This window comes from Patagioenas fasciata, chromosome 17 (genome assembly GCF_037038585.1).
Source record: "Patagioenas fasciata isolate bPatFas1 chromosome 17, bPatFas1.hap1, whole genome shotgun sequence".
NCBI lineage: Eukaryota > Metazoa > Chordata > Aves > Columbiformes > Columbidae > Patagioenas > Patagioenas fasciata.
The window spans coordinates 10,388,419-10,531,739 of NC_092536.1; the positions used below are offsets into that span (position 1 = coordinate 10,388,419).

Consider the following 143,321-nt stretch of genomic DNA (forward strand, 5'->3'; position numbering starts at 1 on the left):
CTCTGAACAAAGTGCTACTGTTGTTCTCCTCTACCCTGTTCACTCTTGCCACCAGGCCTATAAGGCTGCGGTGTACAGATTATTTTTTACTGGAATTTTTTGAATAAATCTTCCAAAGCAAAAAGATAGCATTTCTTTCAAGTTCAGTGATATGAAGAAGCCCAATCTACCTCTGTCGATTAATTCACCAGCGTTAGTACAAAGTTGTAGTGCGTTTTTGTTTCTTTTGTTTTTAAAAGAGCTTATATAATTTTAACATATTTAATATATTTTCTTTAATCTATTTTAATACTGAATTTTGATCCTTCAGTCTGACAATATTTGTTTTACTAAAGTATAGGTAAGAGCCAGTGGTTTTATTTTGCTTTTAGATAACAGATCTTGGAACTCTGTAGTATGTTGTAGCCACATCTCTCGGTCAACACTGGGTGCAGGAAAGCACCTTCTATTTCCTAATGATTTGTACAGCAGAGACGGCCAGAGCAATTGCTTTAGTGTGTGGATGTGATATGAGAAGGCTCTTCCCAACTGAATTGTAGTTTGCAACTGGCACTGAACTGACCTATTAAAAACCAAACAAACCTTAACAAACACCCCTGTTTCAAAAAGGGGGATGTTTTCCACTCCAGTGGAAAACTGATTTAGTGATTCTTCCCTCCCGGATGGCTGCCTGCCATTTTGTTACATCAACATCAATCAAACATTTATTCTAGAAAACTCCAAACAGTTACCAGACCTGTTTTCCCCTGAATCACAATGGTATAGCGATATACGAGTATCCTTCAATGCCATCTAGCTAACTCCTAAATTAATTCATACCCTTACAACTTTCTGGAAGTCAGCCAAAGAGATTTATGGGTGTGCATGGCTCTGCTGCTCATCAATATTGGACAGGAACAGGTCTGTCTGGCACATCACTGCTTCTGGCTGATCTCAGGGGCAGATCAACCAAGAGCCTACTACTTATATTAAGACAGAATGAATATTTTTAGGCACTTTCTCTTGATGACAGTCAGATTTCCAGTTTCCAAATATAGTGCACGGATTGAGTCAGAAATTCTTCCACCGCAAATCAGGATACACAATGTTGCGCAGCCCACAGGAGGGTGGGGAATGCCAGGTTTCTACATGGAATTCCAACACATGGCAGTGAAGGCAGATGACCAGACCACAAGCAAGCAAATTATTGGTGTAGTAAACTAAAGGGTGTGTTTCCTGTGGATTTGTTGACTTAAGGCAAGTAAAAAGTCCTCCCGTGAACTCCTAAAATTCCTTTGTCCTAGGACCAATGTGAGATTAAATTATAACAAGTTTCAGTTGTGCTCTCGAATGAATTCAGTGTCTTCACTATAATGGTATCTCAGTTCTTATCTTCTTTTGGGATCTAGCGAAAATATAATTTGATATGGCCATCTTTTATGTCATCAGAGTATCTACATTTCAGATATTTTCTTCTATGCAATTTCTAGATGATAAAATGCACCTGTCCCATTCTAGGTTTTATCTTCTTAAAGATAGTTCAGCATTGCCCTTATTTCCATGTCAGTGAAAACATGCAAATAGTTCCTTAGCTACATTTAAAACTAAACATTTATTGTAGTTGCTCAAATACTTCATCAATTTTGCTTTAATTAAGCCCCTGTCACTTGTTGCTCTGCAACATGTAATTCCCAGTAAGTCATGACAAATTCAGTTTTCAGCAGCTCCAGGAAATGTTAATGTGAACACATCAATATTAATGTGTCTTGACAGATCGTGACGTTTAATAAATCGTTTTCTATAAAACAATTTTTGTGGAATCAGGGGTGTTCCTGTGATAGCACAAAGGAAGCCTGAAGCTATGCAAAAGATCATTTGCTTTTCACTGCATCTCAAAATTAATAAATTATTTCTCCAGTAAGTACTGAGGTATTTGTTTTAGGACAAATATAGAAAAAGACAATCAGGATTATAAAAGCACTTCACTTTCATGCAGTTAAATGCTCGGTTTGCAGTTACCATTTAATTTTGGTCACACCAGAATTTAACATGATTTGGTTTTGGCTTAAAGAGAAACTGAACATCTGGTTGTATGTTAGGAGAGTTTAGTAAGAAAACATGGGTAGTGACTGAACAGTGGATGCTGGAATGAGGAATCCTCAGAACTGGGTTTAGGTCTGAAGAGCATCACTTGTGTCTGTTGGCATTTTTATAAATAAATAGAAGGCTGGGTGATGGCTATGTGTCTAATAGATTTCCAAAGTAGGATGAAAAAAATGGGAATTTTTTGGTCGTGCTAAGCTCTTAGAATTGTGATAGCACAAGTCTTTTTTATTACCTTCTAGGCATGTGTGTATCTTAGGAAGTCAGCACCCTGGGAACAGACACAAGTGTCTTGTTGCTCCGCAGATGATGGTATTTAAGGCAATGCTGCTGTAAATACAGAAGTTCACAGCCAGATGGTGTTAGGGGGATTTGGCACCTCTCTGCCCATAAAAATATGATGATGTTAGTTTGGATGAAACTGAGTGCTGGCTTCTTGGCAAAAGCGGCATACCTGTGTACCTGATCTTTTACACTTATCTGGTGCCTTCAACCCCAAGCAAGCCCGAGGGGTGTGACAAGCAATCTTTGGAACACGGTCACTTTTGTGCCCTATTCAACAGCACGAGGGAGAATTTTCACCAAGGAAATAAAGGGAAACCCCTGCTCTTATAATAAAAATATGCCAAGCAGATGGTAACCAATACAGTGCATGGTGAGATGTCAAAACAAGTGGAGCACCATATTGGGACCTGTTTAGGGAAAATCAGAGAGCTATTTATTCTGTTACACTTTTGAATGACCTGTTAATAGTAGGGAATAAGCCCTTGTTTTGTACAATCACAGGTCTGCTGCTAATCCTTCAAGGTTAGTGAGGTAATCCACAGGAGCAGCTGCCAAGATCAAGAAGTGATATATAATTTGACAGTTACAAAGACAAAAAAGTAGTGTACTACGATTGCCCTTGATAAAAATATCAACAGTATGAAGGAATCATCATTTTCACTCGACTTCAGATCACCAATTTAAAGAAAAACAAAACACGTGTTCTTCTGGAAAGGTATTTATTTTTATTTTTAATCTGAGACATCAAAAATGGGTACTGAGGTTTTATTGCTAAAACGGCACAGCTTTTCTCTCTCCCCTCTGCCCCCGCCATCTGCCACTTCAGCTCCTTTTCTTAATGTTTGATAACAGCTCTGGTGCAGCTGTATTTTTATGCTACTATTTCATTTTACTCATAGATATTGTTGTTTATGTGAGCCTTTTACACAGCACCAAAGGAGCAAAAACAGTAAGTGATCTCCCACCAAGTGGCTGCTTCTAGCAAAATTAGTGCTTAAAGGCCTTCTTGAAGGGAACTAATCTAACCTGAGCCCTCCCCTAAATTTTGAGGAAAACAGAATCTGTCCCAAAGAACACTTTCAACAGCCTTGCAAGCACTCACCAGTACACAAACAAGGAAACCTTTGTTTGGGAAAATGAAGTTATAAACATGAAAACTGTAGCAATTAAACTCATAGTGTAGTTGAACCTGCTGGGCAGTTGAGAGGCCAGTTAGATTACTGGGGCAGATTTGTTTGTCAAGGAGGGCTGTGCAACACACCTGGTGGATCAAACAAATTTGGGGTGTTGTGTGTGAGACCCAGAAGTGTTTGTGTAGTAGAAGGGAAAGGGTGGCCAAATGTGGATGGGATGAAACCTTTAATGACCCACCTCCTCATCCACTTTGCTGTTCTGTGCCATCCTGCAGAGGAGATGGAATCAGCCACATCTTGGTATTTGAATACAATACAGAAATGAGCTGTCAGACAGACAACCCAGCTCTTTTGCTTACCCCTCTTTCTAAATCTAAACTAATGTACAGATATAGTAATTTCTGAAGTGGCATGAGAAACAATGTGGATATTTTACTGACTTTTGGCAGTTAAAAGAGAGGAGGCTAATGGCACTTGTGCAGAAGAAGAGGAAGGGCAGAGGAGCCTAACGTTCTCCTCTTGAATGGCAGATGAGACTTGTCCAAAATCCAGGACAAAGTGCCCTTAGACATCAAGTGGTTCAAAATAACAAGGCAGGATGTGGTATTTTACTAAAATGCATTAGCATGAAAATTGACTGGTTTTTGAAATGGAAGCTCGTTATTGCACGTTTTCTTAAGAGCTATTCTCTCCTGTGCAAGGCAGTTGTGGACGAAACACAGACAATGACGGTGTCCTGAATGGAATCCAAAAAGCAAATTGGCAGTGCAGGTGGTAGACAATGAATCAGATTTTAAAAACTCTTTCAGGTTTAATAACTTGAACCCAGATATGTAAGTTGGAGACAAGAAATACACCAAAAATTTGTGTTCTGGGGTGGACTGGAAGTAGAAGGAAGCACCCAATCTGTAGAGTGATTTGTGTAAAGTCATAATAGAGTCAGTCCATCAGTGCATTAGTTTATCAGCTAGATGCCAAGCTAGTATTAGGATAGTTAAAATTGCTGAATAGCAAAACATGTTGTTTTATGTCACTACACAACACCATGATTATTTTCAAGGAATCCCACCACCTACACTTTTGTTACCAGCTTAAAACCTGCCGAACCATTGTGTGACAAAGAACTGCACTTTGAAATAGTGTCCTGTGTTTTGCATGACTGTGATGTTTGCAGATAGCACCAGCGCTTCATGCTGCTGTTCTCTGCTGCCATCAGTGCACGGATCCACTGTTGAACAAGGTCACGCCGCGTTCCCCCGAGCAGGGTGATGGATGGCGGGAGGTGCTTTGGCAGGGATGCCGAGCTGGAACGTTTCCACCAATGCTTCACTTGAAAACTAATTACCCTATATATGTATAAATGGCCATGCACATCACAAAAGAAATAAATAATTGGGACATAAAGGTCAAATAAGCATTTTACAGAAGAAAATTTAAAGCTTCTAAAAACATTCTCATTTCCCCTCTGGCTGTCCTACCTGGCAGTTAACTGCTGCCAACTATGACGTCTGGTCTACAGTTGAACCGGTTCCAGTCAGAACTATTAAGAATGAGTCATTTTTGCCTCTCACGATTTGGAAAAGGGTGGGAAAAAAAAGTAAAATACAGGCCAAGTGCTGTGTACACTTCACAGCAACAGAATCGTGAGAGCAGAGCAGCAGCTGAGCGACAGCCACGACCTGGCACAGCTCCTGCCCGGCCCTTCCCTTCACCGCCCCCGCTTTCTCCCGAGGGAAGGAGCGGAGCGGGGGCGTCCTGCGGCACCGGCCCCTCAGCGGCGGGCGGGCCGGACAGGCCACCAACCTGACGGTTAAAACCGTTAACCGCCGCCGCGCCCGCCCCGCGCGGGCAGTGACGCGCAGTGACGTCCCCAGGGGCCTCAGCCACTCCCCCAGGGAGTCCGCGGCTCGTGCCGAACGCGTTGCCAGCAGCCGGCCTCGGGATTGGCTAAGGCGGGGGCGCTCGGGGCGCGTCATCGGAAGTGATGGCGGCCGGGACCCGCCCTCGGCTGCGTTCAAACCTGGATGGCGGCAAAGCGGGGCGGCAGGTGCGGAGCGCGGCGGAGCAGGGAACGGGGAGGCGGGCGGGGCTCCCGGCGCTGAGGAGAGGCCGGGGCCGCGGGGGCGGGAGCGCGGGCGGCGGCTCCGTCAACCCCGCCGTGTGCGGGACCCCTGCCCTCAGGGTTCGCTGTCCGCCTGCACCCAAAACACGTTAACTGCTGTGGCGTCCGGACGCGGTCAAACTTGGTAGTTTTAATAAATTTTGCCCCCTAGGAAATACAAACGTTGCTCAAATTATAGCTCCCCCCCCATCCTTTTATTTAAAGTCACCCTGTACTTGAAATTCCTGATGTCCCAATTCTCTTTTTCAGGTGATCTTTTATACCAAATAATCAGTAAAGATGTTGAAGTTTAAATGTGGCACCCGAAATGCAGTAGAGGCCGGACCAATGGAGCCCATCACGAGCCGCGTTTCTCGGCTAAACCTGCTCTTCCAGGTAAAGAGCATCTGGCCTGTCTCTGTTCTATCTGTGTCCCTACCCAGCAGATCAAAATACACTTTTGCTTGTTTGTGTGAACACTTAGAGTGTGCCTGTGGGGTCTGTTGGAGGAAGGGGTAAAGTAAGGCAATAACTTCAAAGTTCAAAGCATGTGCCTGGTTTGCAGACAGTTCAGTGGATAGTGACTGTTCTTATGTGTTAATGTTTCAGCTGAAATGGATTTTCCCACATAGAGGTCGAATATTGCATTCTGTGTCCTGCAATTTGCAGTTTTTTCATGGTGATGTAGCTGAGGGTTTATCATGAGGTGGGTTTACTTAAACAGCTGCTATTTGATCATCTGAGGTTCAGCAGCTTTTCTTTCTAGAGCTAATATTGGTACTGATTGTGCCATGAAAAAAGCTACATGGTACCATGTCAAGAAAAAAAGCAGTCAGATCAGAGTCATCGGTAGGATCTAGATGGTTACAAGAAAACTGTGATCTGAATTTCAACAATCTTGAAAAGATTGCTTTTTCTAGAAGTAAAATACCTGTACCAGCTATTACAGATAGATGCAATCAGCTGATATATTTACCTCACACTTCTGTATTATTTGTCTAATTTCTGGAGTCGTGGTTTTTAAATGAATAATATATAATCCGCTCAATACATATGTTATTGATTTGAGGCTTTTCATTGTTGTCTGAGACTCCATCTGCTGTTTCTTCTTTTTTTTCCAGGGGAAGCCACTCTTTGTGACTCAACAGCAGATGTCTCCTCTCTCCCGGGAAGGCATCCTGGATTCTTTATTCGTTCTTTTTGAAGAATGCAGAAACCCTGCTTTAATGAAAATTAAACATGTTGGCAACTTTGTCAAGAAGTGTAAGTTTGTTTAAACTAATTTTCAGGTGCCATTTTAAAAGGCAGTCCTTAAGAATGTTAATATCTAAATAATGGTTTGATTCATTAATGATTGTAACCCAGGGGGTCTGAGCACTTGACATTTTGTGGGCAGACTCAATATTGCAAAGGGGATCTTGGCAATCTTAGTAGAGCTTTGTTCAGGTCCAAAAAGGTCAAATGCAAGTGGCTTATGAAGTGCTGTGATTCGAATGTGCATCCTTCTTAATCTGTACTGTATTTATAGTTGAGGAGGCACTTTCTTTAAAGTGGATGATTACTGCACACCGCAAAGCTCCAGGTATGTGCAATAGAAGGATGTCAGAAGTTGAGAGCAGGATAATGTCTAGAAATATGAGAAACAAAATTCTAGAAAGTATTTTGGTCATCTTTGGCTCTCTCGGCTTGAAATAATCTTTTGGATTCCGTGTGTTACCTGAATTTTGCATATGTAACTTGTAAATAGTAATTCTGTGCTTCAGAAATGTAATTTCTTATGGAGTAAATATTTTACTGATAACGTGCTCAGATCCGTTTTAGGGAAAAGAAAAAAAAAAGTTCACCTGTTTTTCTAATCAGATATGCTAGAAAGCCATTGGGTTAAACATAATGTATCACGCACTCTGTAATAGTTCTATCCAACAGTTTCTAGGTATTATTAGTAGAGAGTAATTTTCTGCTAGTCTGAAGAATTTTTAGAACAATCTACAGCGAACAATTGCTTATCACAGTGCATTTTGGTTGAAACTAGTCAGTGGAAAACTTGAACTGAATATCTGTAATAAACGTCTACGGTTATTTGTTAGACAATAGACTAGTGCCTCCCACAGGCAGAGGAGCAAACCCTGCCACTTGACTCGGAGAACTCGGCTGGGTAAAGCCCTCACACTGAGAGAATACACTTCATATTTGTAAAGGATGGTTGGAAAGAAATGAGAAACAAAAGAGATTATCAGCATATGATGTTATGAATGGGGCAGAATTATGGTTGCTATGGTAACTGTCTTACCATTTCCTGATTCTTTTGTATATACCATATTTCAGTCTGAACTATGCCTTAATACAGCCTTTTTCTACTTTTTATGCCTTTTTTTTTTTTTTTTGTAAGAAGCATATTCTGGAACAATTTAACATTTCTTGAGAGTCTAGAACTAAATGTGTGTGTTTCCCCCCCCTTCTGTTTTTGATGTTATGTTTGTTACAAAATGCCAGTTGGCTCATGTAAAAACAAGTATTTTATTTTTATAGATGCAGAGACCATAGCTGAATTGAGGGAACTGCAGCCCAGTGTGAAGGATTTTGAAGTAAAGAGTGTGGTTGGCTGCGGTCACTTTGCAGATGTAAAAGTAGTCAGAGAGAAAGCAACTGGTGACGTGTACGCTATGAAGGTGATGAGCAAGGAGTCCCTGTTGGCGCAGGAGCACGTATGTATAGTTTTTTGTTACGACATTAGAACAATAAATTACAATTTTTTGAACGTTTCCTTTTTGTCACTACTATTAGAAGGAAGTTTAAGGTGCATCTTGAAAAGAATCATCCTACATTTCAGTGGAGTAGTATATTTTCTGCTGTCTTTAGTCTATGAATCTATTGGGTGAGGTGCCATCCAAAACAAAAAATGGCCCTTGTCTTGAAGAGCTTACTATCTAATTGTAAGACAAGGAAAAGCAGGTGGAGAAAATACTGGATCAGTATTGATCCGTTCGTTGATAGCTTGAAATTTCGAGCAATCTATTCATTAAGGGTTCTTTTATTTTAAAGAACGGCATAGAATGTCAAGAGTGGGTGTGAAGGCAAACTGTGGTGCCTGGATTTTTATGGAGAGCCTCTCACTAGCTTTTGAGAAATGTGTTACTTGAAAACTTAAAAAAGAGATAATGGAGGTTGTTATAGTTTGGTGAGAAACAGAACTTAATCTTTCACTGATGTGAGATGACAAGACAGAGAGACTCCATGGAAGACCTCGTGAATTTATACAGCAATATCTGCATCAGTTGTTCCCAATATATGGTGCAGTTAAGTTGCTCCTGAGATCCCTTAGCGTGGTTTGTGGCTACCAGAAATGAAAATAAACTAAAATTACTCTTGCTATGGTATAGGTTGACAAGAAAGCGAAGTATGATACTACCTTCAATATGACACTTACTCAGCCTTGTTGAGTGTGGGAATGGTGATCTAAATGAACTTGCAGTATCTTTGTAATAAAATTAATTTATTGTTGTCTGGCTGCACATCTGAATAATTAAATAGTTGCTAGAGGATGATTTCAAGACAGCCTTGTATTTTAATACCTTATAATGAATTTATTACTGAATTAGCCATAAGATGCTACCCCATAATTGCTCTCGCTTCTTTTCTGCTCATCTGATTCTTTTGAGATTAGTTTTATTTTATTAGGGCCGGTCCGGATGAGGTCAACCAGGATTGCACTGCAGACTGGTAGGTGCTTCACCAGTTTGAAAGGCAAACTGGCCTTTGTTGCAGGGACCGTTCAGTTGAAAGCAGGTTGGACAACAGAATGTGGGAGGGGAACGAAAAACACAAAGGAGTAAAATTATCTTTTTAAAGGTGCACATTATAAGGAAACAGCATTTAATATTTTCTGTCTAATTTCTTTGTGGTGTGTGCTGCACAGACAGAAATCTTTGTAAAACTATGGGATTCTAATGTATTTTCATTTCATTTCATTTTCATTTTCATCATGATATACTTGAACACTTGCTTTCTTTGTAGGTGTCGTTTTTTGAGGAAGAGCGCAGTATATTATCTCAGAGCACCAGTCCATGGATTCCACAGTTGCAATATGCATTTCAAGACAAGAAAAATCTCTACTTGGTAATGCCCCTTCTTTGTTTCTTTTCTCCTCTATTGCCATTTTTATTTTGAAGAACAGTGTGATGGTTGAAATGTGCTCATCTCTGTAAATTTTCCTGCGTTACATGCCACTGTTTGATATGTGTCCAGTGTAATATGGAGGAGTTGAATGGAATACCTTTTGTATAGAATGGAATATCTTTTGCATATATGAACTATATATGTTCCTTTAACATTTTATGTAGGTAATGGAGTATCAGCCTGGAGGGGACTTACTGTCACTCTTAAACCGATATGAGGACCAACTAGATGAGAGTATGGTGCGGTTTTATCTTGCAGAGTTGGTTTTAGCCATTCACAGTGTCCATCAGATGGGTTATGTACACCGGTAGGTAAAGATTGCTTTACATTGCAGATAATATTTGATCAGTATTGCCCCAGAAAAAGTGTTCTGGAATGATGCGTTCTTGTTGTTTTATATTCTGTTCTCTTTCAGGACCATATTTCATATGTTGTATCAAAAGAGAAAATTAGAATATTAATCAGACTCCAACTATAATTGTAGCTAAAGGCATTAGCTTTGATGTAAAGTTCAAACTAATATCAAGAAAGGATTGTTACATATATTTTATGGAGGCTTAGTAAAAATAAGCCTTAATGTCATGCTATACAAAATTAAAATATTTTTCAGAGATTGTTGCTTTTAGTGCCAAATAGTACAGGAAACTAGTGCTATTGTTACAACTTCTTGTGTGCTGATTGGTGACCAGGGCAATATAGGATGTTAGAGTAGTTAAATATCGCAGAGTTTTCTAAAGATCAGATCAAGGCTTTAAGGCTGTTACTGTGTGTATTTTAAAATCATTGGTGCTTAATAAATTTATTCTATTCGGAGGCTTTGGAAATGTTATAAAGTATTTTATGTTCCAAGCAGCTGCAGTGGCTGCACTTAGAGCATAGGCTGTGGCTCTATATGCAGGGTAGCTATCTGGATTTGAAAGATGTGCAGATGTGAGGAAATTTGGGAAGAAAGCTACATAATACTTCGCTGTAACGTGATTACAATGTATTCAAGGTGCAAAACTACCTTCTTTTCCCATCTTTTGGTGATAATTATTAGCTTTCCATGAAATAAGGGGAACTTTGCTACTTTTATATTTGCTTGGAAACAGAACGCCAGTTGGAGTAGTTAAAAACCTGTGTTAGGGCAGGAGATTATGACCTAGTGGCAATTACGGAGACAGGGTGGGACAGCACACATGACTGGAATGTGGGCATGGATGGCTATGTCCTTTTCAGGAAAGACAGGCCAGCCAGGCATGGTGGTCGAATTGCTCTTTATGTGAGAGAGCAATGAAAGTTAAGGGGTAGGCTGGCAAGGGTGATACTATTGTCGGTGTCTATTACAGGCCACCAGATCAGGGTGAGGAAGTTGGTGAGGCCTCTACAGGCAGCCGAGAGCAGCCTCGCAATCACAGGCCCTGGTTGTGGTGGGGGATTTTAACTTCCCTAATGTTTGTTGGAAGTGTAGTGGTCAATGGGGCGGAGTCCAGTTGGAGGCCTGTATCTAGTGCAGTGCCTCAAGGGTCAGTACTGGGGCCTATATTATTCAATATATTCATCAATGATTTGGACGAGGGAATAGAGTGACTGTCAGCAAGTTTGCTGATGACACCAAACTGGGAGGAGTGGCTGACACTGGAAGCTGTGCTGCCATCCAGAGACCTGGTCAGGCTGGAGAGCTGGGCAGGGAAAAATGCAATGAAATATAACAAGGGCAAGTGTAGAGTCTTGAATCTGGGTAGGAACAACCCCAGGTTCCAGTATAAGTTGGGGAATGACCTATTAAAGAGCAGCGTAGGGGAAAGGGACCTGGGGTCCTGGGGACAGCAGGATGACCATGAGCCAGCTCTGTGCCCTTGTGGCCAGGAAGGCCAATGGCATCCTAGGGTGTATTAGAAGGGGAGTGGTCAGTAGGTCAGAGAGGTTCTCCTGCCCCTCTACTCTGCCCTGGTGAGACCACATCTGGAATATTGTGTCCAGTTCTGGGCCCCTCAGTTCCAGAAGGACAGGGAACTGCAAGTCCAGCGCAGGGCAACAAAGATGCTGAAGGGAGTGGAGCATCTCCCTTATGAGGAAAGGCTGACGGAGCTGGGGCTCTTTAGCTTGGAGAAGAGGAGACTGAGGGGTGACCTCATTAATGTTTACAAATATATAAAGGGTGAGTGTCAGGAGGATGGAGCCAGGCTCTTCTTGGTGACAACCAATGATAGGACAAGGGGCAATGGGTTCAAACTGGGACACAAGCGGTTCCATTTAAATTTGAGAAGAAAGTTCTCAGTGAGGGTGGCAGAGCCTGGCCCAGGCTGCCCAGGGAGGTTGTGGAGTCTCCTACTCTGCAGACATTCAAACCCGCCTGGACACCTTCCTGTGTAACCTCAGCTGTGTGTTCCTGCTCTGGTAGGGGGGTTGGACTAGGTGATTTTTTGAGGTCCCTTCCAATCCCTGACATTCTGTGATTCTGTGAAATAAGACTCCCCCTTGCTGAGGTTTTATGCAACTGAGCGCATGGTTGGGTGCACCTAGAAAGGGATATCCTGTTAGCTTGATGTGACAGTGGGGAACGGTTTGGAGAGGTTATTGATTGCTCTCTTCTTGCTTACAGAGATATCAAACCAGAGAATGTTCTCATTGACCGGACAGGACACATTAAACTGGTGGACTTCGGGTCGGCTGCCAAAATGACAGTAAACAAAATGGTAATAATGTGGATTTAAACTTTGTGTATGGCTTGCTTGGATAGTCCAGTCAAAAAGGGAAATTAACCTGATATCTATTCCTTGATTACACCTTGTTCTTCTGCCTTTCTTGTCCAATATGGAATCTATTCACAATGATCTTTTTCCATTTATGTATGGCTTTTCAAACATAAGCTCAAGTATCTTTTGCAGCTCTCAGTAGATATATATTTGCTTATTAAAATTTTAAAACACAAGGTAAAGGCAAGCCTAATGTTTCATGGTGCTGCACTGCAATACAAAATCATACTTCTAGAGGTTCTTACAACTGCTCAATGCTGTGCTTAAGGAAGGATATGGATTTATAATTGTTCATAATTGGACTGAAAACTGTGCTTGTTGTAACTCAGGTGGCAAAGCTTTGAAGACTGGGGAGCTCTTGACTGAAATGAGTCACATTCCAACGTTCTGGGCTTTACTCACCAGAACTCACTATATTCAAAGCTGTGAAGTGGTTGAGTTCTTTCATAAGTTACTTGTAAATTTAGGTAGCTGCATACAATTTCAGTTGATAACTTGAAATTAAAATGTATCTAAGTGAGAATATGAATTTCTACACCAGATTCCTGTCTTGTTTTACAATTTTTTTTGGTAGCATTTTCTTAGTATTGTGACTCTTAATTTTTTGTTTTCCCTATTCTTCACTCTTCAGTTCTCCTCTGCTTCGCCTTTTTCCTATACATTTTTTTTCACATTATCTTTTCAGTCATCTTCAGGTTTCTGTGTTAGTCTGCCTGCTGCTTTATTTTATTCTTTATACCACTTGGTGCAAAAATGATTGCAGTATGGACTCCTGAATTACCTTTTTTAAGCACTCTAGAAATTGAAATACTAGTACTTCTCTGATCATGAATATAAGGTAGACAGGCAGGGGTGACACAGCATGGAATGAGGGCAGGGAATATTTACGTCTGAATTGGAGTGGTTTGGAAATTTCAGCGATGATGTCGCTGTTAATACAAGTTGAAACAGCAGTGCTAGAGTATGTGTACTGCTGAAATCACCCATGTTTAGTAACCCTGTGCTTTTTAGGATGCTGCTTTTCTACATTAGCTGTTTGTACTTCCTAGCAACAGTTCACTCTGATTATTTGACACTTTATATACCAAATAGCTTGCTTTCTGTTTGTTTATCAGCAGTTCCCTTAACCTTGTACTTTTTTTGCTTAACAGCTTCCTTAAAATTACTTAGAATTAGCTTGGAGGGCTAAAAGTTGTGTCTCATTTAAAAAAAGAAAAGAGATTTGTTGTTGTACCAAGACCACAATGAACAGAAAGTGCTGTCACGTCACTTGGTGTATCTTTGCTTGTAGGTAAACGCCAAGCTACCTGTTGGCACACCTGACTACATGGCACCAGAAATGCTAACGGGCTTGAATGGGGACGGCAAAGCTTCGTATGGTCCAGAATGCGACTGGTGGTCCCTAGGAGTCATTGCGTATGAAATGATTTACGGAAGATCTCCGTTCACTGAAGGAACTTCAGCTAAAACTTTCAATAACATCATGAACTTTCAGGTAGAGAGAACTCCTTCCATGGCCTTGAGTAAAACAGCTGTAACCAAAGACTCTGTTTTTACAGTTCAGAAAACAAGCTTAGGGATGTTTCTTCATTTGTCATGTTCATAAAATAGTAAGCATATATGCTTACATTTTTTATATATGTCTCTGTATTGTAGATCTTATTTTTTGTAACAGGTGTCTAAAAATAACCATTTGGAGTGCATGAATTAAAAAAGATGTAGCTGTCCATCTTAGGCAACTGTAATTGCAGCATTTCTAAAATAATCCAGAAAAAGGATTGAAAGGATGAATTGTGGATCGATAAAGCTTCTGAATCTAAGTGTTTCTGGATAGTAAAGGCAAGGGCTAGCAACAAAGATCTGTAGAAAGACTTGGGGATGTTGTGTGTCTGCATGATTAACACATCATCTGAAAATTAGTGTCAATAAATTTAAACTAATGCATCTGAAGGGAAAAATATCTCAGCTTTACCCAGTGATGGGCTCAAGAACAGTATCTTGATACTATATTCTATGCAAATCTTAGTTTAATTCATAGTAACAGTCCAAAAAGTAGCATGTAGAATGCTAGGATTTAGTAGGAAAGAGAAAAAAAATTGTGTAGCTGGGAGGAAGCGAACAAATAATGGTTGCCTGTTATCTCTTCTAATACGGGAATTAGGGGCATTAAATGAAAGTAGCCAGCAGTAACTGCCTTACAAACAAAAAAGAATACTTGATATAGCACATTCTGAGCACATGCTGGGAAGCTCTTTGCCACAAGCTTGCAGCTACTGATTGTTTATATGTGTTCAAGGAGTGACTAGAAAAATGGATAGAAGAATCCATTGATAGCTGTCAAATACGAAGACATCATCCCTGGTTCAGAAAATCCCAAACCACGAATCCTTGGAAGTTTGGGCGAGTGTCTTGTTTTTGTTTGTGCTATTTGCCGTGGTTCAGCAGAAGATGGTGATCTGGGACTGCCGTTTGTCTGGTCAGGAGCGGTTGTTCCTGTGTTATCTTTACTGCACTAAATATCTATAAATCCTACTTAGGAAAAATGCACAATACTTTTATTTGTATGCTGTAAATATTTAGCCTTTGTGCCTGACATATTGCAGAATAATGGAACTTAATCTTACTGTTCTGGGACTGTTTTCCTACTGAACTGAAACGCTTTTCTTCCTAATGCAGAGATTTCTGAAGTTCCCAGAGGATGTGAAAGTTAGTGGTGAATTTCTTGATCTGATCCAGAGCCTGCTGTGCGGGCAGAAGGAAAGGCTGGGCTATGAGGGACTCTGCTGCCATCCTTTCTTTTCTAACATTGACTGGAATAATATCCGTAACTGTAAGTAGAGTAATACTGTATTTATAAACAATTCCTCTTTTGTTGGGTAGCATGAAAATTTGTGCAATGTGAGTATTTAAGTGTGTTTGATCCAAATAATTATTCATAATGAAGCAGGACTGTGTCTGCAGCAGGTGTTTTTAACAAAACAATTCATTTTGGTTTTTGGATAGGATACGCTAACATCTCTCAGGTGAAAATTGTAAGGGAAGATGAAGTTTAATACGCTCCTATATGAATTTCTGATACAATTGCCCTATTACTGCAGGCACTAGAGTGAAAAACCAAAATGGTCCTTTTCATTTCCTTCCTTAGATTAAAACACATCAGGATATTCTTTCAGGCCTTTTCTGCCTCAATTTGGTTAAGTTTGGCTTCCTCTCAATATTTTTGATTCGATCTTCGTCTCTCTCTCTTTCATTGCTTGTGATCCAACCTCATTTAAGGTTTCAACATGTTTTATTTAGTTCCCGTAGGTGATAAAATGTCAACGGTCATAGGGGCATTGGAGTTTTTCCTCAAAGTTTATGTGGCTAATATATGACTAATTTTTCTGTCAAAACATCTGTTCATTCCACTAGGAATAGAATAAAACCAGTGAAGCAGATACTTTTCTATGTAGAAAATTGTTTATAGTACCATGGAAGCAATGGAATTCAGAATTTGGAAGTACTGAGGCACCAGCTCCATGGCAAGAGCAAATATTTCCTTGATCATCAGCGATCTATGTATGAGTCCCTGACTTGTGTTGGATAGTATTTTAAATGATTTGGACTGTAAGATTATCTGGGCAAGGAACATGTCTGCCTTCTATTCTTTATCAAATCTGCTGTAAGAGCAATGATTGTGCTCCATTTTCCATGATAAATTGCCAAGCCAGTGCTTCTACTTTTGATGACTATCGCAGCACTTCAGCTGTCAGCTCCACAGAATGTTTACTTGATTTTCCGTTGATTCATTAATTTTGAACTTGTGGAGCTGCTGTTCTGCAAAATTCCCTTGTTTCTGCCCTTTGAGAGCCATTGGGCATTGAGTCTGCTTTATCATTTCAGCATACGTTTCCCAGACTTCAGCTCGCTCTGCCTTCCTTCCCCAGAGCCCGACCTAAGCCACCAGTTTCCATTTCTGAATTGTTTGCGTTGCATTTGCCTCGTGTTATCTCAGATCTGGGAAAAAATGGCATGTGAGCATATGCTCTGGTGTTTCCTTGGCAATTGTCTATCCAGTATTCATACAACTGCACAACTTAATTGAGTGTTTTGGCATTTCACGTGCCAATGATGACGCTGATGGGCAAGCTGGGGGGCAGCCCTGATGTCGTTAAAATGTTGAAATAATCATTTGGGATTTTAAAACTCCCGTTTCTGCCTGCAGCTGGCTAGCGGATTGCATCATTCCCTGTAATATCCGGACCTGCCTACTGTGAAAATTCATGCAGTTTTGACCCCTGACTTTGTTGTTATGTCTCATACATCATAACCCCCCCCTGTAACTAGCACAAAACACAGCAGTCTTCCTGCTTTTAGTAGCAGATTCAATGTATCACCTATTGCTTTGCTCTCTGCAGTGGTTCTCCATTTGCTGCTTTATTCAGGACAGCGTTGCTGTCATTCGATTCAAAACCCTTGTTGGGTTTGACCTGGGCTATCTAAAAGCTAAAGGTTTCTTTCTTTTCTTGACCTCTGCTGATAGTGATGTTTAACTGGAGCAATGGCAGCCTGAGAAAATTAGGAAACCAGTGAGTGCTGGAATAGGTCACAGGATTTAAAGAATCTTGCTCCCTCAAGGTAACCTGGTCAAAAATTTTGGGGGTTTGGAATGTTGGACTCGATCTTAAAGGTCTTTTTCAACCTAAATGATTCTATGATTGTTAAATAAATTCTGTGTCAGCACAGTCAGACTTTAGTCTATAAAAGCATTGATGTTTCTGTTTCAGACTGAGAAAGGTAGAGAAAAAATTGGTACCCTTGCATTGCAGGTAGCTAAGTTACCATGCTGGGAGCTCTAGGATAACCATTCTTAATTTGCCAGTTTTGGTTAAGAATGCGTCATTAAGGGTTTCTTCAGCGTTAACATTTTGTTGTTGTGGTAACCTATGAAACGCTTGACTTTTCTGTAGACCCCTTCCCAAAAGATAGTTGCCTCTCCAAAAGCTCCCGACTTCCTTGGGTTCAAGTAGCATCTGACTGTAGAATCAGCTCTTGAGATACAGGAACAGAATCCAACCATTAAACCTAAGGTCAGGTTTAACAGGTAATTTTCCCCTTCCTTGGAGTATTGTGCTGAAACATATTTTTATATATATATACATATATATATATATAAAAGAGCATATATTTATATATATGCTCTCTGTATTTGTTGTTTTCTGCTATTTAATGAATCACAGAATGTTAGGGATTGGAAGGGACCTGGAAAGCTCATCCAGTCCAGTCCCCCGACCGGAGCAGGAACACCCAGCTGAGGTTCCACAGGAAGGTGTCCAGGCGGGTTTGAATGTCTGCAGAGAAGGAGACTCCACAACCTCCCTGGGCAGCCTTGTCCAGGCTCTGCCACCCTCACTGAGGAGAAGTTCCTTCTCAAATTTCAGGGGAACATCTTGTCTTCCAGTTTGAACCCATTGCCACTTGTCCTGTCATTGGTTGTCACTGAGAAGAGCCTGGCTCCATCCTCCTGACACTCACCCTTTATATATCTGTAAACATTAATGAGGTCACCCCTCAGTCTCCTCTTCTCCAAGCTCCAGAGCCCCAGCTCCCTCAGCCTTTCCTCACACAGGAGATGCTCCACTCCCTTCAGCATCTTTGTTGCTCTGCGCCGAACTCTCTCCAGCAGTTTCCTGTCCTTCTGGAACTGAGGGCCCAGAACTGGACACAATATTCCAGGTGTGGTCTCCCCAGGGCAGAGTAGAGGGGCAGGAGAACCTCTCTGACCTACTGACCACCCCCCTTCTAATACACCCTAGAATTCCATTGGCCTTCCTGGCCACAAGGGCCCAGTGCTGGCTCATGGTCACCCTGCTGTCCCCAGGATCCCCAGGTCCCTTTCGCCTATGCTGCTCTCTAACAGGTCATTCCCCAACTTATACTGGAACCTGGGGTTGTTCCTACCCAGATTCAAGACTCGACACTTGCCCTTGTTATATTGCATTACATTTTTCCCTGCCCACCTCTCCAGCCTGACCAGGTATGTGTTGGATTGTTGTCTTGACAGAACAGAAAAGATAATGTTGTAGAGATTGGTTAGAACTAGTATAATGCCTTTTTTTTGTAAGCAGTCCTAGAGAAAACATCCTTAAATTACATCCTGTGGACTTTCTATTTTCTGTTTTTCTTCCATAACACTTTACTCAAATAGGCCTGTTAAAGCCTGAAGAAGAGTAGTGCCCAACCTGCTTTAAAAGGCTGCGTGGCTGCTTTTCCTCAGCAAGCACCTTGGAAATCAAGAAAAAACACATTTTTATTCTTAAGAAACATTCTGTATTTCCTTTAAATTTCCTATTTCAGTTAAGTCTTTCACTGCCCCAGGGGAAATGCAGTATCTCTTCTATGAATTTGCATGAAAATATTTTGAAAGGCTTGAAAGACCCGACCAAGGCAACGTTTCTTGAACTTGTCAGAAATACACACACTAGTGCACAGACGGTTTGTCTGGTTTTTGGCGTTTTGTTTTGGTTTTTTTTAAAGCTTTCCGTAAAAGACGTTTTATCTAATCTGAGTGATAAACTGGTTAAAGTGCTGCAGTGGATGTGTGGTGGTTTTGGTTTTTTCTTCCTTTTTTTTTTTAAACTTAGCAACCTACAACACCCCCTTTTCCTCTGAAAGCCATCCCTTGGAACAGATGGAAGAGGGTTACATCCTTCCACAAGTGGGGAGGTATCTAGGCAAGCAATTGGTTTTTTTAAAACATACAGTTCTCTACAAGATAGAATACTTTAAATGGTAACCAGAACACGTACGTTCACTTGTAACATATCAGGGACAAAAAGAGGACTTGTAGCCAACCAGTTTGTATGAGTAGAAGCAATGAGTTTAATGTCTTTTTGAATAATAGTTTTGCCTTCCTTTTGGGTGAGCCTGAAAAAGTGCAAATTTTTCACCTTGTCACACGCTGGTTTTAACATTTAGTTCTCAGAGGCTTATCTTGACCTCTGCTAAAGGATTCTTCCCTTTAAAGAAGCAACTGATAAGCACATCAATGTATGTACATTCACTGATCTTCATCTTGTTCTGAAAAGACTATAGTTGTGTGACAGCCCTTTGATTTTAAGCAAGAAATAATAATTTAACCAGAGATTATGTCACTATGTGACCCACATATTGCTTGTCTATCTTAGCTCGTTCTTACAAGACTACTCCGTTTATTCTGTAGATATGTTGGGCATCAGACAAAGGAATCTTTAGTCTTAGGAATAAAGGACTGTGAAGAAGCTACCAAATAGTTTACAGAATCAGATTGGATCTAACTATTGTTTCTGTTTTCCCTAAAGATAGTCCCTCTTACCTCTGAGTCTTTTCCAGTGTTGTGAAACTTCTGAGGAAGTTCTGCTTCGCACTTCCAGTCACTGTGGACAGTTCAGAAATCTTTAACATCGAGAGGTGGTTTTGTCGCATGACTTTTTAAAAATTGTCTTTTTAGTTGCTACTTTTTCTTGGTACAAATATCATAGCGAGGTTATAATGCAAAGTTGCGGAGTTTTTGGACTGTTAGTCATGGATTTTTACTGAATGCAAAATAGAGGGCAAAAGATGTTTTCATTATTCTTTTAATCTAGTGTTGACAATTTCTCTTTGTTCATCTATTTTATTAAACATCAGAGGAGATCGTAGTGTAAAACATTGTGCTCTTTAAACCAGTCTCCCACCAGCCCCAAAGCTTTGCTCCGTCTCAAATTCAGTTTTATCTTTTTCCATCCATTGTTCCCCTATTGAGTGCTTTTCATCTTTTTATGTGCATGCTGATCTTGGGCATATTTAAATTATATTTTGTTTTCTGTGTGCGATTTGACTAGCAATTCTTATCGTCGGTAAGAGAAAAGACTTTCTTTCTAGTTGCGAGGGCTTGAAGATGACTCCGAAGATCTTCTGGGCTGATTTCTGGTGAGAAGAAAGGCACTAGACCTCTCTTTCAAAGATGAGGAGTATAAAACAGCATTGCTATACCATTATAAAAAGGAAGCTAAGTTGTTTTTTGCTACCTCTTTAAGAAAGCTTCTAGACTTCCCTAGAGGTATTGAATAGTTGGCTGTTTTCTCTATTACTTTACCTCATAGACAATATCTGTCTTCAAAGACAATGTTAAAAACCCCACAGCAACCCCTTCCTGTGAGAAGATGTGCAAAGTTCTTTCAGCAGAGGTTCTAAACGAAAAAATTCCTAAACTTATGCTACTTTGCTCTGAATTAACTGTAACTTTGGGCTTGTTATTTGTCTTAAAGATGATATACTTTCAAACTGTTTTCTGTTGCTTCTGTTTTTAATCATGAAGAACATATGAAAGAGTAGCTACATGTTATCCTGACATTAAGTGAATTTTTAAAAAAATACAGATCTTTATCAACAATCTGTACTCCAAAATTATGGTTACAGTACATAAATGCCAGCATTATATCGGATCTAAATTGATATTGTCGCCAATAAAATAGCAGAAATTAATAAATTCATGATATTGACAGAAAATTGAAATGCTCTGGAGCCAGTAACTAAAACTGCTTACTACAGAACCTATTTAATTTGTGTATTTTCCTCATTCATCGCATTCTAATGTACTTGGAGCTACTGTACGTGAGCAGCATCCTATTTGCTTCATAAAATTTCTCCTCACTCCCTTGCTTGGGAGCAGTGTCAGAATGGCTCCTCGGGGAGCTGCTAACAAAGTCTGCGTGTCTTGTTGTGATTTGGCAGTTTATACAGACAATTTTTTTACTGTTTTTTTTACCTGTTAACGCTGGTCTGGTGGGTAGTTGAAGCGTATGTTTGTCTAGAGAAGGAAGAGTTAAAACGCGGGCTGTGAAAAGCTCTGGCAACCTAGAGGGAGCCAACAAGCCCCAGCCCTGACTCATTCCGCCCGTGTCGGTCAGAAAAGCATCAGCATCTGTCACGACTGCGGCCAGGTGGGGTTAAACCCGAGCGTGCAGGGAGTGAGGAGCAGGGAGCCTGCACTGCAGGGGTTGCGATGCTGGTTCCCGGTTCTTGGGTTCTCATCAGCCCTTCAGCTCCAGGAGATCTCCGCTGGATCCATGGTAACGGTTTTAGCACACTGCCCTTCGTCAGCTCGTCACAACGGGCTGGGATCGAGTCGCTGACTGAAGAGCTGGCTCCGTTATAGAGCAAAAAAGAGATCAGTAGATTTGCAGTGAGTGAGGACCCGAGTGATGAAATAAATAAAAAAAACACCCTGTAGAAAACGCGATTGAATGAGGCAGGAATTTCACAGCAGGTTTTTGCATTCATTTCTTTCACACACGTAGCCAAGCCAGCAGGTAGCTTGGGTGCTGCACATCATTGAGAAGAACTTGCTCTTTTGTTCTGTTGGTTAATTAAACTGAAGCAAACACGAGAAAATCAGCCGAAATTAAACAACCGCTTAACAAGTTAAGTGGTACCAACTTAGAAATTATAGTAAGAAATACACTGTAATTCCTGCTATTTATACCTCTCTTCAGAGCTAATTGTATCAGAGCCAGACTGCAGTGGTGTCCCAACAAGAGTTCCAGATCTTGAGCAAGCTCTTTTAGAGAAATACAATCTTACTGGTATTTCTTCCCTCCCTAAAGACCAGTTAGTGTCTAGTAGCTGTAGTTTATTAGAATCTTATAGGAGAAATACCAGTTTGTTGTTGATTAGAAGCCCATGCTGGCAAGATTCTTGGTAGAATTAAAGGGCAGATATATCCCCTAGCAAGGGATCAGGCTACATTCCCATTTTCTAGATGAATCAGAATTGAATGACTTTATATTACAGCAATGATTTTCTCAGCCTGATGCTTTGATTTGATTCAATGTATGTGTTATAAAAAAAACCAAAAAACCCACCCTGAAAAAAAGCCCCAAAAACCAACAATCCCAAATCCCCAACCCTAAAAGTCAGTTGACTCAGTGTGGGAGACGTTCTGCCCGCAGAGTGGTAGCCATGTTGGTAGCTTAAGGGTTAATCTCTTGTTGCTGTAATACGATTTGAGAGCAGCAGCTCAGTCTGCTTGTGTTAGCAAGATTAAAAGCAGGAGCTGCAGTGCCATTGCAAGCACTGAATGAGTGGGACTGTTGCAGAGTGAACTGTAGCTGAATTTTGTCTTTTCTTCTTGCTTTTATCACCAGCTCCTCCCCCCTTCGTTCCTACTCTCAAGTCTGATGATGACACCTCAAATTTTGATGAACCAGAGAAGAATTCGCGGGTTTTATCCTCTACGTGCCAGTTGAACCCAGCAGGCTTCTCGGGTGAAGATTTGCCGTTTGTGGGGTTTTCATTCATCAAGGCATTGGGGATCCTCAGATCAGAGTAAGTAGGAATTATTGCTTAGGTGGATAGGACTATTGGAAAAATGCAAAGGTTTGTTACAGTGAGAACGGTGTGTATGTGTGGAAAAGCTGTTTTAACTGGCCTCTGCTTTAGGGAAGCTGCCAGATTCTGGCTTTATCTGTTGCTGCTGTAGCTTGTGCATGTCCTACCGTTCTGTGGTTATTTCTGGGATGAGGGGGAGGGAAGGGAATGGAAAGATTGATTCTAAACCAGTTATTTTAAAAATTGTTGTTCAAATACTTTGAATTAATTGCTGCTGTTAACCAGGGAGCAGTAGGTGATTGCATTTCTGGTATTGCAGATCCCTGAAAGAAGGAGAATACTGAGGAGTCCAGAGATGGAAAAGAGGGGGTGTTATTTTATTGGGTCAGAGAGTGGGCATCAAGTGCTGGAGATGTGTAGGGCTGAATCGGTGATCCACAGAAACAGAGCACCACGAATCTGGGAATGTGCAGCGATGGGTCAGTGAACAAGAGAAGGAGCTTCACGGCAGCTGACTGTGGTGTTGGGTCAAGTTCAATATGAAGGCTGCTGTACTATGCGTTAGGAGATTGGAGATTCAGATGAAGTATGCAGGGTATGTGCTGGTGGAGGGAGGTAAAGATCTAGAAAAAATGGTTTTCAGTTGAAAGAAAATATGCTTTCCAAGAGAATGGAGTTAGAGAAAAAAGAATATAAAACAGTGTGGTATAAACCATTCGGTGTGGTGGATGGTTAGCTCCTGATGACAGAGCTATTGGAAAAGTCTCAGTGCAGTACGTTAAGTTGAGAAGTCCTTACCTCAGTAACGTGAGGCCTCCCCGGAATGCAATGGTTTTAGCTGGCTTAGTGACTCGATGCACTGAGACGCTGTGTTTTCGTGTCAACCATCGTTCATTGCTGCTCGTTAGTTCCCTTAGGGGACTTCGTTGTCAATCTGTCTTAATGAAGTTTTCATTTTCTTGTCATGTTGGTTGTGATAGTTGCTCTGCGGTAAGTGTGTGACCAAATCTGGTAACACTGTTGACATCTTTGATCTTGCCCACACCGTCAATCAAGGTTATAGGATGGTTATGCCAGTGATAAAAAGGAATATTTGACTGTCCCTCCTCAGCAGAGTTGCTTTTACGACAGGAAGGAAGAGAGGGGACATAACAACCCAAAAAGTATTCCTTTGGTGAAATGATCTTATATTGTCAGCAGAATTAGAAAAATGGAATGTAATATCTGCAGATACCTGCGGTTAAAATCTATCTTATTTTAGAAGTGAAATAAGTTAGGGTATTATCTTTTCTGACTGGGGAACTGCAAACCGTCTGTCAAGGCTACGTGACCATTCATGTAGCAATCAGGAAAGGCTCAACAGTGACCATATGTGTATGGTAAAAATGTATATGTAATCGGGGCCCAGGACTAGAACTGAAGAGGAGTGTGAGGTAAAGTCTCAGAACAGTGTTGTAACTCTGCTGGAGGCTGAAGGATGACAAGTAATATAGATATAGCAGATTGATTGATATGCTTGCTTTGTGGAGCTACTACCGAAAATGCATATTGAGGTTATATCTGAATTTTGGTAATAGATGAAAAGGGGTATAGCAAAAGAATATAGAAATTGATGTGCTCTGGAGAAATTTTGACTGAAGTAAAATGTAAGCTTGATATGGCCTGTTTTTTCCTCGAGTTGGAACAAAAAGACATCATGTACTTAATTTCCCCCCATGTAATTTTCATAGAACTTAGTGGTTTCTTTTTTTGAACGAGATATCGATAAATGCACTTTGTTTTTAGCAGTAAATACTTGCATTTTGTTCTAAGAAGGTGATTTAAATATGGCAAAGAGTCTAGGGAGACTTGAAAATATCTGTATTTAAATAATGCAGTGGCTAGCTTATTCTCAATATAACTGCAACACTGAGTCATAAAGATAACTTATTACTTATAAAATATTGTGTGGTGTATGTTTTACCTGAGAAAATAAAGTACTGTTTCTGACCACATGAGCTTGAATATAAAAATCTAGATGGGGAAGAGAAGAGTAAATGGGGAGATCGGCTTATCTGTTGTGAATCTTGGGATGTCTTCTCTGGAAGGTCCTAAGTCATCAAGTTTATCAGTTCAGAATTTTTCTTCTTAAAATCATTCCCCTGCCCGTGTAACCCTTGCGGTTGCTAAGTGATGCAGAGCTGTTTGCCTGGGTCTGCAGCACGCAGCTCTAACGCCTCTAGTGCTGCTCCTAGTTAGGCCAGGCGACTGCAGAGTGCCAGTAATAGGGCCCTGCAAACTTTAATTGCTTTTAATTTGAGGGCTGCCGAGCTATGAAGTTCAGGGTTATACTCTTGCCCTTATTCACTGGTCAGGAAGAAGCCATAGCTGAGCTAGGAATTTTAAATACTTCAGAGAAAAGGCAGTTCAAAAAATACTGGACAGAAGGAGGATAAAAGAAGTTCTGTTTTCCATTCTCCTCTCTCCCCCAACCACTTAGGGTTAGAAGGGTTCACCTACGTCACTTAGACCTGTTGCCAGAAATTATATAGTCAGTGTGTAGCATAGAAGGGTCCATTGAAATAAAATGTTCTGTACCTTTTTCCATACTATGAGTTTTGGGAAAAACTTGTGACCCTATGACAAATATAAGATTTAATGAAAGAGTAGAAGGCATGGCAATGATAACATGGGAAGCAATCAGGAGAAATCAAGGGCATTGCTTATGTCATAGGTTCCTGTACTAGCAAAGTGCTTGTTAAATGAATCTCCTATGCAATTCCAAGAACTGGGATCAAGCTGCAGAGAAGGACCAGCTCACTCCTTCTCCTGTCATGGCCTCTGAATTCTCCATTTGGAGGAGAAATGCCTGTCTGGCTGCAAATCTGACTCCTTGTTTGGCTGTGACAAGATAACAGGCAAGTGAGGGTTTAATTCCATTAAAAGCCAGCCCTACCTTGCTTCCTGCCTATGGCTGATCTCCAGTGCCTAGAACAAGTGAGAAAAATCCCGAGATCCCAGAAATAAGCATCAAGTGGTGAGAGAAAATTGTCCTTGTCCTTTGCATATGACTAGCAGAAGGCCTAAGGCATAAGATAAATACATTATAAATCCAGGGCTAACCAAATATACCAAAAAACGTACTAAAAAAGTAAATACTTAATTAAAAAAATAGTTTGTGATGTAAATGTTTGCCTGCCTCTGTCTTTTCTGGGACTGGAGTAAGGAGCTAAATGGGCTTGACTACTTATGATACAAAAATTAGGATAATACAAAATACTTGCTAAACCAGAACCTAGAGACATATTGACAGGGGAGGCTGACAGTGGGACTAGTACTCATCTCAGTTCCTGATATAGGGCTTTATTTTTTTAATTATCTATCAGAATATGATAAATGTAATCCTAGTAGTTCTTGAACTGTGGTCTGCGAGGCATTGGTAAATGGTCCAAATCTTTTCTGCAAGTTCCCATGAAGTGGTATTTTTTAAGAGTCTTTTTTTTTCCCAAGTTTTAAAATTTGATATGGATTCATGATTGTCATTATAAAATACTGAGAGTTAAAATGGGCCATTCTTCCAAATAGAAGGACTACTGATTTCTTCCAACAGTTTGTCGGGTTCTGGCAAACTCTTTCCCCAAAGATAGATGAAAGAGGAAGCACAGGATGAGCGTACCAAAAATATGCTTTGCTTCAGCTAGCTCTATTCACAGATTGATGGTATCACTGTTTGTTTTTGGTTGGGTTTTTTTAAGCCTGAGCAAACATTTACGAGGGGGCGGAAGGTACAGATGAGTATAATGCTAAAAAGAATAGAGCATGAGGGACGGGGGATGAGATTATAGGCATTTTGTGTGGGGGCCAGGATTAGGACAGATGGTGTCAATCGTCGTGAGAAGGAAGCAGCACAGGTGAGCTGGGAGCTTGTGCCATAAAAGGACAAAGGAAGGTATGAGGTGTGACACACAAGTTCGATAACCCAAAATTATCTTACAGCTTTTCCTGTACTGATACTTTTTTCTTCTTCATCTCCGCCACGTTAAGACTGAAGGAGCTTTTCACAACCAGCACCGTTTCTGACAACTCTGCTGGTTGGGGCTGTTGCTGGTGTAGCTGGGAAACCACTAGACAGTCAGCTCCAAGTTCACTTGTTTTTCAGTCCTGCAGCCAGTGCTTCTTGTGAAAGTCAATTGGCACAGCTAGTGCTATCAATGCTCGGTACTGTAGACACGACTATAGGGTTTTTTAATCTTTTGTTGCAATTTTGTTGTTGATGTGCACTGGTTACATTTTGTTAATCTTTTTTTTTTCACACCTCGGAGGCAGCAGCAGAAGAAACTGCCCTGTTGTGCTGGAAGAATTGATCCAGATGTAGCAGTTAATTAAATGAAATATTCTGAGATGGTACCAACCTGAATGATAGCTTTGCAGCATGGCTTTTGATGTTGGATTGGATGTGTTTTATTTCTGAGATGATGCTGACTGAGGAAGAATGCAAGTGTCCCAGCAACGTGGATATTTTCCACCTTGTCATGCTGTGTTGAGAGCTCATCTCACCATGACAAGGCTTATTAGATTAGTCAGTATTCCATTTCTCTTGATTTCCTCTGTCTGCTCCCATTCTGATACTTTGAAGGTTGGATGGATGCTCATGAAGTTGTTCTAATGTAATTTGTACACAGGAAGGAATTACTGGGAAAGGATGTCTCTTAAAAACTGTGTCCACTTTCACTTGGTGATAAGATGCACTGTTTCTATGACAGGAAAATCCTCATGTCACCAGAACATACATTTTAAAGGAATTTCTTCCTCTCTTTGGATCGGGATGAGGAAGAATCACTGTAGTTGTAGTTTTGTAGCCTTCTCTTTCCTTACCAAGCTGCCACCAGCCCTAAGGAGCAGCTCCCTCTACAGCCACCTGATGAAATTCCAGCTTGGCTCAAGCAAGTCCCCTGGGCCCTGTCCTGTCCCAGCCTCAAGGAGTCTTCACAGAGCTCTGCATCTTCTCGCCTCAATCTGTCCTCTTACTTCTGTGGTGCAGTCCGTATGGGATGCTTTAAGCTGGCTTGCCAGGAGGAGTTTCTGAAATGCAAAATGGTGCCTGGAATCTTAGGTTCTGATTCTATTAATGGCAAATAAAATAAGCAAGGGTAACAAATAAAATTAGCCCGCTTAAGGAGGTGAAACAGAAGCAGCAAATAAAACCAAGTCTGTGAGAACTGGGTATAGTTTTCTCAGGTGATGTCTCAGATTTGAAAAAAATAAAGTGATAGCTAATGCCAAAACTAATTTTTACAAAAATTGCTTTAGCCAATACGGTTCAGACATGAAAAGCTAAATTTTTATAATAAAAAGGTTTTCAGACTTGTCTCAGTACACATTTGCAGCTATTTACATATCTTTGATTAACGTTTTAAAGCAGATTCCTTAGTGTCTTTTTTAGTTAATTTGAGCTTTAATTTGTATTTTTAGACTACTTTTCTCAACTATTCATTTTTAGCCTTGTTTGTACACCCAGCTGTTCTGGGATTTAATATTCATCTTTCTCAGATGGTTGCCTTTTCTCTGTAGGAGTATAGACACGCTTTATAAATTGATTTTAAACATGATAATCTGATGGATCGGATTGGAGCGGGACTAAAGGAATGCTTTACAAAAGCATTCACTTTTAGCCTTTGGGTTTGGCGAAGTCCTGATGATATCTGCATTGTTGACATGCAAGATTCTTTCTTTTAAGTTTTTCCACATCAGATTTCTGAAGAATTATTAATATTTGACCTTTCAAGGCAGATTTGGTGGATGTTGTGATGTTTGTTTGCTAATATCAAACCTGTGTTTCCCAGCCACTGCCTAAAGTGGTGGTACTGAAGATGCGTGTTGATACAAAGATGTTGCTGCAGCATTTTCATAAAAATCCATGCATTTTTTTTTTTTTTCGTGACTATCCTGCATATCTGTTTGGATTAAGAAGTAGGTTTTTCTCAGAAAATGGTGGTGGTGGAAGGAAACTTTGCTGTGCTGCTGTGTGTGGGTGTGTGGCTGTGTGCAGAGCGCTGCTCAAAGCGCGCTGCTCGCTGGGGATAACTGGCTGCACACCAAGCTGTGGCCAGGAGAAGCACAAAGCACCGTGTGGGCAGAGCGTGTGATCTTTTATTAGCGCTTCCATTGTACTTCTGCGTTTGCATCTATCAGTTAACACTGGTTCCATCATTAACTGCTTAAATGTCTAGTTTGAATCATTTTCGGTGAGGGAGAATGTGATTTTTCAAATCATGTTTTGATATGTGTACTTAAGTTGCTGCTTGCAAATTACATCTGTAAGACTGCAGAGCACTAAAAATATGCTCCAAAACATTGAGTGACTTCCTATCCTTTTCTAGAATGAATTGAAAGTAAGAGAAATAGTAAAATTCTTAAATGTTGAGTCGCAATTAGAAAGCTTAAGAACATGTAAATATTTTCCTCGGGTTTCTGGAGTCAGGTTGTTTTGAACAGTACAGTTAGGTTGTGTCTCACGAAAGAAATTACTTATAAGTGGAACTCAGAAGTTCTGCAGTGTGACTAATCACATTGCTATTGATTGGGTTTGTAGGGATCGTATGAACTGGGTTAGGAAAGTTTCAGTTCAATTTTGATTTGCAGAAGGTAACTAAGAATATGAAATTCTTCTTCCTGTGGTGCAGATAATGACATGTTAAAGTTTCTAGGGCTTTTGTACTTTGATGATAATTTAAAAACCTGTTTAAAAATAAAACACAAAATAAACAGCAATTCTCCGCACATTTTTTCTGTCCAAATGGTTATGTTGACTTGAGGCTTTGTTTTTGTTACACTTACAAATTCATATAAGTTATGCGAAAGTGTTGCTGTGATTTACTGTTTTGCACTCTGACGTGAAAGTCAGTGATTGAAAATATTAACATTGTAACTAGAAGTGCGCATGGATTATTTAATAATGATATACTGTCATTGGGTTTTATGGCTTGTTTGATCTGAAATGATGGCTGTTAGACTGTGACTGCTGCATCTTTCTTTGATCCTGGTGTAAGTACCCAACGACTTTACCAAGGTTGCATAAATGCAGATTTCAGTACTTTTTGCCTACATTCACATGCTGTTTGGCTTTGCTCTTTTAGATCTGCTTTTTCAAGTGTGGATTCTCCAGTCAAGGTCAGCTCCATGGAAAAGAAACTTCTTCTCAAGAGCAAAGAACTCCAAGACGCCCAGGACAAGTGTCACAAGGTATTTATTTATGCAATTGGCCATCTCCATTGCTCCAGGAATCTGCAACCACTCTGTGTCCAGGGATCTGTCAGATGCTGCTGATCTTCCAGACTCGTGGTGGGCAAAGTGCTTTTCCTTCACTGAGGTGGCTTCCTCTCCAGTACAAAGGGAGATGAATTTAGGCCACGCTGTTGCTCTAGATACTTTTATCTTAACAAGAAGCGGCTCTGGATTTTAAACAGTCCTTTTCTCAGCGTGACACAGACGACTGCTTCTTCCTGCAGGCCGTGCCTCTTCATCATACGCACAGTTGCAGCAGCACTGTTCTGAGGTTCTCTTCCTAACTCGTCAGCTTCTACTTACATAACTGTTGTCACATCACTGGTTATGGTGAACATCTTGTAACAGTTGCCGTGCTCCAATAAAAGGAACCCGGTGGAGTCTTTTAAAACTTACTGTCTGAGACTTTTATGAGAGTTCGATTACTTGTCTCCCTGCTCTGTTCTGGATTTGACCATTTGCTCCTGACAAGGAGATGGGGGAAAACCATCTTCTGGTCCAGCATGGATTTGGGATAAGGTTAAAGTGACCCATCTCTGCAAGTCAGGTGAAAAATGATTGTGTCTTCTTTGCTAACTGGGGTTCGAAGAATGACTGAATATGAGCAAGCAGCTTGAATGAATGGGGTGACTTAGACTTACTACTTGTCCTTAAGAAGAACTGTGCATTCCTGGAGCAGAGACAATGGTATCGGAATTTAAACACCATTTGGAAAAATATAGCTAGAAGTCTCTTGGAGACATATTCCTTACAAACAGAGCTCTGAAAGTAGCAGTTAACAAAGCTTTTGAAGCCCCCTTTATAACCTCTTGATATTTATTGCAGATGGAGCAGGAAATGACGCGGTTGCACCGGAGAGTGTCAGAGGTGGAGGCTGTACTTAGCCAAAAGGAGGTGGAACTGAAAGCCTCTGAGACCCAGCGATCCCTCCTGGAGCAGGACCTGGCCACCTATATCACAGAATGCAGTGTGAGCCCTTACACCAGCCCTTTCAGCTCTGAAGGCCTCCAATCTGGTGGTCTTTGCCTTTCTCTTCCATCATGGTTTCGGTGGGGTACTTGATGGAGAGAAAATAAGATGTGAGAGGGTCTCTGTTGAATATGAAGCCCTGAATTGTTTGCAGAGTCTTGCTTGATAGTTTCGTTCAAACTTTGTTTCTTGATTATGTGCTTAGAACACACAGGAATAGTTACTGTCCTGGTCTTGCTGAAACTATTTGTGATGTTTGTCTTGGCTGTGCTAGAACATGCTTGGGTTTGACTTCTTGCAGGTTTCTTAGCCAGAAGAGGATGGAGCCTAGTCAGTACCTAGACAGAAATCTTCAAGGACAAATAAGGGGATTAGAAAACAATGGTGTTGCCTTCATCTGTGATATTCTGGGTTCAGGCTGATCCGGTTCCCCAGCACCATGTCAGCGATGATGTTAGGACAGCTGCTATTTTTCAGATAGAATGTGAAGATGAGGCCTTAAAACTGTGTCTTCAAAGATCATTTGGCATTTTTCATGGGAGCTGGAATGTCTGCCCAGTTGTCCTGGCAAGATTCCAGTGAGGATATTTTCATTACAGTTAATGGTCTCTGTGTTTTCAGTTGCATATAATATTCTATTTCCTCTCTTGTCCCAAGAACAAAAATCCAGATGATTTCAGAGAATTGAAAAACATTTCTGATGGGTTTGTTTGTTGGGAAGCATATCTGGGGCTGAGTGATTTTCCTATGCCAAATGCTACTGGGTAAATAAATAAAACTCAGTTTGTATCTCTCTGTTGAAGAATAATACACAGTTGATAGCAGGACCACTGGTCTGTCAAAATCTGCAGGTAAGGTATGTGGTGAGATACTGAAGCAATGCTTCTGTTCTTTGCAGAAGTTTATTGATGATTAAAGGATTTAACTCAACAGCAACAAGAAAAATGAATAGGCTTGTTAGTAACATGAAGTTGAAGGATTGTATCTAGGTTGTGAATTAATAGTGTTAGATAAAATATAGATAAATGCTGTCAATAATGGATGCCTTTTGTGATCTCTGTTTGGTTTTTGTCTCTAAAGCTGATGTGAGGACGTAGAGATTTGAACTAAGATTTATATGTAGTAAACAGTTTGTGAAATGGGCTGCTTCCATCCAGATAGAAGGCACTGGCCATGAATTTCTTTAGAGTTCCATCACTGGTGCCTTGGTGGGGTTTTTTTGGTTGTGTTTTTTTAAATGTTTTTTTGGCTGCCTCACTGCAATCAAGGAGGCATTTGTGTAGCTAAAGATCTTTACTATCCAGCCATCTCAAAACCCAAAGACTATGTATTGAACATTTTGCTTTCTGCAGAGCTTAAAGCGAAGCCTGGAGCAGGCACGGATGGAGGTGTCTCAGGAAGATGATAAGGCACTACAGCTACTTCACGATATCAGAGAGCAAAGCCGAAAACTGCAAGAGATCAAAGAACAGGTATACCTGCTGCTTTGGCGAGCAAGAGTGGCCAGCTACAAATAGGCATTCTTGACACATTCTAGCTCTGTTGCCAGGCTTTTGTTTTATGTTGGGAGGCTGTGATGGCTCCAATCTGTGTGTTTTCACATGGTTTCTTAGACAAAATGGGAAGCAACAAAACATACTTCTATGTATACTGCAAGTAAGCACAAGCTCCAGCCTTCAAGTTTTTCTTTTCCTGGTCCTGAAAGTACTTTGTCTATAAAACCAGCCTAGGAGAACGTTGTGATGCTTTAGTAATATGCTACATTAGAAATGAACTATCCATTTTAAGTGGTCAAGCCATACAAATTTCACAGCGAGTTCCTGAATCTTCACCTGGGAGAGAACTGAGCTAGCCTTAATTTGGTGGTGTTTGCTTGGTTGTTTGTTTCTTCTTATCTGACCATTTCAAGTGCTTAATAGTCTTTCACAATAGAAACTGTGTCGCCTAACTGTTCTTTTCCTAATTTAATGTATTTGCAAAGTAGTTGTTCATAATTTCTTTTCACCAGAAGAATGTTGAAAAATCATTAATTCGTACAGTTGTTCATAAGGAAAAAAATCAAAATTAATGAAAAGATGGTGACAAATGTGGACATTTTTAGGATTTAAAATCGTCTACAAAACAGAACCCATTCAGTTTTATGAATTAATAACAACATATTGTATTGAGAAAAAGAAATTGAAATTTGCTGTGACGTTCAAACAATTCCTTGCAGTTTTCCGTTGTTTTTCATCTTCAAAGCGCTTGACAAACATTAAATGACTAATTTCATAGTGGTTGAGACAAGGAAGCCCAGAAACCTTGGTAAAAATTCTCTAGACATGAACTGCACTTATGTAAAAAGTAATGAAATGCAGAAACAACCCTCTGGATGTAGCAGGGCCTCCATAGGCTTCTACAGCATTCTTCAGGGTGGCTGTTTTATGTAATGCAAGGGATCTAGAGCTTATTACTCTGTGTTCTGGTACTTTGTTAGCAATGTTGCTTTAAATATTGAAATGTGGAACATTTGGTGATGATAAATATCAGTAGATTCTTAGGCAGTACAGGCATGTAACAGAGACAAAATAACGCAAGTAATTTTTAATCAAATATTTTTATCCCAGAATCTTTATATTTGGCTCGTGAAGATTCACGGTGACATAAAAATGCTGCTTAAGTCAACAAATGAATCTCTAATACCCTGCAGACTTTAATATCTCAGGTGGAGTCGAAGGGGGATGGGTTGGCAGCTGGGCTTGCATCAGTAGGGCAGCACTCTGGAGTTCATGAAGGCTGGGAGGCCGCCCATACCCCTGGGGTGAAATCGAGGTGCTCAGCTCGCTCTCTGAAATGCCTGCACACCAATGCATGCAGCATGGGGAATAAGCAGGAGGAGTTAGAAACCTGTGTTCAGTCAGGAGATTATGACCTGGTGGCAATAACAAGATGGATGGATGATGGCAGAGTGGTGGACGTGATCCACCTTGACTTGAGTAAGGCATTTGACACAGTCTCCCACAGCATCCTCACAGCTGAACTGAGGGAGTGTGGTCTGAATGGCTGGGTAGTGAGGTGGACTTTGAACTGGCTGAAGGGAAGAAGCCAGAGAGTCGTGGTCAATGGGGCAGAGTCCAGTTGGAGGCCTGTATCTAGTGCAGTGCCTCAGGGGTCAGTACTGGGGCCTATATTATTCAATATATTCATCAATGATTTGGACGGGGGAATAGAGTGACTGTCAGCAAGTTTGCTGATGACACCAAGCTGGGAGGAGTGGCTGACACTGGAAGCTGTGCTGCCATCAGAGACCTGGACAGGCTGGAGGGCTGGGCAGGGAAAAATGTAATGCAATATAACAAGGGCAAGTGTAGAGTCTTGAATCTGGGCAGGAACAACCCCAGGTTCCAGTATAAGTTGGGGAATGACCTATTAGAGAGCAGCGTGGAGGAAAGGGACCTGGGGGTCCTGGTGGACAGCAGCGTGACCATGAGCCAGCACTGGGCCCTTGTGGCCAGGAAGGCCAATGGTACCTGGGGTGTATTAGAAGGGGGGTGGTTAGTAGGTTGAGAGAGGTTCTCCTTCCCCTCTACTCTGCCCTGGTGAGACCACACCTGGAATATTGTGTCCAGTTCTGGGCCCCTCAGTTCCAGAAGGACAGGGAACTGCTGGAGAGAGTTCGGCGCAGGGCAATAAAGATGCTGAAGGGAGTGGAGCATCTCCTGTGTGAGGAAAGGCTGAGGGAGCTGGGGCTCTTTAGCTTGGAGAAGAGGAGACTGAGGGGTGACCTCATTAATGTTTAGATATAAAAAGGGTGAGTGTCAGGAGGATGGAGCCAGGCTCTTCTCCGTGACAACCAATGAAATTTGAGAAGAAACTTCTTCTCAGTGAGGGTGACAGACACTGGACCAGGCTGCCCAGGGAGGTTGTGGAGTCTCCTTCTCTGCAGACATTCAAACCCGCCTGGACACCTTCCTGTGGAACCTCAGCTGGGTGTTCCTGCTCCAGTAGGGGGATTGGACTGGACTGGATGAGCTTTCCAGGTCCCTTCCAATCCCTAACTTTCTGTGATTCTGTGGTCTTCTGAGCTACCTGGAACACATGTGCAAGAACATGGCAACAAAATCTGCAGAGGTGGTTTTGCTGACTCACAGCAGCAGGTAGATCTCGGTCATTAAAGACATGGATCCTTATTTTTTAAGTCAGAGGGAACTGGGAGGTGAGATGGAAGAGTCCCTTAGAGTTTTGCTGTTGAAAACCTGAAGCTTGAGAGGGAACGAGTAAAATTATCAGCAGGTCAGAATCTTCAAAAAAACCCAACAATTAGGCATTTGGTATTTTCAGGGCAAGACTGTAGGTTCAGCTTAACCCCAGGTATTTTTGGGGATGGGGGGCTGTGTGTTTGTGTTCTGTTCTCTGTTCTGGTTTTTACTTGATGAAGACCCGTACGAATGGGTGAACTAGCAACAAATCGGAATCTGTATTTTTTGAAAGGCCCGCTCATTTGGATGCAGCTACCCTGAAGTGTTTTGCTTCAGGTACATGCCCTGAGCTCTGCCTGTCCCTTAATATGCACTTAAGTACATCTTGATAGTTTTTAAATGGTGATCAATCCATGTGCAAGAGTTATGTCGCCTTGAGTGATGTGGCCAGTTGCTCTGACCTGCCCATGAGATTTATTCAGAGATAGTCTTGCAATTGTGAAGAAACAAGAAAAACTGAAATATTACTAATTATCTCTTCTTCTTCCTTCTTTTCTCCCTCCCCATTCTCCTCCCTTCCCAAACACTCATTTTCACAGTGGCAACTGTAGTCATACCTGTAATTCTCTGGTCAAGTGCTTGCTGATATAAAGGAAATCTTAACAAATTATGATTTCTGAGCAGAGCGTGTATTCCTTCAAACTGTTCTGCCTTTTTTATTCACAACTGTGTTTGTTATAAAAAGGCTCTAATTCTTTCTAGCAAGAAAATAAGGTCATTCACAGGGAGATTAACTGGAAGGAGTAGGTCCCCTGTCCGCCTTACAAACTGGAGAACCAATTTGGGGATTACAAACTGAAGAGCCATTCTGCCATGCTTCTCGTAATGGATAGTAAAGCAATCTGTTAATGATCCAGCTTCTTCAAATGTCTTGGAATCATAGAATGGTTTGGCTTGAAAGGACCTTAAAGATCATCTCATTCCAACCCCCTTGCCATGGGACACTTTCCACCAGCCCAGGTTGCTCAAAGCTCTGTCCAACCTGGCCTTGGACACTGCTGGGGATGGGGCATCTACAGCTTCTCTGGGCAGCCTGTGCCAGGGCCTAACCACCCTCGTGGGGAAGAATTTCTTCCTTATATCTAATCTGAATCTCCTGTCTTTCAGTTTAAAGCAATCATCCCTTGTCCTGTCACTATCTCCCCTTGTAAAAAGTTCCCCTCCAGCTTTCCTGTAGGTCCCCTTTAGGCACTGATCCCAGTCTCCCTGGAGCCTTCTCTTCGCCAGGCTGAACAAGCCCAGCTCTCCCAGCCTGTCCTCACAGCAGAGGTGCCTCATCTCTCTGAGACCTTCGTGGCCTCCTCTGGGCTCGCTCCAACAGGGGGACATCTGCATAAGCTCTCCATGTTGCTAGAGAATCACGGGCTGACATGAGGGTCAGTGTTCCTGCAATCACTTGTCTAACTGAAGACAGCTGTCTGGAAGGAGTGATGACAAACCTGATTTTGTCATGAGACAGTTACTCTTTTGAATATGGGGGTAGTCAGGCGTATTGCAAGATATTAAAATGGAAAGAAAGATAAGATAAACTCCCCCACTGTCAGTCTTTCAGGATCTTTTTTGCCTAGCTCTTGATGTGCATGTTTTCTACTTGTTCTCAGCTTCATTATTTCTTTTCTTTTTTTAGAGTAACTTTATAAAATGTATACTTACAGGTCTTAGTAAATACTAAATAAACAGAATGAAGTTCATTTTTTCCAGTAAAGATATGAGAACCAACCTCATGAGTTAGTCTCAGTTTGACTACTCCGTTTCATTGAGATAGTCACATCAAATGTTTTTTACTTCTCCACCTTCCCCATCCAAATGCCCTATCTTGTAGTGTCCTGAATGGGGAATCATTATTTCTGCCTATATAAGGAAATAGCTTTTATGGGCAATGTGAGTTTTACAGATAGTTTCTAAGTTAATATTTGATTTTGAGTTGTTTCCTGTACAGAGCAGTATGTTCCTTTTTAACTCTGTCAAGAGCAAAGAGCCGCTGGCCGGCAGCCACTGCACGCTTCCCCTCTGCTTCTCCTTCTTTCCTTTTACCTAAGCTGTGCGGATCTGGGCTAACTGTCATGTTATCAGCCTGAGAAAATGTATCTTGAGGGAGCATCTGGGCCTTTAGTAGAGACGTCAACTCAAAGGCGCATTTCTGTTTCAGAAATTAGAAATGTAAGTAATTTTTATCACTTGTATGTAGATGTGTGTATGGCTGTGAAGCCAGCCTCCATAAGTCTATGTATTGACTTTTATGAGGGATGGACTTGAAAATGGCAATACTCAAACCAGACCACTATGGATATGTTACTTTATTTATTTATTATTGTTTTATCTTGTATTTTTATTCCGCATATTCTTAAATGTGCCTCTTGCCTGCAGTCAGCATTGTGGGATCTGCTACTCCAAGTATTTCCCCTGTTGCCTCTAAAATGTGATACCTTTTCCTTCCCTTCCACCACAACTACAGGAGTATCAAGCTCAAGTAGAAGAAATGAGGTTGATGATGAACCAATTAGAAGAGGATCTTATTTCAGCTCGCAGGCGTAGTGATCTTTATGAATCGGAGTTGAGAGAGTCCCGACTGGCAGCTGAAGAATTCAAACGTAAAGCTACTGAATGTCACAACAAATTGCAAAAGGTAGTTTAGGCTTCACGGGAGAGGGGACTGATTATTGAATTTCTAGTGCTGTTTCACACACACACAGACACACACGTGTTGTCTGTGTCCTCTGAAGATTAGTGTGTTTTGTACCAAACTAATACAAAGTGGTTTTCAATCATACACTTGAAATAATGTAATTTATACTTTGTGTAACTCTTGTGTTTAAATTGCATGAGGTGACTGGATAGAAGACCAGTGTACTACAACTTTTCCTGAGACTTTTATATATTTTCTATTTAAGTTACAGGTTAAAGATCAAGGAAAAAATGAAGCAGGAGACTTGTATTGCAAATTGGAGAAGGTGTGTGTTCACACTTCAGTGTGCTGGAGTTGGCCTCCTTTGTCATTCATATTATGCACAGAAACCAAGAGTGTCTTTGGCTCGTCAGTGGCATGTACAGCTTCACATCCCTCCCTATTTTATTTTTTAAAAATATTTTCCTTGGTGGGATTCACTGTTCTTTCTGATTTAATATAAAGCTATGTCTGGATATCCTGTTCTTAATGGATTGTGTTCTGAAGCTAGGCAAAGACAGACTGGCATGTGTCATCTGAGCTTGGAGTTAGGTTAGGGATACATAAGGGTTTTCTTTATGAATAAAGAAGAGTAAATAAAAAATAAAAGGAATTCTCAGCCTTCTCCCACTGAAAGATCTACATGGTGAACAAAATATGAAATCAACCAGAAGTTAGTAAAATGAAAGTAGATTTGCCAAGAAGCATTTTGGTGTGTTGCAATATATAGGGAGAAATAAAGTTTTTTTGAAAATGAATTAAAATATGGTATCATAAGTATATGGGAAGTATACTTATGGTATCATAAGTAGAGAGTATTTTCTCCTTTTTGGTTTTACAACACTCTTTCCCCCCCATCTTTGTATTTAACTGTAGATCAATACAGAGCAGCAGGCCAAAATCCAGGAGCTGCAGGAAAAGCTGACAAAGGTAATGTCTGGGTGGTGAAAGTGAATTTTCCACACGATTTTCCAGTGAAACCTTAATACAGAGGAGGGATGCACTTCGTTTTATCCTCAAAAATAGAATTAGTCATAGCATGGGGGATGATAAGGAAAAGGGGGTGGGAACTGGTATCTGAAGTCACTGGTGTTCTCAATATGCTTTCGGTTCTTAAGACATGTCAACAGTGTTTATTTTTACAAATGAAGCTGAGTCAGAACTGGAGTAGCGTAGAGAAATTCAAATTTAAAAGGCCAGTTTGGGTATTCCCAATGCAACGCACTGGTCCCTTGCTTCTGAAGACAGGGTTCAGATGTTTTCAGCTCACTAGAAAAATACATGTTGGACTTGGTTTAATCTCCCAGTATACTCTCTTTTAATTGCAAAATCACTTTCCAGTTAATTGCTTGCAGTAAAAATGTTGTATGATAAGGATTCACAACAGCATTGAAATACCTTAACAACATAAGCTGAAAGAAGTACATAATATCTAATGTTTGCAGTTGTGGTCAGTCTGTCACTTAAGCCGTTGTAAGAACAGTAGGGGAGCTTCTCTTATTGGGACCTTTCAGCAGAAAAGAAAGGGGTTGTAATAATCCACTGGGAGAGTGTTTCAAACCTAGAATGTATATAGGAGGTCAAAACTATGTCAATAGGCCAACAGGTTATTCTCCCAACATTTTAGTAGGAGTATTTTGTGAGTTCTTTCCAAGAACTGGAGCTGAATTTGGGGATAGACTTTACTTCCAGTACACAGAGACAGTTAGAAAATTGCAGTATGGCAAGACAAGCATATAGACCCCCTGGATTTTCTTTTTTTTTTGTGAAGCAGAATAGAATTGTGTAACAGAAGTTAGAATTCGGGTTCTTCCACATGTTTATTGTGGGACTACGGTGGGTCCTTGGATTCCCTGGCGGAGGGCATGGAAACAGAAATTAGCCTTGAAGATATTAAGGCCTACCCATGAGAAAGATGGGAGTAAAGGAGTATCTGGAGATGTTAAGGATGTACCCATGAGAGAGAAGGGAGTAAAAGAGAAACATTGATGATAGCAAAAATAGCCAATGGGATGTTACTCCTGTAACTTGTAACCAATAGCGGAGAGACATATGAATTGGTAAAACTGTATAAAAATGCACTTGTGGCAATAAATGGCATCTACTACTTTCATCCTGTAAGAACTTGGTCTATGTTGTTTGTCCGTCTCAACTATGACAGTTAATAGGTTGTCTTAATTGTAGACTGCTAGGCCAAAGTCCTGTAGCAATTTTATTCACAATGTTGGCCATCTCAAGGTTATGAACTTTCACATACCAAGCTTTTTTGTGTGTGTTCTTCTTACAATACCTTTTTTTTCCTCTTTGGACCTCCAGGCTGTGAAAGCTAGCTCAGAGGCAACTGAACTTCTTCAGAATATCCGCCAAGCAAAGGAGAGAGCTGAGAAGGAGTTAGAGAAACTGCAGAATCGGGAAGATTCTAACGAAAGCATGAAGAAGAAATTGCTCGAAGCGGAGGTGAGTGGAGAATGTCTATCTAGAGTAAATTAGTTATTGGGATGTGTCTCAGTTTAGCAGCCCTTGTCTGGATGGCTGTGAACAGCTTGTATTCCTGTAGTAATTATTCATGTGAAAGTGATGCTAGACATTAGCACATTTTTAGTTAAAAACCATGTGTTTCTTTGAAGAAAACCGCGAGACTTTTTATTTTCAGTGAAGAGTCCATAAGGACGTGTGGTTAGCATAAGGGATTTGAGGCATGATGAGGGTTTCACATGTAAAAGATGACCATACATTGACTGCTTCCACGGACTTTTTTCTGGAAAGTGCTTGTTGCTTTGTGGTAATGCGGAGTTGGTTCATGATTGCTCTGCAGGAGCGGCGCCATTCTTTGGAGAATCAAGTGAAGAGGTTAGAGACCGTGGAACGAAGAGAAAACCGTCTAAAGGAAGATATTCAAACTAAATCTCAACAGATTCAACAGATGGCAGAAAAAATTCTGGTGAGCAGAGGTGAAAATGAAAGATAAAGGGTAAGAGCTTGTAAGAAAGGGCTAGGAAAGGAACAGAAGACATAGAATTGCATTGAATAAGGTGGAAACTGTTGAATAAAGGGATTTGTTTCTTGTACCAGTCGTCCTAGAGAAAGCTTAAGTGCTCAAATTCACCTTTAGTTGCAACTTCAATCCTGTACCTTTAGTTTTAGTACTACTTTAAAATTCTAGTTGTCTCAGTGGGAGCACTTTTAAGTCAACTTAGTAATATTTAAGTTAATTACCTAGTGATAGTCTCAGAAGTAAAGCATTCTTGGGGCAGGATGCTTCAACAATAAACACAGTGATATCTAGCTTTTAAACTAAATTGCAAAGGAATTTAGAGGTTAGATCTACTTGAAATGCTTACATTTTGAAGCAGAGGGAAATTAGTCATCTAAACTGTTCATCTCCAAAGATAATATTTGTCAGGAATCCATTTTCACCCACATAACTTCTCTGTTGGCAGTTTCTTGTTTCTGTCCTTCTTAAACCTATTAAATCTTTATAGTGAATTAGTATGTCACTCGACAGTGAACCAAGCAGAGACTGTTTCTAATACTTCCGTGGGACAATCAAATAATCAAATTAATTTAGTGTTGCTCAGGAGTTCTCTCTCTATGTTGCCCATATGTCAAGGGTAATAGCTGCAAAGGTAGACTTTAGCATCAGAATGCCTGAGTGCTCTCCAGAAAAGGTAGAATCAGTTCTTTAGTAGTGTTGTTTCTTTCAAATTGTTTTGATGACATGACTGCATGGTAAGTGGGAGACTGGTTTTGCTGGGCACAGAGCCAACTTTATGTTTAGAAATAGCGTAAAACTTCACATTGTTTCATAAGCCTCTTGTGTATATTTGGGGATTGTTCCTTGGCTTTGATTACTCTCTCTGTGGAGGAAAAACTGGAAGGGAGTGCAGAAATATCGGCTAATTGTTTTACACCATGCGACATGTTTAGCTCTTCTTATAGATAGTTTCCATGGAGTTCTGACAGAATGTTGGAGAGACACGAAAGAATTCTATAAAGAAGTCAAACAGGTGTTTAAGAAATAATCCTAGAGAGTCTTTGCTGGTTCCTTGCAGCTCTGATCTGGGAGCACAGGGTTATAATTTTCTTTTTTTCTCCATTTCTACCCTGTTCGTTCCCCCAAGTTGATCTCTTCGTACGCTTTTGACTTTTCCTGGAATAGAAAGGTGAAAGGGAGCTGAAGATACAGAATTGCATTGAATAAGGTGGAAGCTGTTGAATAAAGGCATTGGTTTCATGTACACCCATCAGTACCTGAGAAGTAGCTGCTGGTCTGCCTGTAGAGAATTGAATAAGAAGTGAGAAACAAGGTAGAGAAGATACTTGTTACTGCTTGAATGTGTAGATCATTGCTATGAGGCTAATAAAGTTATCGCTACACAGAGAATAGTAAGTGAGAACTGGGATGGTAAGAGATTACCTTTTTGAGCCCACACTGGCTGTTAAGTGCCACTGCAGAAACCGGTGAAGCTTCTGCTACAAGATGAGCAGTCTGATGCTGGTAGCTTTGAAGCTGCTCCTGATCTGATTGTCTGATTCTCTGCCAGGACCTGAAACGTGTGGGCTTCTGGGGGAGGTAAGTTGTCCCTCTTGTTGCTGGGAGACATGTTTCAATTGCAGAAAGCAGCAATCTCCATTCTGTGCAGAAGTGTCGGGTACTCGGCACTGTAGATGACCTACTTTTGGTGAACCTCCTCTTTGATTCGCACTTCTGGAAAAAGCGGCCTATTGCAGTTACTGGAACAAAAAAATCTTTGTGTATTTTCAAGATGAGGACAATCAGAAAAAAGAATGAAAAAAACTGAAGTAGAAATATCAGGATATTTTCCTGTGCTATGCAGTAATGAAGGCAGACAGAGACCTGGGTGCACCCCAAAACCTGAACTTGTCTGTGCAAAAGTCAACCCAAAGGTAGAGAACGGCAGAGCTGGATCTGCCTCTTGTTCTAAGGAAATTGTTGTTGTGGCAAATATGTCAATAAATGAGCATAAAGTTCTAAACTCAGCTCTTGCAAGATGTCCTGTGAAAGGTGATTGTAGGTAAATAAATAGTCAGACAGCAGAAATAGCCAGCTTATGAAATACAAAATTATTTAAGTCCTTGAAGTGCATGGCTCAAACTATCCGACGTGAAGTACAGAGGTTAAAAATATTCTGGTATGTTCTACCGTACATATTGCATCCTGCACTGTTCATTTCCCCAGCAATTTATAAATAGTTATTCTGACAATATTCATCTGAGGAGTATGGCAGAGTGAAATCTATTCCCAGTCTATGAATGCAGAATGAAAAGAATAGACAGCAGTGCCCCATTATTGAGGTCTTCTGTGAGAAAACAAATGAGAGACCTTGTCGAAAATAGATCTGCACTTCCTGTGATGCCACTGCAGCTCTAAAGTGTTTATAACTGCTTGTTTTCACAAAACGACCTTGGCCCATCTTTGGGAATATTTTAGTGGGAAATGGAGATTCTTACAGTGGAAGTATTAATAGAAATCTTTGTCTTTAACGGTGTATCTGCTGTACAGTAGATGGGCCAGCAGCAATATGCAAAGCTTAAAATGGATAATGTACAGCTCTCATAATGTTTTTTTACTATGACAGCCCTGGTCTTGGGATTTTTATAGTGTGAAGGGGTAAAAACAATGAGTGGATGTTTGGTACCTATGTAACACATAAACACAGCACCTGCTACTTCTTTGTGTCTGAATATGAATCTCTGCTGTTTTTTAGGAGCTGGAAGAAAAGCATCGTGAGGCTCAGATCGCAGCACAACATCTGGAGCTGCAGCTGAAACAGAAGGAACAATTCTATGAGGAAAAACTCAAAGTAAAAATATCTTCTTATCATCTTCCTACCAGCTTTTGTGGGTAGAATGAGTTCAGGGAAAACCAGTTGCCTTTAGACTCCGAATCCTTTGTTTTTTGAGTTACCTTCTTGCTTACCACTACTGAAATGGTTAGAGAGCTCAGTGGAATTGGAATAATTTTCTGTTCTAGTCCATGCCATTGTACCTGGTCAGTGTTTAGCACTGCGTTTAAACAGGTGGCAGCTGAAGTCAGAACTATAGGAAGACAGTTGTTGATTGTAATTTGACTATTGCTGACTAGATAATCCTTACTGCTATTGTGTCTCACATCCTGAAAAAGCTTTCAGTTCCTGCTGCTGATTTTCTGAGAGTATTCACAGAGCCTACCTGCAAGTTTTAAATTCAGTAAATACTGGAGCGTTTCTGAAATTCCATCTTCTTGGAGCTGTAACATCTGCCAAGAAGCCACAGAAGCTGCCCACTTTTTTTTTGTCTTTTCCAGGGTAGCATAAGACTTTAACAAACAGAAATAGAATCATAGACACCATCTAAAATTAGGAAAAACAAATTGGAAAATAGGAGGATGTGCACTGGCTGAGGATTTTTCTGAAGAACCTGCAGTATGTCAGCCAGGAAATGCATTTTGTAACAATCTTTGTTTCTGCTAAGCATGATCTGTTTTCAGCAACCTCTATCTGGTACTTTTACCTAGGACTTGAATTCTACATTTCAGCATAATTATGACAGGATATAGTACTTAAGGGGAGAGAAGGAATTTCTAGGAGAGAAATATGAAACAAAATAAGAGAAATAAGAACATTTCCTGGCAGACCAGAGTATGTGGTAATCAGTAATGAGAGCGATAGGAAGATCAGAGGTAGATGTTGGGAAAGGAGAAGTGGTGACATTGAAAACTGGAAAAGAGGAAAGGGATTGAAAAAAGAATTAAAAGCAAAAGAGAACCAGCGTGTTACGGGGGAACGTATGATACAGGGTTTAGGAGGAAGAATCGGGAAGCTGGCGAAAGAGATTCAAAGGTGTGAAAGAGGACATGGGATGTTGTAACTGGAACAGTAAAAAATATCCTGTGGTGTCCAGACTTTGTGCCTTTGAAAACTTGTCTTTGGAGGAAATGACTTTCAGTTTGACAACAGACTTAGGGCTCTGGACATACACACATAACATACATTAAAAAAAAAAATACTAACATTAAATGTAATAACAGTTTAGTTCTGTTCCGAATGACAGGTATTCATGCCACAAAAAGAAATCTTTTACTTAATTGTTTCTCTTGATGTCTCTGACTTGAAGAATTCATGGGGTCTCACGCATACTTAGGGGATTTACAAATGACTTCTGAGCCATGTTGGTAGGGCAGCCAAAGCACATGCACTTCCTTACTCCCTCTGCTATACAGATTGGAGTATAGAGTTTTTCTGTTTCCTGTTGCATTTGTCTGGAATATTTCTTAAACAGAGTTTATATGACTTAAAATAATAATTAAAAAAATCTACAGTATCTCAATGTCTTTCTAAAATTCCATCGTTAAGTTCAATCTGCAGAGGTAGCTGAGAGTGTTCTGTTTTGGAGTTTTCTCTTCAATGGATTTAATGCAATTGCATCTTGGGTTTAATTTTGCTTGAGATATGATCAATTGCTTAAAAAAGTTTTGTCTTTCTTGATGATTTTCTTTCTGCTTGCCCTTTGCCCAGTGAAACAGATATAATTTAGACAAAAGAAATGTCTTCATTTAGGTGTTGGAAAATCAGATGAAGAAAGATCTTGCAGATAAGGAAGCACTTGAGAATATGCTCAGAAGACATGAAGAAGAAGCACGTGAGAAGTGTAAAGTCCTGGCTGAACAGAAGGCGGTACGTGGAGTTGAATTGGAAATCAAAGCATTTTAAGAGTAGCTTTCTGAGACACTGATTTCAAGCAAGATAATCTTGTTGGAGGTTTTGTAGTTCTTCTGAGCTCTTTTGAAGGAAATCCACTGATTAATACTGATTTTAAAAGACATTTTTTAATTCAAGGTGTGTTCTTCTTCTTAAAAATAGCCAGGTAGCTTACTGTGTACCCCTCATTTTGTGCATTGATAATATAATGGCTGCTTTCTCCTAATATAAAAGCAGTAGAAAGCAGTTGTAAATAGCTCCAGTAATTGCATCTGTGATGCTCTTTTGGCTGTTTGATTGGTTTTCTTTTACTTCTTTTTGTTTCCAGAAAAAGTTCAGACTTTTTAAAAACAGTGTTTGTATAATTCCTTCTATTGTGCAGTCTCAAAGGCACATTGCTCTGTTTCAGATGATCAATGCCATGGATTCGAAGATTAGATCACTGGAGCAGAGAATAGTGGAATTGTCTGAGGCCAATAAACTGGCAGCAAATAGCAGCCTCTTTACCCAGAGGAACATGTAAGTACAGCGACTGCTGTCACACTGGTCACTGCTAAACAGTTCTCAGCAAGATCTGTTCTCTTAATGTAAAAGTGGCTCTTTTTTGCAGGCCTGCTGTGCTCCCTGCTTGTTTTTCAGTGGTGCAAAAATATGTTTGTTCTTCACATAGTTGTGGTTCACTGCAGATTCTGTGTTTCCTCAAACATGACTAGGAAAATTGGTTTGTATTACAATGTTTGCTTTGGAGCCTTTCCTAAGGCTCGTGCTTTGTGCAGGTTTACCAAACATATTAAATGAGTACTAATGATGTTAAAGTCTAAAATACCTCTGGAGAAGCATATTTTCCTTTTCTGAACATATGTATTGCTAATAGATTTATATTTTCTTTGGTCTCCGTGGCAGTTACATGACGCTGAAATTGAAAACATTAAACACCTTTCTCTCACAAACATCCCATTCTGCCCTGATGGGTGAGAACATAAGTAGGAAAAGCAGATTTTTAAGCCAGGAGTTTTTCTGCATATTTTTGAATTGCCAATTGCAAGAGTGAGATGTTCTGCTACTGAAACGGGCAGGAGTAATGTGAAGCAGGAGATATTCCAGCTCAGTTTCAGAATTCTGCTTCAATTCATTTGGGTTTTTGTCCTGGCTCAGTTAGCACTTGCATCTCTCTCTCTTGCCTTCTCGTATATTGCCTCTCAAGTTCTCATCAATGGTCGGTGTAATAGTTCAGTGTTTTTGGAGTATACCACAGGTCAAGACCTAATGGCATCTTGAATCACTGTGTAATCAGCAATTGTTCTTGTGGTGAACTTCTGTTTATTAAACACAGAGGAAGTCTTCTGTGTCAGCTCTCTTTGTATGCCATAACTTTATTTTACTTTGGATTTTTGCTGTGATTCCTTAAATTGATGTTCTTCCTTCATAAATGAAGGCATTCTACTTCAAGTATAGGAAAAAGCGCAGATTGTTTGATATGACCTGCAAGGTGGGGCTAAAGCAATATATGCTCACTGAGTTCAGAGAGTCATCAGCTCTGGCTCTCTGCAGAAAGGTTTTCAGCGTCCATCAGCTGCTGGATGTGATGTCGGGCAGAGTGTGTGGGAAGCGCTTGGATAGATTCATCTATAATATTGAATAGAATGAAGCAAAGATGAATTTTGGCAAAGAGTTGCTTGGGTGGTTTTTTTTTTCCCCTTTTCAGTGCTGATTATGCCTCCAAATATGTAATGGCTCCAATTTTTTTTTGTATTTCAAATATCTGGCAAATCACTGTAGCCTGAGCAGCTGAAAATATTCACAGAAATAATTGAGAAATTTAATTGCGTTTCTTTATGCTCCAGATGACCTCCAGTTAATATCCCAGGGAGTTTGTTGAGGCGGCAAAAGCTGTAATTTACATTCAGTCTGAAATAAAACAGGAGTATTGTCTCAACATGTCCCTGGGAAGCATATGCAAGGTCTAGGTCACAGTCATTGGTGCTGAACAGAGTGGGTGCATCCTCTGGGATCCGGGCACTTGACTGGAGATCCAGAGAAAACAAGAAAAAATATAGTAATGTTTTAACATACGACTTAGATGAGATTATTGAGAGACATGTTGTCAAGTAATACAATTTTGCAGGGTTGGTAGAAGATAGTACAGAATTAACAACATTGTAAGAGAAGATTGCTTTATTGTGCAGACAGATAGCTAATGAATTTGTGCTTATTTTGTGAATTGTGGTGGTGAAAATGTATAAATCTATTGTTGGACTATATTTTGGATCCGCAACAGCTCCAGCTAATCTGAGCATGTTTGAAGAGGAGAACTAGTGATTAAACCCTTTGGAGGAGAGGGGAACTCTGCAGCTTTTATTCCATCAGTAGCTGAGGAAACTAATGATTATGAGGTTCCTGAGAAGATAGCCCAGTAAACAGTAGGAAGTGAAATAACACCTTTTGACAGTTGTGGCTGGCAATAATCTGTAGAGGTAAATTAAGAAAAGAGAAAAGGTGAAAAGGTGGTTTTGTGTGCAATGCATATAAATGTGAGTCAGAAGACTTAAGTTCTATTTATTTTTGTTAAGTCTTCCTATTTGATCTTGGGCAACCCACATAATTTCTCTGGGATAGGATTAATAACAGCTTATCTCACACTGAACTTCTTAAAATATTAATTCATTAATACATGAAGAGCTTTGTGAGACTTCTAAGTAGAAAGCACACTATGAGGCAGAATTTTCCAATGCATGATGACATGATTCCAGGAATTGTAAATAATGTAGAAAGACTTTTTTTTTCTTTTTCACAGAATCCCAGAATGTCAGGGGTTGGAAGGGACCTGGAAAGCTCACCCAGTCCAGTCCCCCTACCGGAGCAGGAACACCCAGCTGAGGTTCCACAGGAAGGGGTCCAGGCGGGTTTGAATGTCTGCAGAGAAGGAGACTCCACAACCTCCCTGGGCAGCCTGGTCCAGTGTTCTGTCACCCTCACTGAGAAGAAGTTTCTTCTCAAATTTAAATGGAACCTTTTGTGTTCCAGTTTGAACCCATTACCCCTTGTCCTATCACTGGTTGTCACCGAGAAGAGCCTGGCTCCATCCTCCTGACACTCACCCTTTATATATCTGTAAACATGAATGAGGTCACCCCTCAGTCTCCTCTTCTCCAAGCTAAAGAGCCCCAGCTCCCTCAGCCTTTCCTCACACGGGAGATGCTCCACTCCCTTCAGCATCTTTGTTGCCCTGCACTGGACTCTCTCCAGCAGTTCCCTGTCCTTCTGGAACTGAGGGGCCCAGAACTGGACACAATATTCCAGGTGTGGTCTCCCCAGGGCAGAGCAGAGGGGCAGGAGAACCTCTCTCAACCTACTAACCACCCCCCTTCTAATACACCCTAGGATGCCATTGGCCTTCCTGGCCACAAGGGCCCAGTGCTGGCTCATGGTCATCCTGCTGTCCCCAGGACCCTCAGGTCCCTTTCCCAACGCTGCTCTCTAATAGGTCATTCCCCAACTTATACTGGAACCTGGGGTTGTTCCTGCCCAGATTCAAGACTCTACACTTGCCCTTGTTATATTTCATTACATTTTTCCCTGCCCAACTCTCCAGCCTGTCCAGGTCTCTGGATGGCAGCACAGCTTCCAGTGTCAGCCACTCCTCCCAGCTTGGTGTCATCAGCAAACTTGCTGATAGTGCACTCTATTTCCTCGTCCAAATAATTGATGATTATATTGAATAATATAGGTCCCAGTACTGACCTCTGAGGTACTCAGTAACTCTGCCTTCTCTGTATCTCCTGTCACCAGGGCACCCACCTCATTCATCAGTGGGCCTACATTGCCTCTGGTGTTAGTTTTATCTGCCATGTATTGAAAAAAGCTCTTTCTGTTGTCCTTGACCCCTCTCGCCAGGTTTAATTCTAAGGAGGCCTTAGCTTTCCTAGTTGCCTCCCTACACCCTCTGACAACAGCCTTATATTCTCCCCAAGTGGCCAGCCCCTCCTTCCATGATCTGTAAACTCTCCTCTTCCACTTGAGCTTACCCAGCAGTTCCCTGTTTAACCACACAGGTCGCCTGGCTCCCTTCCTTGACTTCCTATGTGTTGGGATGCTCTGATCTTGTGTCCGGTAGAAACAGTCCCTGAACACTGACGAACTATCTTGGGCCCCTTTCCCTTCAAGCAACCTTGTCCATGGGATCTCCCTCAGCAATTGCCTGGAAAGGCCAAAGTTTGCCCTGCTGAAATCCAGGGTTGCAATTCTGCTTGCTATCCTGCTCCTGCCACATGAGCTCCTGAACTCCACCATCTCATGGTCACTGCAACCAAGGCAGCCCTCAACCTTTACCGCTTGAACCAGACCCTCCTTGTTGGTGAGGATGAGGTCCAGCAGTGCACCTCTTCTAGTTGGCCCCTCCACCCTTTGCATCAGAAAGTTATCGTCAAGGCACTGGAGGAACCTCCTAGACTGTTGCTGGCTGGCCGAGTAGTCCTTCCTTTATGGTAATTCTTATGGTAATAATTAATTGTTACCAGCTCTCAAAATTTGTAGGAGCACAAGTAATTATATTTGTTCACTTTGTAGATTAAGACTTTGATCAGAGAACAAAGCACTTCAATGTAGGTCAAGTTGTAGGTCCATTACAACTTTAAAAAGCCCAGCAAAAGAACCCGCAACACACTACACCCCCTAATCCGAAACCATAGGGCTTCTCTTATCTCATGGAAATATATTGTGTGAAGGCACCTATTCTTAGCTTTTATTTTTCCTGTGTAGAAAAACATGTAACAAGGAATTGGTGAAATGAAAAGAATGAACTGTAGCTTAAATGTTGTTGTAGATGACAGTGTACAAGACTGATTTCTCTGTGCAATATGCAAACATGGATTTTTACTGCTCTGGGCATATGTTGGTGAATACGTGGATCTTTTGCAGACAGGAATAGAGAGGGGGTTTTAGTTGGGATGTAAAATTTAAGCTATGAACTTAATTATTCTCCTTAACAGGAACCTTGTATATTCTTCCTTATGTCACCTCAGTGAAAGGACATATGTTAAGGACATTTTGGGCTTGTCACTTGTGCTTATCTCCTATCAGGAAAGCCCAAGAGGAGATGATTTCAGAGCTCAGGCAACAGAAGTTCTACTTGGAAACACAAGCTGGAAAGTTAGAGGCCCAGAATCGAAAATTAGAAGAACAATTGGAAAAGATGAGTCACCAAGATCACACTGACAAGAACCGCCTGCTGGAGTTAGAGACGAGGCTGCGAGAGGTGAAAACTTGGGTTTCATCCAAACAAACTTATCTGAATGTACCCCATTTTGAGTATTATAGCGAGAAGTAGAATTACATTATTTTTGTTCTGTGTGTCATTAAAAAAATAGTATTTTAAGGTGTATTAATTCAGTTTGGTCTAACAGTACATTTTTTCTCCAGGGAGTGAAAAATAAAAGTTTTTTTTTTTTAAAAAATTGCTCATTAGAAGGAGATCAAAGTAAGTACTAAGGATTTGTCATTCTTAGACCTTTAGATCATCTTGCTTTCCCAGAAGCGTATTTATAGTTTTTGTACAATATCCGTATAATTTGTTCAGCTAGAGTAGGTATGGGGTAGAGAATAAAAGCTCAGCTGTGTACAATGACCTCTTCTTGTTGGCTCCTCCACCCTTTGCATAAGAAAGTTATCGTCAAGGCACTGGCGGAACCTCCTAGACTGTGGCTGGCTGGCCGAGTAGTCCTTCCAGCAAACATCAGGGAAGTTAAAATCCCCCACCACAACCAGGGCCTGTGATTGTGAGGCTGCTCTCATCAACTTCCTCACCCTGATCTGGTGGCCTGTAATAGACACCCACAATAGTATCACCCTTGCCAGCCTGCCCCTTAACTTTCACCCATAGACTCTCAACTCACTCCTCATCTGTGCCTGGACAATACTCAATACATTGTAGTTGCTCTCTCACATCACAAACTACTTCAACTTTTATCCTGTTTATATCAATGGTTGATATGTGATATTGGAGTCACAGCTGGAACTATTCTTGTGCCCTTATTGTTGTTTCAAAATGCCAGGTTGCTTTTAACCTTTTTTCAAGCAAACCCGTAGTTTTTAGGTAGTAAACAAAGCTGCATCCTTGACTTCTCAGTGACTTAAGCGATCCGTCAAGATGTGATTGTGGGATAGACACAGCAATGGAATCTTAAAGTGAGGTCTCAGATTACATTACCTATGTTTTCTTGGTTAGTAACTTACGTTTGGATGCTACTTTTTCTTTCTTCAGGTTAGTCTAGAGCACGAAGAACAAAAGCTGGAACTCAAAAGGCAGCTGACAGAGCTGCAGCTGACGCTCCAGGAGCGGGAGTCTCAAATCACGGGGCTGCAGGCTGCGCGGACAGCCCTGGAGAACCAGCTCCGCGAAGCCAAAACTGAACTGGAGGAGACCACAGCTGAGGCAGAGGAAGAGATTCAAGCTCTCACGGTGAGCCTTAAAATTCATATTAAGAGCTATACATACAGATTAGAATTTTGTAGTTGCATGTTTCATGAAGAGGTTAAAATTAATTTATACTATTTACTTTTTAATTTTCAGAACTAGACATGAATTGTGCATGATAGAGGCAGGAATGGCTAAAATGTCACATTTTGTCTGTCTTATTATCTTTAACCATATGAATGCTTCCTAGCAGTGGCTCATTGCTGCCAAAACTGATTGATTGTTTGCAAGAACATCATTACTTTTGTGACAAGGTGAAAGTTGCATAGGAAGTTGTTGTTGTTAGTTCTACTCTGTGATTTACTTATTTAAATAATATATCAGGAGTTTGAAAGTACTTGATGATCATAAATGTTTTGATGATTTTTTTTTTTTCCTATGAGTTATCCTGCTTTGAGGATATTTATTTAAAGTCCTAGGAAAATAGTGTTGTTAGCACATAATTTTATTGTGATGCTTATTTCATTAAAATGTCATGTGTGTCTTGCAGTCTCTGGTGAAGTGTGTGAATGATATAAAGAAAAAAAAGTTTAAAAGTTCGATTTCCCCCTTTGTTTTCCCCCACTCCAAGTAACTGGAATGCTAAATTCTAATGCTGCTGGTTGCTGTCTGCTGAGCATAAAAAGATGCTTTCAAACAATGCTTTCAAACTGCTTGATGCTAAGAAATGTTTCCTTCATAGAAGATTCCCAAGGCTGTGGGGGGAGAGGGTGCAGAAGTACGTGTCCTGCTACCAGCTGGCCCAGTGAGGTCTTCAATGACCTTCCAGTCCAGTTCATTTCCAGTGTTGAAAATGTGCATTCTCTTGCTCCAGGGGCATTTGATCAAAGAACTGTCCCGAATATTTCTGCCATTGCTATTTTTCAGAAGGGGTGGGGGCTCAGCTGGGATAGGTGCTTGTGTCATGTTGCTGCTTTGGCAGAATGGGAGAACAGGGCAGAGCTGTTTTAAAGCAGGTACGTGCTGGGAAAGCAGAGCAGCAACACCGGGGTTTAAGAATAACTGAATTGAAAAATGGCATTGGTTTCTTTTTTTGCTGAAATCCGAGGCGGTCCCCTCCCAGCTGAAAGCTTTGCATAACAACTAATATCACTGCCCAGGGGATGGCGATGTGCTTGAGACCTTTACCCTACTCCACCAGTGAAACAGATGAATATTTATGCCCTGTGTGCACTCAGTTATTGCTCCAGTTAATTTGGGGCAATGGTAGGGCTGTCGGGCCAGCTGTTGTAAGACAGTGCAGTCCGGTGGGCTTGGGGGTACTTCTGTTATGGGTTTTTGTAATATCCTTTTTTTATTTTTCACATTGCCTGTTGTGCTAAGATAGCTTTTTAGCTCTCATATTTGACTTAGCTGAACAGTTTTTTCCTGTTTAGTCTCTTGGCTCTAAGGAAAATGTTCCGAATGAAAAAAGGCAGCTGGATGTGCCAGGGCCCTAACCTTTCATTTGTTAAGTTTTCAGATAACATATGACACTAGACACTAGTTAAATGTTTGATGAATTTTGAGAGAGGCCATGAGGCTGAAACAAGAGCTTTTGCTTTGTCATGCTTTGCTTGTAAATTAGGAGGTAAAATGGTGCATGCAATACTGCCTTCTTAATTAAGTGTTTGCACTTTTCCGAACTTTGGATGCTGTCTTCCGAAGAATCGATTGTCATGTTTCATCACTGCTTTTTTGAGATGCTTGGGATTAAATGGTGCTTTATGGTAGGATTCAGGTAGATTGGCAGACCTGTTTGCGATAGCTTGCACACTTCATTATAGTTTCTTTTCGCAAGCGTTAAATTGTATGCAGTGTTTATTTGATGTGAAATACCAATCTGGATGTGGACCAACCCAAATTTAAATGTCAAGAATGTACAAACTTACCATGGCATTGACATGTCTTCTGGTGACCATTTCAGGTGGAACCTTTTACATAATTCAGTTCTCAAGTTTGTACATTTTTCTGAAGTGGTTCAGAGTTGGGAGCGTAAGTGTGTTTTGATTAAGTAGGTTGTGACTTTGCTAATCGATACTTTGCCACTGCAGAGCGCTTTCACAGCCCGCAGCATCTGCCTCGCGAACTTTGCCTGCCGGTAGATTGTTCTGCAGTTTGTTTAGCAACAGCTGTTGGATTCAAATTCTAATGTATGAAAAATTGATGATTAACTTCTTACCTTCTTTAGGCACATAGAGATGAAATCCAGCGTAAATTTGAAGCCCTTCGTAATAGCTGCACAGTGAGTATTAAACACAGAACATTGAATTATTTTGAAATTAAGGATAAGGAAACAAACAATTTACTTATTTAATCCTTGATGACACTAGTCCACTAATGTGGACTTCTGGCTTCAAGGTGTTAGCAGCAGCTAGACGGATTGGATTTGATTTCTCTTAGGTTTCAGGTAAACCTCAGTTTTGAGGTTTTAGTCTGATCATGAAATTGATACTATTCTTCTTTTTGGAGAAGGAAGTAAAATAAAAGATCTCATTGCAGTGCAGCTAATAAGAATGGTGTAGCCGCTGCAAAAAATGATTGTAGGTGAAGATCTTTCCTGCTCACAAGAAGAAAAGATCTACCTGTCCAAAACCTGAGCTGCATTGTAGATCTAGGCCAGAGCAGAGAAGCCTTCATGCTACTCTGGGTTTCAAAGAGGACTTTAACACGGTTTGAATAGGGGACAAATGTTGTGTTTCCGCATAATACATTGATGTCATCTGCTCAAAGAGCAGAGAGGGCTCTAGGGTCTTAATTTGCTTGAGATCTTTTGATGTGTTTTCAGATTAATTTAATCAAGCCAGGACAGATGTCTGAGGGTTTGTCAGTCAGTAGGGTTCCTGCAGATTAACACTATCTTGAGACTTACGATGGTTGATGGAGAGCACCTGGCTTCCAATGATGTGAGTTACAAGAGGACCACAGGCTTCTGGATCAGCGTAGATTTTTGATCTTTCTGGGCTTTTTCTCCTTACCCCACCATGTAAACAGGGCTCAGTTGCTGGTTTGTTTGTTTGTTTGTTTTTAAATCTTGATTGTTTCCCTACTTCCAGTGATTTCCTCAAACTTATTTTTTCTTGCTGTAGGGCAAAGTGTCTAATCTACAAGTTGTCATCTTTCAAAAATAACTTTTCAGGATGAGAATTATTCTGTTGTCCTCAGTTGCTCTTTAGCGCTAAGAAGGGGATTCTTCTGTTCGTAGAATATACTGATACGTAGAAGAGAGGAAGCAGACCCTACCCAAGTGTGTTAACCTCTATCTAAAAGAAATCCTGCACAAGAAGCTTGACTTGTTGTTCCCTTCTCCATTTATTTAGATTGATCCTCTAGCTCCAGATGTGCTACCATGTACCTGACATCCACAGCTGTCTTCTTTTGTTCTGTCTTGCCCTTTGTACAGTGCAACAGCTTTCTCTGGAAATGGTTACATCATCCCCATGCAGGCAAAAACCAGTTGTAGAAAATCTGTAGCTTCTTTTCACTGCATGGTAGGTGGCCTTCCAGTGGTTGTAAGTCATCTAGTAACACTTCAGCTGTGTAAATGAGGTGAACAATCTCCAGCAGTGAAGAGTGACCCATAACATTTCAAGAATGTTGAGAGCTTCAAAGGTTTTGCATAAAAAGATTTCTTAAAGTGTTGTGCATTGTAAGGCCCTTCAGTGAGATAAGTGAGATCAGACATCCTCATCAATAAGTAATTAATTAAATAGTTCCTCAATGAATAATACATGCTCATCATACATTCTCTTTCCAACCCTGGAGAATACATGTATAATTTAATTGACCATGGCTAGAAACTTGTTGTTCTGTGTTGGGAGCAGCTCTGGCTGCCCGGCCTGTCTGCTGAGGAGCACCCGGAGCAAACAGGACGATCTGCTCAACAGGGACGTTTAGTGTGGTGCCTTCACCACGTGTTTCATCCTCATTTTTATCTTATTGTGACCAGTATGGTGCTTTGCTTTTTGGTGAGCGTCTGGTTCTACTTGAAGGTGATTAGAATATATACTTCTTTTAAAAGAAGATAACACTTCAAAGGAATAACTGTAATATGCTGCTACTTAGCAAGTTTTCACCAGATATCCTCTTTAAGCTGAAACAAACTTCTTGAACTAGTCTGGCAACCTTTGATATGAAATTATTTTTTAGTTAATCTTAGTAAGAAGCCAAAACCAGCATAAGAATTATGAAAATAAGATCAGACAGGGAAAAAAAAAGACAGATTGAAGTCCTTCAGTACTTTTGTAGTACTCAAAAGAGAAATAAAATACCTGATCTACTTTGTTTGGTATTTCTTCTGTTTTTCTAGCTTCACAAAGGTCACAGCTTCCAGTTGTAGAGAAGGATTTCACCTCACGTGTGTCTGCTTTCATTGTACCCTCATTGCACCCTGTTCTTCCTTTTGCTGAGGTCTCTGGCCAAGCAGACATTTTTAGGTTCTCTTATTTGTTCATTTAAAATTTGCTATGGTTTGAGGTGCATCCATAGACACCATCGCTTTGTTGTCGGTCATAATTCCTGCCTTGTTTGTGAATCTATATTCAGTTGCTCTGATACCTCTGCATTGTTATTCTTGTGACAGCTCTCTTTTAGTATTGCAAGTCAAAAGAAAATGCTGGCTTTTGCTTTCTCTGTCTCTCAATTGTGCAAGAAATAATAGGGTACATAAGTACGATAAAAATTGTAAATTGTAGTACCTGCTGTACACACACACACAGATGCATGTGGGAGCACACGAAGAACGATATTGTATCATAATCTTCTCCCAATGGTAGCTCATCCAGCAAATGTGTTGAGGGAAAAGACAAATTCCCTACATTTAAAGAATTATTACATCAAAAATGTGATCCATTTGAGTGTTAAAAGATTTTCTAGGGAATCAGAAGAAGATACAGGAATAGAAGGCATTTTCGTAAATAGGAAAATTTACTATTTGTCAGTTGTTTCTAATTTGTGGTTTGTTGTTGGATTATCAGCATCTTTGAAGTTAAAAATGCACCTAAGTTATCTAAAGAATAGTAGAATTGTTCCAAAAAGAAAACATTTAGTAAGCAGGTGGTAAAGTCTATGAGTATTTAGAAGAAAAGAATCCTATGAAGTATTTACACTCAGCATAGTAAAATGCTGTTGCTATTCCAGGGAACCACCAGCTGAATCTTCTCCATTTCTTTCAGGTAGAGGCTGTTGCTTTTACTCCAGCAATGAGACTGGCATTTCCTAATACTCATTAGATATTGCATTTCCATTTATTCAGGATTTCTCCAATAAAACAGGGTTTATCTCCCCTCCTTCAGGTTCTTCTGTCACCATCTTGTGTTCCTATCTGAAGCATGAACAGGCTTGTCTTTGGCGCTTGTCTGTGCGATTGGATATTGAGGCGTTAAATCTGCAAGCCCGTGAGCCACATGTGTAGTTTTAGTCGTGCATCAAGTCCTGCTGACTTTGGTTTAAGATCCTCATTCCACATTAGCCCAATGAGCTGGCATACAAGAATGATCTCTGGTCTTGAGAACTCCGGAATTATGTCTAAAGATGTTTTATACTTTGGTGCTACAGAATAAAGGCATCTTGCCCACTGTAACAAGGCCAATGCCCAGGCAAAAACTTTTATATGGCTTTGTTAAATTTGTATAAAAAGAAAAACAAATTGGCTGTTGGGAAGGAGGGGTTACCCCCGATTCTCATTTCACAGAAAATGTGATGGCAGATGCTTTGTAGTTTGTGTAGCCTGACAAAAAGCCAGAGACTTGTCGGGTGTGGACGAGGCGCTGCTGTGACGGAGGCTAACGGGACATCACCGTGGACGATGCCACCGTCGTTATTTGAGGAAGTGGCTCATGGAGCAGAGGCAGCTCCTCTTCTGGGCACTGGGATGGGGGAGTAGAGGAGACTCAGTTTTTTAATGATGGGTTGGTGTGGGAAGGAGAGGAATGCAGACTGTGCAACGTCCAACTACTCTGCAGCTACTAACGAGAGCAACGTACCTCAGGCTAAGGCATGATGAGTTTTGGGAGACTGAGATCTCCATGTAAGGTATGTTTCAAGCCACAGATGTTGTCTGTTATGGAAAGGGGAAGAAAGTGAGGAGTTCATTGCTGTATGTTGATCAAACAGGCAGAGATAGGAGTCTGGTGTCTATCTGCAGCTGTGTTCATTAAGAGCCTTGGTATTCTGCTCCACTACAATTGTTGGTCTGTCTCCACTGGAAAAGCGAGAGTGCTCAAGAAACAACCACACAATCAGATTTTCATTAGAGATGTTGTGTTTTATGAATCATCTTGATTGGAACCTAAACAGATGGGCAGCAGGAACTCCCCTCACCCCGCGGGGAGTCGCGTCACTTGGACTTTCCTGCTGACAGTTTAAAAATCCAAACCTGTTAATTTAGGTCTAGGAGAGGCCTGGCAAAGGCTGCCAGTGTATGCAGTACAGATTCTTTAAAAAGAAATGGTTGTCATCTTTCCAGAGGGCCCGGAAGAGCTGTGTGCTCTGTGCTCCTCTGCTTTAGATATTTAAGTCCTTGTCTTCTGTAGGAAATTGGAACATTTCAATTGGAATGTGTGGCCAGCTGTGTTCTGGGATTTTAATTTTTCGCATTTAATGAAGTATCTTCTTCACTTTTCTTTGACATCTAGGCAAAAATGCCTCTAGAGCATATTTGTTATAGTTGATTATGAGTTCTACAGAGCTTTCCAGATTCTAGAATTCTTTTTATTAAGGTGGTTTCAAGATGATACTGCAGTTCCTTTCTTGTCTGTTGTGATGCCGTTGGTTTTGAGTCAGGAGGTCCACCCACCCACCCACCCATCCATCCATCCATCCAGTGCTCATGGCCTTTCAGTCATGAAAATGGGACTCCGAAAATGGCCCCATCATCGTTCATATTTTTCTTTCAATTGAAGAGGAATGTGGTTTAGAGCGTATAGTATAATGCTATTCTGATTAAACAAATGGACGCTTCCACTTCATTAGAGGCCAGGCTATTGCCTGGGTGGAATTTTTGCTTTTCACTGATTGTTGTGCTGCCACACTTTTTTTATTTCTTCATTTATCCTGGGCTACCATCCATAATGCTGGTCTTTTGATAGAAAATATTGCTTAAAATTTCTCTGCTTTTCCTGGTTCCATAGAGTGTAACATCTAGTCATATAAAGGATTGCTAGACAGATTCATCAGGTTGTACAGCTTCCATTGCACCTCTTGTTCAGTTCTCTTAAATATCACACTTTGAAAGCCTCTCTGAGAGGTATTTGCCTCGTTTCACTTGAGGAGAAATTGAGGCAAATCAGGTAAAGTGCTTTGGCAGAGGCTCCTTGTCAGTCAGCAGCAGATCTGAGGATACAACCAAACCCCTGACTCTCAATCCAGTGCTTTGGATGTGACAGTTCTCTCTCAAATAATAAATTGCCTTGCAGCGTGTTTATACTCTAAACCAAATAAAAAATAAATCAAGCTATTTTCTGTAAGAAACAAAAACCCCTATTCCTCTTCGGAGTGCACTCCTGTGCATAAAATCTGCTATTACAATATTGCTTTTGTTTAAATCTGAAAAAATTTAAAAGCCAGGTCATCTCCTTGCTTGGCAATAAATGGTTCTGTGAGAGGAGAACACTTCTTCAAAACACTGTACTCACTGACAGGTGATTTAATTTCTTTTTCCTTCCAGGTGATTACGGATCTGGAAGAGCAGCTGAACCAGCTCAGTGAAGACAACGCAGAACTGAACAACCAGAATTTCTTCCTGTCCAAACAACTCGATGAGGCCTCAGGGGCCAACGATGAGGTTGTCCAGCTGCGCAGTGAAGTTGACCATCTCCGGCGGGAGATCACCGAGAGGGAGATGCAGCTCACCAGTCAGAAACAAGTAAGGCTTTATCAGGCTGGGTCACAGTCTCTTGGTCATCGCTGGTCAGTTCTCTGAAAGGCAAAATATTCTTTTCAATTTGGAAACCTGTAAGGAATGAATATGCTTCCAGGGGCAATGGCTTAAGCCTTCCTTCCCAGAGCACTTGAGTGAATGGAACTTTTTGGTATTTCCCATTGTATTTTTGTGCAATTTTCTTTAGAAATGTTGCACTCTGGAGATACTGTAACTTAGAATTATTCATTTGAATGTTGTGACCCTGGAAATTTTGAAATTTTTATAATGAGAAAGAACTGACATTAACGACAATCACAAGTGAATGTATGGAAGCCCTGAAATAAACGGGTTGTGATTTACCAGCTTATGTTTGCTGCCAATTTGCATGTACTGTAATTTAAATGGTAAGGCTGAAGCTTAAAGTGCACGCTTGCTGTGGGATGTGAGAATTGATAGGAGGATTTATTTTTAGACTATGGAGGCCTTGAAGACAACATGTACGATGCTGGAAGAGCAAGTAATGGACTTGGAGGCCCTGAATGATGAACTCTTGGAGAAAGAGCGGCAGTGGGAAGCATGGAGAAACGTTCTAGGGGATGAGAAGTCCCAGTTTGAATGTCGAGTTAGAGAGTTACAGAGGATGCTGGATACTGAGAAGCAGAGCAGGTCTGTCCTCCCTCCTCCTCCTTTTATTAACTTTTATGAAAATGCTCTATAGAAGCTAGTACAAAAATTATATTTAGAATGGGAGTTGGAACTAAATATAAATTCTCGTGAGGTAGTTCTAAAAATGGATTATTAGTTAATAGTCATTCACCAGTGATATTGTTCCTTCTGTTTCTTTGCAAGTGAGCGATTCGTGGGGAGTGTTGCTTATCATTGTAATTTATAAATGTCTTGATTTCTTATCTTCTACTTTATTATATGGAAAAATAGTCTTTGCTCCTAACTGTTCCTGTGGGGTCTTGATATTTTCAGGCTCTAGTTCCAGCAGGGGCAGGAACAGGGTTATATAATAGAAAAGTGTTTCAGCAAACAGTCTGGCTTTATGAAGTAACATCTTGAATTTGAGGCAATCCCCTGAAAGAGTTATTGATGCCACTGCATGCTAGGAAGAGGTCGAGCCCAGCAGGGAGTTAGGTAACATTATTTTCCATTTTAATACAGAGTGAGAGCAGATCAGCGTATTACTGAATCTCGCCAGGTGGTAGAACTGGCTGTCAAAGAACACAAGGCAGAGATTCTGGCCCTCCAGCAAGCACTAAAGGAACAAAAACTCAAAGCTGAGAGCCTTTCTGATAAGGTAAGTCTCTTTCAACCCTAGACTTTCATAATAAGATGAGATAGTTTTCTAGAGATATTACTTGTAGAAATGTTGGTTTGAGCAGCTTTTTCAAGATGTTAGAGCAAATTAAAAAGACTGGAGGTCATAGAATAGAAGTCTATCTTCAAGCCAAAGACCTCTGATTTCCCTTTGAAAAGGACTAAAGCAGAAAGCAGCCCGTGGTGCCTGGAGCATACACTGAAGTCCTTCAATAACTCGGTATCTGCATTTGAGCAATGGCTTAGCAAAATGTTCGGTTGGTTTTCCCCCTTATAGTAAGATAAGGATAGTTATATCAGTTTTCTTTAGTGTGTGCTTGGTGAAGCTGGACTTTAAGATTGTGGAATGCTGTATTTGTTAGTGTTTGATGTTATTCTGACCATCTGTCCCACCTGCGTAGCTCAATGACCTGGAGAAGAAACATGCCATGTTGGAGATGAACGCACGCAGTTTACAACAGAAGCTTGAGACAGAAAGGGAGCTCAAGCAGAGGCTTCTGGAGGAGGTAACCTTGGACATTCACATTAGAACTTCACAAGAAGGTTCCACCTCTTGATGGGGGCAAGTTGTGTGATCAGCAGTGTTACCCATCCAGCTTTCAGCTGTGTAACTGGGGAGATTATTGAAGTTGGAGGTTTTTTTTTTTTTGCTTAAAACTTCACAAAGCACGCAGCCATGTCGGGGAGCAGTACAAGTGACAACTGCTCCTCAAGGGCTCTGAGCAGACCAAGGGCAAGGGCTGTAGCTCAAGGCCAGCTCTGAGCCAATGTGCTGGCCACAGATGAGGCTTCTCACAGCTCTTTGGTCATAGTTGAGCTTGGTTCCCAGAAGCCTGGTCCAATGTTATACACCTGCACCATCTCAGTGAGACACTGAATGCAGCAGCAGGGGAAGAGGTTGCAGAGGAGGATTTTGGGGAAGGGGTGGTGACAGGTGATTAGACAGGGCAATTAGAGCCTTTGGGTGTACTTGGGGTACTGACAAGTCATCCCAGAGCTTAGAACTCCATTATGCTTCAGAGTAAAAGATTTCTGGTGCTTGCTTCGTAACATATGAGCGTTAATGGTTTTCATACTCAGGGACTTTCTCATCAAGAAAGTATAAAACCAGAAAGAATTGGGAGTAGTTTATTGTGTGCTCTGTTCTTAATTGGAGACAAAGATGCAAACAATTAGACATAATTTTCCTTATCTCATATAACTATAGAGGAAAGAGTTTATCCTGGTTTATAGGAAATAATATTTTTTCTTTTATTACAAAGAACTGAGATGGTTTCTGGTGATTGTACAGAGAGCTTGAGAAAATGGCCTTGAGAAATTCTTCACGCGTGTGCCGTCTTATCGGCAGTTAAAAGGTTTTAAATGCTTCAAAAAGCAAATAACTGGAACATGCAGTTGAAAGAAATGGTGTTGCTGCAAATTAATATAAATACACTACACAGAAATGCTTGTTTAGCCATAACATGTTCTGAAAGGAAGGAAAACTTCTGGAATGTGGTAATTTTCCAGGCTTTGAAGAATTGTGTGTTAATGTTTAAGTTCCGAAATGGTGCAGATTTTACAAGGAGTGATAACATTTAATCATTTTTCTTTAAAAACGAGCAAACAACCAAACCGAAACACTGGCCTTCGTTTTCCTGTTAACAGCAGGCAAAGCTGCAGCAGCAAATGGATCTGCAAAAGAATCACATCTTCCGCCTCACGCAAGGGCTGCAAGAGGCTCTGGATCGAGCAGATCTTCTGAAAACAGAAAGGAGTGACCTGGAATATCAGCTGGAAAACATTCAGGTGAGGGTGAGGAAAGAGTGGGCAGGACTGTGCTCCCCGTCCTGAAACCCCCTCCGTGTGGGGCGCTGGGGTGTGATCCGCCGTGTCTGTGTGACACCTCCCACTGACTGTTTTTAGCCCTGTTCTGATACCGAGTTTTCTGTTTCTTCTGTAAAGATTCAATTTCTATGTGTGTGCGTGGTTCGCAGGTTCTCTATTCCCATGAAAAAGTGAAAATGGAGGGCACTATTTCTCAGCAAACCAAACTCATTGATTTCCTGCAGGCAAAGATGGACCAACCAGCAAAAAAGAAAAAGGTGGGTGAAAAAGGTTTGAGAGGCATGGAATCAGATGGTGGTTTTGTAATTAGTTATGTGCTGTGTATTCATAATATTCTGTCTTATCTTTCTTTGTGTAACACAAATGTGCCCTCATTTAAGAGCATTCTGAGTCACTGAATGCGAATGTTACTACACAGAATTTACTCTTTGTTGCTTTTGCAGTATTTTGTTATGCCTACAATACTTAATTACTACCCAGTAGCCACACTTCAGTGAGGCTGTAGGAATACAGAATTTTAACTGTGGTTTTTGTTTTGTTTTGTTTTTTTAATGGTAAGTATGTACGTGTGTATGAGCAGATGTTGTATCTAGAGTGGTTGTCTTGTAGTTGCAGCATAGGATTGACTAGTCAGGCAATGTGACTTGTGTCACATCTTTGTCATAAGCCATTCTGTTATTTTGAACTAAGTAATTTAATTTTAACCACCTATTTTGAGCTCCTCTGTTTAGATGCTTTCGGAAACTCAAGGTGTGAGTACTAACAGGTAACGTATGATGTCCCTCTTTAAATTAATCCATATCTCAACATTTTCTCTCCAGTGCCAATATGAACTAAAAGTCCATCCTTACGCATATCAGAATTGCCATTGGGCCCTCTGGCCGGGCTGCCACTAGCTAGTTGCACTGTGCCTAGTTTAAGCCATCTCTTACTAGGAGTTAGGAGTTGTCTGTGTGTTTCTGTTGCTAGGGCCTGTTTAGTCGGCGGAAAGAGGACCCTTCTTTACCCACACAGGTTCCCCTGCAATACAATGAGCTGAAAGTGGCACTGGAGAAGGAGAAGGCTCGTTCTGCTGAGCTGGAGGAGGCTCTACAGAAAACACGCATTGAACTCAGATCTGCTCGCGAAGAAGGTAGGGGTTAACAGAAAAGGTGAATCTGGAAGGAGACACACGTTTTTGGTCTGAAAACATGCCTTTAATTGTGTGCCACCATAGCAATGGCATATGTTGTTTAATTCTTACCTACTGCTGTGAAGATGCAGTAAGGCTACACTTTTTTCTGTGGGTGGTAACCACTGAATGGTTACACAGAACCAGTGCTGTGAACTCTGTTTCATATCGGTTATGTTAATGTGTGGCATTTATCTTGTCTGTAGCCGCTCATCGGAAAATATCAGACCACCCTCATCCATCCACGCCAGCCACGGCCAGGCAGCAGATCATCATGTCTGCCATAGTGCGCTCGCCAGAGCACCAGCCCACTCCCATCAGTTTGCTCGCTCCGCCCTCCAGCCGCAGGAAGGAATCTTCCACACCAGAGGGTACGTTCTGGGTGAACTGTTCTGTTTGTGGTTTTCTGTCTACTGTTTCCATGCTCTCTTTTTCTTTTTTTTTTCAATTTCAAACCCAGATTTTTTTTATGATAGGGATATTTTGCTTTAGTTTTTGGGTTGAAGTTCTCTGTTTGGACTACATAATTTAATTCTGAAAACTTCAACGATAAAGTAATGATTGGTATGAATTGTTTTAAGAGCATGTTTATTTAAAAGGAGTGTGTTTCTGTACTACTCTGCATTGATCAAAAGGATTTATGGCTGTTTCCTTAGCAGTTATATTTTTACTTGTCTAAACTGCAGAGTAGAAAGATTCTATCAAGACTTTTTGTAAAGGGAAAAGTCTTCAGTTAGGCATACAAGGGGGATACTGGGTCAAAGACCACATTGATATAATATTAACTGGAAAAAGGGGATACCCTTCCATATCCTTGAGAATGGAGGGGAGAGGATCATCAGAAAAAAATTAAAGGATTGAGGGCTCTGCTCATTTATTCTTAGTTAACCAATATTGCAGAGTGAGACTCTGAACTAAAACCTCCAGCCTGTAGCTGGAAAAAGCCAGAACCCACAAACTGGTCCAACCATCACAGACAGTTGGGGAGACACAGGGTGCTGGATGGGTGCGTGACATTGGCATGGGGAGAAGTCCCCAGGGCAGATCATGGGCAGTGAGGAGAATCATGTTCACCAGTACATAATGCCTTGAAAGATGAACTGTGTCAGTATAGATCTATATGTGCTTTAAGAGATGCCAGTGCTGGTGGCTGCCATGAAGGCGGCCAGTGCTGCGTTGATCACAGCAGTACAGGTGTCGAAGGGTTTGTTGGCTGTAAGCAAAATTGAGAGATTAGTTTAGCACGTTGTAGGAATTGGACCTGGGTTCAGACTTGAAACGTAGATGTATTGATTGACATAATCTTGCTACAGCAAACGTGAGCCATTTCAGTGCCACAGTCTTCTCAAGCAGCACATTCTGCTCATCTGATAAGGTAATTACTGAGGTGTTAATGTAGCTTAAGATTTGCAGACTGCAAAGGCAAATAGACAGTGTCTACGTTCTGCAGGGCTTTGATGGAGATATGTAATCACTGTTTATTACCTTGGCTTTAATATGCCAAAACTTACCATAATTTTCATCCCTATCACAGTTTTCATCCTGATAATAAATTTTGTCCCTTTCAGAGTACAGCCGACGCCTGAAAGAGCGAATGCATCATAATATCCCACATCGTTTTAATGTGGGGCTAAATATGAGAGCAACAAAATGTGCTGTGTGTCTGGATACGGTGCACTTTGGACGGCAAGCATCTAAATGTCTTGGTAAGAGCAGAGTGTGCGCATAAACCAAGTGTAACTGGACGGTAGAATGAAAAGCGTCAGCTGCCTAGAACAGATCTGCAGTGAAAGCTGAAGAAAGGCCCAAGTATGAAGACTTTGAATCTAGTTGGTGCAAACATTCTACATTAGGAAACATCTGACGGTTTAGAGTAGAAGATGATTCTTGGAAAAACTGGGCTTTGTGGGTTAGAAGTTGAGGCAGCTGTGTCATGATTTTTTGTCATTTAACAGAAGTTTTTCCTCTGTCCTTTGTCAGAATGCCAGGTGATGTGTCACCCAAAATGCTCAACTTGCTTGCCAGCCACTTGTGGACTGCCAGCAGAATATGCCACGCACTTCTCTGAAGCATTCTGCCGGGACAAAATGAATTCTCCCGGTCTGCAGCTGAAGGAGCCAAGCAGCAGTCTGCGCCTTGAAGGATGGATGAAAGTGCCAAGGTATAAACATGAGTCTTGGTGCCATGTCAGGTGCTGAAACATTTGGAACAGATCCTTATATTATCGTGGCTCTTACAATGTGATAATCTGTACATGCCCATTACAATTAATTCTTGCCGCTGAAGTTTGCCTTTCTAGGAGTTCTGTTTTGTTTCGAATTCAGGCAGAAAATCCAACATGGCTTTGTGCTTGTTTTCTTCAGGAATAATAAACGTGGGCAACAGGGCTGGGACAGGAAGTATATTGTCCTGGAGGGAACGAAAGTGCTCATTTATGATGCAGAAGCAAGAGAAGGTAACTTTGCATTTCTAGGAAGAACATTTTTTATAATCTGCAGAAATTGTTTGATGAGTTGAGAGGTTTGAGGATGTTACCCTTTGCTGTGGCCATACCTAATTGAGCTAAATCTTCTGTAATAAGGCAACAATATTGCTTTTCCAAATCCTTAACAGTTGTGCTAGCTGGTATGTCGTAAAAATCCAGCTGTGAAACAAACAGAGTGTATCTGCGTATTTTGCTATCGCAATTATTTTCTTGCTGTTTACTTGTTTGTTCTTCTTTCCTAACGTGTCTCCCTGTTCTCCCTGCAGCTGGACAGAGGCCTCTGGAGGAGTTTGAGCTCTGCCTCCCTGACGGTGACGTGACAGTTCACGGAGCTGTAGGAGCTACTGAACTTACCAATACAGCAAAGACAGGTGAGAATCTTATGTAGCTGAGGTCAAAGGGATTTCCTCTGGCTTGCCATCAGCTGGCATTCTGTTGGGCTGAACAGCATTTTCTCCCTTGAACTTTCACTCTGTAACTGTGTAATTTTGAGCTTACCTCTATTTGAATTAGGTGAATAGGTCAGTCATGTAGATTTAGTTACACGTAGGCGGTTGCTTCTGTCATGGTCATTGAACTGTGAATAATAATCATGAAGCCAAATGGAAGTAAATTTCAAGAGTTTTGTAACATACTTAGAAGCACTCTGTCTATTTACATTTCTTCTCTTAATGCTTTCTATCAAGTGTGAAGTGTCATAACTCTTGCCACCGTTGTGCTCTCACCAGAAAGTCATTAACTTAGAAATACTGCGGGGTGTATACAATCTCTTATTATGAAAAAATGTTGATGTTTTGATTTGTATGTATTGAATAGAACTGATGAAAAGATCATGTATGTCTTGTCTTTGACATTAAAGGATACAGATTGTTAACAACAAAGGTTTCCATAACCAATTTTTACAGATTTTTCTGGAACAGTACAGGGAAAACTTTAGTCAAGTGACTGGTTTTGTATTTTTTTTTACAATGGTATTTCTTTCTCTTTTGAATAAAAGGCAATATATTATTTTTATTTAGTACAGACAGCGTTGTATGTATGGTTTGCATACATCCAGCTAATATTTAGCTTTAAGTAGCTGGGCTGTGCAGGACCTGTAAAGGAGAAACCTATGTATAAATTGCCATGGTAACACTTCATGTTAAATACGACTTCTCTCCAATGAGGCTGAAAGGTGTTGATTTTAAGTCCACTGACAATATTCCAAAAACTAATCTAAGTCTTATTCTATCTATATAACATCTCAGATGTGCCATATATCCTAAAATTGGAGTCTCATCCACACACCACTTGCTGGCCTGGTAGAACACTCTACCTGTTAGCACCCAGCTTCCCTGACAAACAGCGCTGGGTCACAGCACTGGAATCAATAGTGGCAGGTGGGAGAGTTTCCAGAGAAAAAGCTGAGGCTGATGCTGTGAGTATCAAAGTTTCATTTAATAATAAAATATTCTGGGAGGGAGCAGAGTTTTGCAAAATGATTTTTCGGTGTTTGACATACTGAGGTTTAACCGAAGGTAAGTTATTACTTCTGCCTTATGATGTACGAACGGAGTACCAGGAAACTAGTTTGTGGTGAGAAGGATGCTTTATGTTACAATCCTCTTCTTTAGCCTCGGGGAGTGCAGTAAGAGGATCCCCAAGTTATCTGTCGTCTGTAATTCCAGCAAACAAAAACGGAAGAGCAGTTAGGACGTGGTTTAAATACAATCTCATAATGTACCACATCGAGTGAGCAAACCAAGAAAGAAAGAAAAAGGACCAAAAAGCTCTCTCCCCTCCCATTCTTACAGAGTTGGGGGTTTTTTGTTTCTTGGGGGGGAGGGCTGTGTGTGGCTTTTAGTTAAGTTTTACTTCTCATAAGAGGTTAAACGGATTTGTTTTGGTTTTGCATAGCCTTTTTCATCATTGATGCACTGATAACTGTTTTCTGATAAAGGGAGATTTGGTTCTATAGCACTGCGTATTAGAATGTTAGTGCTGGAGGAGGGAAGATCTGACTCGCAGGAAATCATCTCTTTCCTCATGCTGGCATTCCCGTTGTCTCTGAGGAAAATACATCCTCCCACCAACTTTTGGACTCTTTTTAATCCATCCCCTAGGAAAATGTCAGTGCTTCATTGCAGGACACTGGGGGGAATGAAAAGGATAGGGACGGCAATAGGTTCTCGGGTAGATAACAGTTTACTAATTCTTTTGTAGGTGGTACCCCTGCAATATTTAGCTTTCTGAGATAAAGAAATCTGTGCCAAGCTTTTTGCCTGTCTGAAATGATGACCGTACATTGTTAAAATACTAATAGAGATAAAGATTAACTCAACAACAACAACAAAATCTTTCTGTCATTTGCAGAAATTGCTCGGCAACTCCCTGCTGAAGCTGGAGGGTGAAGACCGCTTGGATATAAATTGCACAATGCCCTTCAGTGACCAGGTAATGACAATGTTCAGCTGGGCCTCGCAGAGCACTGTCTGTTTCATTCATAGAAACGGTATCTGAAGAGCAACGTGTGTAACTACATACCTATTTGCTTTTTCTCTATGCTGGTAAACAGTATCCAGGTTTGCTCTTGCAGCATTCCTTGTTCTGCTTGTGTGGTGCTCATTTTATTTCTTCCTGTGGTCACTGCAGGTGGTACTGGTGGGTGCAGAAGAAGGTCTCTATGCTCTGAATGTACTGAAGAATTCCTTAACGCACATCCCAGGAATGGGTGCTGTCTTCCAAATTCACCTCATCAAGGATCTGGAGAAGCTACTCATGATAGCAGGTATGTGCTGCTCTGTGTGCTGCTGAAGCGTGTAGAGTTGGTCTGTACCGCCAGGAGGATTGCGCTGCCAGAGGGCCGGGCTTTCCTTTAGAGTCAGTGCAGGATTGTTTTCTTTTTTTAATTAGTTTATTGTCAGGAATAAATTTCTGTGGTTAACACAGTATTGCCTGAGCTTTTCCTGTAAATAAATATGTGAATGAAGGCTCAGTTAAACCTTCAGTAGAAAGTGATTTCTCAGTTTCCAGGGCTGAGGGAGAGATGAACCAGAAAGCAAGCATTCCCAGTTTGGGGGTTCATTTTAAGTTCAGTGTAACAAGTGTTGAGCTGGTTAGTGAGCTTGGCTCTTCCTAAACCTTTCTTTTTGACATAGTTAACCATTTGAGGATGACAATGTCATCACTGTGGCCGAGGGCCAACAACTCAACCTCTCTTGCTCTAAACACTAATCCATGTAACAAAACTGAGAATTCTTTCATGGTTTGTTTAAGATTCCCTTATGAAAGAAACACCAGCTTTAATCTCTCCATCTGTGGTTTTCCAGAGATAATCCTTCCTACACTGATGTGGGCATGCTAAACATCAGGGCGTATCTTCATCTGAAAGCCCAAATTATCAAGTGTCCCTATGACATTTGTTTGGAAGGAAAAGCAAATTCTTTCTCTTGTTCTGTTTGTTCTGCATTTTCCCCCTTGTAAAGAGAAAAAAGCAACTGAAAAAAGAAAATCTTACGCAAAATGAGGAGGCAGCTATGTCAATGTATCACCAGACTTCTGAGAACTGCGCTTGGTCTGTAACGCAGTTTTTTTAGGGCACTTCTTGGAAATCCACAGCCAGTTCTGGTGGCACAGAGAGGCTAAAGAACCTTTTACTAAAGATGTTCTGCAGGGTAAAATAACACTTCCTGGCTAATTTTGAATAGTGTCCTAATGAGGCCACTGTGACCTGCTAGACCTTAGCAACACTAATAACCCTCAGAGAGAATGACTGTTCTCCCAGTGGATTTACTGCCTGTTGTGTGGTTGGGTTTTTGTACATTTTCTGTTTCACTTTTAATAGGAATAATATCGAATGAATTCTATATGGTACCTTGTGACTGTTACCACAGTAACAGCCTGTGGTGATAAGCTGCTGCTTAGGTAACACAACAGACCTTTGTAGACAATAGGGAATTTTCCCTTGATGAAATGTAACCATTTTTGTTTCCAGGAGAAGAAAGGGCTCTGTGTCTTGTTGATGTAAAGAAAGTGAAGCAATCTCTAGCCCAGTCTCACCTCCCAGCCCAGCCCGATATCTCACCGAATGTCTTTGAGGCTGTCAAAGGATGTCACCTGTTTGCTGCTGGCAAGGTAGGGCATGGCTCCCTCCCTTCAGACTGCACATAGTTTAATATTAATGACATCAGCATCTTTATTTCACTGGCAACAAATCCAAGGTCTATGTTCTCACTTTAAATCTTTTTCATTAAATAAGGAGAGTATAGGGGCTGAAGAGCGGCTGAGCTGGAGGCCGTATGGAGCATCAACTGCTGTACTGTATAAATCCAGTCAGGATGATGTGATGGTGTAGCCTACACTGCTACATAATAAGAAATACAACATATAGTATAACTGCCTCCTCACAGCTGACTTCAAGTTTGAGATTTATAATTAGTGAATTCCATCCACTGTTTCTTCTTGAATGTCATCTAACAGTTTCCAGGCCAGCAAATGTATTTAGGTGTTTGCATCACTGGATAACACTTGATATTTCCATTAGTTCCTAGTTTTAGTGTAGAACATTCAGCCACAGCAGAAATTCTCATTAACAGTCCATTCTACAGACTACTCTGACAACAAATGGAACATCATTCATTTCAAAGTGATGTTTAAGGTAACAGTTTCAGGGATTAAAAGTGAGGCCTAACCTGTTTGAATTTTTTATCCCTTTTAATGAAATATTTTTCTGTAGAAAACCTTATTTTTTATTAACTTCTTTCAAGTGTAAAAGAAATGATAGAAGCAGTTCAAATTCACGTTCTCTTTTGAGAATGTGAAGAGGCTTTTATAATTTCGCTAACTCACAAAAACTACCCTATTAAAAATGCATTTGCTTATCTCCACAAAGTTCTTTTTGTGGCAAGAGTACTCAGATCTGTTTCCCACGCTCAGCGTTGGAATGAATTCGTTATTACCATCCTGAACTCTGCTTGTAATCATCTTTGCAGGTTGAGAACAGTCTTTGTATCTGTGCAGCCATGCCCAATAAAGTGGTTGTTCTGCGGTACAACGAGAGCTTGAGCAAGTTCTGTATCAGAAAGGTAAGCTTGGTAACTCACATATTGCACCAAGACTTTGCTTTGGAGCAAGCATCTCTTTTTGCATGCCTAAGAACATTTGTTTGCCAGCTAAAATGATAACAAATTGCAACACTCACTAAAATTGGAGTAGGCAGCAATTGCCTTTAATAAGAGCTGGCTTATTTGAAGAGACACAGAACAGAACAGTGATTGTTGGATGTGTTAGGTCGTACAAAGAAGGACGGAAGATTGTGTTTGTTTGTCTTCCTTTAGCTTAAGGAGCCATCAAGCTGATTTCTTAAGTGTTAACGGCAGAGATGCTTTAGTGAGCCGATTCTTTCTGTTGGGAGAATCACAGCGAGGGACGTGCCCAGTGCCAAGAGTTCTGCTCCATGGGTTATACAAAGTTTGGGACATGGCTGGGGTCACTCCTGCTGCTGTTGTCTTGGGATCTTCCATTGGCCTTTGTAGCAGCTGCCCTGAATCCTGGTGACTTCAGGCTAGGAAGTGATTGTCCCAGAACAGCTTTTATAAAGAGAAATGTGGCAGTATATAATCTTCCAGAATAAGCAAAATCTGTAAACTGGTACAGGGAACTAATATTGGTCCATACTTGCCTCTTTTGCAGGAGATCGAAACCTCTGAGCCTTGCAGCTGCATCCATTTGACCACTTACAGCATCATCATTGGAACCAACAAGTTCTATGAAATCGAGATGAAGCAGTATACACTGGAAGGTAGGAGACATTTCCTGAGGAACGCACCAAGTGGCTCCACACATTCTTTTGGTGGGGCTTTTCTAAAGCAGTTTGGGGAAAAAAGAAAGTCAGTTGTTGCTGATCAAGCTCTTTTTTCCTCCATTCTCTTTGCAGAGTTTCTGGATAAAAATGACCACACTTTGGCCTCTGCTGTGTTTGCTGCTTCCACCAACAGTTTTCCAGTCAGTATCATCCAGGTGAACCCAACAGGGCAGCGGGAGGAGTATCTGCTGTGTTTCCATGGTAAGTGGTGGATGGTTGTGCAGATGTTGCACCACATCTGTTCTCTCATACATGAACTGCCATTCTGCTGGAAAGAAAAGCCGAACATAGACAACTTTCTAGGACCTGTAATGAATATTTGTTGCAGGCTGTGAATCTAAGAGCCCTGAAGGGTTGTGTGTGGTGGGTTACACAGTAAGATGCGCAGGGCATTGGCACTACAGTAACGCTGCTCATTTTGGTCATTGTGCTTCTGGCTTCAAGGTCTCGGCGCCTGTGGATCAGTTGCCACACACAGGCTTCGGTGCCTAAAGGGGAGGGGTTGTAATCAATGGTAAGTGCAAACAGGTGTTTGATTATCCTGATAAAATGTTAAGGGCTTTTCTAGTTTTGGTTCTCTTGTCTGGTTTCCATACAGACAGATGAGAATTTTTAATCTTCTTGTGATGAAATAAAAGAGGGTGTTATTTGTTTGTATAGCTGCTTTTGTTGGCCCTCTAGGATAATGTCATGGAAATGTCAACTAGAGCACTTGAGGATTTCAAGACAGAAGACACCGTGTCCCTGTCAAATAGCCCATGGTCAGTCACCTTTGTCCCTCCAAAAATAAATGACATGGCATTGCTTTCCTTGGCAGAGTTTGGTGTCTTTGTGGATTCCTACGGAAGACGCAGTCGGACAGATGACCTGAAATGGAATCGCTTGCCCTTAGCCTTTGGTAGGTGTTGAGGGACATTCGCCTGGATTATGGGAATTACTGAACCTGGGGAGCATCCTTGTGGGACGGGTGTTGTTCACTCAGTGCTTCTGCTTCCTTTTCCCTCTCCCAAAAACTATGGAGATTTCCCATGGCTGAAGCTCATTATAAATCCAACTGGCAGACCTTCTGAAGTATAAGCCGTTTGAGGAAAACTAAACCAAAAAGTTATATTTTCTTAATGTTCCTAGTCTGACAATGACTGAGCTGGATAGTGGAATTTTTAACGATGCTTGGAGGTTTCTGAAACAGTCAAGAACATATAATGTCAGTGTGATTCCCTCAGGCTTTTTGCACTACCTGATGGGATTTTTGTTAATAGTCTGGTTTTAATGCCTTTTTCATGATACTTTGGTTAGTAAAATTCTTGAGATACAGTTTCAAAGCAATGATTCTTTAAGCTTAAATCTCCCTGTTTAGTAATAGCGTCTGTGTCTTATTACAGAAAATATATTCCATTAGTTTTCCCAAGGGGCCGTGAGGCTTTGTTGCACTCACTGATGCTTTTTAGAAGTTTCTAACAGATATTTTTTTGTTTTTCCTCCCTCTGTGGTGCTCCTTCAGCCTACAGGGAGCCCTACCTGTTTGTGACCCACTTCAATTCCCTTGAAGTGATTGAGATTCAGGCACGAGCTTCTCTAGGGTAAGTTGTTCTCTTCTCATTACTCTGAACAAACAGCACGTGCTGCAAGAACACGTGTACTTACTTCCAGGAAAAGGGACAGTGTTGTCATTGTAAAGTCTTTTTCCTGCAATTTTACCCAGAACTCCTGCACGAGCCCACTTGGAGATACCAAACCCACGGTACCTGGGGCCTGCAATTTCATCTGGAGCAATCTACTTGGCCTCCTCCTATCAAGACAAATTAAGGGTGATTTGCTGTAAGGGCAATCTAGTGAAGGAGACCAACAACGAGCAGCACCACAGAGGCTCTTCTGCTACACGCAGGTATGATGAAGTCCGTGTGTTGCGGTCCTTGTGAGCAAACTTTGCTCTAGATGGCTTCCCCCCACTCCAAGATGTTGAATGCCTTTGTTCCATTCTTAGAGACAGAGGCTGACGTTACCCAATTATTGTAATGCTGGAATGGAACAAGGAGTAGTCACTGACATTTTAAAATCAAGGCAAAGAAACACTAACCCTGTAGGAAGATGTGGGTAATCTCCACAAATGCTTTGTGATCTTCAGCTGTTTTACTTCTACCTTGTGATTTAGCTGTGACTTCAAAGCTTGGTGAGCTTAGATGCTGTTGCCAGGCCACTAAACATCACCTGACTGTAACAATCTCTAAAGCCCCTTTCTCTTCAATAATGAGGCTGCCTTAGGGAGGCAGTGTTGAGAAGCTGCAATATGATCTGCTCAGCAGCACGGCAATACTTAAGACAGGTGAATAAATATGGGGGTTGATAGTGCCCCTGTGCATTGGAAACAGAGACACAGAGGCTTGTAGCTCTCCTGACCGGGAGCTACTGAAAATGTTGTATGTGAAAAGGCATATATTGCATTTTAGTGTACTTTAACATGGAAAAATATACAGGTTACATACATGAAAATGTGTACCCTTGCATAAGTCGTAGACATGACTTACATTAGCACTTCATTAAGGCACTTTACTAGTGTTGCTAATCAGCTGTCCAAATATCTTGGGACTTTTCATCTTGGCCCAGGGAGGTCCAATGCTTTTTCAGCTCACCACTGCTGGGTGTTTGGGGAAAGTTACATTTTTGCTAAAAGAAAATGTAACGTGAGGTTTTTGTCGCTCAGCTGTTCGCGTCCATTATTTTTGAATGACAGTAGCCCTAACAAGAGAGGTCCGCCCACATACAACGAGCACATAACCAAGCGGGTAGCATCAAGCCCAGGACCACCGGAAGGTCCCAGCCACCCTCGAGAGCCAAGCACGCCGCACCGGTACCGCGAGGGAAGGACAGAGCTGCGCAGGGACAAGTCACCTGGGCGACCGCTGGAGAGGGAGAAATCTCCAGGCCGGCTTCTGAGCACCCGCAGAGAAAGGTCCCCTGGCAGACTGTTCGACGAGAGCAGCCGAGGACGACTGCCCGTGAGTGGTGCCAGAACTCCTCTTGCTCAAGTCAATAAGGTGAGTCAGGAGCCTGGAGCACTTTTCTGTTCTTGGAAAAAGGTGAGGAGTGCAGAAGGGCTGACGGTGCTGTAAAGTACAAGAGTAAATCAAATCTCATCCCCCCCAACTTCTGTTAAGGAGAGGAGAGCAGGCACAGTGTAACTCGGTGGTCCTGTGAACACCCTGCCCTGTGCTCTAGTTCTGTAACTACAGAAGCACATGGACTCTGAACAGGCTAAAGTCCTGAAAGCTGAAAGCAAATGTGCATTTACCAACAGAAATCAAGTTATTGAGGACTCAGAGGGGACAAGGTCTGGAGAAAGGAGCAAGGGAGCCTGCTGTGTTCAGAGTGCTGCTGACAGTACTTGCCCTTGTTGGTGGCTCATTCTGGCACTGAGAAGCCAGCAGCGCACAGCTCCCACACCGCGGCAGCAGGAGTTAGGTGATGTGCTGCTGCTGGCACCTCTGCATGTGTGAGAAAAATACCTGTGACTTGTAACTGTTGCTTTATTCCCCTGCCAGGTCTGGGACCAGTCTTCAGTGTAAGTCTCAGCTACACAAAGTTACTCATCTTGACCTGCAGGAAAAAAAAAAGGAAATATACTGAGTATATGCACTCCATATATCTGCTGCCCAGTTACCACCACAGCACTCCTGGGCCAAAGCCGGCTCCGCATCGGGAGGCGTGACGCTTTTGAAGATTGTTTGCATCTCAGTTAATTTCTCTGCACTTTCCTGCACTCCTGTTTTTGCACTTTGTACTACTGTTACTCTTTCAAGCAGTTCATGGACTTTTTGTATTCACTTTAGTCCCTAGTAGTTCATCAAGGAAATTAAACGGGACTGGAGTCCCATCCCAGGTCTTTAATGTGGTTAGCACCCCTTACCAGGTAATTGATCATAGTTCTGAGACATGCTGGGAATTCCTGATGGCCTGGAAACAGAAGGGCCAAGGTGAGCAAGGTTTTCAGTATATGCTCTACAGAACACAAGAAAAATTTCTTCTGATTAGTCTGTTCACCTGCCACTTCTGAAAGTTATTTTGTTCTTACTAAAATTGCTCTAGAGCAGCTCTGATGGGAAGGGAAGAACCCTGTGTTAACCAATCCCACGCGCCCGGCCCCGAGACAAAGTGCTTTACCTATACGCTACTGGGGTGTCAGACTTTATCCAGGTCTTCTGCATGACAGTTCACTGCATGCTGCTGCACCATCACTGGCTGCTCTCTCCTTTTAGGTTGCTTTGCTGAGTAGTGTATTGTACCTCACTTGTAAATTAACTGAAACCTTTAGATTACGCTGCAAAAATAACTATTAATTACTCTGGAAATTTGGCAACGAAGAGTTAACAAGCCTTATTTTACGACAAGAATTACAGTCACACTTGTGTTCTCCTCTCGGCGCTGAACACGGTCCCTTCAGCAATGCCGCTGTTCTGCCAGCCTGGGGTTCCCCAGCGGGAGGAGCAGCCCAGGGCTGGCTCTTCCCGTGGTCTGTAACTTGTCGTACAATAGGAACCAAACGTCATGGCACAGGAGGATACTCACAATGAACAGCTTTAGCGGTTACAGGACGCACCTTCACCTTTGCTTCTGCGTATCTAACCATGAGCCATTTATTGCTGCTATTCTCTTTTGCTGTGAACACAAAGCAGAGAGCAAATGATTTTCAAAGCAGGTTTTGATCATTCAGTCTGCAACAGCAACATTCTAAGTGAACAACCATGTTCTTTACAACTGGAAAGAGCAAAACTGCATCCAGTCTTCCCTTGGCCACACTCTTATTAAACCTCTGCTAGTCCCTTGCAAGCCCATGCTAACCAGTTCTAGAAACCCAGACAAATTCAAGCGCCCTGTCAGTGTCCTTTGGCGAGTTCCATGGATATTGTATTCCGTTCTCTTGTCTGTTGGGTTCTTTTAGGTCAGATGATTTGGCAGGAAAGTTGCTGGAAGTTTTTGTCTCCTGGTCTGAATATTTTGAAAGGTCGCTGAGATCAGTCTTTAAATCTTTGCATCTCACGGAAGATCTTCAAGCCCTCAGAAACGGGCTTGTTGATTCCAGAAAGTGTATATCTTGTGTCTTGTTCGTGAAATGCTTCCTGCTATAGAAATAGCTCAAAGGACTGTACATATTTACAAGAAACTTTATATTCGTAACAAAAGGGAATTGAATTGGTTTCTACTTTTTTATTGTAAAGTGTGCGTTTTTCAACACTAGCGTTTTGGTTTGGGGTGGCTGTGGCAGCCACCTGCAGATAGCGGAGGGGCCTCGGCTCAGTCCTCCTCGCTCCCATGAACAATTGTAACATTAAATTGCAATTGAAGCTTATTAGCGTAAATGAGGTTTTAGGTCTCTAGAAATCCGAGAGTTTTCTTCATTACCTTTTTATTGTTGACAAGGGAGGGAACCAGAGGGACAGTTCAAAGCTCCACCTGGAAGGTATTGAACTTTGTTGTTGAACAATAACCAAATAAAAACAAATAACTATCTTGACTGGCATGGTGAAATGAACACTTCTTCTCCATAGAGAACACTGAGCCATCCCACCATTGCACCCAGCATTAGAGGCTGTGTAATCTATAGGTGTCAGAGCTTACCAAAGAGCTAACCTAGACAATATTTAGCATCTTAATAGTTGTTATTCCCTGAACAAGTAGCATAAGTGGCTTCACAAAAACAAATCATGTTCATATGAACCAAAACAGGTACATTTGTCCAAATAGTTTACTATAGCAGCAGTCAGCTGCAAACACCTACAGCGAATTTCTGCCCTCGCCTACTTCACTAGTGATACGGGTAGAGGTAAAACACGTGTGAGTAAACGGGAAAATAATCTCGCCCTGGTAAATGACCCACACATCTTGAGCTGGAAAAAACCATCTTAATTAACATTAGTGTGATCTAATGACAGGTTTGGGATTTGTCCCAGCAGTGTACCGGTAGCAAAGCGGACGGAGATAGTTCCTCATCCCACTGCTGTAATATGCTGGTGCTTTACGGCCTAATCGCTGCAACTTAAACAAAAAAAAAAAAATTAAAAAAAAAAAAGACAAAAAAAAGGAAAAAAGAAAAAAGCAAGAAAAAACATTCACCAATCAAGTCAGATTGAGTACAACCTGCAGAGTTACTGTACATCCTAACTTATACCTGCTGGGAAAACTTGCTAGATCAGACTTAAATGTAAATACATCTATTTTTAACTGAACCAGTTTTTACAGGGTCTGAAGTATTCTTTCACAGGAAGAGGTTTTTAATATTCACACTGCTGCCTACAGTAACTTAATTTGTCCTCCTACTGTTCAGTGTTTTTGGTTTTGTGCACATACCCACTCCCTGCCCCCAGTCGAGGCCTCGGTGGAGGGTGTGTGGGTGGGTTACTAATAGCTCCTCTTACATTTTGGTCTACATGACATTCTTCATGAAACTGCTCTACATAAAACCCAAGCTGCTTGATTTATCTATTGTGCCTACTATCTGATGTATATGATGAAATGCTAACTTGTTAAATGTTCCTTTATTTCTATTTTACTGTGCACAAAGAATACTTATTTAAAGCTCATTGTTGCAGTCCTATGATGCATGATCAGAATTGTAACAAAACTAAAATAATCCAGAAACTGGTGGAGTAAAAAAAATAATTATTTATCGAGCCTTTTGATTACCAAGAACCCCGCACAATCCACTGTCAGCTTGACCACCCCACGCTGTGCTCAAATACAGGGGGTCGGGGAGGGCAGGGAGCTCTTCTCCTTTCTGCCATAGACACAGAATGGAACGGCTTACTCAAGAGTCCCAAAAATGACTGTAACGAAAGTCTCTGCATCTACCTTAAAAATGTGCTCTCCTAGCAACAGCCAAGAATAAACATAACAGCACAGACTGTGAGATGTGGGTGGGGAATGTAAGTGAGCTAATAAATCCAGCTCTTGATCTAGCATTTGCCTTTGGAGGGATTTGATTCATCCCATTACAATAAGGGAACACAGTGTGATTAATCTAATTCATTCACCTGTCACACAGAAAACAACCCAAAAAGCCCCCCCTACCCCACAGCAAAAGCAAAACAACCTGCTTACCTCTTCATCCACCTGCTGCCTGCCCCGCCGGGAGCCAGCGCTCCTGCGGTTGCTCCTGCTGAGGAGAAAGGGGTGCGGGGCTGGGGGCTGCTCACCTGGGGGAGGCTGAGGCTCCCGAGATGGTACTGAGGCCCAGGTGCCAGGAATGCCATGGTCACCTGGCCCGCAGGCAGCTGCGCTCACCCAGCAAGCACAAAAAGGGGAAGCTGACCAGGAATAACCACCCCCAGGAGCCCTCAGGGCTGCGCGGGGCCCTGGCAGGTCACAGCCTGTGCCCCTCACCCTGACTTTTGGGGCACACAAAGAGCTTTTTTAGGGCTGCACACGATGTACCAAGTGCAAGTGAAAAAAAACAAACCACAACTAACCAATACCAAACCCAACCAAAACCAACAACCAACCTTTCTATCAAATATTTGGCTTTGTCCTGTGGTTCCACCATACCAACATTGATGAAAAGCCTGGAGTGAGTCACACAAGTACATAATTGAGAGAAAATCTACCAAGCTTCACAAGAACTAATGAGACCAAGTCTGTAAGTCTTGCACACACTCACCTTCTTTTCTGTTCTCCATTTCTCAAAGTTTCTGCTGCTTTGGTCTTGTGAAAAATTTGTTTTGCAACTGAAGAAAATAACAAACCAAACTTACTAAGCTACCTCTAAGCTCCTATTTTCTGGCAAAAAAATTAATTCTAGGTCATTCAAATAAGAAACTTGTGGTATCATGTCCCTGCTGACACTAAAAGCATTTAAGAGGGCTCACTGCACAACATCTGTCTGCCAGTCCCTTCTCACATCTACATTTCTTTGAACACAGTTGAAAAATTACACCACTTGCCCCAACCAAACCGACTCGGCTTTACATAAATGCCCTCACACAGTTCACTTCCATTGCATTTAACCCGCATCTGGCGCCCTGCAGCGCACAGCCCAGCCCCAGGAGCAGACGTGGGAACTGGCACCCCTTTGCTGACCCTGCTACGGGAGGAAAAGCCGTTATTTAACATCATTGTTTCATACTATTGAAGCATCAGATTTCTCTGTGGCAGGGAACTGACAAAGGATGGTTGTGGTCACACATTTATCTACCAGCACATACTTCTGCATTTAAACTTCTGAGTGTTTTGACTGAGTTTACATTTCAACAAAAGGCAAACACATTATATTCATAACTGGAACTGTTCCATACCGCTCTCCCTTCTCTGCTATTGATGCATCTTTGTCACCACCCTGACACAACCAGCTCAAACTAAAAAGAACCTGCACCTCCCCTGGCAAAGCACACAGGTGCGAGCACCAACCACCCCAACCACAGCCTCCTCCCCGACCTCCCACACGTCGCTTTGCTGGAGCTCATAAATCTGACGGGGTGCACAGCCTAATCCAGTGCCACACACATGCCTGTGACACCACAAGCCACATCAAACCCACGATCACGCGCTGACAAGGAGAAAGGCTTGGGAAAACAAAAGGGTTGCTGGAACAAGAGGCTGATGGAGGCTTAAGGCCAATACCAGGCTTTTCAGCCACTGGAGCTTGTTCTTCCTGTAAACTTTACATCACAAACACACACTACCACCTCCCTCATCTTCTTTACTGGACAAAGTGTTTCAAGCTGCATCTCTGGATAAAAAACTTGCACAATCCACCGAAGTGTAAAACAGCAATCAGGCGATCACAGGTTATAAAAAACTAACGACTCAAGGAAGCTGACGTAACCGAAGGGGGGAGGATAATAACAAAACGAGTCACCCACTTTTCTTGAAAATGTTTTATTTGTTTCTGAAGAGGCTGAAAACAAAAGCAATTCCATGTTTCAGAATACCAAATACTATCCGTAGCACAGGACGAGGAAAGAGTTTTCAGAGAAAACCATTGCACTAGACCCAGATCTACTGAGCTGCTCGGAATATTGCAACAAGGCTGGTGACCAGATCCGAGGGTGGCAAAGCACCCTTCTGCTTGGCTGGTTCACTGAACGCTGGCTGTGCAGCTCCTGTCCCCGCTCAGACCCTGCACTGTTCGTGCAACGTCCTCTCACCCACAGAGGGACGGGTCTGGTGATCATTGGCACAGTCACTGGCACTCTCAGGCACCAAAAACCAAACAGCGGGAAGGACCTGGCAGGTCCCCTCCCGGGCAGGCCTGAGGCACACTGGCAAGCGGTTTTGCATTAACGTTGCATTTGGTTTGGGATAAAACAGGCTGTCAGTACCAAGTACAGCCAACCTGGCATTACTATAATAGCTTAGAAAATATAGACATGATAAAAAGCTGCAGAGATCCTCACAGCTCTGGCTGCAGAAGCACCAGGGGCTTCACAGCCCTGGGCACAGAGGGCGCAGCGCTGCTGCATCCAGCATCCTGCAACTGCTCACACCGAGGGGCAAGTTTGGCCACTGGATACAGGGGACTGGGAGTCACCCCTGGGCTGTCACTGAAGAACTAACCTCCAAACTGCACACACCGACTGCCTTACAGCTAACCTGTCCCAGCTTAACGGTGTCCTTACGAGTGACGGCAAGAAAAATTGGTTTCAAAAAGCAGATTACTGCAAGACACATTTATGATTTACAGAAAAATCCAGCCATTAAAAACAACTGTCTTCACCAGAGATTCCACAGGTGAAAAGTTGTATTTCAGTTCTCATGAAGAGAAAAACTACAGAGCTATTCACAGTAGCAACAGTGAACCCCAGTCTACCGTAAAATAACAATGAGCTTGTAGGTGATTGTGTCGTTGATTTTTGCCTAGAAAGGCTGTTACAAGAAGATCATCAATATTTACACTTATTTCAGCCATACAAGTTTAGAACTTGCTGCTGAAATAATTGTGTGTTTAATGAGTTATGAAAGCAGTAACGGGCTTGCTTTCACTGAGTCTTGAGCTCAAATAAGATTCCACAAGAATCCTGAATTTTCTAGACTTCAGGCTGGCTTATTTCTTTCTGACAGTCTGCCTCACTGCTAAAGGCCTTTAACCTGTTGCTGCCTTCACGTTTTTCAGCCTAATTAAACTGGTGGGTTTTTAACTGAGCTGGTGATGGGCACTGACACCTGTGCCGTCTGTCTAGTTGCCACAAAGCTGCCATCTCCAAGAACTTCCAAGGTGGGACTGGGAAAAAAAGGCAAATATAGGAGAACTTGGAAGTCTCAGAAACAATATAAATTCAGAGTTCATTTGCTACAGCACAGAGCAGGAATATGTTTGGTTAAGAGAAGAAGTTCTAAGACTGCACCGGCCCAGAACAACTGGTCACAAACTACTATGATGTTCATATTGGCTTGTACAGCAAAGTAGTCACGTATTTCTTCTTGTAACGATGTGTAGCGCTAAGCACCATCACTCCATCCTACAGGAGATGGAAAACAAGTGAGAAACATAATCATCTAAAAGCTGCAAGTGTGAAGAATGTGCCCTGGCCTCTCACCTTGATAGAAAGTGCGTAGAGGTGGTTCAACATGACATGGTTGGGTTCAGGGAGCAGAGCAGGATCGCACTGGAGATAAGATAAAGTGAGACAGTGTGAAAATCAGAGAACTCACAGTTTACTCATCACAGCTGATGGGTGATAAACACCGTCTGTAGCCCTACCCTCAAACAAATCACACTGCTGCTTATGCTGAGTCCACCAAGAAACACAAAGTTTCAGAACAATCCAAGACCTCTCCAGGGTGAAACCCTCTGCATCCTCACTGCAATTGTGAGACAGACTTACATTATTGGTCACGTGCTTTTGACATCTAAGCAGCGTTGCAGTGGGAAGGTCAGGGTTTCTGGGAGTAAAATACCAATCTAGCTTTCTTTTCAATTTTGAAGACAGTCAAGTAGAAAAATAGATTTACTTCAGATGGATCCATTGGGACATACATAACAAGGAATTTACCAACGTAGCAACTATCCTAAAGTTTTTCCTTGCCTGTCCCCTGTCTGTATCCAGATTTTTTCCCCATCTATTCACGCTCTCAAGGCCATTATTCAGCAAAACAAACTAATGTACTCACAGAAATGCCTGTGTCCTTATTCAGGATGACCTGCAGCAGGTGGGGAGGCAGAATAGGTGGTGATTTAAAGCGTTCCTCTGCCTTACAGACATAGGGCTCCTGGTGGTATGGTCCTGGGGGTGAACTTGACAACTCTGCCAGAGAGATGTTGAATATTGATTCTTAAATAGTCTGTAAGGGTATCTGCTCTTTATAGGTACAGTTTTACTGATACTCCAAGTCAATTTTCACATCCAGGAACATGCAGCCAAAAGAAATCAATGGCATGTAAATACAAGAGCTGCAGCAGACGATGCAGTGTAGTGATCAATGCCCAAGAAGAGATTTAATATGTCTGAAGCCTGACTTGGGACTAGCTGCAAAATGTGGGTGGTGGCATCCTGAGGGCCCTACTGCACTCCAGAACGTCACTGTCATCTCTGGCCAGCCCTTCTCCAGCGAACACCTAACAGCAAACATTGCTCGACAACGTCTCCTCCAATGTGCAACTCCTGACCTCCTCGGCCCAGCTCCTTAGCAGAGGAAGATGGAATTAGGAGCGATACAGGCTGTCCACACTGGTTCGATGTTGTACGGCAGGGACTGATGCATCACTGAGTGTGCTAAAAACAGCTGTTTCACATCACACAGGCAACCAAACAGCAATTCAGCAGCCATGACTTCCTCCTAATCAGAGCTGCAGTGACACCTGTTGCTCTGTCAGAGGCATCCTCCTTTACACGTTTCACGTTTTTCCATTGTGCATTTGTGATTCCTGCACACGTCCACAGGGCCTGACAAAGTTGGAGATTGATCTATACTGGAGCTTTAACTTCAAACAAAAAGGAAGACTAAATTTTTAACAGCTCTAAAAAGTGCGATACAGAATTACCAGTAAGTTCATACCAGACATGTCAGAACATTTTTGGGAGTCCACCATCAAAGCATCGAATACTTCAAAGTCAGTTTTCTTCACCTGGATGATGTTGTTGACGGTACCCAGCTGGCTGGTTACTACGGGCTGGGACGAAACAAGGTACAAAAGTCAGAATAAAAAAACTTGCAGGACTGTTAGATTCTCAAAACTACACAATCAGCATTACCAAGAATGAGATATATTGCTTTTAAAATATGCTAGCACCAGATACAAAGAGGTCACCGTTGTGCAGTTAGTGTTAGGTTAAGAGCAAGTGCAGGGTTTAGGACTGCAGGGTGCATGTCAGTTGAACCTGCCAGGTCCACAACACTCGATAAATTCTTGGGCTGTAGCTAATGCTAAGGAGCTAAGCTTTACCGCTAGCTTCTACAGGGCTTTCAGAGCCAGGCTAAGATCTGCACGGCCTGATGTAGGACAGAGTAGGGTTGGTATTGCTAGTTTACTACTAAAGCTAAGACTAGAGTCCAAGGCAGAGGGTTCAATGAGCTCAACTTACTGCAAGGTAAATTCTGCAAGGTTTGCCAAGACAGCAAGAAAACTGGAGCCAACAGCCGTGAACGGTGCTGAAACAGGTAGGGAGTGCTGGACAGACTAAAGTTAAAGCTCATTTCATAGCAGAGGTGGAAAAAAAAGGTCTGGTAGATTTTGGCACAATTACTGACCTATGAAAAGATCTACAGCAGCGATAGCAACATTCTGGCACTGACAGCAAACAGAGCAGAGGGAGATTTGGGCTGTCAGCAATACTACAGTTCTTTAAGAGACAGTTTGGCACTAGACAAGAAAAGCTCATCATCTTTTATAAACCAACACCGTGTCCTTGTCACCCGTTTGTTACAAAATCCTTTGAGGCCATCAGTGTGACGCCACCACCTAGGCCAGCTGGGATCAGAAATCTCTCTCACCAGCCTGAACAGGCAGTTTCTATTGTTAACCCAGCAATACCTGCTCTCTGAAAAAGCCACCTATTGGTAGAGAAACCAGCAGGCTTCTCGTCTTCAGACACTTCCATGAACACAACCAGCAAGCCAAAGAAAACATTACCTCTGAAGGATCGTGCGTCCACTGCCCGTCCACAAAGAACTTGTACTGGTGCTCTCCTTCTGGCAGGTCCAGGATTGCGACAAAGTTATTGTGACTGGAATTCAAGACAAACAATCAGCCCTGAAATATTCTGAAAAGTACATTGATCTATAAACTGCAACAAACACTGTAATACAGTTTAGTTTAAATAAAATACCTACTCAGGTACAGAAATAAGCAGAGCTCCAGAGGCCTCTAGCAGGAAAAAAACACTTGGTATCTTAACACAGATTTATTCTCTCACTCATGTAGTTTACCAGCAGGTATCCCAGGCTCAGAGTTTCCTAAGCGGAATCTGCACCCTTGAAGCTGGGCAAAATCCAACGATATGGCAAGAAAGTACATGTGCCATCAGAGACACTGTGCTTAAAACCAGCTGCACTGTACATGCCCCAACTCTATGCAGGGAGCAGACTGCACAACAAGGATTGTTTGAGGTCATTCCTGCATGGTGCCTAATGAACAAATCACTCCTTCAAAATTAACACACAGCTCAATGTTCATCCTCTGCCATCTGAGAATCAAAAACTCAGATTCTCATCAAGACCTTGACAAAAGAGGCCAGGAAGTGGTAAACCCAAGCACAATACCAATCTGTCAACTCACCACCTTCCTCAGTGCACTAAGCGTTCCCAGTCCATAGGAAAACCGACACAGCAGCAGCCATTTATTACCTCCTTGTCAGAGGAATTTTACTCCAGTTGTTGAAGGACCCAGATAAATAAACTTCTTTTCCTCCTCCAGTCCAGCGAAAGACTGTTGGTCGAGCTTGAGTGGGGGTTTTATCGTTCACTTCCAGATCTTGTTGCCATGCTAGGAATTCTTCTTTCTCCAACGGAGCCTACAAGCACAATGTCTTAATCAAAAGAAATTTTTTCCTAGCAGACTTAGATAACCTGTATTTTACTGAACACGTTTGTTGTACTTAGCATGACTTACTAATGTACAAATCTACAAGTAGCTACAAGCAGGTTATGTCAGATGGAGACTGGAAACCCTGTGTTTCCAGTCACTGTTCACAAATTCATTTGCACAAATTCTGCAAAGAGATGTTAAAGCCTTTCAAAGTTGCTGAAGGCAAAATAATCCCCCTCCCTCCAGCCTAAATTAGGTTAAAAACAAATGGCTTGAGCTTACAAGAGTTTTCAAAATATGCAGGTACAAAAAAAGGAAGAAAAATAATTAAGAAAAAATATCCTTAGGAAGCATTTAAATTATATGTACACCATAGGCACAAAATTTGCAGTTGGCAGAAAGATTATGAGTTATCTATAGGAAACAGCTCTGTTCAACAGTCAAAATCTAAGCATAGTTTTGCATTAGATATTCTTATGAAATGTGATACACAGCAAGATGTTTCTAATAATCCATCTAATACTGAGCAAAAATCCAGTTAACAAATGTTTTAGTATGGAAAATAATAGATAAAATGTCACTGATGACTGCAAAAGCGTTAAGAATCTGAAGGAACCTGGGTCACTGTACCTACAACTGGGGAAGAGCTTTAAGCCTGTTACATTTTAATTTTTCTACAATTAATTATTGCTGGAAACCACAACATTACACTCATGTCTGCTTGAACAATATCTCCTTTGGCGTGTACGCTCAATGACAGAATTAAGGAAGGCTGCTAAGAGCATCACAGTGGGACAGCATCCCCATGCCCTAGTGTTACAAGACAAGAACAAACCAGCCATACCTTCATTTCCTCAGGGTGGAACAAGTCTGCATCTTCAGGACTGTCCATTAAAATTTTTGGTCTATCACCCTCTTTCGTACTGATGGTTCCCCCTGAGCTGTCACCTCGGGAGGCCTTATGGCCATGACGCTCCAGTCCAGCTCGCTCGCTGCTTGTATTCCCCATCTTTAAAGACCTAAAAGAGCAGGAAAAGTCAGATCAGTACAGGTACTTTGGAAGCCAGAACATCAGTAGGCAGGAAAGCAGTCTCATCAGTAGGCCTGGGCTCTGTTTCTGGGCTGGAGAATCTAAGAAACTTGATTAACCCCAAACGCTAGCATATTCAGATTGTATCACACTCAGAAAAAGACACTAAATGACAATTTTTAGCTGCTCTTAATAATGCACTACAGCTCAATACCCTAGCATTTCTGCAAACTCAGCCACTCTAAAAGTTGTCCAAACAGGCACCTGTGACTGCAGCACACTGGTACTGTCATTCCAAGCTAAGTGCTTGTTCTTCTGTCTTCTCAATACCCATGTGCATAATGTTCTATATCAGCTAAAGCTTCAGTAAAACTTTCTAGCAGAATGCTTCACAAATAGCCTACTAGAAAAGTGACTTCACTAGAAAATAAAGTTATCTCAGGTGACAACCTGCTGAGGATCCCTACAGTGGCCGGCTGTGACTGTACAGGACAACCAGCTGCTCCAGAAGAGGCTTCTCCAGCCTCTGCTTTTCTCTGGGAGAGGCAGTGCAAGTGACACAGCACTTCTGCACGCTCCACAGCCTGTGCAGCCACATCCACGGGCAGAAGGGATGACTCTGGATGCACATGCCACATCTGATCAGAAAAATGACCTACAGATGAAGAGCACGAACGGAGAGGTAGCCAAGGGGGCCGTGTGGAGCTGTACAAACAGGGCCCTGCAGAGCACCCAGCAGGGTACAAGCACAGCTATAGGATATTATCCTGTTTCCTTTAAGCTCCAGTTATGGTCATTGCCCAGCTTTCACCTATACTGATCCCACTTCAGTCACAACCTGAAACCAGGCTCAGTAGGCATGGTTTAACTCAATAAACAACTACAAAAATAAATTAACTGTCACGATAAAAAATTAGCCTAAATACAGACATTAGCTGGCTATACAAAGCTGCAGCAGCTTTGAGCACTTTGTATCTTCTTTGAACAGTTGATTCTGTGAGATGCACTTTTGAGAAGGCCCGAATGAACCCAAATAGGCCCTGAGGTTCTCCCCAGCAAGCGCACCTGTACATTTTACCGGCCGGCCGAGCCGATTCACGCCCCGCGGGCAGCCGGGCATTCCTGCCTCTGCCACCCTCCCACTCAGGGCCCATCGGCAACCGCTGCCGGCCCCCGAGCACTGGCGGCAAACCCGGGCCTTGCAGCCCAGCGACCCCGCGGCAACCCGCCCCGGGCCCAGCGACCCCGTAGCAACTGTCCCCATAGCAACCACCAGGACCCCGGTTCCCCGCCCCGCCCGGCCAAGCGAACTCACCTCCCGCCGGAGTGCCCGCCGCTGGCCCTGCACCGCCCCCGAGCCGCTTCCGCTTCCGGCCGGGTACCCGGGCTGCCGCCCCGAGGCGAACCCGAGCCCGGCGCGCAGGTTCCGGGCCGGCCCCCCGTCCCAGCCAGGAGCGCGCACCGGCCGCTCCAGGGAGGCTCCTGCAGGCCCCTGGAACTTGTCCCAGACCTGCTGAATATCGTTCTTAAACTGGTGCCGTAGGTATGAGGTCAGCAGTGAAGTGTGAGGGCTCTTGCCTGCCCCTCGGAGCTATTTTCTCCACCTGGCCACCACAAGATGGTTCTGGATCTGCAGAAGTGCAGATGGGTGAGCACCAGAACACTGGAACCAGGCAACAAACGCATTTCGCATCTACATGAAACCAGAGCAAGAGCCAGCTGTGCGGATGCTGACGGCTCAGTGGTCAAGGCAGCTTGTGACGCCGCCAGCACACCGTGCTTTCCTCGGAGGAAGCACAAATGAAAATTTAAGTCCTTAACTGATAAACGCTTCCCAAATTAAATTACACTTCTATATTTCTCTAACATATTTCTCTAAGCATTTCTAATGACACTCATTTTACCCTTTGCGCTTCGTCAGCTGTCACTGTCTTTCTTCCACTTTTCCAACAGGCAGAACTGCAGGTTCCCAGGTCAGCAGTTTTCTTGACAAGGAATTGTTTGTTTTGTTCTTAACCAATCGAAGCAACCTGCAGACAGACAGAAGGATTCCTCCAAAATGGAAGTGTATCCTTGTGGCATGCTGTTGTGTTGTGGGAAGAATCCTGTGGGGATATACATATTCCCCATGCCTAATTGCGAGTGCATGGCTGGCTCCTGCACTATGTTTTGAGGAACAGCTGCTCCGAGCTGCTCTTTCATGGGTAAATACCACGGCACGGGACAGCCTGCCAGAGGGCTGCGAGGAGAATGTCTGTGGGCAGCTCTTCCCCAGCCCCTGCACAACCGTTACCCTGCTATAAAATGCAGCTGTTGTTATTATGATATTTCACACAGCTTAGCACTCCTGAATACTTTGTCTCCAAACCTAATTGTTTTGTTCTCCCCCCTTTTTTTTGGCCAGTGCCAATGCACATGCCTCTGTGTGTGGTTATGTCTGTAGAACTGTCTGCAGTGGAGGCTGGAGATACACGGTACCATGTCTGCTCCATCACTTGCCCAGTAGGAGCATTGTGATGATCTGCACAACAGCCTGCCAGACCCATCGCGAGCAACAGCACCTACATTTGGGGACCACACTCACTTCTTTGCAGTGTTTTTTCTTACTTCTAAGAACCACAGACAGGTAATCAACTATAGGATAAGGGCTGCTAACAGCTCATGAGGTTGTAGTAACTAGTCTATGGTGGGTCAAAGCATTATTCAATTTAAAGTTTTGGTATTAAAATGTGATGGTTCCTCCCTACGCGGTGATGAACCATCCACCCATCGTGTGGTACACACCAAAACCCTGTGGACAGGGCAGAGACAATGGACACAGGCACCTCAACCTCCTGGTGGTTGGGATTCACTGTGGCTGCCTCCTCCCTCTTTTCCCCACAACACCTTCCGCTCCCACCCTGATTCTTGTTTTCCCTCACTGTCAGTTGTGACAGATGGGTGTAGCACAATCCTAGAGCAATCACCCTGTAAGTCTTTCTGTGAGGCACCTGGTCCCCATGAATTACGAGGGCTGGATGACATTACACCATGAACAATGAGTCTTAGGTGGAGGACTTAGCAGCGCTGCCCATCCCCCTGCCTCCTCAGTGGCACGTCTGCGTGCGTGGTCCTCACATGCACTAGAGTATTGTTTTATCCTGTCAGCTTGAGTGGGAGCCCAACTCCCTTGCAGCTGTTAAAGCAGGAGATGCAGGAGCAAGAGATTAGCCAAAGACATGCCACAGGAGCCTGGCATTGCTCAGCCACCCACTGATTTTATGGAACCCTGGAGTTTTGCTCCTCCCTTTAACAGCATAGGTGACTTTTTGCTTCCTTCCCTTCTCTACAACTTGCAGGGCATAAAAATTGCCCTTTTCCCAGTCCGTTCAGGACCAGCATCCACATTCCAAAGGAAGACCACAAAATACTGTTCTTCTCCTGCCCCTTTACATACCTGTCTTAACCTTCTTTTTCTTACTGCCAGAAAAGGATGTAACAGATGGGGAGCTGGTTCACATTCTTCCATCAAGACTTCCATATGTGTCACAAATGAATTTCCCGGTTCCTGGTTAACTTCCCTAGTGAAAACGTCAGAGGTGTCATTTGCCACTAAAATAATTTATCATGACAACTCTCCCCAGTTTTCCAAACCACCATATCTCTCAGGTGGGGGACAAAGCAACAGGCCACTTAGCCCTCATGTAGCACTCCTGACACCGGTACCAGAATAATTCAGATTCTTCTGTCCTGGTGTATTCAGGACCCCGCTTGTGTTTGCTACCCACATTTCCATGGAACAAATACTCACCTTAAGTAAACAACAAATTTATACATCACAAAAACAAATACAAAATTCTGTATCAGCAATCACACCAACTATATGGATCCCCTAGGATTTATGTTTGTCTGCTTAGGAAGAAGTAGTAGTATCATGGAAATTGTACGGTGAATCGTAACAGCAATTTGAATTGCAAATGGCTGGCTAGAGGGTAAAAGGATCAGGGGAAAATGTAACAGAATAATTTTGAATAAGAAATTCACTTAAAAGTGAACTGTACTTTTTTTTTCAAGGGAATTTCTTTGATCTGCCATGGGTCACCATTACCACACAGCCTGCTCTGGAGTGTGCATCCCCTAATTTCACTGCAGTTTCCCCCTTTCTTACCCCAGAGTACAGGTTAAAAAAGAAAGACAGTGGCTTAAACTCTCACAGTGTGCAGTTTAAAGTCCTGATGAACTTGTTGATATCTGGCAAAGTTGTTTTCCCTTGACATGATGCAAGCTTATTTAGCCAAAGAGAAGTCATTGCAAGCGAAGTGGAAGCTGACTCAGCCCTACAGCTAGGTATGACAGAAACAGAAGAGCCGCCCTCAGTCATAAGCTGGTAGATCAGATTCAGACATGCCATAAATCACATTAGAAAGGACACATAAGCAAGTTCTTCTTGTAGCTTCTGTGTCATGAAGAGCTGGGTGGTAGCAGCAGCAGAAGTTATCCTAGAGTTCCAGACTGGATAAATTTAACTACAGAAACTTCCCAGTTAAATTTCTTACTATAACTTTCCTTTCTACCTTGGGCTCCCAAGTTTGCTCCTCCATCTTTACACTGGCTGAGTGATCTGTTTCCAAACCCTCTCCTCCTCCTTTCAGGTCACTTCTGAATTTAGCCCATTTTGCCAAGCTGCCAGGGAGTGATACAGAGCAAGCTGGGCAGCCTCCTTGAAGGCTCACTCACGTTTCAGGGCCGCATGCCGTCGCTGTGCATGCAGAACATGCCGTTGTGCTTGGGAAACGGAAAGTTGTGAGCACACATAAAAATCACTCCCAGACCGCTGCATCCCTTCTCATACCTACTCCAACATAACACTGCACACCTTCAGAGACCTACTAATTAAAAATGAGGTTGGAGATGGGAGGGTAGTAAGGAGAAACTCGAGTAGTGTTTCAACCTGACACTTACCAGCTTGGCCCCAAATCAGTCCAGTGACTTTCTTAGTATTTAAATCTTAACTTGCCTTGGGGAATCCAGTCCTTCAACTGCAACAGTTCATGCTGAGCACATATCCAGAGATACAGGTACAAAAGCAACAGTTCCTGAGGCCTTGAGCCGCACTGTTCATGGATTGTGGCTGTAACCACACAAATTGAAGAGCCAGTGCTGATCTTCAAGTCACAAGCTGTGAACTCCTGGGTGTGCCTGCAGAGAGGCACCCTAAGAATTTAATTTTGTGTTGTCCCCTTGATTTTTTTTGCTGTGCAATCTGATGAAACATACACCGCACGTTGTTTAAGTGTCTGGTTGACCCCCTTCATACGGCAGCAAAGAAACTCCTCTTATATTTAGAAGCCCTCTTCTAGGGTTACGTATCAAGATACATGCACACTGCTGTTTTGCAGAATGCAGCTGCCCTGGAAGAAGCGAAAGATGCTAACATGATCCAGGAGCTGAGGCCAGCAATTTCAAGTTTCCATCTGTCTCTGCCTGTAATACATGCAGGAAGGAAAAGAAAGCAGGACTTCAGGCATTAGCTGGTGCCTTCAGCATGCAGGAAGACTGCATCAAAAAATTGAAGCCTTGAGCAGCTTTGTGGAAGGAAGATTCTGCCAGGACACAGATGCTGAGTTGAAATATGTTTTACTGCTTTTCCCCCCTATTTCATGAAATAACATCATTCAGCACATACGTATGACAGGTTTGTGGGGTTTTTCCCACCAAAAAATGATAGGTGCAATGCAGAACAATCATGGGCAAATCCAAATCTAGATACATGATGATGAAGAAAAGGTAATTTCCAGAGCTTGTAACAGATAATGAAATTCATTTATATGCCCCTCAGAATACAAAGCAGACACTAATTCCTCAGTAAGACAACTGGATCCTGCCTTCCACACCCATTGCTGTCACCAGGGGTCTTGCCGATTTGGGCGGTAAAATGTCATTTTGCTTCCCTGTGTTTGATACCTTTCTTTGTATGGGGCCATCACACCTATGACAGACCTGTTTGGTTGCACAAGGACCATATTAATTTCCAGGACAAGCTGTGTTTGATTGCATTTCTCAAACATGGTTGAAAATTCGTGTAAACATAAATAAATGAAGAGAACCAATGCCAGTACATTAGTAAAGCAAAAATAAGATTACCTATGACATAGAAGCATTAAAGGACATTAGAGGAATTGCTGCATTTTCCCGTCACATTAAGTGGTTTAATATAAAGCCTTTATTTTTATACCAATCAATAGCACTGTAAGGTAGCAACATTTATCTTTAGAAGCACTGAAGAAACAATGGCTCAATTCTCAGTTGAATTAAGAACGAGACTTCAAAGATATTTATTAGCATCGAGATGCAAGTTAGATTTCCAGTATGGTTTTCAAAAGCATCTGAACAAGCCAGGTGTCTACCTCCTATTGATCTAAATCCTTGTTAGGCACTTCCAAAAAATACTTCGAGTTGCCCATCCTTATCCTCTAGTGCCCAAATAACTTTGGAAATCTTTCTCCCCTCTCACAGGACTAGCTGTGGTTTAGTTTACAGTACTGGAGTTTACTACTTTGCAGGATGAAAACCATTACTACAGCAATGCAATGGTGTTGACTTGAATGCCAGCAATTCAAAGTGGTGAAAATATGACCTCCATTACCTGCTGAGAGACCTCCTTTGGTGACCTCATCTCATCACTTTTTCCTCTTGGAAGGAAAGCCCCAAAGACACCACTGAGGGACCACTTTGAAAAGGCCTCAACACTCTTGCTGGATGCTATTTTGAAAATGAAGCCAAGAGCCTACCTGGCTAATATTTTGAGCATTAAGGGATCTCTAGAAGCATCTGAATGTACTAGCCACAGAACAGACTGGATGTATAGCATCATGCAGGGCAGAAATCCTGCTTTTGCTTTGATTCACTTTATTCTGAAACTGCCCAAGGGGTTAGGAAAAGGGACATTACTCTTTAAAATAGAAGAGGCAACAAAGCTTAGAAAAGACACTTCCCACATACCAGAATAGACATGAATTAAAACAATTTTATTCCACTTCTCAATGACAGTTCTATCATATCTGATAATAAGGTAAGCTACTAAAAGTCCCACAAGACATATCAGACCATTGAAATAGTATTCAAAAACCAAAGAGGAGTTCACAGAACAGCCAATTATTGGAATCATCAAAATTGGTGGCAAGATTCCCACGTGGACAAATTCGATCAGTGTAAGTGCTGAAGAGATCAACTGATTTCACCAGTGTTCATGAAGATTTATACTGGAGTAAGTAAGGATAGGTGATGCATCACTGACTTCAATGAAAGACAAAATTTGGCACAAAGAAAAGCAAAAAAGCACATTGAAAGTATAATATCAAGGCACAGAAAATACATGCTACTTCCAGGCATATGCTTTAACAGGTAAAGGTTTCTGGGAGATTATTATTTCTTTCAATAGGCGGTTGTACTTCTGCCAGGTGTGAGTCTTCTCACTTGCACCGGCAAAACTCCCATGCATGTCGGGGTCGTCAGTCCAAATTTACGTTAGTGCAAACAGAGTAAGTGTAAGCTGGCATAGCTTGCTCGAAGATGTAGGAACAACTAAAGCAAATGGAGTAAAAACTGCTGCAGATGTAGCCATCCGTTTTAATGCTCACCAGAGTTTACTCCTTTTTATACGGAATATTTGTGTGGCAAAACAAATACATTCTTTCAAACAGTTTTCACCTAATAAAAAACAGCTGTCCCATACTAAATTTTCATAAGGTATCAAGAAACTGACATAGAGGCCATGAATTCTGTAACCTAAAACTGTTCACTGAGTAATATCTTAGGATCAGCAAGAGCATGTGTAACTACATAAGGGTACAAAAGTCCGTCCATCTCTAACTGCATTGATACACAGATATTTCATGGCAAGATGAAAGGATGAACTAAATAAAAAGAGACATGAACAAAGCAGAACACAACAAAACTATGTGACTTGCTAGAAAAACAACAACAAAGGGATGAAGAACATCTATTTAAAAAGAGGATCTTTTATCAGATAAAAAAATAAGAACTTTTTACATAAGTGAAGTTTAAGGAGGAAAATATGATCAGTGCAACTTTAATGCAGGACTGGAGCTAAGCCAAGGGAGTTCAACGATGAAAGACAACAAAACAAAAATAAATCATTAAGAAAAATATGGATGCTATGGAAGAAGAGTGTCTCTTAATAATCAAGTGATTGGAATCGGTCCCAGGTGGTTAAAAATCTAAGGTAAAGACCTAAAAGCTGAGGATTACAGAAGAAAGCAGTCGCTGAGTCAAAGTATGCCCATGGCATTATAAAATCATATAGCAGAATAAAATCACAAACCCATGGTTATGATTGTATTATGTTGAGATTATTTTAAAGTAAAACCCCTTAACGGCCTCATCCAAAACCCACTGTAGGCAACAGGAGTTCTACCAGCTTCAGCAGGCTGTGCAGCAAATCTTACATTGTGCACCATAAACAGTCCAGATCTGTTGGCTTTGTCTGGCTAGTCTCAGCCAGGGAACATCATGGATCCAGCATACACTCCATGTAAATGCGAAAGAAAAGGGAGTTGTTAGGGTAAGATCTCATGATACATTAGGGTAAAAGAGAAAATACTGCTTTATACTGAGATTCTTTAAAAATAAATAATTTTGAAAACCTGGTCACGCCATGCTGATTAACTAACTGGACTATCAGTTCATCCACCAGCAACATGCCTCTGCAGACTTGTAGGGTCAAATCTAACAGTCTGGAATGAAGGGTTTCCTTCTCATCTTCTGTTTCTCCTCCCAAGATTTACATGATGATATCCTCCAAGTGCAGTCCTGGTCTTCAGATAGCATGCTGCAAGGACACAGAAATATGTATTTTTAAAGGAGGAAAAGTCAGAGAGTTTGCCTTGTGAGTTTAAATTATTAATTCTACAGATCTAATGGATACATTATGCCACATTAGTAGCACTTGTTCTCTTAACAAACATCCCTCTAGATTAGTGGTTCAATACAGTTTTGAATCAAAGAGCTAAGTGTCTAATGGCACCAATCATCTGTCAATCTAAACTAAATTTTTAAACCGGGTTACCTGAATAAATGCAAGTTAGGATCTTTCATTGCCAGGAAATGGGCTCTTATTTGACAAAGTTTCATGAGGTCAACAGCATCTCTGCTTCCTTCAAGTGGTACATACAACAGTCAGGCAAGAACAATACTTTCAGCAGACAACTTGGTAAATACAATAGCCATACATGTCAGAAGTTTTAAAAGGACTCTCTGTACATCTGTTTCAGGAGTGGAAATAAAAGAGAAGTTCCCTCAAATTCTTTTCCTGGGGATAGGTCTCAGACATTAGCCATGGATGGTGCTGATCTCGCTGTCTTGTCCCTGGATGCTGGATTCTCTGCTGGAGTCCTGAGATAGCTTTTCCATCAAGCAGCTATTTTTTAGCAGCTCCTTAAAGAGAGATCTAGGACCAGAGGCACTCAACAGTGAATATATTCTGCAGACAGCATTAACTCATTTGTTAATTGTCTCTTGGATGCTACTCAGGACTCCAATGGACAGAATCTATTGCGGGGACATTTCCTCCCTGCACAGATGAAACAACTGGATCAGAATTTTTCATGTGGTTTGCTAAGGAAATGAAGCTGATGTAATCACATGGCCACTACTCAGCATCTGAGCTGACTGAACACATTTGATAGACAGGACTTTAAGCTCTTATGTTTTTACAAATCCAGTAAAAAGAGGTACAGTATCAAGGAGATAATCAGTTAGTGCCCTTACTGATAGAAAAGCAGCAGTATGAGCTCACTGGCTAGGTGGACACCAAGAATTAATATGGGTAAAAGACCATAGGAATGCCCTTACTTCAGACCTGGTGCTCTACCAGTTACTGGCAGGTCAGTCCCTGCAGCAAAAGGCACGTAGTCTTCCTTGACTCTTTTTTTACTGTGGTGATGCACAGAGAACAGGATTGGCAATGTAAAGATCTGCAGGCTGGCTTTGTAATTCCTGTCATCATACTGGTCCCTCACTTCATTATGTCTCCATAAGAGACAGTCACTCAGTGAAATGGCTGCAAAGGCTTTTGAGCACCTTGGGAAAGGGACAACAGAGATATTAAAAATCTTGCATGCATTTTCACCCTGAAGAATTATTTATAAGTTATTAAGAAAAACATATGCATACATCTGTCCCTGGAGCACAGCCTATATGCTTATTGCTTTCCCTTTGACCAGTAACCACCAGTGTTGCATGGCTGCACATACGCTTGATTTATTAAGCAGTATAAGCTAGTACTTTCTGCACAGCCTGGCTGTCTCTGTCTTCCTTCGAAGCCATGCTGAGAGGTGGCATTTCTGTGACTTGCTTGGGGTGAAGTTCTAGCTTGAGTGAGATTAAAGAAGGGGTTAGGTGTTCACACTCCTCTACGAAAGCACCAAAACATCATGATGGTCTGCATGAAATTCCAAAGTCACTGAACACAACTACCTTTCTCACATATATTATCAAAAGATAATTCTACCCCGCCTGTGAAGGCAGGGTTCAAGATAAACAAAGACAACGTACTCCTGATATGAATGAATAAACTCTTGGACCCTGGTCTACTTGCAAGAGTTCCTTGCATTCTTTTCCTTCAGTACTTCTGCTACCCTTCCTCATACCATAACTGCTGCTATCTCAGTCACAGCTCTACAGGAAAGCTTGTCTTTTCACTCTAACACCTCTTACCAGTTCTCCACATTTCTACTTTACTCACTCCCATTTGCCCAGACTGCACAGAACCACTGGAGAGCTGCACAAAACCCACGGACTTTAGATTATATGCTTTGTGGCTCAATTGGGAAGCAAAACTCGTGAGCTCTAGTTTTGCCCTGAGTGGTGCTGTCAAGCAATACTCAGACACTAGAGACAGTCTAAAACCATGTGCTGTAAGAAGCTGCAGATTGCTTCAGAGGCTATGCAGCAATCCCAGCAATGGAATAATGGTAGCACGAAACAGAATATGACATGGTGAGATCCAGTTAAGAAAAGAGTTTGGAATATCTGGGGTCTCCTTCTTTTCTGTAAGGAGGTTCCAGCCCAAGATTAGGTTTCTCCAGATCCTGCCAGTGGAACTCAAATTAAATTCAAAGACACCAAGAGACTTATGTTATCAAAAGGCAAAACGAAACAGTATTTGGAATCTGCTCCAAAGATCTGGAGACTGCTCTGAAAACACAGATCATGAACTACTAGCTAACCCTCACTCACTGACAGAATTATTAGCAAGAGACAGGAAAGCTGATTCCAAACCTGTTCAAGTCAGTGGAAAGGCTACTAGCAGGCTTCATGAAGGAGTGTAACAACAGTGGTACTGGGGCAGAGCAGCTGTCTTCACAGCATCCCATCTCAGACAGTGACACGTTACAAATGCCTGGAGTGACTGTAGAAGAAAAGGCTACATCCAGGCTGATACTTCTCCCTTTATTGCCTTCCAGCTCAGGCAATCTTCAGCTTTCAGAGCCTGAGATTGTATCCGCATATTTGCATTTAAGCTTTTTTTTTTTAATAACTTCACTCATTTCAAATCATCTGTATTGTTTGTACCCACAGCAACCAGAAGGAGTAACTCCTACAGCTGCATAGTATGGCACATGGAAAAAGTACCTCCTCCTTGTTTAAAGCTGTTTTCTTTAGATGGCCCTGTACCTTATTCATAAGAGACAACGATCACTCTTTATTTCACTACCTTTAACAACCCATTCCTAAGTCTTTCCCAAGCCAAAGAGATTGTGTCCATTTTGTCTTTCCACATATAAAGGTTTTCTCATACCTTGCAGCCCTTTTGTCTCTCTGTTTTTTGTTTGTATGTGTGTATGCCACAACTTCAGACAAGGAGATTAGAACTAGAGGCAGGACTCAAGATGTGGTTCACAGCCAAGTGTTGCCTGTCATTAGGTATCTTGCCATTCACGCTCTAACCAGGCATATTACAGCAGAGTAAGGCCACGTGCAGGCTACGGCACACAGCTCTGCACTGTTTCAGTTTCTTGTGATGTCTCCTTATGGAGTTCCTTTTCTCACTGCAGTTCTTGATGGACAACATGCCTATTGGCACACATGCAGGGCTAGACTCTGCGGTGACACAAATACTGGTTTCAGTTACATCTGAGCAAGCAGTGGAAGTGTAATTCAGCATTTGGGACTGACAAGGCAGGAGTGCAGGAGAAGCTCATAGGAGAGGGGAAAAGTTACAGGGTGGAGTAAGAATAAATGTGGCCTAGTGTGGAACAGGGGACAGCCCTGATTCAGCACACACCACAGCTTAACACTCAGAGATTCCTCAGCATAACAAGGAAAACACGTTTACATTAATCAAGACAAGTTTTATTGGTGGGCAAGTGACAGTTTCCCCTTGTGTACATTCAGGGGCATGACTGCAGAAGGTAGATGGTTCCCAAATACTGAGTGGGCCCTGTTCCAGGAGATATATATATGTGTGTGTGTGTGTATGTATATATATCTCACTATATATCTCAATGCTAAATATAACATGCCAGTGCTAAAGACAAACTAGGCTCTCCAAGGCAGCAGTACAAGCCCAGAGTTGGCTTAGCACCAAGTAAATCTTCCAAATGAAAAGTCAAGGCTGTTTATTCCATGCAGATGCAGGTGTTACTATTGCTCTGCAACTGAATAAACCAAAGGCAGCATGCAAGGAAGCTCGGGGCTCAAAGCAGGAGTTTTCTGAAAAGTGAAATGGTCTTCCTCTTCTTGACTTTACCAGTATTACTGAGGGTGTAATTGGGGGTGTAATATCATTGTTTGTTCAAAACAGGAATTTTGTGCACTTCTTCTCTCTGTAGCATCTACCATTTCTATCCTTAACACTCCTGACTAGATATTTTTCTCCTGGCTGAGGCACATGGAATACCACAGGAACTCTCCTCAGCTCTGCTTAAAGCACAGGACTTAATCCCTTTTCTAAGCAAGATGGAACGCATAGTAGGTTTCAGTACTGAAAAAACAGAAGAGGAGATGTGGGAACAAATGGATAACTTTGGTTGGAATTTTTAATAAAGCATGAGGGTTTTCATAGTCAGAGGCTACTGAAATTCAGCAAGTTAGACACTGACATCATTGAACTGATCTTCTAGAAATACTATTCATAAAGAGGAAATTACTTTCCAGTGAATGCTGAAGGAATCTGCATCTAGAGATGGAGAAGTATTCCAGTGCTTGATTCACAGCTGTTCCAATGAGAAATGCTCAAGAGTGGCAAAGAGGGATTTTTGCAACTAAGGTGTGAGTTCGCACAGAAGGAGACTAGGAAACTCTACTGAAAACAGCAAGGGGCTGCTTGGGACTGTTCAACAGTGGTAGTGATAAGCCACACAGTACCATCCCCAAAACTGCTGGAGCAACTGCCTGGCACATAGGATGCCTTGACCCAGATGGAGCTTTGGAAGGATGCAGCTGTCCAGGTTGCAGTGGCAGGGAGTGATTGTTGCCTGTCTTCAGGGCTGGGACGCTGGTGGCCCCTCTGGTGGGAGCTGTACTCTGACTGACATGCAGAGTCTCCTGGGAAAAGGGCTTCAGGAGGAGCAGACTGCAGACCATCAGGGTGTATGCCCAGGAGAACAACAGGGTCTTCACAGACACTCTGCAGAGAAGACTGCCTGAGCTTCCACAAAGCAAAGGATGAACAACTAAAGATTACACTTGAACAAGAGGAAGGTCTGAAGTTTGTGACTTCTGGCAGGAGAAGGAAGGTTCCTTTTGGCCTGCAGATCCTCCAGGACATGTGTAGCCAGCCCCTTGCAGGAAAGGTGGGGAATTATTTTGAAGCAGACTTAAAAGCCAGCTGAGCCTGAACCAAGTTTCTGTACCAAGAGGAAAAGTTGTGTAACGACTGATGGAGATTCCTCCTGCCAACCTGACTTGGATCTCTCAGGTTTGCTGCTTTCCAGAAGCTCAAACTTAAGATGTTGTGGACGAACTCCCGAGGCTCATCCAGCCCTCAAACACATTACACCCCGTATCTTTGCATGGATAAATCAGAATGAGCTAGTGAAATTTATCAAAGGGTTTATGCACCCTCAAGTAACACCCTCTGTAAGAAGCTCTAGCAGTCATGGGATAACAGAAAATACTAACACAGATGAGAAATAGGATGGTGGGATAGCAAGCAACAAGTTCAAGGGAGAGATACTTAAGAATATGGAAGGAGAATACAAGGGTTATTCGCAATCAGACTTGTTATCCTTTGAATACCAAAAGAAGCCACAAGGAATGTCAGCAGGAACAACTGGGTGATACGGTAGCTGATGAATTTCAGGGGCATAAAGCACACTAATAAATCCTGGAAGGGTCATGCTTTACACGCGTACTGCTGCAGTCTGAATTAACTTTCAGAAAAAATGCATGTGTAGGTCATGGAAACATCAAATCTGCATCTAATAGTAATCAAATAAATCAGTTACAGGGGTGACTGTCATATTATTCTATTAAGGTTATTTTGTACTATCTTATCAATACTGAAGCATATATATTAAAGTTAACATAGAAATAATTTACAATCACTTCACATTAGCAGAGTGCAAAGTGGCTGTTAGTAAACAGCCATGACCAAGTACACATGGATGTGAGATAACTGCATGGAGCAGGCAGCGCCATCCACATCAGTGGCACGTCAAACTCAAATACAATTTAGTATAAAATACAAATGTCCAAGAGTAAGGCAACAAAGGGGACTCAGCTAAGTATGGAAAGGACACTTGGGTGCTCTTGTTCACTCATTTTCATGTCAGAATAATAAAGAAGGCGGTTAATTCCATCAAACACTTTCTTAGAAGCAAGTGCTCTTTAGAGGGTGACAGGTGAGAGGGAGAAGGGGAGTAGTAAAGAGATTGGAGAGCTAGAGAGCAGGGTGAGTCCAGTAAACCCCGAGTCCTCACAAAACTCATTTGGCCAAGAGACCTCTATGGAAACTATTCACTGAATACAGAAATTAATATCCCAGCAGGGTGCTTAGGGTCCCCAGGCACCCATCAAGACTTTCACCTAACACAGATTTTCCTCTTAAAAAACCCAACCAAACAAACAAAAACCAATTTTTAAAAAATCCTCAAAAGAAAAAAATCCCACAAAGTTGTATTATACTGATCTACTGCTGCTTATTTCCATGAGGGTAGGAGAGAGAAGTACTTACAAATACCAGATATAAAATGCTAATTACCACTAATACCTGGCAGAGGGCACAAAGCAGCATTCACACATTCAGCACACGTGGTCCTACTGTAGCAGAACTGAAACACTGACTACAGGTAAACTTAGGTGGTGTGCCCTGGTCAGCGTGAATGCTTCAGGGCAGTGTTGTCTGCCACTCCTCACGCTGCTCTTCTCTCCTACCTAAAAAAAAATAATATTGAGCTGCTATCCTTGCCTAAGAAACGATGAGTAAGGTAGTAGAAGCAAACAGAGGAATTTACTGCTGCTGTCAATTACAAAACTTGGCACATCCAGCCTGAAGTGACTTGCTTTTAAATCTGTGAGGGTTGAACAAACTGAACACAAGCTGAACCAAAGAGAGATTCATGCTTCCAAAGAACATACTGTTGCACAACCTTCAGAAAGGACTTCAATACCCTAATTACTTTTGTCGTCTTTTCCAAATAAGCTTATATCTGGATGACCACTCTCTATACAGAGATTCATTTGTCAAGCTATCATTCTAGTGTACGAAATTACACAGCAATGAGAGTGAATGATGTTATCCCACAGCAAGACAAGTCAAAAATTACATTTGTGGTCACTTTTGATATAGTTAATGTCATCTTAATATCAAAGAGTAAAATAGCAATTGACTGTCTTCTTCTGCTTGCAAAGTTACAAGATATGTTGGACACATTATGAGTGAAAATTAGCAACTGGGGACTCTTATCTGAAATCTAAGGATCTCTGCACAGCTTGTCTTGCAGACTGTGAAACTAATAGGGAGAAAAAACAAAAAGCAACTGGCCTAAATTGAAAAAACTTATGGGAGCTGCAAGAGTTCCCAGAAAACCCACTGCTGCTAAGACACAGTCATTCACATTTAACCACAGACAGACAACAGAATTTTCAAAATTGCAAAGTAAGTACATTTTAACATCAGTAGATAGTTCTGACAATCTTTAGTTCCTTATTCTGAAGCCCATGCACAGAGAAGAACTGCTTGCATTGGGACTAGTAGTGTTTTGCTTACCGTTGTGAAATGAACTACACAATAGATCCCAATGATGACAAGTCCAATGATAATTGATGCAACAGCGACCCAGAGTGCATTGCGACCCAGTCTTTTTGACCCTTCTATATCTCCTTGATTATAACTGTTTAAAGCCTGTAGAAGAGAAACAGAAAAGTTTGTGACTTTTTTATTTAAACAGAAATGTGTACGTAAACTGATGTGACCTCTTTGAACTAAGTTCTGTGCACTTTGGTACTGTAGAAAGGACTCCAGAAAATGGTGATTTGCTTTGTAAAAATAAACACCCACTGCCAACAGCCCAAGGTAAGCAGGAAGCCCAGCTTTCTGTTCCACTCATTTTCAGCACATTTCATTGAAACTACAGCTCTCTTATTTTCAGTGGTGAGGCTATATTCATATGATGATTTTTCTTGTACACACCACCATAAGAGCTGTCAAATCAATTCTAATATACCTACTTGCATAAATCTGTGTCTTTTTATCTCTGGAAATAATTCTGTAGTATGTGAACTGTTAGTTGGCCACTTCACTAGCAGTGAAATAAACTCCTAGGCTTTATAAGACCATAAGCATTCAAGGAGCATAAATAGGCTGCATTTTTACAGAAAACCCTAGGAAAACATCTTTAAAAAAAGATTAATTTACTATTTTCCAGTTTTTTACTTTTTTTTTCTTTTTCAGAATTAATAGGTGGGAAAAAGAAAAAAAAGGAAAGATAGATCACATGAACAAAGTATCTGAGTGCCATTTTCACAGGCTAGAAATTCTGTCCCTTTGCCTTTTTGGAATGCACTGATAGTCATCATCATACACATCTTCTGATATGCATCAGACATACAGATATTATCTCAGACTTGAGTTTATCTCTACCCACCCAGATTTCACAGATGCTTTATATTCATCGAGTGCAGAGACGACAAGGTGTGACAGGACCACTCTGATCTTCTAGTCTTTTCTAAGAAAGACTGTAGGATTTTCTGAATTAATTTTTGTTTAAACCAGACTATATTTTTAAAAGAAAAGAAAATCAGTGAAGGACACTGAACTATTCTAGTACACAAGTATAACACAGTTTGTAGTAACTTTTTCCCAAGAACAGGATGCTATCAAAGGATATTTTAAAACAGTACTATTTCTAAGAACTATTTTGTAAGATCAGGAGAGTTCAAGTTCATAAATCATAACACTGAGTACAGATTTTTTCATCAGACTGCACTATTTAACTATCTCGACATAATACCTCAGGGAATTGCGTTTGTCATAACCTGTTCTTTAGTATCTCCTAAGTATTCCAGAAAGTATCCCAGAAATGGGAGCTGCAGGGGGAGAAATACAGGGACCTGATCAACTGAACTGTTCTGCGGACTAAATAATTCAGGTTGTCTTTAGAAAACAACCGTATCAGTTATCACCGAGTTCTATTACAAAAGTGCTTCAGTTATGTATCATTTTTTTAAAGCAAAGACAGAACAACAGTTAATTCAACAGAGTGAAGATCTGAGATTGTGAAAAGCAGGAAAGGAATGAACTTCAGAGGATACCAAGCATTGTTCTAGAGTCTTTTCTCCCAAGGAGAAAAATAATTAGGGACATTATCTGTGTGTGTTCTGTCAATTAGTGAGCACACAGAAGTTAATGGGCTAGGTGCATCCTTGGTGTTAGCGCTGCAGTAAGATCGCTCTTGCCAAGACAGTCCCAAAGCAATGAAGCTTATATTCCTAGAATTGCATCTCAAGGATAAGTGCAGGTTCTTATTCTCTGGTGTCTAAGAAAGGCTGAGCTGCTGATGCACTCTTGCCCTTAAAGAGAGCACTGATCCATTTCTTCTCTTCCTGGAAGCCCACATGCTTAAACATTTCTCTACTTGATTTCCCGAAAGAACATTGCTGTCAGTTTTCACTGAGGTTGGCTAGTGGACTTAAAGGGTATAGAGGGGAAAGAAAGAAGAGACGGAAATGAGAGATGGACACAAACATATAGTCAAATAGGATAAGTGCCCAAACCTTGTTTCCTTAGGGTACCTGATCATTCAGGCAGAAAAACGGCAGCTGTGCTGAGGCACAGTCACCTCTGGTTCTCCACCAGTGTGGCCTCCTGTTACAAAGGGTGGCTGGAACAGTTAAATTACTCCGCTCTCTTCAGCAGTCCTGTCTACAGAAGAAGAGTTTTCTTAGGTTTTCTCAAAATACATTCAGGAAGGTCAATAAAACGAGTATCAGGAGAAACATGGCTTGGACTGGTCCTGACCAGGCTGAGTTCTCCTCCTGCCTCTTGTCAGCAACTATGAATGTGGCTGTGGCTACAGAGAAATAGGGAGAAGCATCACTGAGAGCCCAGCCCTGACTTTGTTCTCCCCACCCATCCAAGGGCTCACTTGTCATGACATCTAGAGACCGGTCCTGCAAACACTCGAAACTCACCTCCTCATAGATGTGGTCTCAAGACGGAGACAGAGCTGTAAGCAAGACACGGTAGCAGCAGCTTGCAGTTCTGTGCAATTTTACTAATGTATTTAGGAAGTCTGGAGAATGTCCATGTGATTTCTGCAGGTACTGCATAAATTATTCACCCTATGCACGTCAATAAATAATGTCATTTTAATACAAATCCATGATGAAGAGGAGGAAAACACCATTAATGGTAAAAAAGAGGATTTGGGAGAGACAGGAAGCAGACAAAAGTTTCTTTATTAGAAGGTTTAAATTAAATGGCATAACTTAGCATTCAAGAAACAATAAGAGGTTGGGGGGAGTGGTTGGGGTCTGATGCAAAGCTCTTTGAAATTCTTCTACTTCTATCTGCTTGAAAGGGCCCTTGGATCATGCTTCTAGCTCCCAACGTTAGTCTGAGAAAACATTAACTGTTAAGTGTTAAATGTTACAACTATTTATTTCCAAGGGCTAGGCAATCTATACAGAATACAGCATTTATGTGTGCCATTTCATCTGTCCAGCTTTTAAAACAAGTTTAAACCATTTTCACCATAATATCATATGATTTCTCAGGTTTCTGCTAACTTGCTCACTATGAAGTCGATCAACTAAATTAAAGCCACAGTTCTGCAGCTGCTTATTTACTTGAGTAATCTCAGTGACTTCACCAGGTTCACACACATCTATTTATAAAATGTATGACTCTGGGGACAGGTTGAAAGTGTTGTTGCAGAGGAAAAGCTTAGCAGTTTGCAAAGATAAGGGCCGTGCAAAAATGCTGAAGAACAGCTGCCGAGCCTCGCTGTTTAATACTCCTGAAGTAGGTACAGGCTGTCCCATATGGTGTTAGATGTCCAGGTACCTACAAGCTACTGTAAAAAAAAGCTGTATAAATAATAAACTTTCCAAATAAACTTTCTAACTAAAGAGAAGTGGAGCCCTACAGGAACACTGGTCACTACGCTAGTCACTAACCTGACCAAAGCCAACAAACTGTACATGGTTTGTTAGGATCTCAGTTAGAAGAGCTGATCCTCTGCATCCTCTGCTGTTTCATGATTTCGACCACCTTCTACTTGTTGTCCCTGTTTAGGGAAACTGATATACAGACAAGGCATCTGAATCCAAGGGTAACAAATGCAGTCAAAGAACTTGTTACTATCAGAGACAGATAAGCCAGGATTGTCACAGTGTGACCACACATGTTATTTGAAATATGCAAATGATTAAACAGAAATGTGTCAACATAAAGAGGGAGTTAATAGCAAACAATGAGGGAGAAATAGCTTTTGAGAGACTGTCTTGAAGCGGCTACAAATCTCTAAGGCCCTGTGGAATGTCATGACCAGTCTGCCATACAGATCTTTGCAATAAAGACAACTGAAGGTGCTGTACTGAGAATTGCCAAGAAAATTTATTCAGTTACCAAACATCAGTGCTGGGTTTAGAAATATCTAACTGGTTCATTTTTCAGAGTTGTCCCACAGCCTCCCTTTGGCTCTGATTGCATGAGCCAGATACAGCCAGTCCCTCTGAGCCAGTGCTCAGACACAACTGGCAGGTCACAGTGGGTTCACAACAGGGGGAAAAGCCACCATTGCAGGTGAGGAGCCAAAGAGCTCAGTGACACACTGTCTAGCCACAGCCTTGCATCAGAGAAGCCTCTTCTGCCACATGAGCCTCCTGACTTGGTACCTGCACCCCACACGCCTGCCCTGATGCCTGTGGTCTCAACTATGTGAGAAAGAATAAGGAAGGTCTGAGTGAGGCACCTCTGGGGTTGAGAGAGCCAACTACTCGTACAGAAACACAACGTGGCTGCTAGAAGCAAAGAGGAAGCAGAATGGACAAATCTGCCTGGAACTGCACACAGGTATTGAGAACAGTAATCTCACAGGTAGGAGTCCTGGCCAGGACCCTGGGGCAAACACATCTCCATTTGCTAAAACTGCCAAGAAACCCTCACACCTGCCAGTGACCAGCAACTACTGTGAGGGGGCTGCTTCTGTAATGCCAGCACATCAACACACTGATGCCATTAAGTGTCCATTCTAGAACTATCCTCTTACCCTGCCAGAAGAAATAGATTTCTTTCACAGAGGAGGTAAGAAACAAGAAGAGGTTATTATCACAGCAGGGAGAACTTGGAAGAGGTTGATTCTAAAAATAAAGTAAAAGAGGTAAGATCTGAAATGGTAAGGTTTGTGCCCCTAAAGGTGAGAAACAAGTGAGGAAACCAGTGCTGGAGTTGTAAATGGGGCAGCAGAAGAGACTGAAGACAAATCTGTCATTTAATTTGGGGGTGTGTTAGAGCCCAGACTCTACTTTTAGAGTTAAAACACTGTCTGAATTGAGAGCGTTTAAGGAGGACATGACACAGACAAATGCCATACCTCTCTAGAAGCCAACAGGACTTTTCCTTCCAGGCAGTTGAAATTTATACAGAACTCTACTTTTACAGGTCTGTATCTCTACTAACACAAGATCTCACACAAAACCTACAGACTATAATGGTATCTTTTGTAAGAAAAGAAAATAACCCACTCTTCTATCTCAGTGTTAACCCCTAACAACTCTAGGAAACAAGTTGACAAGAACGCAGATTCCAGCAAAAGTAGAAATAAAACCAGCGTAGTTTAAAATGCAGAACCTGGAGTTGAGGTTAATGGAGCAGTTACAGGTTGCAGTTCTAAAAGGCAAAGGAATCAGGCTGTGGAAAACAAGTTGGACATGTTATTTTCATGGAAAATGAGAGGTTTTAGGTAGGAATAACATTGAAACAGAAGAGATGTTCACATCTCGTGGAGGTTATTGGTTTGGTTTTTATTTCCCATCTTTAAGAAGTGGGCAGCTGAGACCTGCACAGAGCGTTCAGCATTCAGGAAGTGCTCTTCCCACCCTGGTTTCTACATATTTCCTGATGACAGGTACTTAAGCCTGACTCCAAAAGCCTGTATGAACTTCAACTAGAGCGTGGGTGGAGAGTTCTCCATATGGGGTGCAAAAATCTTTAGAGGCCAAATTCTGTCCTTGACAGTTAACTTCTGTACAGCCCCAGCGCTTTGGTAAAAGTACTGTCACAGTGAACAGATGCTCACAGTCCCAGATTATCAGCTCTCATTACTTTATATAGCACCCTAAGTGTCCACAGACAGAAAGGATGCTGAGTACCAGCAGGACCAAATCTTCTCAAATCAAGGAAAAGAGCACATTGTATAGTTAACAACAAAGAAAATAAACACAAAAAAATGACAGCTAATACATATCCAGACAAAAAAAAAAAGACTCAGAAGATGAATTTGGAATAGCTCAAAGTAATTTTCAAGCTCAAGCAATGTGATTTCTGATCAATCTTCCTAGTTTTATAAGAGCGTGCTTTAGCATATTTTAGATATAGGTAATTATTCTTAGACTTAGTTACAAAAAGAAACAACTATATTTTTACTTACCTTTTCAGCCTGGCTGTCAGAAAAAATTATGAAAATACGCAACATGTTTTAAATCCTTTTTAGCCCCTAAACAACAGAAATACACTGCAGTATTACTGATGACACTGATCGTGTAGCCTATTAAAAAAGTCTGGATATGACTCCGGAACTTTTAACTCAGTGAAGATTCTACGCTAACGATCCTTTTGAAGTAAATTGGATTGCTGGATTATTAAGGACCACATAAATCAACTATGAGTTGTAGAACTAAGGCTGTTCTCTCAGTGTACTCAATACTCAATTTTAAAAGGATTTTTCCCAACAACCTACAATCATCATTGTTATGTGTATTAATTGTAACAAAGAGCATCAGGCTAAAGAACCTGCTTACTGGAAAAAAAAAACCACTTCTATAATATTTGATCAGCTGAAGTAGAAACCATGTCTGATCCTTTGCAAATCTGATTTCTGTTCCCCAGTTGTCACTTTCACACATAGATACCAAGTCCAATTCAGCGTGTAAGTTAGTTGACGTAACAAATTCCATTAATTGGGATAAACCTTCCTCCCTCATGTACTCTGATATTGAAAACTTGAATTGCTTTTCACTCCACAGTTTATATCTACTGCCGGGATTGCTAAGTAGACACTGACCGAGCCCGCTGATGCTCTCAGGCTTGCTGCCTCACCTAGTTTTGCCTCCAGGTGCCCGGGATAAGTAGTTAAAAGGCGGCTGGGTGGCCGGGACCTTGACGGCTGCTCCAGCCCCTCTTCACTCCTGCAGGTCCCGGGCGGGCCGGCCGGGAGCGCCGCGGCTGGGGCCGGGCCGGCGCAGAGCCGGCGGTCGCCCCGCCAAACACGCAGCCCCAAGCCGAGGGTCGCTTGGCCACCCGGCAGGGTGCTACTCACCATGACGGCGAAGACGAAGGCGACAATGTTGATGGGATAGGCGGGACAGAAGCAGGCGAGGATGCTGAGGAGCAGGTAGTTCTTGGGCCGCGGCTGCGGCGGCTCGTCGGGCAGCTCATCCTCGATGTTGGTCTCCGGGCTGTTCTCCAGAGCCCTCTTGATGTCGGCACCGGCGGGGAGCGCGGACATGGGGCTGCGGTGCGGCGGGCGGGCGGGCGGCTCGGAAAGCCCAGCGCCGCGCACCGGGCAGGCGGGACCCCGGCGCGGCGCCGAGCCAAGGGAGCCGCCCGAAGCGGCGCCTCCCCGGGACCGGCACCGGCAGCGCGGGGGTGGGGGCTGCCCGCCCACGGCTCCTCTGGCGGGAAATCTCTTAACCCGGGGGAAAAATTCACGCAAGGGAGCGGGTAAAAGGAAAAGCGAACCAAAGCCGTCGAGGGTTCCCAACTACCGTGTCCCGGCTGCGTGTGGCCGGGGACGGGCTGGGGTTCCCCGGGCTGGCCGTGCCCGGCCCCTCCCCCGGCGCTGGCACTGCGGGTCCGGAGCCACACGGGCCTCGGCTGTTCCACTTGTTGCCGAAACTTTAACTGTTTGCAGTTAAACGCCTTTAGCTGAGTTTGCATTGCCTCCACGGAGAACGTTGTTGTGCTCTTAGTTTCTCATTTCTGGTGTCAGTCAGCTCCACTGGCAAGTGGCTTAAGCCTGCAAAGGGAGTTCCTTGGATCTCAGCTTAATTTGTCATCTCCTAACCCTAATGACTTGCTAAACTTAGAAAAAAAGACTGAAGACCAGCAGAAAATAACCATTTTAAAGCATTTTGATACCTCAGAGGCCTGGAGTATCTTGGCCAAGCTTTAGCAAGTCATTACTGAACATAACACCTGTAAAGGTGAAATCCATGTGGAGGGATGCAGGAGGGCAGGTAAGGAAATCTTTAGTATTAAGCTTTATTTATTTGTTTTGTGGTGGCTTTTCTTGCCCAAAGGGTAGGTTTTGAAAATAAAGATCTGCTGCTATTATGATTTTTAAGTTAGTAAAAGCAGGAGAGCTTGCACCCAGAAATCACCAGGTTCTTATTCTGCCATTTATTGAAAGAACTTTGTACTTGCATGGCACTTCAGAAAATGGGGAGACTTCTGATCAGATAAAGGCTGGAGTTGAGATTTTGCTCTGCCTGAGAGCATTTCATTAGTTGAAGTTACAGAAAACAGTAAGGTGTGCTTAGAGCTTTATGAATGAGCTACTTTCGTCACTGGGAGTTTTGCAATTGGCTTGAATAGAGTCACGGTTTCCCCTTTCTCGATGTTATCCTTACAGGATATAATGCAGTCAACACGGTAAAGACATAAGAAATATAGATGCAGTATTTTCACTTTCAGAGACATTAATAATCTCTCAGCTGCATACCTGGAATATAACATGGAATGAGAATCTGCTGATTTATCAAAGTGTCAAAAGAAAATATTCTGTATCTTTAGAAAAGAATAAGAAACACCAAAGTTACATCTGCTTGCCAAGCTACCCATTAGTCTTTAGGCGCAAGCTCTTTGTAAAATCTGATGTGTTTGTTCTCAGGGGACTTTAACACAGTCACCAGACAAGCTCAGAAAACACAGTTCGCATCACTCCACACAATTTTAGAACTGATTTCAGTAGGGATGGAGACTATGAACTTATCCCTGCAGTGGACCAGCATCTTCCAGGACAACTCAAGCCTTTTAATCCATGAGAACACTTTCTGTGAAATGCTGTAATGACTTAATGAGTTTGTCTGCTTGTGACTGTAACACTCACAGGTAAATAAGAACCTATTATCAGGCATGTGAATGAGAACATCCCGCTCACATAAGCCAGTTTGAGCCATTAATGTTGAACATAAATAAGCACAACAAAAAGCTGCTGGCAAATCAACCCTCTATAGAGAAGGCAAAGTTGCGTGCAGAGATTAGCCAGGGAGGCTTGAAACTGGAGTATGAGGAAAGGATGTAGATTCTTACCATCTAATGTCAGACATTTAGTTTAAGTGCCTTTATGGGAGACTTCCAAGAGTGATTCAGAGACTGGTGGAGTTACTGGTCACATCAGGCCAATAACCTGCACTGAATCTTAGTGTGAGGACCATGAACTGTAGGAGGAACCTGGGCTCTGTGAAGTTGGACTGTGTGAATCCTGCCCTAGGGTGCTCAGAAGACACAGACCTAATAGCAGACCCTGGGATTCCTTGTGCATTTCTAGAAACAGTACAGTTTAATTGTTCAAATGAGATTGCTAAGGGATGCTAATGGATTGTAAAGAAAGCAGGAGACAGGAAGTGGTGAGATGTGTAGAGCTACAAAAGATATTATAGATATTCAGGAGCAATTTGTGATAATGAGATCTCATTAAGAGCTTGGTCAGACAAAGATTCTGTCATGAGGCAGTTATTGTAGCTGAATTTAGTTATTTGTTTTATGTAGAAGATGGGTTAAAATCCAAGAAGTATATCCTGTTAGGACAAGATTGATTAAATTTTAAATGGCACTGACTTGTAGCCACTTACTGAGGTAAAGAACAAGAAGGAAGTATTCAGACAAGAGTGTCATTTAACAGACTGCAGTGATAGTACTATTCCTGAGAACCTGGGAAACATTCTTACCTCAGACGGAAGAACCACTGTGCTGAGATGGCTCAGCAAAAAGCTGTGAAAATTATTTAAGAACATTAACTGAGAGTTTTAAGATGGAGTTGCATGGAGAACAATCATAAAAATAGCCCTCCAAGAGAATGAGTCAGAGCACCCAATATTCTTGCTTACAGCCTTGCACATCAATTTCAGTCTTGAAAAAGAAACTGATCACTCTGCACAGAGTTTTTCCCAGATGTATGAGTAAGACAAGATGTTGGATAAATTGCTCATCATGATGGGCAAAGCAGATGGGCCAGAGACATGGCAGTTTCAGGATATTTTTTCAAAGTTCTTCCCCTGACTTTGGAGGGTTCTACAGCTTGACAGCAGCATTTGTTGTAAGGCAGAACATGGTCTCTCCACTACGCTTTGCTGGCTGGTAGGACTCTCCTCAAAGGCACGTTCATGGCTCACAGTGGTTCTGGAAAGAAGCTCCAGTGTCTGCACACACAAGCTAATGAGTAAAACAGGTACAGCAAGTAATTAAGCAGTACTAGGGAATGCAGGACTATCACAGTTTCAAGACATGCTAAAAGAAAGAAATCTGTTGTAATTCATTGTATTGACCCCAACACAGCTGTACCACAAAGGTTTACTGGCAGACCTCGGGAAGCAGCCCTTATGCTTTTGATGTTAGGTGTTTTGGTATCTCCTAACCACTGTTCATGGGATGATGTTGTTTGTATAGTGGAGCTTGTAGATAGAAGCCATTTGTACAGCCATGTTGAAAGCACTAAACTTGCTAAAGCATGAAAAGAAATAAGAAGGGAGAGATTTGGGAGGCTGCTTACTGCTACCCATCATTTAGCAATTCAGAATGAATATTTGAATCAAACTCCTTGTCAATGTTATGCAAAGGAAGCTGTTGTAATAAGCTGTCACAAAGACACTTGTTCCTAGCTCTGAATTAAGTTTCTCTATTGACAGTATCACAGAATGTTCATAAATTTCATTCAGGCAGTGGGAGCCTAGCAAAAGTATTATTAATTTATGAGGTTGAATCAGATAGGTACAGTTTACTGGTTTTCATACATATTAAATACTCACAGTTATACTTTTCCTAATACAGGGAGCTGCAGTATTATTTAACTGAATACTGCAGTCAAGGAGTTGCAAGAATAATTTCAATAGTGATTTCTCATGGAAGGCACAGTAGTGGGTGGACTCAAAAACAAGACAGAAACAACTTGTCTGAAAATTATTTCTTTTCTGTGAGAAACAGAGTGAACATCTGTGCATGGCACAAATGTTGAACAAGAGGTCTTTCTGCCCTTTAACTCTCTCCCATAAATGAAAATATTCAGGAATCAAAGGCTAAATTCCTGCCTTTAGATTTTTCCCAAAGTCTGTTCATATCACTGTTGTTATTTCTTCTAGTATAACAGCAATTAGGGCACAACAGGGGCATGTCTTATTTTTCCTGCTTTTGAAGTGGACAGAGTTTAATACATCGTATATTAAATAGGAGAAAGTGTAATGGATGGAAGGATCCATGTTCCCTTCCTTAAAAGGGGTGGATCAGGACTCTTTGCTATTGTATTTCCATGGGTGTTACTGAGTCAGCAGTGTCTGTGGGCCTGATGCATTATTGTACCACTGGAATTAGTGTATGCTGATGCAGTAACAGATATTGTTAGAGAAATACCTTTCTTAGTCTAAACATATCTTTGCAGTCTTACTCTTGCAGCTGTATACTCTTCTTTTTCACTGTGGACTGTGACTGTGGGCTATGGCTTTGCAAACAAAGACCTGTGATGAGCTGTTACTTTGGTAAATTATTCATGGCGAATAAATATGTGAACAAAGAAATGTCCAGATGAAAGTTTCCTTCACAGTCTGAGACTGTTTTTTCATTCACTGATAAACTTATTAAGTACTATCATAATTTGAAGCCAATACATAAGTTGACTGTGCAAACCTGTAGTGCTTAGAAAGACATCTTTGCATATGCTCATATTTTTTATGATCCATCCTATCTCCTGGCTTCTGACCCATTCAATTTAGTCACATATCAACATTAAAGGATTTGTTAAGCCACCTCAGGCAGCAATGGGCATCTGCTCAATGCTGTGGGTGACACGTGTTGTGCTGTGAGCAGCCCTTGTTTTATCTCACGGTCCCATTTCCCTGCAAATGAGTTCATGTTCTTGGAAGTTTCTCTCCTTGTGACTGACAAGACAGTCTGTTGTAGCACAGAAATGGCAGGATTTATCTTGCCTCACTTTACCCATCTGAAAACAGAGCAAAGCTCAGCTAAGTCACATTTCCTTAGAATCCATGTGGAGAAGAAGAATGCACCCAAAGTGAGCTTGCATGCTTTAGGATTAAAAGTTAAGGGAGATGAATCTTAGGCAGAAATTTTGCTTATAAGTCACTTTTAAACCAGGTTTTGAGTCCCTTACCATGCTAAGAAGTGTTCTGTTTTTCGAATTTAGACCTTCATCTCACAGAATCACAGAATGTGGAATTTGGAGAGGGCATTTTAAGAGGTTGAACAATATTCAGTCCTTTCTCATGTCCTGGATTCTTTGTACAAGGGTGCAGCAGGATGCACTGTAAACAAGTCTATTTTTGCTTAAGAGCAAAAGCTTGCTTTTTTGGCATTTTTATCTCAACCACTTAGATTATATGGGTCACAGTTCCACCTCTTTTCCTACAACAAATGGGAACAGTTGGACATTGTAATCTTCCCTCCACACCTTTTGTGTGAAGTTTTCATTATAGACCATACATATTTCCCTTAGCTGCAACCTGCCCTACTTTGTAAACAAGGCTTGAAGAACCATAGGTAGGAAACAGCCTCTTAAAGGCAAGTATATTTTAGAATATTCTGATAAGTGTTCTATAGGCTATCTGTGCAATACAATGTTTTGATGACTGTTATAGTAATCTGGCACTAGAAATAAATTGGATGCCCCAGCTGTCAACCACAATGGGTTCTTCTAAAAATCCACTATAATTTATAGCACCATAACTAAATCTGTTATACATAGTTGGGTGAAATTTACAATGCAATGTACTAAAATATAGTCACCCTAATAAAAAGCTTAAATAAATCACACAGAAAAACAACCAACCATTTGCCATGAAAAAAAGGCACGTTAACAGAGAAAAAAGACTTTCTTTTCAGCCTTTCCCTTCTTCAGGGTCTAAATGCTACCCCTGTGAAGTGCACTGCAAAAGTCTAGTTCAACAAGAGAAACAAGTCAGAATTTTGAAAGCTGACATTGTTTTTCAGGACTGACACCACTGAAAATGATGAAATTGTGGGGGGCTGATGCAGTAATCAGTCTAAAGTCTGCAGGAGATTTGCATAGCTATAGCACACCAGCTCCTTTGGAAGGCATATTCTGATGGGACAGAGTTAGTTTTGAGATTGCTCTGCTTTGTGCAAGAACAAATTCTTTCCCTTCCAGTGGAACATACCCCTTTATTTCCATTTTTGACTGCATAAAAACCTAGAATCTGCCTTTTATTCCATAAGACTTGCACCTTAGGATGGAAATGGCCACTTACCATGAAGGGACTCACAGCAGCAGTGGCATCCTCAAAGCTCCATGGCTGGTTTCATGGGATGAATGCTGCTGTCCCCCTGTGCTTCTGGCACAGCAGCAAAAGAGCATTCCTTGCTTCTCACTCTTGAAAGAGCTCCTGAATGAATATTCTTTCTGCATCCATTACCCTGATGAATAAACAAAACCAACTTCAAACATGCTACAGTGACACTGGTATATTGGACTGTTACCCAACAGTCTCAACCTTTCCCTCCCTCTCCGATTCTGTCACAAACCACAAGCATCAGGTTGATCAAAATGCATCCACATCCTGTCTTTGACATTGGCCAATGACACATGATTGAGTACAAGAAACAGGGCAATTTCAGGGTGTTTTAGGCCCTGGTATGTTCTCTCAGCTCGCAATTGGTTGTTTATGGTCTTTTCAGGAAGAGGTTAGATATTGATTCCTTTCAGGCAGTAGTCAGTTAAATCAAGGAAGCCAAGGGTTTGCTAAGTTAAAGCAAATGCCCAAATACAGGGCTGCAAATTTAAAAATAAGAGGAAAACACATTTCCTGCAGAGAAGAACTGAGGGGTGGGATGGAACAAGCCATGCCAACCCTCGTGTGGATTATAATGGAAATGGAGAGGGTAAGATGTCTGCTGCTAAAAACTGCTCTTCCAGCTTCTCTAGGAGATGATCCTGGTGGGCTGGCTCAGGTGGCCTTCCCTGATACAGAACCCGCTATCACTGTCAAAGGTGTGATTCAATTCCAGCCAAAGTGGGAAAGATTAAGCTTTATTTCCACTCATTGCACTCTAGACAGTGGAAGAACAGTCCTATCTACAAATATATTTAATGTCATTATTTCTACTCTGATGATTCAAAACAGCTCTGATATTATTTTACATAAAGCAGCCCTTAATAGTACTAAGTCATTAAATCATTACTCAGACATGCTTCCCAATAAAATGCCTCTGAACCTTTCAGCATCCAGAAAGAGGAAATACAAGTCTTTGGAAGTCTGTAGCCAGAGGAATAGGACGGGGACTCTGTAAGACGAATGGGTCTATACAGGAACCTCTCTGCCACTGAGCAACTGAAGGATTTGTCCAGACCAATGTCCTCATACCCTTGGTACGAGTCCAGCCCTGGTCCTTTTTTGGAAGCTTTTAGGCACATGAGAAGAAATCTCACCAGAGATAGGAAATTAAGATTGGGGTATCTGAGAACTGTTCCCAGCTGCAATTCATTGCATCATATCTTTTTTCTCTTTGATTACTTTCTTTCGGTGGCTGGTCACCTTTCCTACTGGGAAGCATATTTTTATTTTGTTTTGTGTAGGCTTGCTGCATAACAAAAAGTACAGCTACAAACAGTGGCTTGAATAAAAGATCGAACTGCTGGTTACAAGATGAGCCTTTGCACTTGTTGTAAGCACCTATTCTGATTTTACAGTAATCGACAGTCAACAGGGTCAATAAGAACTTTTCCACTGACCTTAACAGGAACTGGAGCTGGTCCCAAATATCATGGGGTTTGTTAGCCTGAGCTTATATCTTCTGCAATGCTACAACAGTGAAATTTATTAAAACTTGGCAAACAGAATTGCTGTTATTAATGTGAGGCCAAATATAGATGCATCTCTTTAACATGCTGGCATGGTGCCATTAATATACAAGACAGCAGAACAGAGTGGTGATACATGAAGCTGAAATTCCAATTAGAAAAATGTACCCTGATTTCTGAATAGCCCTACAATGATTGTGACATTTACTTACAATAAAAAAGCCTATCTCCAAGACAGACAGAGATGTTTATTTTATAATCCCTATTTATAACATGCTGCTTTTTATGTTCAACATAAATCACAGTTGGAGTATTGTTGTTGGTATAATAAGACGGTTGGCTTCTTTTCTACCATGATGAAGTCTTTGCTATGAAAAGAGAGTCGAGATGACAATTTCAGAACCATTGTGAGGCAGAAGGGAAGGGTGAATGGTGAAACAGGCTTTACTTATTACTTTAGTTGATGAGTTTTCCTGTAACACTTGTCAGCCCAATATCCAAGCAATTCTCATGCAACAATAATTTTCTGCTCTGCTACTAGTGAAACCCAGGAAAATCTTCTTATTTCAGTTTCACACAGGTGTGATCTGAGGAGGGTGGGGTTTGGATGACATTGGGAATACATCAGGCAGCAAGAAACAGATCAAGATTCTGGCTGTGAATTAATTGTCTGAGTTCCCCAAACATTCCTTCAGTGCATGAAGTGACCAACCCAAGCTTGCATGGTGTGTTTTGGCTAACGGAATTTGTAAATGACCAGCCCACTAGCTGAAACTGTAAAGGACAAGAACCTTTACCACACGTGCTGTTGACCTTTAGCAAATTGTTTAGACTCTTCGTGCATCCATCTCCAATGTTTTAAACGGGTGACTTTGAACCTACCTTGCAAGGGCCTACTGAAGCAGTGACTTGAAGATTGTGAGATGTTCAGGGAGAATATTTGGGAGAATTCAAGGTATCTGCATGGGGGAAAACAAACAAACAGAACCCAAAATAAAATAAAAAAACACAAAAAAACAACAAACCACAAACAAAATAAGAAAAGAAACCCAAAATTTAAAAGAGTCCCTGTATTTTTTTTTTTTTTTTTTACCTGGGTATGGACCTGTATCCTCTGTATTGTTTCAGTCCTTTAAATTGGCAAAGACTTGAGTAGGGTTGAGGATCTTACCTGAGGAAATTAAGTTTGTCATGAAGCAGGAAAACAGAAGCTGCTACTTCGCTCCAGAGCATCTCTTCTCTGTCTTACAGTAAAATAAACACAAATTTTTTCATTAGGCTGGTGCTGAAGGAGGAGAAAAAATGATCTACTTTCTAGAGGAGGAGTCCCTTTTGTAACCTAGTGGCAATAGGAGAAGAGCCATTGTCAGACAAAATCATACATAAGATATTTCATAATCCCACAAAAACATTAGAGACTCCTGACATTCAGCACTGGCATCCTGCTTTGGGAGCTCAAAGAGCTGCTCAGACATTAGCTAATTACATTTGGCACAATCATCTCATCTTACATGCAGGCAAACGCATTAGGTCACAGGCTCGGTTGGTACGAAGTTCTGATTTTGGCAGCACGGCACCTGTACTTCAGCTGAGGACAAACACCTTTGCTTCCATTTCTTATATGTAAGGAAAACTCACAACCTTATATCTGCAGTTCCATATAGTGAGGAAGGACCAAGATGAAAGTTTCACCTTTTGTAACTACAATTCAACCAGGAGATCCCAAGCTGCTAAATTAAGCTTTTTGTTTGCATGTAATTTTAGCTGTTACCACAGGGTAACACAACAGCACTGACAATGAAATTTGACTCAGATCATGGTGAAATCATCTCAAAAGAAAGGCAGAATTGGGGTTTCTCAAAACACATGGAGGGCTGTAAAGAAGTTAAATAGAAGACAGTGAAGCTAGGGTCTCACGGGTCAGAATGAGACCTCACACTGCTCATCTGGCAGAAGCACTACCACCGATTTCACTGGCCATTACATCAATCCTACAGAGTTTTGGATGGAAGTTTGCCACCAGATTTTGAGATGGAGGAAAAAAAAAGCACAAACAGGGAAAAATACAGCTGCACTACCTGTACAAATGCTAGCTTACCACCATCACATACATCATGAGAAAAGTGGGAGCACAACAGAACTTTAAGAGCTTAGCTTTTTCTTATGGCTATAAAACTAAAAGAAATCTGTGTTATTGGTTCTTTTCTTCAAAAAACATTTGTCTCTTGATAATGAGGAAGGGGACAAAATAAGGCCATTAATCAATAACATGTTGCTGGTTGCTGTACTCACCTGGACCCTAAACTGTCTTTATTGTGGCTGAAGGATCAGCAGCATTTCTCTGCAATGGGTCCTCTGGAAGCTTTGGCAGGCAGGCAAGCAGCTCATTAAGATCATCAGCTTCAAAGGTCAGTGGGTCACTGATTCCATCACCCAGCAATTGTGACCCACCATGAAATATTAATACATGGTTAAGCCCAAACAGGTTCACAAAGCTCATGTATTTATCACTGAGGTCAGGGATGTCATTCTACCATCTTACCCAGCAGAGTAATGGCAAACACAAGCTAAGGTAACGGGGGGGTGGGGGAAATACCTTCAGTTGAAAACCTGGGAAATGCATCTAAGGACATTTGATTTTTCATTTCTGATTTTAATAGGGCAAGAATTAATCCATAATCACAGCCCACCTACAGAATGAACCCAATGTAAAATAAAAATGTGTCTTAAAGCTTACAACTACCTGTGCTTGGGATATTTTTTATAAGGGAAAGCTTAAGTGAAGAGCAGAGACAGTGCTATTTAGATGAGGAAAACAGTATATCCATACTGAGTAGATGCTTGTTTTGCAAGACATCATACAGGAAGGAACAACAGTATTTAGCTTTTATTTTCTATGGCCAGCTACAGCCAGTGGAGCACTGCAGAGGGACAAATTTCAGTTGTGCAAGAATGGTTAGTGGGACTTCCTCAAGTTCACTCCCCTTCCCCAGACTTCCTTGAGACAAATCTCAACAGGCAGTAGTTTTCTGTTTGAGGACCATCATAGTTGGAAAGTCATCTCATGTGACCATTTGATTAAATGATAGAAGACTGTGCACCGAGGTGGGCTGCTCTTGTCTGAAACCACAGATTGAAATCCTCTTCCAGCATCTGCACAATACTTTCACGTACAAACTGAAACAGAAAAGAGTTCTTTCCTGAGCTTTTGTTTAATGTGAGAGAGAGTGATAATGTGGGAAAATGTGACCATTGTGATAACAGAACAAATGTAATGGCTTCTGCAAACAGTTAGTATAGTGCTTTATATCACCAAAATATTTTTAATGCAACTTTCAGAACATCTGGATATGCTCTAACAGGACATAAAGGCAAAACTCTACAATCTTCATTGCAATTTATATCCTGAATCCTTCCAAGTCAAGTCTTTGTGTTCTAAACTTGCAGCTGTCTTCTACCTACCATTGCAGTACATATATTAAAGCAACTCGAAGTTAAATAAGAACTTCATCTGGAATCTCTACCAGTATTAGCCAGTATTCAGTGATGATCTTCTTGTTCCTAAAATGCAACAGTTTCCTTTATCTATTCCAGTCAGAAGGAGCACCAAGATCCTCCTTCCTCTGAGTCTATTTTTGAAAGATATATAAATAAGTAGATAGTAGATTTGGCTATGCTCACACTTTTCTCTATTACTATTGCACTAATATGAGGGATCAAAATGCAAAGGGAACATAACAGAAGCAGCAGAGAAATAAATCTAAAAAGAACAGCAAACCACAGAGACATACATTGAATGTTAAGGCAAGTCTGTCTCTCTGGTTAGTGGCTATGCAAATTAGGGCACAAGAGAAAATGGCTTTTATTAAAAGATGTCAAGAAAATACAGGCAGTCTGATCTTGACACATTGGGTGCTAAAATTTAGCCTTTAAGTCATGATAACACTTGATATATGCGAGATGCACAGTAACCTGCTACCTCTCAAAAATTTCTGTTAGTCTTGAACATTAGGGGAAACAACTGCGATGAGACCAAAAAACACAAGGTGGCATCATTGCCATTTTTTTTAAAGTTAGCTACCTGGTTAGACAACACATCAGTACACATTCTAAATGTATTCTCTTTCTTGTGTCCTTCTTCTTCTGCCAATTGCTTCCACAACTACAAGAGTTGAGCCCAACTTAAGATCTGGACAAGCAGATTTTAATAGCCTTTTTTAGCGTTGCTGAAGCAAAGAAAGATACCTGCAGAGTGCCTGACTCAGTGATGTAATACATTACTTGAATTGCTCATGGATGTAACTAACTGGGAATGACAGGCCTTTTCTCTGCAAGTATCCTAACAGTTTATGACAGATGCCACTTTCACTGTGGCAGTAAATAAATCAATGACATAATAATGATATTGGTTAATAATCCAATGCATGTCATAACATCATTCTTCTGCGGAGTTCAAAGTGTCTTGTAAAAGGTGAATAGTAACATCTTCATTTAGTGAGATCCTAAATGATATAATCTTGCAACTTTCCACTGCGTGAATTTCACCCATAGTCACCAGATCTCCCCACCCTCATCACACAGAGAATCACAGACTGGATTCATCTCACCTCCACAGCTGCAGCAATTTCTGGAGAACACAGCTCCCACACCTGTAGATCAGCCAGAACCTTAAGAAAGGCATCTGGTTCAATTTTCAAGTCAGGATTCTTGCCATATTTTTCTAGTTTCTTTAAGATTTTGTGTACACAGCGGTCACTCTTCACAGACTCTGGGAGCCTGGCAAGCAATTCAGGAAACCTTTAGCAGAAAGAACAGCAGCAATAAAAGAGAAGCCATGGAAACAAATGCATGTCTGATTAATAACTCTGGATTTCCTGGCATTTCTGCTACTTCACCACCTCCATAGCTTCCACAGAAAACATTTCTCTTTAGGGAATGCAATACTCAGTGTAATTCTGAGTGAATAATGTGAAAGAGCTTTACTTTATTGGACTTGTGCACCAATTCCCATTGCAGGGCATTGAAATAGATGCTTCTTCATTGTTCATTTAAATTTGGATGACAAACTTGGGTATGAAAACAAATAAAAAACCGCTAACAAATGTTCCCATTTTACTACAGATTTGTCCTCTTCATCTTTTCTCTATTTATTTTGTTTAGCCTCTATGGATTTTCCAGTGCAATCAGCACCGGATCCGACACACTTTCTGATTCTCTTTACTATCCATTTTCCCTCTGCTATCATCATTCTCCTCTATGTGCTGACATAAATTTCACTGATTTAAGTGCAGTGTAACATGCAGTCTTTACCATTTCACTCTGAATATAGAGATTTGGGGGCATTACACATTACATAAAAATAAAACTCTTGTGAAAAGACTGCCTTTGTTTTTAATGGTCTGTGTAAATTCTGCAGTGCTGCTATGACAGTCCCAGGGACTGATGTTCCAAACCTTTCCAGACAGTGCCTGACTGGGCTGTGCTGTGCCTTCCACTGCAAAGGGCTGATGATGTGGCAGCACATCAGCAGGATGTGCTGCCTCCCTGCAGTTTGGAACACAAGTTACTGGGACAGCAAGAGAATGGTAAGGAATTTCCTTCTTGATCCAGAAAAAAAAGTGAAACGCTCTTCAGTAGGGCCAGTTCTACACTCAGGAGTACACTGGTAGTATTCTGTGATCTCTCATCTTCAGGTTACAGTGCGTTTTACATACTTCCTGGCAGAAGATGTCTCCTCTAAAGCTGCACCTGGGTAGGGCATGCGAATACAAGGATTGAGTCCTTTTTGCCTGATAGCACTGGAAAGGAACTCTTCCTCACCCCCTTTCTTACCATTTCCAATTAACCTATTTGCTGAGCAGGCCGAGATCCGCTCCTGTACATCCTATCTGTATTTTTGTTGCTACCAGTTTGAAAAGCCTGCATTTCCATCAACTGATTCAATGGTTTCTAGTGATACTTCGCTTTTCGGACTAAAGACAGAACTCTAGGACCCTGACCATCTCTCATTTGACAGAGGATTTCTGTGCCTCCTTACCAGTTTATTCCACCTTTATCATGTTCTCTTTCAGCTCTTGGGCCCAGCTGTCTTATTCTTTCCATATCTTTTTTAAGATCTGTCAATTGTTCCAAGGCTTGGAATTTTTCACGACATCGCTCTTCCTGACTCCTATGGAAAAAAAAAAAATAACAACACACGCACAAAAAAAAAGCACCTTAAAAGTTAAAACTGTGTGTTAAACATTACCATAGATCTGCATAGTTAACTGGGAAGATACTAAGAAAGGCAGAAAACAATGAATGTGAAGAAAACGTATGTTCAGTCTGTGGACACTAATAACAATTTTTGCTTTTGCAGTGTTCTGTACACATCCATGTTTCTGCAACATATTAAAAAATGTTTATGTCTGTGGGTAAGAAATAAATTTCAGGATCATAATATTTTAACTGAAATTCAACCACCACTTTCTATCAGGTGTCCACTGCTTAAGAGCAAACAGAATGCCGCACAGTGATTTAGGGTTAAATATTATTTCAAAATACAACAGAAAAGAGGTGGAATAGTGTGACCTGAGCTAGAATTTTGACCCAGAGATTGGGCTCGTGTATGCATTCTTACACAAAGTACTACTGTGTTATAACAAAAAGAAACATCTGCTGTTCTCTCCACTAAGTTTCTTATACTATATCCAGCCAAACTGAGGTTTCATCTCCAAATGCTTATCAAACTGAATGTGCTTGTGTGGCTGTATGGAGAATGGTAAAATAGCTGCAAGGAGGAAGTTTCCACCTGACTTGTCTTTCCATACTGCAGGATGCTGGAAAAATCAGTCCCTTATGCAGTCATAGCAGGTGCTAAGGGAAGAAAACAAGGACCCAGCTCCAGATAAGGAAAGCTCCACAGAAAAAAAAAAAAAAAAAAATCTAAGTATGAAATGGAACAGAAGAATGGAAAGAAGGAAATGAGAAGGTGAAAGAAAACCGTGCCCTTCAGAACAACAATGTAGAGAAGGTCTGATGCTTACTGAGACAAAAGAATTTGCACAGATGTCACAGATGAACATTTCTGGGTGAGAGAAGGACGACAGGCTTCAGCTGGTCAACAACAGAGAAATGTCACTGATTTGGGAAAAGGCCTTGAGAGAGCACATTGCAACCGCTACTTTAAGAAGGGTCAAAGTAACATTGAAGTGATCTCTGTGATACAGTGATTGCTGAACTGAAAACACAAGACAGCCATACACATTATATGTACCTGAACTTCTTATTCTGTCTTTGAGGGAAAAAGATTATAATGTCCAAAGTAGATATATCCAGTATTTTTAGCAAAACTATTTCCATAAAAATCATTTAGAAATATCCCAAAACACTGCTGCAAATATTTAACCTGTAATATGTATTTTTGTACACAGTCATAAAACTTCCTGTCATCATCTCTATATTCTTATTTTAACATCAGTCCATACACATGCATCTTTAAAAGGCCTGAAGACAAGTCCTAAATCTGGTCAGAAGGTGTATAGTGTTTTAAGAGCATACAGAAAACAGTCTTTTCCTACCTCTCAAGGTGCTCCAGAGTATCATGTAAACAAGCAGCTGCTGCTTCACGTATTGCTGTGAACTCTTGCCTCATATGGGCACACAAGTTAGATTTGCTTTTAATGGAAGAGCTGATATTGTGTCTGTAAATCAAACAACACAGAAAAGTCAAATTAACATCTTGTGGTAAACATCTGTGTTGCTCAGAACATATAGTCACATGAGCCCCTGTAGGTTTTAAGATCTCCTTAGCCTCAGTAAAAATCCAAATTTAATATTTTTAATTCATCAGATTTATGAAAGAACTTTATGAATCCAAAAAATTTAAGTGATAGCAAATTTGGATTTGTACTGTTGTTCATTCCAGTCATATCCTTCCAGGAAAATGCCTTCACATTGCATTGAAATGTAACATGTGCTTCAAGGCTTCACTGGCCTGCCTCGGTCTCACGTAATAAAGCATTCTCTGACATTTGCATGCCAAATGCTTTACACATAGAGCAGAGTTTATACGGTATACAACACGCTTCAAAACCAGATTGGTACCCTTACCTCTGGGTTTTGGGACTCTGCTTCCTTGATATTACACTCTCTTTGTCCTGACCGAATGGCACGTTTGCTCTGTAATTCTTCTGAGCCACTGACGAACTAAGACACAACAAGGTTTAAAATAGTGTACAGTATGCTTTCTCCAGAATGTGAAAAATTCTCCAGGGGCTGCTGAAACATTCTTAATATTACAAGACTTGCTGGAGCTACCCAGGTACAAAATTTATTTTTACTCAAAGGAAAAAAAAGAAGCTTCAGCAAAGTTTAATTGTAAGAATGGTTTGTCAGCTTGATCAAATAGCTGTGGAAACCACCACAGAACTGGGTAATGAGGGAACACATCTAATATAAGCTTAACTAGAAATGTTATCGGGAGACTCCTGAAAAACGCAATGGTAGAAATGGAAAAAAACTCTACAGGAATAAGATAGAACATCGCTTTTTCTACAAATTTGCTGGAGCATAAGGTCTTTTCTGTTTGCAAAGGCAAGATTCATGGTGTATTTTCCAGAAAACGCAGGCTGCTTGCACAGCAGTAAAATGGGCTATTTGCCACTCATGCCAAAAATTGTAAAAGTCATCTGAATTCATTGATTCCAGTTGTTTGGGGGTCATGGTGGGGGAAGCATTAGCTCTGTCCTGATAAGTTGCTTCTCCTAATCATTCAGAAACTCTTACGGGTAACGTACCGCTGCAGTCCCAGCTTCTCAGCCATATTATCTTGTTTACGGAAATCTTTTGACGAATGTTCACGTATTACATGCATGACTCTCTGTAGGGCTGATAAAAAAAAAATCTGTAAAAGCACACCAACTCAATAGTGCACATTCCTCTCTTCTTTGCAGAAAGGATACCATCTATACCGGCCTGAATGAGACATCCTAAATAAACCTGCTACTTAGTATTGCTAAAAACTAAAGTTTCTTCCAAAACCCCAGCTTTTTCAAGGCATTTCAAGATAAGTACCCAAATATGCATGTACCAAATTCATTAATCACTTTTGAAAAGCTAAAACTTAGGACATGTCCTCAGGTAGCGCTTCAGTGGCTACATTGCCAGGTTGTCCACTTTAGAGCAGATCTCTCTACTAATAACACTACTCTCTTTCTGCCTTCCACTCTAATGTCAACGCCTACATTCTCCTCTCCCTTGAATACCTGGAAAGCCAATTTAGCTCACTGTTTTCCTTCAAATTGACATCTCTGTTTTCCTTCCCACCACCATTTCATTCCTGCTTTGATGCCAAACCCCTGGAGAGACACTGAGACAGCCACCTTCTCTGCATTATTCCCTCCAATCACTCATGCAGTAAAACAACTGTCACGCTTGTTATTAAAAATCCCAGTGTTAGCTGTCAAATTCTAAGTCACCCTCTGAGGTGCTCAGTATGTCCTATATGGTAATAAGTGACATTTTTACTGAGAACTCAACACCCTGAAATTGTAATCCCCAAATTCAAAACATCGTTTTCCTACATTTTTGTGAAGCAACACATATAATAGAAAATGACTGCTGATTGTTGACTGTGTTAAATAGCAGCACAAACTATTTCTACTTGTTAAAAGTACAGATCTAAATATTACACTGTGAATTTATAAATGTGAGACATGGCTGGAGCAAATTGCTGGCACCAGCTAATGGCCTTAAATGTTAACAACCACACTTAAAATGAAGATCCTGTATTAGGTATGGTCAGGTGAGTTTTAAGAGTGCCAAGGTCCCGGCCAGAAACTCCTGCATTCTAGCACTGTTTAGAACGATGGCTCCACTCTGACCCCCACTAGTAGGGTAGCTGTACTTGTAATCCATTTCTGACTTGCCTGTGAAGCACCCTATTATTGGAATCCTGGATTAAACACGACTCCGGCATCTTTGGAAATTATTACAGAATCAAACTTTTGCTACAGAGCTGCCCTGCAGAAACTAACTGCACAGACTTTTAGAGCTAGGAACATAATTCTTGAACGGAGCAGACTGGTATCTCAGGCCAGTCCCCTGAAGTCACAGGCCATCATGTGATAGATGTTGTTCCAAAGAGTACACTGAACATCCCATACACAACACATACCACAAGATAATTCTTGATGTCCCGCAGCAAATGGAGGCTCCCAGCTGCTACAGTTCTCAAGATTATTTTCAAATCTCATCTCACATACAAACCAGTTGCTCACCTAAACCTGTAAACAAACTGCTTGAAATCACAGCTTTGAATTCTCTGCTACCCTTGTTTGTGTGCAAGGAAGGCTACTGATGTGTGCCCAGTGCCATGGAAAGCAGCAGCTCTGTAGGTAGTATATGATATTAGCAAAAGCTTCGTGATATACCCACCCAGCTTCTGGCACTCTGAACCTAAAGGTCTTTCAGACCCAGAGAATATGCCAATTCCTTTACATTTAAGAGCAATTAATTGTTTTTCCTTCTACTAATTTAATTGGTTTTGGACTTGAATGTACTTCCAGCAACATATTGTAGCAATGAATGCCTAAGTTTAAACATGCATTGCATGAAAACACTTCCCATTGTTTTAAATTTTCTGTCAGACAATTTAATTTGGTGTCCCATAAATCTGGCATCAAGGGAACTTGTGAATAACCACTCTCTAATCACGATTTTCCATGCACAACCTTGTATTCAGCCATTTCTTTTCTGCACTGGAGCACCCTAGTCTCTAATTGGCTCTCATACAGCAGCAATTCTATATCTCTAACATACCTCACCACTTTTTTTTTTTTTTTCCCCATCAAACTTTACTACCTCTGATACCAGCCTGTCTGGATTGAAAGGACCACAACTGAAGAGGTACTTACAAAACATTTGTATTTTTGCATAACATGTTTTCTGCTTTGTCTTCCACTTCATTCTTAGGGTTCTTTTTGCCTTTTTGATAGCTACTGAACATTCACAGAGCATTCTCAAATGACTCCAAGACCTCTTTCCTGAGTGGTAATTTAGAGTCTAGCAGAGCATGATGTCAGCATAATAATTATAATGTAAGTATCAATTAAAAGATAATTATCAATGCTAAATACTAACATGCTTTTCTGGTCCAGCTTTGCTTAGAAGGAAGAGACATACTATTACCTAGCTTTGTACTGAAACCACTGCAGAGCTAACAGGCTGTTCTGTCAGGTCTAACAAGCACAGGTTATCGCTGATGGGAGGAATACTGACTAAGAAACCCTTCAGTTCAACAGAATCCCCTAAGCTAGACAGATACATATTTAGTGGATCAGTTGGTCATGGCAGACAGCAGTTTCACTGTTTTCACCTCCTGTTGGACCTTACAGATGTGGATGACAATCTGATTATACAACTGCTGTAACGGAATCTTAATTTAAACTCTTACTTAATATTCACATGAGATTATATTGTCTTTAAACCCATCTGCTAACAGAGAGGGCACAGAGAGACTTGCACAAAGTTCCGTATGCCTGAAGAGAAACACACCGATAGGTCTAGCAGTGTCTTTGTCATAGGTTCTCCCTAGTAACACTGAAAGCAAATCCATCTGATATTGGCAGTCAAGAAAAGTAACTTACAGGCAGAAAGAAGGTCTTGCTCTTTAGCTTGTGCTGACTCACTCATAATATCAGATGAAGACAGGTTGATCTTGGTGTTGTCTTCAGAGCAAGGTATAGTGGAAGTTACGCTGTCACAAGGGCTTTGACCACGGGGAGATGACTGACTGCTAAGCTGAGAGATGCCTGGAGTAGATGCCCTGTTTATCTTCCTGATAAGTGGACTGCATCGTGTTTTCCAGGTATGTTTCTGTACATAGAAGGAAAAAATAAGAGGAAGGAGGCATCCTTTATAGCAATTTGACAAAGAATCACATTTCTTTTAACTATTAACAATTCCAATATTAGATCTTTTTGGTCCTCCTGTAACCTCATAGTTTTTTCTCTAGGGACTTCAAGCAAGCTAGTTATTTCTTTGTTAGGGCCTCCTTCGTCTTGTTATCTTTCTTCAGTACTCCTCTGTTATAGCATTAATGCCACCAGATTAAGCTAATTTGTCAATGAGTTACACTGCAGCTACACAGAGGGCTGGTAAAAGAGCAACCTTCTCATGTACAGGGAAGAATAGGTCAAAGTGGTTTGATAAATGTTCAGGTCTCCTCCCAACACCCAATATCCTGGCAAATGATTTTCCTGTGTCAGGAAGGTAAAACTGAAGTCTGAAAGATGACTGAACTCTGCAGGCTTGATAATCAGAACAATATGTATATGCAAGTACCCCTGAGGAACTCAAAGTACCCCAATTGAGGAACTCAATATTTACACCTGAAGTTTCACATCAAATATGAAAAGCAGCGTTCAAGTAATATTATCAGTTCAGGGAGGAAAAAAAAGTCTCAGCAATGTAAATGCTAAAAGACACATTCACTCTGCTTTCTTCTGGTCCTGTTCATTTGAATCTGATGCTAGAGAACTGGTAAGACTATATGGAAAAATCAGAAAGCCTCCTATTTAGAAACAACTCTCTTATTGATGTGACTTGCTGACTTGCCTCTTTGTTTGCCAACAGCAGGAAGTATATTTGCACAAAATCACAATATTTGTCTTTTAAAAGTTTCACAACTTTTGCTGCTTATTCTCCAACAGAAATTGTAATCTATTGAATCATTTTAATTATGTTATGAAGGTACAAGCTGCAGGTGTTGAAAAATAACAAGAGCAAATAACCCGCATGTAACAACAGCTCATATTTCCAAGAGTGCCTCACCTGGGGTTCTAAAAGCACTTCACAAAACTTGTTTAATTTAGCCTTACAGGTGACAAAGCAAGGAACTAAAAGCTTAAGCAAATTGCCAAAGATCAAAATGTAAGATGTGCTACAGAGTGAGAAACCCACTGGTTCTTTATTGAGTTCTTAGTTATACTCCTAAGTACTCACTCCCTCTTCATTTTTCTCCAGTCACTTCAGCAGCTTGAAAAAGCAAGTCTTTCTGTGGTGTCAGAAAGACAGTAAAACAATTACCAAGTGTTACAGATCACTTTCTAGTGTTTTATTTCTTCCCAGGTATTATCTTTATTTTTCTTTCAAAAGGCTTTCAGCTGAATTTCTTGTTTTCTCCTTTCCTTGTCCTTGATTTGAATGTGACAAGTGAATCCTGTATTCTTTAAAGGCCTCAATATTTGGCATTTGTTTCTGAATTTAGCTGTGAGTTCTGGGTAAAAAGGGCAACCAAACAACTCATGACTAGAACTTACTGGAATAAGGCCTTCAGGTTTCCAGTCTGAAATCCCCATTTGACTGAAAAAGACCTATTTATGTGAACAAGTACTGCTACATGACTCTGGGTCATAAAAAAGGGGACAAATGCAAATAAGAGGCTAGTTATGTTTTAGCTGAATATCGAATTCTTCCCACATCAGTACTTATCACCAAGCCCAAGTCACAGTTTCAATCAGCTACATACTGCTTTATTACCTAGTATCAAGTTGTTATTCTTCAAAATCTAGAGAGACAGGTGTTCTGCAGTCACTAGATCAAACCGACAAAACAAATGCTTGAAGAGTTGGATTAGGTCCCAAGGAAGAAATTAACAATGAAGTTACCTTTATGCGTGAAATAAAGAGCTCCCACATGTATCTTGCTGTCTTTTCCTCTTGGATTTCTTTTACTGTTTTTTTACTACCACCAGGGTCCCTAAGTGAAAGCAATTCAATTAGTTTTCCATTTCAAGAGACCTGCTTTTATTATATATTTATTTTAAGAAATGCAATAAATGTAGAGTAACTGGTCGCTGACCATTACTCCGATGTATATCTTTGCTTTTAAGAAATGGAAAGAGAATACAAAGTGTATGAGCCATGAGTATGTTATAGTCACAAGTGAGGAAGGATCTGAAGAAAGAACAGTCATTCTCTGAACTATCATGAATGTACTGGGCCAGATTATGCTTTCACCTCGCTCCATGCAAGTACTGAAGAATTTTGTCCAGTATAGCAAGATTTCATGGATAGAAGTGACAGCAGGCCCATGCAAGTTTGATTTTTCCATGCTATTGGTTAAATGAAGACCTATACTGGTCCAAAAGTGTAAATGTTACACCATGTTGACAAAGGTAACTGCAGAAGCTGCAGTCCTTGCAGCTGTAGTATAACAGCCTCATTTATCACTCAGTCGCCAGTTAATCAGCCAAAGGCTTTACAAAGCAGATTAGTGTTCTAAGCTTCCTTCTATCACCACATTAGAAAAACAAAACCAAAACCACAAAACCAACAACAAAACAACCTCTTTTTGTGCACTACTTCAGAACCTGGAAATGAATCCAGAGCCTTGTATATCTATACTCTGCTGTCAGCCTGTATATGTGAGACTTGCTGACAAACTGTTTCTTTTATCCCAATCTATTGGTTGGTCCCCATACGTAAAGGGGTGAAAAAAATCCATCCACAATACATATTAGACAGATTCTCCCCTCCAGTTAATCATGCTAATTTTATATAATGCTACTCTGCCACCTCTGTCATACACAGGTACAGTTTGTCTTGACTGAGAATGTACAGAGAAAACAGAACAGCTTTGAAGAGCTCTGTCCTGCAAATCAGAGCATAAACAGTTCACTGTTTTACCAAACGCTCATGAATAATTTAAACACGTCATGTCAACATGATTATATTGAGTAAAAATGTTGGGAACTTAAATTAATATTTACTTTTAACAGTATAAGTTCAGAAGCAATGCACCTTTTACGAGTATCCATCACCATCATGCATAATGGACAGAATAAAGCAGCTACTAAATATCATTTAATAGCTGGCTTTGTTCTGTAATTATAATGTACATGACATTTCTGTCATGTTCATTGGGATAAGCCTCCAAGGGAAGGCTATGGGAATATACATACATCTATTAGTCCATGTATTTAATTTGCGTAATTATTAACCAAAAGAGAGAAAGGAAAGAAAACACAACTAAATTTGGCTGGGATAGCTCAGTATTTTCTCCTAGCTCTGCAACTTGCAATAATAGAGAACCATGCTGTGCTAGTGATTGCACCATACAACTCCCTGCTGACTACAGGGCGGAAAAGCCAATGCAAAATTTGTTTATGTTGCTCAGCACAGAATTAATAACATTTCACTCAAATGGTTATTACTTGAAAAAGAAATTACATATAAGGGAGAAAAGATCCCAAACTCCTCATTCCATCTACTATCATGCATTGCATACATACATTGGATTCCAACAGGTTAATATGGAATGCATCGAACTGTTGGATTCAAGAGTCAAAGCCTCCAGAAGCCAGTGTATGGCACACAGCTGTCGGAAGAGAACTTCGCTGCAAAGAGACACAGAAATGTTATACTATAGAGTCAGGGAAACAGGTAAACTGGCACCGTGTCGGCTGAAGTAGACATGTTCAGCTTTTCTGAAGCACATTATTTTTTATTTACCCCAGTGAATTCTAGACACATTTCAGCATTTTTGTCATGCTGATACCTAACTCTCAATCCTGAAAGCATGGTTTTTGATGTGAAGTTTCCAATAGACTTGGTGATGTGCTCGGTGCTTTCAGACCTATGAGGATTTCAGCATTTATCCCTTTATGGTATGGATTCGTATGTTTTCTGGATCCTAGAGTAGCTTTTAAGTTTTGCATTTAAGAAAAAGCAGCATGTGAGTTTAAAAATGTTGGACTCATCTTTTTCTGAACTAAGATTATCTTTGGCATTTTAGTTTATTCGACATGCAAATGTAAATATATAAAGACATTTTTAGTGAGCAACTGGATCAATGAACTTAGAATAGAACAGATAGCGTGTATTAGTGGCTAATATAAAATAGACAGAAGTGTACACGGCACAAGTACTGTATTCTCCCTCTTTCGTAGGCCTACTTTTTTAACAAGGCAAATTAAATTTTCATTTTGACAGCCTTTCCTTTAAATAAGCCTAATCTTGAAAGCTATACCACATAAGCAAATCTTTTGCAACTTAGAACTTGTTGAGTCAAGATCAGCAAAACAAATGATGTGTGTTTGCATACACACACAAGATTTTCAGTAACCCATTAGTATTCAACCATTTAAAGTTAGAATTTAAGAGCTGCTATTAGTAAAGACAGACTATTTCACTATAAACTCCTGAAACTCTCAGGATACGCATTCACACCTGAGCAGCAGCTCTAGGTATATATGTTATGGGTCTGTGTTGCTGTGAATTTCTCTATGTCCTACTAAAGAGGGCAGGGCATATATCTGCCTTGAAATATACCTCTTTGCTCCAGGGGGGTTTGGAATTAAGACACTGGTATAAACAGGAGTGAAAGACCGTAAGGTCATCTTTTTTTTCATATTCCCCAACTTCATCAGGTTGTCGCCATCTGTCAGAGAGCAACTGCAGGAAAGGACAAAGGCTGAAGTTAAAAAAGGAGTATGTGAAATGAACATAAGTTTTATTGGTTCTGTCTTCATATCACCACACTTCCTCTTCTCCTCACATTTAAAAAAGTACTTAAGTGTATTTCTAAATTCTTAATTACTGCATTTATTATGATTTATTAATATTACAAACTTCACAGAATCACAGAATGTTAGGGATTGGAAGGGACCTTGAAAGATCATCCAGTCCAATGCCCCTGCCGGAGCAGGCAATGCAGGTATACGTCCATAAAGGGAAGTAGAATGTAAATCTTTTTAGCTCAGCCTTGCTGAAGAAAGAAGCCTTTGATGCAATAAGTTTTGAAAGGTGTGTAACCTCTAGAAGAGCTACTCTGTCCTGCTGAGCAAGTATTTAATCATCTCATCACCTAGTGAGGGTTGACAAATGGAAGACAACCAGAGCATTACAATAGGCATTAAAGGTGCACTGAAGAGACCAGTGTGAGCCCAAAGGACTGAAGACTAATGATCAGACAGAAAATCTGAAGAAGGTAGTGTTGTAAGTAATAGGTCTGAACTAGAGAAGAAACCCACTCTGCAAGCTAAGCTACTTATTCTGCTGAATGCAATTCTTTTTTATTCTTAATGCTGTGGTCCCATTGTGGGAACAAAAGCATGGCACAAACTCACCAGCCTCATCCTTTTCTCCTCAGAGAATCAGTTCTGATTTGGCTATAAAACCTTTCCTGGGCTCATTAACCTTCTGCCTTTAAAATTTCCTCCTTTCTAAGCAGCATCTCAAGCACCTTTCCCCCCATGCTTCCTAAGTTTACAGCTCCTCATCTACCTAGATTATAAGCATTTTCTCTTTCTAGTTCACACAGTAATAATAAAGTGCTTCAATACCAAGTAAAGACAGGAACTGGAAACTGTCACTTTTAAAACCCACTGCCCTCAGACCACCCAAAGCTCTCTTCAGTTGACTTACTTGTTTATTTCTTCCTCTGATTTTTCTGCATCAGAGGAGTATATGGATGGTTGGAATTCGGTTCTCCATATCGTGCCCTCATCCTGCTGGGCTGCTTGCAGTGTGCTCCTCTCCAGCGATTCTTGGTGCAGTATATGAAAGTAGTCTCCACCTCGCTTCACAGAATTGAGGTGACGCCTGCCAAAAACCATCACAAGTTGGTCAGTGTACTAAAGACAAACTACCAAATTGATTAATTTCTCTGTTTCCCATCAATTTCATTTTTAAAAGAGATATCACATTCTTCTATAGTCAAGAGTTCAATGTTAATATTTCCTTCTGCAATATGATAACAAAGGCCAACAGTTCCCCAGTATGAACTGGGAGATGCCTCCCTTAACTCTTTCAACACCACACAGGTTAATTTTCAAATGTCTTGAACTCAGCGTCACCTTGTCCACTACTTGATTTAAAAACTCCCTGCCTAATTCTAATTTGTAGCAGCCAATTGACCACTAGGCCCCTCACTGTCTTGAACTCAGTTGTCAGAACCTGACACACACTGCCCTAAAGCCACCTGTTAGCTGCTACATTTCACTGGCTGTCAGAAGGCTGCTTTGTCACGAGCAGGGAAGCTGCCGGTGAAGCCTGTGAGTGAAGACAACAGGCAGGGTATTACTGCAAGGGAAGAAAGTAAAGAAGCAGCCATAATGCACTACCTATAGGATGACAACAGAGGTTAGGGGAAGGGGGGGAAAAGAAAAAAAGGTGAGCTAGGACAGGAAAAGGGGTACAGCACACAATTACTCTATAATCTTTGATTAAAATGTTAGCGAGAATGTAGCAGCTGATCCAAGCCAGACAGGCATACTGTCCAGGAGTAGGACGCTTCCCTTGAGTTAATGCCTTGCTGAATTTTGAATGGAGTGTCATTGGGCCATACTGATTCTTTCAAACAATCTTCTTTGTGCATGAACTCAGTTGGAGATGGTTTCCTAAAGGAATGTCACGCACTCCTGAACACATGATGCCAAACCCTTGCTAAGGGAAGCTGGTATGATCATGGTGGACGAGTATTGTGAGCTGCAATAACCATGTAAGTATCAAACAATTTAACTGCATACAGATTTCTCTATCCATGGAAGTTGTTCACCACTGTTTCATAAAATGGCTTATTCGATTTTCTTATCTTAATGGATACAGCCTTTATATCAAAAAGCTAATGACAGAACATCTCCTGCTCCAGACACTATACAAAAAGAATGTTGCCTTTTCCAGAGGCTTACAGCCAATTGTAAATACAAATGAAACCAACGTGGCATTGCTCTGAAAGCAACTGAGAGCACGGGCTTTCTAAATGCCATTTCCTGTATTTTCATAAAAGCACTTCAGGCCGCATCTGCAACGCTCCCTCCTAGAGCAGCCAAAGCTCCCCTGGGCACAGGGCCAGACCCTGTGGAGGGGGTTGCAAGGTGAATATCAGCTGGATGCTGCCTGACTTGTTGCACTAGTGACAAACTGAATATTGAGCTAAGGCTTCTCACGTGAAAAGCAAGTGCAGTTTTACACACACTGCTATTTAAAAGCGTTCTGAGTAACTATTTTTTATAGCAGAAAAAGTAATACCACAACAATCTATTTCTGTCTAAAACAAAGCACAGGAGGCAATAACTTTTAAATTACAGCAAATAAAACTAAGCTGTATTCTGAACATTACAGACTAAAACTGTGGATTTAAAAAAAAAAAAAAAACAGACAAACAAACACAAAAACGCAAATAGCATTAAGTCTTCTAAATGAACACTTTGCATTATTTGCAGCCATGCCATCGTGAGCTGTGATCCCATCACAAATCTCAGATGAGGCTGATAAGTATTTGGATCCTGAAGAATCCAAAGAAATATCCCCCAAAGGAAGTGGTGAGAGCAGGGAGTTTGTTTCATTTGTTTTGAACTTGAAATCTACACCCTTACCTAGTTTCAGAGGGCACCATAGTACTGGAAGGTCTGTCTTTTTTAATATATAATAAAATGGAAGTTCTGAGGATCTGAAGTTACGAAGGATCCTATGGTAATCTCTGCAGGAGTATAAGCATCAATACCTGCATTCTCATCAGATTTCAGTTGATTAAGCATTACTGTCATTGCTGTTTCAGTTGGAATAAGACACTTAAAATCATTCCAATCCCCCAAAATACTATATTGTGTATATGTGCATTAACAACAGACTCCATCTTAACTGTTGCCACGTTGTAGTACCTGAAGCAATTCTTGTATGTCCCTCAGCTTTCTGACAAGGTGCTGTAACACCTAAATAGCTAATAATTGTGAAACAGCAGGAAAGATAAGCAAAGATAAAAGAAAATCCATATGCACACAGTGCTTTTCTTATTTACAAAGCACACACAAAACAACAGGAGAACAAGCTCTGCATTTCTTGTAAATTGTCAACAGTGATACTGATTTATACCAGTGGAGAAGATGTTCCATTCTCTTACCAATACATACTGGAGCTGCTGACCATTTCACTCAATTATGCTTTACATTCAGCGTTATAACGTGTTTCTATGCCATTATGTCCCAATTTATTCACATTCAGATGGCTTCACACCTTTCCTAAGGGATGTAAGGCAGCCTCATTGTGAGAACTAGTCCATTGCTCACATCAATACTCAGTGAGTTATTACAGGGTGCATACGTGGCCCACCTTTGAAGCTACCGAAAGCCACAGAGTTAAGTTTATACGGTGGTGAGCCTGAGCTAGCAAGTCCTACTGCTGAGCTTTGCATACAGGTCATATCCTGAAAGCTTAGCGTATGGACAGAAAATACGCAACTATTCACAATCAATATGCAGATACTAACATAAATTAACTACAAATTCTGGTTTGGTAGTGTTTACAGCCAAGTTAGAGATGCATATGTATACACATGGCGATGGAGAATAAGGAACTGACTGATTAGTACTTCTATTTAACAGTAATTACACAGTAAGAAGCAAATGGGTAAATATTCATACATCTACTTAAATTCAGGGAAGACCAGGTGATAATGACATTAAAATCTATTAAATGTAGTTAATAACCCATAGAAACTCAGACATGTGTGATTATTTACCACACTGAACCATTAACCATTCTGGCAAGGAATAAAAGTACTACCATATCAACAGCTGTCTTGAGTAGCTGAAGACATACAAACAATCTGGAATACCCACATTATTTCAGATGCAGATTCCCATTTTATTCTCCTGCCGATGAGTGCATTACTCTGTATGAAAATGTCTCTCTTTAAAAACCCAAACCAGGATATTTGGCTAAAAATGTACAAAAAACAACACACCCAAAAAATGGGATTATTTTTAGTTGGAAATGTGTTGTTCTCAATCTAAAAAGAACAGAGGGCAGCAATTTATCTTTTAAGAAGTCCCAGAACACAAAAACACGTGCGCGCGCACACACATACACGCACAACTTGTGCCATGCTGTAACTCCTCTTCCTCTTTATATAAAGGTTTTCTTTTTGGGTAGGCACATTTAGGTTTCCAGCTCTTGGTGTCTCTGGAGACGTACGTAAATGAAGGTGATGGACAGAAGTACTTCCAGAGCAGCAGAGAAGACAGCTTTCACTGATAAAGGGCAGAAAAATACATCTCTGAGATTTCAAGGCTTTCCTTTAAATATTTCTCTAAAAAGCTGTGGGGGAACCATTACTAAAACTTCAAAAGAAAAAAAATAATCTGGACGTTGCTGGGCTTTCCAGTCTCTTGCTATAAGAATATACAATAATAACTTTATGTTCCTATCACCAATAAAAACCTTGCTGCTTGTTAAGTGGAACTTCATTGACGTCCCTGATCCTCTACCAAGAAATACTGCTGGTTCAAGATTTTCCTTTGAATGCAAAAACAACTCATGATCTAGTGTCTTAACCTTACTACATAAATGTATTTATAGAGCCATGACATTTTACTACTAAATAATGGAAAACCCATTTTAAGTGCTAGCTTTGTTCAAACATTGTGGCAGCACGTCATTTTGTATCATAATAAGTGGGATGAGAATCTTGTGTTTAGATAGATAGTAAAATCTAATCAGCAATGAACTGTTCCCACTTATTAAATTCCAAACGTAAACAAACATTTTTGCACAAAAGGAAAGGAGACCAAGACTTAAACGAACAGGCTGGAAAGGCAGAATTGTTGTTGGGAATAGCAGCCTCTGCAGTGATTGATGATAGAGATAATGATTCATACATCCATACACTCAAATGCTTGTCTTTGCCGTGACTGCTGTCTAATTAATGTGAGCCATCATTCATGTAAAAGAAAATTTTTGCTTCTGGATAAAAAAATGCTGCAAACTGCCAGCAGTGACAGTGCTAGAAACATGCCAATTAGAGTGATTTCTGCCAAGCAGCAAAAGGGCACAAAACACTGGTTTCCAAGCAACTGACATTATGAAATATTAAATACATTGTAAACTAATATTGGCAGATAAACATTTCACCTTCTCTGTTAGTACTGCCTCAGACTCTTCTTTGTTTTTCAACTCTCCATTGCCTCTTCTCCCTGCTTTTACAGACTCTGCTGTATCTTCCAGTAAACCACATGCATTAAGGAATGCCAACTTATCATAACCTCTGAACACTAACATCTTTTTTTGTCTGCATAGATTAGAATAGGATTGGTATAGACTCACAGGTAAGGGTACACAAGGTCACAGCCAAAACTCCCAAAATAACACATTTCTTGTCATTTGAAATGTTTTGGTAGTAGCTGCCATTGCAGTCACAAAATGTAAATATTTGTGTATTAAATTCAGCTACACAGCCACTAGCACAAGAAGAAGCAGGAGAAACTGCCCTTTGCGTAACAGTCAAGCTGTTGGTGCAGACATGAAGAATGCGTTAGCAGAGGCTGGGCCTTCTGCATGCAGAGTGACTTCTAGAGACCTGCCTTCAGGAAACTGAAACCATTTTAAAGAGCCATCCAGTTTCTAAGTTAAAACAGAAAAATCAGCCAGTTGAACACTGTTAAACTGCCAGCAGTTTGACATTTAGTTGTATTTAACTAGCACAGCGAAACAGATGCATGGGAGCCATTTCTTCAAACTATGGGAAATGCAAAGCAGAGGTTTAGCGTGGCCTTCTTGCAAATAAAGGCTTGACTGGCTCACAGAATGGCACAGACACTTTCCCTCCAAGCCGTCAGTTCCTAGACATCTGTCTTATATGGGCACCTGTTCTTAGATGAGTGTCACCACACAGTGTTTTCCAGTTTCTAGCACCCTTGCTACCTCCTTTCTACACAACTAAGTATTTTCAGTTAGTCTCATCTGAAGGAATGTGCTTATTTTTAAGCACTGTTTTTTGTGGCAACGTTTAACAAGAGTATTCCCAGTACACTTGCATGGTCTTGGCAGCTGAGTTAATCTATAGAGTGATTCAGGGTAACCTGCTTGTGCTAGGGATTAACAACTACAGGCTTCCAATGCTTTGGTAATCCCTTTTGCTGTGTAACTGTTCCTACATCTTTCTATAATTTATGATTAGTTATAAAGACTTCTACTTTCTTGGTTCCCACAGAATATATCATCATGCAAGTGTGGATTACTTAACATTATTTCTGTATCCCATTTACAGATGTCACTGGAACAAAGCAATAAGAAAGGATCTGCAGCAGAGCTGAATGTCTTTTCAAAGGGGCTGTACTTCTTGTTTGGTTAGTTTTAGCAAGAATAGCAGCACATGATTTTCTACTGCAGAAGTGAAAACATAATTCTTAGCTCAGAGCTAAAGATATCTGAATGTTGAAGGACAAAGGTGCTGTCTTTTCTGCCATATTGTATTCCACCCACTTAATCTAACATTGGGAAGTGCTTAGTCAAGGAAGTCCGAGCTACTTTGTGTCTACTTGGGCAATCTCCACTGGAAGTAAGATGCATTGACCTACAAAAGAAGAGGAATGATCGTCATCTACAGATTTCCCAAATGGTTTTTCATTATATGTTGCACAAAGATAAGCAAATTCCTTCCTACATTTCAGTACTGTGTTTAGGTAAAATTATATTAATATATCTGAGAGCTGACAGGTGCCCTAAGGTGACTGGGTACAACTCATCAGTAGGAAAGCATTGGTACAACTTTCTAATTGGGACCAGTGACTGACAGTTTTGAAAGATGAGTAGTTCGAACAACCTTGTGTTCTGTCATCATCCTCTTTTATATCACCATGAGGACTCAAGAAAATATAAGAGAATATTACTGAGAGGAGGTATGAGGTCATAATTATAAGGTTTATCTTCAGTTTAATTATGCTTTTAATGTGTAAGGTAGAATACTAAAGCTTTATGAACGCAGCTAAGTCTGTTCCGGTCATGACTCTTCAAACATTTTTGAGATAATTTTAAAATTCATACTACTGTGCTATGTCACTGTGATCATTAAACTTCCTCACAGTTTGTTTCATTATACTGTTTCATACAAACAAGCTGCAAGATCACAGACACTACTTCCTGTGAATATGTATCAATTAACGTCCAATTAAGACAACTGCTGGGTGTTCCTTTTCAATCAGTAGGAGGAAAAGCAGCAAAATCCAAATCCACAAAGGTTATTTGTATTCACCAACTCCCTGTAGTATGTGTTAGCATGCGACTCTGTTAGCCTGACTACTTTAACTGAAATTAAAAGTTGCTGCCCTGGAGAAGACAACTCCAGTTTTCTTTCTTTCTCTTATTTTCCACTCTGCTTTTTTCTAAAATAGCTCTTTTTCTATATTCTGAATTGTTACTAAGTAGTATTGCTGACATGTCCTTTGGTCAAAACCATTAGTGCAGTCATTCTCACTTGAAATTTTGTTTTCCCACAATTTAATATCTCAATATTTGGCTAAAAAGTCCATGGGTTTGATTTCTTTGCTCTTCTTACTGTTATTTTTTCATACATGCAGATTTAGTTAAAGTAACATTGTGCACATGCAAGAAGAATGACTAGCACACTTCCATTGTTAAGTAGTAATACAAAAATACTCAAGGAATTTCCAGGCTCACACAACATAATAATACAAACCCAAACCATACAGTTAATGCATACCTTTGATTTCCAGATATTAAGCCTATTGGATATTCTTCTGCATAGTGGGTCATTTGCCTACTGTACATTTGAGAAAGCATTAGAGAAACTGAGTACATATTTAAAAAAAAATTCCTTTCCCCCGACTTTTCTCAAGCAAATTTCTCCACGACCATTATAGCTCATACCCTACTTCACTTCTCGAAGAACACATGTAGGATTCATTACTTAATCGCCACAGTAAATAGAATCAATTATAGTAGGTGTGTTACAGGATCACTATTGGGATTTCACAGAATCCCGGAATGTCAGGGATTGGAAGGGACCTGGAAAGCTCGTCCAGTGCAATCCCCCGCCAGAGCAGGAACACCCAGATGAGGTTCCACAGGAAGGTGTCCAGGCGGGTTTGAATGTCTGCAGAGAAGGAGACTCCACAACCTCCCTGGGCAGCCCGGTCCAGGCTCTGGCATCCTCACTGGGAAGAAGTTTCTTCTCAAATTTAAGTGGAACCTCTTGCGTTCCAGTTTGA

The 143,321-nt window shown here is 41.3% G+C and overlaps 4 protein-coding genes across 18 annotated transcripts in view; 1 reads left to right on the forward strand and 3 right to left on the reverse strand.

Moving 5' to 3' along the window:
* Positions 1–5,449: 5,449 nt before the first annotated feature.
* On the forward strand, positions 5,450–78,148 carry CIT (citron rho-interacting serine/threonine kinase). Of its 12 annotated transcripts, none has more exons than XM_065851791.2 (48): positions 5,450–5,547; positions 5,872–5,997; positions 6,723–6,864; positions 8,131–8,306; positions 9,616–9,717; positions 9,942–10,084; positions 12,362–12,455; positions 13,807–14,010; positions 15,192–15,345; positions 22,661–22,841; positions 29,960–30,065; positions 30,933–31,076; positions 32,429–32,548; positions 37,770–37,940; positions 38,206–38,265; positions 38,856–38,909; positions 40,296–40,436; positions 40,795–40,920; positions 43,709–43,804; positions 45,539–45,655; positions 46,089–46,198; positions 50,759–50,933; positions 51,939–52,136; positions 54,322–54,375; positions 59,797–59,994; positions 60,464–60,657; positions 61,159–61,294; positions 61,716–61,820; positions 62,962–63,102; positions 63,291–63,398; positions 64,111–64,273; positions 64,519–64,683; positions 65,881–66,018; positions 66,293–66,473; positions 66,676–66,767; positions 67,064–67,168; positions 68,045–68,214; positions 69,150–69,230; positions 69,429–69,564; positions 70,771–70,910; positions 71,768–71,860; positions 72,468–72,576; positions 72,712–72,840; positions 73,457–73,537; positions 74,141–74,219; positions 74,342–74,524; positions 75,341–75,674; positions 76,179–78,148. In XM_065851791.2, the coding sequence occupies exons 2-48, from the start codon at positions 5,902–5,904 to the stop codon at positions 76,200–76,202; spliced, it is 6,249 nt and encodes a 2,082-aa protein (XP_065707863.1). In that variant the 5' UTR covers positions 5,450–5,547; positions 5,872–5,901; the 3' UTR covers positions 76,203–78,148. The 12 variants fall into 12 exon arrangements, with proteins under 12 accessions (XP_065707863.1, XP_065707866.1, XP_071672333.1 ...); XM_065851794.2 differs by having other exon boundaries at positions 75,371–75,674; XM_071816232.1 differs by having other exon boundaries at positions 64,156–64,273; positions 75,371–75,674.
* Positions 78,149–81,488: 3,340 nt separating this feature from the next.
* PRKAB1 (protein kinase AMP-activated non-catalytic subunit beta 1) lies at positions 81,489–89,641 on the reverse strand. 2 transcript variants are annotated; one of them, XM_065851799.2, is made up of 8 exons: positions 89,525–89,641; positions 87,435–87,609; positions 86,410–86,576; positions 85,697–85,790; positions 84,622–84,736; positions 83,737–83,870; positions 83,163–83,231; positions 81,489–83,084 (listed from the first exon to the last, which is right to left on the reverse strand). In XM_065851799.2, exons 2-8 carry the CDS (start codon positions 87,597–87,599, stop codon positions 83,007–83,009), a joined length of 822 nt encoding a protein of 273 aa, XP_065707871.1. In that variant the 5' UTR covers positions 87,600–87,609; positions 89,525–89,641; the 3' UTR covers positions 81,489–83,006. The 2 variants fall into 2 exon arrangements, with proteins under 2 accessions (XP_065707871.1, XP_065707870.1); XM_065851798.2 differs by lacking the exon at positions 89,525–89,641 and adding an exon at positions 88,936–89,039.
* Positions 89,642–94,606: 4,965 nt separating this feature from the next.
* TMEM233 (transmembrane protein 233) lies at positions 94,607–116,676 on the reverse strand. Its single transcript, XM_065851617.2, has 3 exons — positions 110,606–116,676; positions 103,834–103,968; positions 94,607–96,450 (listed from the first exon to the last, which is right to left on the reverse strand). The coding sequence occupies exons 1-3, from the start codon at positions 110,792–110,794 to the stop codon at positions 96,439–96,441; spliced, it is 336 nt and encodes a 111-aa protein (XP_065707689.1). The 5' UTR covers positions 110,795–116,676; the 3' UTR covers positions 94,607–96,438.
* A 145-nt stretch (positions 116,677–116,821) lies between these two features.
* CCDC60 (coiled-coil domain containing 60) overlaps positions 116,822–143,321 on the reverse strand; it is a 54,505-nt gene continuing 28,005 nt past the window's right edge. The window contains exons 4-17 of one of the 3 annotated variants that reach the window (XM_071816239.1): positions 135,742–135,918; positions 134,647–134,769; positions 133,608–133,712; positions 131,983–132,073; positions 129,961–130,189; positions 127,111–127,201; positions 126,425–126,520; positions 125,893–126,015; positions 124,371–124,502; positions 122,941–123,130; positions 120,626–121,510; positions 119,505–119,573; positions 119,216–119,292; positions 116,822–116,949 (exon numbers count right to left, since the gene is read on the reverse strand). In XM_071816239.1, coding sequence (XP_071672340.1) covers positions 121,412–121,510; positions 122,941–123,130; positions 124,371–124,502; positions 125,893–126,015; positions 126,425–126,520; positions 127,111–127,201; positions 129,961–130,189; positions 131,983–132,073; positions 133,608–133,712; positions 134,647–134,769; positions 135,742–135,918 — 1,456 coding nt within the window. In that variant the 3' untranslated portion in view covers positions 116,822–116,949; positions 119,216–119,292; positions 119,505–119,573; positions 120,626–121,411. Of the gene's footprint in view, positions 116,950–119,215; positions 119,293–119,504; positions 119,578–119,598; positions 119,673–120,625; positions 121,511–122,940; positions 123,131–124,370; positions 124,503–125,892; positions 126,016–126,424; positions 126,521–127,110; positions 127,202–129,960; positions 130,190–131,982; positions 132,074–133,607; positions 133,713–134,646; positions 134,770–135,741; positions 135,919–143,321 lie in introns of those variants that run through there. The other 2 variants (XM_071816241.1, XM_065851822.2) reach the window with 2 other exon arrangements.

Excerpts from the sequence above, each read along its gene's own strand:
- CIT (XM_071816225.1), top strand. The coding sequence starts at position 5,902 with ATGTTGAAGTTTAAATGTGGCACCCGAAATGCAGTAGAGGCCGGACCA. Across the intron at positions 59,995-60,463 it reads AGCTCACCAGTCAGAAACAA|ACTATGGAGGCCTTGAAGAC; the intron begins GTAAGGCTTTAT and ends ATTTATTTTTAG. Across the intron at positions 73,538-74,140 it reads TCGCTTGCCCTTAGCCTTTG|CCTACAGGGAGCCCTACCTG; the intron begins GTAGGTGTTGAG and ends GTGCTCCTTCAG.
- PRKAB1 (XM_065851799.2), bottom strand. The coding sequence starts at position 87,599 with ATGGGGAATACAAGCAGCGAGCGAGCTGGACTGGAGCGTCATGGCCAT. Across the intron at positions 84,737-85,696 it reads GGACGCACGATCCTTCAGAG|CCCGTAGTAACCAGCCAGCT; the intron begins GTAATGTTTTCT and ends GTTTCGTCCCAG. Across the intron at positions 83,232-83,736 it reads ATAAGGACACAGGCATTTCT|TGCGATCCTGCTCTGCTCCC; the intron begins GTGAGTACATTA and ends TCTTATCTCCAG.
- TMEM233 (XM_065851617.2), bottom strand. The coding sequence starts at position 110,794 with ATGTCCGCGCTCCCCGCCGGTGCCGACATCAAGAGGGCTCTGGAGAAC. Across the intron at positions 103,969-110,605 it reads CCTTCGTCTTCGCCGTCATG|GCTTTAAACAGTTATAATCA; the intron begins GTGAGTAGCACC and ends TCTCTTCTACAG.